The sequence below is a fragment of the Dermacentor albipictus genome, chromosome 10 (assembly GCF_038994185.2).
Source record: "Dermacentor albipictus isolate Rhodes 1998 colony chromosome 10, USDA_Dalb.pri_finalv2, whole genome shotgun sequence".
In the NCBI taxonomy this organism is placed as follows: Eukaryota; Metazoa; Arthropoda; class Arachnida; order Ixodida; family Ixodidae; genus Dermacentor; species Dermacentor albipictus.
This window is the reverse complement of record NC_091830.1, coordinates 11,224,453-11,353,289: the sequence shown is the minus strand read 5'-3', so window position 1 is coordinate 11,353,289 and position 128,837 is coordinate 11,224,453. Positions and strand designations below refer to the sequence as shown.

Below are 128,837 nucleotides of genomic sequence, written 5' to 3'. Positions count from 1 at the left end.
GACCTTGAAACAGAGATCTAAGCCTTTCGCCTTAAATAAATTAAATCATTTACAATGGCGCTGATGGGCAGCACATTACTTTCATCAACATGGTACATTACTTTCATCAACATGGTCAGGAACATATAGAATAATAATAATAATATTTGGGGTTTTACGTGCCAAAACCACTTTCTGATTATGAGGCACGCCGTAGTGGAGGACTCCGGAAATTTTGACCACCTGGGGTTCTTTAACGTGCACCTAAATCTAAGCACACGGGTGTTTTCGCATTTCGCCCCCATCGAAATGCGGCCGCCGTGGCCGGGATTCGATCCCGCGACCTCGTGCTCAGCAGCCCAACACCATAGCCACTGAGCAACCACGGCGGGTAGGAACATATAGAAATACTTGTGGTTAGTTTAATTTTCATGCGAGTTCTTGCTTAGATTTTCGTCGTTGTTTTATGGCCGCTGAATGTTTAATGTTAAAAAATTATTTAAATGATCAAAGAACCTCACATGTTTCTCTTAATTCATTAGAGAGAGACGGAGGGAAACGAAATACAGAGATGTTAACCAGAAAATATCTCCGGTTTGCTACCATGTACCGGCGAAGGATACGAAAGATGAGAGAACATGAATAAAAGAACAAATAACTTGTAATAATTTATTGCGGTTTAGTATATCTGCGTCCCTGAATTTGGCAAAGTCAAATGGGTCTATAGAAAACGAAGAAGCCGTGAACAGGTTCCGCACTCAAGGCTTTTTCCTGACTTGTACCCATTTCAGTCATTCAATACGTGTAATAGTTTAGCTCAGTTGCCACTGGCGCGATGTCTGGGAACGTATTCACGATGTCACGACAGGAAGGTATTCTCTTCCCCTGTCGTAATCAGCTACCGGCCTTCCTAAGTAACTTCGAGCACCTCGACTCGTCGGGGCTCTCGGCGAGACTATAAGAAATTTCTACGAAGACGGATGGCCTAACAGCCATCCCAACACCTCGGGCTTCCTGATTTGCCACTACTTCACTTCTACTGGCCAACTCCTATACGGTCTACCTCCAGCCTACTCCTCCGGTCGAACCCACTAGGCCCTCCCGGCCGGGCTGCCCTGATGCTGCTGGGACGACCCTCTACCTTTCTCCCTCCTACCCTCTCTTTCTTTTAATCCCATCTGCCCCAGCCTGCTGGCGCTGAGCCGTGCTCCCGCATGGATTGCAGAAGATAGTGCCAGCATTTCCTCCTTTCCCACAAGAACCACCTCTCTGTCACCCTGCGCTGTTACTCACGACAGCCTGCGTTATAGGCACGTTCTTTGTCCACACAAGCTCTTGCCTGCGTTTTGGTTGCGCCTCGGTAAGGCCCAGTGTAAACGCGTAAAACGTCTCAACGCGCTCGCTTGCCCGCGAGGTGTTCATAACTCGAAGGACACTCAGCAGCATTCAGTTGAACATTGGGCCACCCCAAAATGTCTAGTTCAGCCACACCCAAACTTCGAGTACGGCAGCACTCGAATTTCAAGTTGGCCTAGCCCCAAATTCAGGCTAGACTGGCCCCAAATTTAAATTGGCCCATGCCCAAATTTCAAGTTGACCTATGCCCAAATTTCAAATTGGTCGATCCCCAAATATAATTTGGTCCCCAAATTTCAGGTTGGTCCATTCCCAAATTTCAAGTTAACTCATCCCAACATAGGTTGGCCCGCCACCAAACGAAACTTGGCACACCCCCAGATTTCAAGCTAGCCTACCCCCAAGTTTTCGTCCCACTTCTGGTGTGTCCACCATCGACTTCTTCCACAGCTGGCTGGCTCTGTCTTGAAAGCGATCGTCTTACGCTAAGTACGGATGGACGGTTTTCTCTCTGGGTAACCACAGAAATGCTTACGCATTAAAAACATAGTGCGCGTTCGATGAGACCGAGTATACACATTTCAAGAATAATTCAAATAGAAATGTAGATCATGCAAAAATTACAATAAATACTTCTACATGAAGGCGAAAGCATGGCACTAGCATACCTTCAATGTGATTTGAATCAATAAATAATAAATGCGGAACGGGTTAGCATGAATGCACCTTCCCTTTAGACATGAATCCGAATGAGATGAATTAACTTAGCTGCGAGAGACGCTCTATCCTATCCTAGTCTTACTCTTTATTTTGCGTCTCATTCAGTTTCAGTTTATATCAAGTTCAGTTTATCATTCCTTAAATACAATGAATGGGTAAGAGAAAAAATGCAGACGAGGGTCCCAAAGTAAAAGACTGCAGCGGGATCCTCGGTTAACAATAATAGTGCAGAAATGTATGAAAGATGAGCAAGCTGGGTAAAACAAGCGAACACAATCGCGATGGACACTACATAGAAAAATAAATAAATGAAAAACAGTTGTCAGTGCACTACCCCATTGTGCATAAATATACTGTCGATACATACAAATGACATATGTAGTGTGATGAACGATGTAAACTAAGTTATACATGTAAAAAAGCTTAAGGGCATGCATAAATGCATGAAAGGATGAAGATTTAATGCTGCTGGGTAAACTATTCCACAGTTTTATAGCGGAGAATGACAATATAATTTTTCCATAGTTAGGATGAATCACGCGCAGTATAAAATTAGTGTTACGTGAAAACCTGGTATTGTTATTATTAATAAGGCGCCTAGAATCAATGAATTCGTATGAAAGCAGTTTAATAAGTAATTTATAAAACTTGATATTTAGGTGACAATTTAACGAGCTCGTTACAACAATGATGTTATTTTCACGAAGGAATAGAGTAACACTCGAGAAAAAACAGCTATTAGATAATGCGTGTTGCTTGTTTTGTAAATGCTGCATAGGCCGAGATACTACAATAATATATATTTCCCCAGGAAACAATGTGACCGTGAATAAAAGCAAAGCATGATGCTAATAATGCGTCTTTAGAGAAATATGCTCTTGATTTAATTGCACCGTAAAAGGAAGAAGTGAAAGAAAGTGTAAAAAAAGCAACATCGAACGTTCCTAAATTGGGACAGTTTTTTGCAATAAAACAACGACAAAGTATAAAGCACGGTAGTATCAGCAAAAAAAAAGGAAAAAAAAGAGGATCGGAGTAAATTGGGAGACTTAAAGAACAACAGCAGAAAAAGAAAAAAAATACACCCAGAATGTCTGTCCGTAAGAGCTATCTAAATGATGAGTAAGCTTTTGCTATTAATCACCTGCTGTTTCGTCGTCGTATGCTGTTGTGTTTGGTATAATTGCGGGAAACCTCGCCAGAGAATCGTGAAACGGAGAATCACAATTGCAACACGGAAATGTTAACTGAGTCCAGCAGGAGACGAAGAACAGGCGAGTAGTAGGAGGGTTCACTCGTGTTATATGATGCTGCGTTTCGATTATGCCACTGCTAGCTCCCTTGGAAATGAGAGCTGGCCCATGCATGTTGTATAGTAAGTGACGTAATTGAACAGTGTCCCGTATGGTATACCTCACACGTAGACATGGTCGATGACGCTGCCTCCTCTCGATGCGAACCATAATTAACCGTGATCAAGCGTACTCCCGCAGCTGCTGCGTATAGAGTGGCCGCGCCGGCCCTGTCTTAAAAAAGATCTGCGGTGGGGACACTGTGCGGCGAGTGCTAATCGCTTCGTGCGCGCTCTGTTCTCGTCGCTTACTTCGCGTTGTAGCAAGAGGCAACTCCTGCAGGCCGGACGTTGAAAGCGATCTTCTTACGTGACGGATGAACGGGGGGTAAGGACGGAAGCACGGATTTCCACGTTGGGTAGGCATCAAAATGCCAACGCATTTAGAAAGAAAAGTCGTGACTTGAAAAGAGAAACATAAGCATAACGAGCAATAAAAGAAGATCCAACTTTCTTATGTTGCCAGCAAATCTCAAGCTGCACTAAAATTCATGTACCACGATATTGGCGGTGGCTGAAAGAAGGTGGCGTTAGACATATTTTTTGTATAAAGGACTCTTTGGGGAACACGGTCTAGCGTCATGTGTCTCGTATCTTAAGAAAATGAACACTTGACAAAAAAAAAATGGTAGTTTCGGCATGAAGTACTACATCCATCATTTTTAACAAACACAGCGCTGGCTAGATTTGGTTACATTAAGTCCGTGTGTACTACATCCGTTTCCCTTTATTTTCCCGTTAGTTGATATTCTTTTTTGTGCACCGCGTTCCTGACTGCCCAACCGTAAACTCTTCATCAGGACGATGCAGACACTCCTGGCGAAGGCAGGTTTCTTGTCGAGACGTCAACTCCAGGCTGATGTCTCTGCTGTCAACGCAGTATTCAACCTATCAAGTTTCAATCTCCCTGTGAACCTCTGGTTCTGTTTCAAGTGGTATCCTAATATGTATCACGTGCCAGTTAATAAAATGAATATGGAAGGTACTCACCCGAAGATGCTCTGATTAGCGTAACGACAAGACAGAAAAATAATACCATATTGTGCAAACAAAAGAAATGCAAGCAACTATTTTGTGCTTCTGCTGTACCACCAATGGCCCTCGTCAACGAGTATTAACGGCAGCAGACGGTAAAAGCTCTCAAGTACAACACGTCACAGCTTGTTTCTGAATCCTGACTCGCTACGTGTGAGCGTAATTGGAACAGCATGTACCGGACAAGGTGCAGCGCTAGCTTTTTATTAGGGCGTTTGAAGAGCGTATGAAACAAATGCTATGTCAACCAAGCCATTTACATTTCACACTCAGAAATGTCGGGAAAGATATGAGGCTCTAAGATATCAATTTTATATGCACTAATCATATCATCAGAAGCCAAAAAAGGCACCAAGGACAACATAGGGAAAATTAATCCCGCTTATTAATTGAATTAAAGAAATAATAAATTAATGGTAATGAAAGTGGATGAAAAAACTTTCCGCAGGTGGGGAACGATCCCACGTCTTTGCATTACGCGTGCGATGCTCTACCCAATTGAGCTACGGCGACGCCGTTTTGCCATCCTCTTTTTGGGTATTTATGTGTTACTACTAGAACTAACCCTGGGAGTGTTAGCCAGCGCCACCACTCCCAAATCTTTTCCAACAATAAGTAGAAGTAATTTCCCCTATGTTGTCCATGGTAGCGTTGTTTGTTGGCTTCTCATGACATGATTAACAAAATTCAGGCCCCTCGGATAACCCCTTTTCTTCTCGCTCTATATTTACTATCACTCATGCAATCTTGCAGTTGGCGGTCAATACCTAAGTGTACTAGATGAGTTTACAGAGGTGCCGCTTCTAAACTTATTTCTTTATATTTTGGTGGTAATCGTGCAAATCAGCTTTCCGTGCTGGCATATGTAGGCAACAATACATACCGGACTCGAAAAACTGCAAGGTTCACTTAGTTAACGAAAATGCAACACGTCACTTTTACGCTAATGCATTTGTAACTGATATTTGCGCGGCAAACTTGTAGCTTATAGTATGTATGTGTATATTGAAATAAGGGCATTAAAGATAGTGCAATTCTGCATGATTGCATGATATTTTGCATAATTTGCATTACTTGCTTAGTTGCATTATTATACCTACTGTTTTTTCAAGACCCTGCATTTCTTTTATTTATGTCGAACTTTCTCATTAGCTTGATTTACGCGCATTTACTTTGATGTCGTCTTATCTGGCGTCGACTTTCGTTTACACATCTTTCCCTTAGAAGACGTTATGTTGAAAAATTTGGCAGGGACCATCGAAGGATAACTGTCGAAGTCAAGCGACAGAATCCCGGTAGACCCGCTAAGATAAGCTTATTGGTTAGCTCTAGTGGTTAAGATGAACCTTTTGCTCGAGGCCAGCTCCATTTCAAATACATGCGTAAAGCAAAAATGGTCTCATTATACAACCGCCGAATGAATTGGAACAACATTGGTTGCACTTAAAAAAAACTGAATTCTACGGACTTCAGGAAGCAGAATTTTGAACTAGGGACTGAATTTTATAATAATATTGCAAGACATTTGTAATCGTGAAAGAAACGGCAGCACAATGCTTGTGAATTTGTAGCTCTGCATCAAAAGTAGGTACGACAGTTGTGAAAACTGTCTTTATGCATCCAAAGCGCACAAATGTGACGAACAATCGAGAACAAAATCTGGGGAGGAGAGGTGCCGCTAAAATTTTTTTCTTCGCAGCCTAGACGTAAAGGCTGAAAACAAGTGGCACTGCCTACGTGGGCTTGTTTCACGCGTCATACATCATGTCACGTGGCACTGCTGTGCCAAAAGAAATTATTATTCATTATTTTTTTGCTGATGCTGCCGTCTATAGACCATTGGTCTCTAGTGCACATGTTTACAGCTTACGTGAAATAGTTACCATGCTTTCGTGAATCTTGCAGAAGTCCCATTCACAAATTAGTGGCAAAATTCAAAACGTTGTATAATACATAAGTGTCAACTTCAGATGATCCAATAAGTTTACAGAATTGTGATTTCGATCTTTATTGCTAAGACTCAGAGTTCCTTAAGCTTCATGCTTAGGTTTTCTTAAATTATGGGATATTCATCAATTTTTCAGAAAAATATTCTTCATCCTTATTAAACATGTCCTTTATATAAATAGTCGTATAAATAGCATAAGATGTCAAAGCGCAGCACTGCTCCTTGACTACTGCCTAAATCACGCTTATTATAGATTGAACTGACTACATCATCCATGCCATTAAGCGGCAGCAGTGCCTAGACGGACAAGTAAGGACGGAGCTATGTGCTCACTAAACAAAAAATGTAGTGCTCTTCCACTCTGTGAAGAAGGATAACCAGCGAAGCTGTATTTTTATTACTATATTGACAACTATATTGATTTATACGGTTATTCCTATGTTGATTGAATAAGGAAACATACACAACTTCGTGGCTTTCGTCATCTTTATTTTGTCTCATTCGTTCCCACAGTGACCATAGCTTTGTGGTCACTGTGGTGCACTGCGTTCCATTGTACATTCTTGCCAAATGGTTACCCTATACACGACCGGTGACGCGTGGTCGGCACATTGACGTCCGCATAGCACTCAATTCCAAAGCGTTCCAACAGGAAGGATAAAATCTACTTGGCATCGGTGTGCCCTAGGTCGCCCTGAAGGTCGACAATTGGTGGGTGCACTATTGTGCTCTATTATGTTTTTCGACTTTCCAATGGGAGCGAAGGAGAGCCGCCATCCCACGCTTTCTATATATGGTCATGGTCACATAATATGGTCGGTAAGATGATGACATTCAGAGCGACCACGCGACTGATAACATCACGCGGAAATGGTAATGCACTTTAAGCATAGACTGAAGATGATGACATTCAGAGTGACCACTGTGACTTTCTTTTTTTTTGCACCTGCGCATGGGGTTGCGCAGGAGGAGTTTTCGTTGTACAGGCGAGAGACGGGGTGACAGACGGACGAATCGGGTAGCCGTATACAACTTCGCTGTAAAAGTAAGTGCATTTTACAATTCCGTAGTTCTTTCGAAACATAAAAAGCAGGGCGTTTGAGTGTTTAACAGAGTACTAGAACGTTGACGCTGCAAGAATTAACGCTGGTCTTTTCGGTTCATTTTCATGTCAGCGAAAGGAATCAAGTACGACGTCTGCGAAAGATTCACAGACGTCATACTTGGCCTAAGCTACGGCAGTAGAAACGAAGACGGTGTGGTGAATATTGGATTGACATATTTACGTCAAAAAGGCTGACACTGGCGCTCCCTGACAGTTCAATGACACCCCAATCAGAACATCATACGACTGGAGCAAAATGAGGGAAAGGGAAGCTTTAAGGTGTCAGTGAACGCATTACAGTTAATGGTATTCCAAAAGTCGGAGACGTCTAATAGCAGCAGCGAGGGTAGCGCTAACGTGTGACGCTTTGTTCAGTCGCAACTTGGCAGAAACTTTGTAGCATTGCGTCATTGCCCTTTAAGATGAGAGAACAACAAAAAACTTTTGATAAAATACTAGGTTTACTGTTTAATTCACGATCAATACCTTTTGTAGTAATGTCGGGTCTTTGCCGATGCCTGCGTGTTCCCAAGCGTACATATATAATAAATTGTTTCGTCGGGTGGAAGCTCCCTTCCCTGACCCTTACGCAATATCTTCTTTTTCCGGCGCATTGTTCATTGTTCTATAGCTTCTTCCGGCTGCAGCATGCAAAGATAAAAATTAACAGTTCGAATAAAATAATTCCCCAACTCATGTCGGGTTTGTCCTTTATGTAGTGCTGAACACAACGAATTCTCGGAATGGTCGCTACAATTGTCACATTTGCTTTTTGAAAAGTAAGATCCATACTCACGTATCTCGAACTGTAACGTAATACTTCCATGCGTGTTTCGTATGTTTCACCCATAATTACCATCACTATACAGGACGCACATAAACGACGTTGAGTGGGAATCGCTACAGTAAAGGAGTTGCTCAATGGACTTCTCTCGCTCTACTCTCCGGACATAATTGTGTAGGTGCTGGCTATACCTACACCATGGACGCTCTGGTCCCGAAGTTGCAGACTTCAACCCTTTTGCGACCACAAGTCGCCTGGAGAAGTGGTTCCCTGCAAGGACTGCCACCTGAGTTCGCTCTGCTGGCAAACCCATCGAGGAGAACGGCACCACTACGGCAGGCCAGACACAATAGGCCGGAACTGCTTCTCTTCCAGGGCATAATAATGTGCCTAACTGTTTTAATCCCCCCCCCCCCCAAAAAAAGATAAGAACTCTTATGTTAGGCTATTATGCCACTCAACATACGAGAGTTCACCTAGTAGTGCTGATGAAACAATCATTCGGTATTAACGCGGTATCAGTTGCAAGTTTTCTCCTCACAGTAAAAACAGCGCAAAATAATGACGGCAACACAAGAGAGAGAAATATACAGCACAGGCGCTGATTTCTCTCACTTGTGCTAATGCTATTTTCCTGCTGGTTTTACAATGAAGATAAACCAAATCGCCCAGTTTCTACTCTAATGCAGTTTTTTCCTGTGCATCTTATCATAAGGACTGCGCTCAACTTCTGCATTTCCATTTGTTAGCAGCAATTTTATATACCAGCGAGGTTTTAACCCCAAAGCGGGAGTGCCACAAACGCGGCAAGAGTACAGCATATGTTATTTGTGCAATATACGAAAAAAAAATTTTAAAAGCCAATCAAACTCAGCAGCCATCAGTGCTTTAGCTGCCAATAAGTTTATTTAGGCGACGATACACAACTGTGGGGGAAAATATTAACACAACATTGTTTCTATTAAATGTTGCTGTTCTAGTTGGTTCATACTTGCAGGTTTAACAAACGCATGCTTTAGGTGTGATAGTGAGGTCCCAGCGCTTGTTTTGTGTGTACTTCACTGTCCCGTCTATGGTGTACGCTTGTTGAAACTGCAAGCATGTGGTGAATTGATCGTTCTTCACGCCACAGAGCCACTCATGCAATTATACACAGTGATAGCGCATTTATTCAGTTCTAACGCTGCTTTGATCGTAACACGCACCTCATTTTTAGACAACACATATTGGAGTTTTGGTTTCGTACTGAGCCATAACGCGCCTACGATGTTTTAGACCATCTTATTCGCAAAAAAAGGTGCACTTTAGATTAGATTTAGTAAACACATTTCAAGAATATTTCAACAAATGGAAATGTAGATCATGCAAAATTTACAAGAAATATTTTAACATGAAGGCGAAAGCATGGCACTAGCATACCCTCAAGGAGGTTTGAATCAAAGAATAAATGCGGAACGGGCCTATATGTTATAGCAGGCTCAATAACGAATTCGTGTTTATGTTGAAAAGGGCCAACATCTTCTACATATTCAATATTAGCTAGGATATTGTTCGCAACGTTGCAGTACAATATGAAATGCTTTTCTCAACTAGCTGTTTGTGACGGAAGAATTCAGAGAAACTTTCAGTGCGTTCGATTAAATAGAGAACGTTGTTATTTTCGACGGGGTAATTACCATGTAGAAAAAGTTCACTATTGACGATTGACGATCAAAAATCATCTTAATTCTACTTCTACTCGTACTTCGAAACATCTGTTCACAGGTGTTACTCGCCTTTAATGGAGGTCAACGCCTCACAAATGTTAAAGATACACCTGAAGTCGCCGTCCGCGTGATTTCTTGAAATGAAAGAGTTCCTTACCGTGAACAGATTTCACAGCTTGCACGCAGGCACATTCCAACATGGGCCCTGTTAATGATACCGCCTGGAGGCTGTCGTGGTCTGGCGTGTGTTCCTACGGCAAATCCGTTGTTTCTACAGCAAACGCAGTAATCATTCTCTCAATATTGAACACATTATTGCAGAAACAACTCCATATCCTCCCCAGGTTTTGTTGGACAGATGAACTGCCTTGCCGGAAAAGATACCTGCACCTGTGGGACTCAACATAACACAGCTACTCGCATATCTCTGGCAGTTGGAAACAGAGTTTCTGTTATGTGTTTATAGGACCTTGCGCGTTGACTGAGTATTTCAAGAACAGGTTCATTTTTGTTAAGCTAGGGTCGGCTTTGTCAGTACCTGTGAAGAAGCCAGTTTGGAAAAACTGGCCAAGAAAATTGAAACATCCACCCAATAAAGATGGAGCACAGTGCATTAGATGCAGCTGCATAATGAAGCGAACGTTTTAAAAGTGACTGTTGAAGTTAACAGCACTTAGTAACGCAAGCTGGTGATGATGATGATGATTTGTTGGCATCCCCTTTGAAACGGTGCCGGGACAAATCGTCACTTAGCCTGTTTCAGTTACTCATGTATACTGTCAATCCCCCCCCCCCTTCTAGCGTTATTGTATATATTTCTTTAATCTTCTCTATATGCATTGTGCCAATGCCTGTAGTTTAATGGATCCGGTCGTATCAGTCCCTTCCCTGCTTTTTTTCACGTGTTACATTGTTTTCTCGAGATACATTCACAGTGACAGCTATATTTGATTACTTTCGATTACCCCTTCGCCGGCCACAACTCAGATGTATTGACGGATTGTCTACGACACTTGAGACTAAAAGTAATACTTTTGACACGAATGCGTTCTTTGCAATGTGATCCAAAGCGCAGCGTTCCGAAAATTGGTAGTTATGGCACCATGGAGCTTTAAAACACCACTTCCAGAATGGCAGGCTTACGTCCGTTGCCTTTTCAGATGACGCTCACCTGGGTCGTGTTTTCCGGACTGCTTGGTTCATGCCATGTTGCTGCAGAGGATCCGCTTACAGCACGGCCGCCATGGTTGCGCAGAACGCCAAGTTTGGACACAACCAGCCAGCTCATCTGGCAACATGGATCCAGCACGACTACGGTGGACGCAACCGGCTGCCTTCATAAACGTCAGCTGGCAGCCGCCTCACTTGGGCACGACACCACTTCCAGAATGGCAGGCTTACGTCCGTTGCCTTTTCAGATGACGCTCACCTGGGTCGTGTTTTCCGGACTGCTTGGTTCATGCCATGTTGCTGCAGAGGATCCGCTTACAGCACGGCCGCCATGGTTGCGCAGAACGCCAAGTTTGGACACAACCAGCCAGCTCATCTGGCAACATGGATCCAGCACGACTACGGTGGACGCAACCGGCTGCCTTCATAAACGTCAGCTGGCAGCCGCCTCACTTGGGCACGACACCACTTCCAGAATGGCAGGCTTACGTCCGTTGCCTTTTCAGATGACGCTCACCTGGGTCGTGTTTTCCGGACTGCTTGGTTCATGCCATGTTGCTGCAGAGGATCCGCTTACAGCACGGCCGCCATGGTTGCGCAGAACGCCAAGTTTGGACACAACCAGCCAGCTCATCTGGCAACATGGATCCAGCACGACTACGGTGGACGCAACCCGCTGCCTTCATAAACGTCAGCTGGCAGCCGCCTCACTTGGGCACGACACCACTTCCAGAATGGCAGGCTTACGTCCGTTGCCTTTTCAGGTTAGTTACCTGAAAGGTGCTGCTTGCGTCAAATCCAGTAATTATTGCTTGTTGGTGGTGTCGTGCCCACGAGACCTGAATGATGTGTTCAAACAGTTCTTGGCTCTTGCGTGTGAAATATGCTATGCCTTGTCTGCTATAACACTGATGCTGTCGGGAGACGTTGAAACTAATCCTGGACCAATGACTAAGGCTCAAGAAGAAGCTTTTGCTGCTGCACTAGAGGCTATTAGGAAATTAGAAGAAGCGCACTCACACTTGCTTTCTGAACTAACTAGTGTCAAAGCCAGTAATACGGCAGTTATAAGCAAGTTTCAAAAGCTAGAAAACGAGCAGGTAACACTACTCGCTGAACTAAAAATTTCGAAACAAAAACAGGAGGCCGCTGAAGGGGAAATCAAGCTGCTGAACGCCAAGATCGCCGCGCTGGTCGATACTCCCGCATCCGGAAATTCGTCTGTTACAACAGCAGGCGCTGATATCCTTCGCGGTGTGTCTGATCGATTGGCCACAATTTCTTCACGGTGCGATGACACTGAGAATAGAATGCGACGCTCAAACCTGCTCTTCTTTAACATAGCGGACAACGAAAAAGAGGACTGGGCTGCGTCGGAGCAGAAAATTGTCGATTTCTGTACCGAAAAACTTGACTTAAGCCTGTCAAGCACGCACTTCGAGAGGGTGCATAGATTAGGCAAGCACGCCGATAACAAAACGAGACCGATCATAGCAAAATTGACATTTTATAAGGATAAAGAACGCATCTTGTCAGCTGCACGAAAACTTAAGGGCTCCGGATTTTCGATACGAGAAGACTTCTCCCCAGCTACACGAGAAGCAAGAAGGAAACTGATCGAATTCGCGAAGGCAAAAAAAAAAAATACTTCAAGCTCAGCGTCGACAGAATGCGCATAGATGACACAACCTACGTGTACGACGACGTCACTAGCACAGTAGTACAGCTGAGCAGATAGCTAAAGCATAGCACTCGAACCCATCACTGCCATGAGGCATCAGGACCTCGGATCATACCGTCACTATCAATATCATTTACTAATATTCGAAGCCTGGTGCGCAAGCTCGGTCAAGTCTGTTCTTTCATAGACGATACAGGTTCTGACATTATCATCTTCACGGAAACATGGCTGCATCCTGACATTTCAGACAATGAAATAAGTCCCATACATACCACGTATAATATTTACCGATGCGATCGCACTAATAAACGAGGTGGAGGCGTACTTATAGGCGTTAGGAAGACGGTAACATCTTATTTAATTGATTCCGACACTAACCTAGAAATTGTCTGGGTTGCGTGCATGACTCGTTTTGAAAAGTTATTGTTAGGTTGCTGTTATCGTCCTCCTGACTCAAGTGTGTTGTTTGTTAGCGACCTGCGAAACAGCATAACTCACGCCATTAGGGCTTGTCCGGCTGAAAGTATTTTTCTTTTCGGCGACTTTAATCTTCCCTCCATAAACTGGAAGCAGTTGTCATCGACCTGCCGCCTTTCCACAGACTTCATTGCCTTAACATTAGATTTCAACCTGTCACAGATCGTAAGTCAACCCACTCGTGATTCCAATATACTAGATCTAGTATTGACAACGGTCCCTAATACTGTTGAAAAAATAACATATTTAGATGGTTTCAGTGACCATAAATTAATGCAATTAAACCTTAAAGTACCGTCCCAATTTTCTGGTACCACAACTAAGATAATTCGTGACTATAACAGAGGAAACTACAGTGTTATTAACGCTGAACTTGAAACATTTCTTGTTAGTGTATTACTTCCTCGTTTCAGTAACCGAACAGTTCAAGATAATTGGGATTTGTTCAAAAACAAGCTAATAACACTGGTTAGTCAACATGTTCCGTTAATTAAAATAACAAATGATAAACGCAATCCATGGTTCACTAAGTCACTTAACCAACTGAGAAATAAAAAGAAACGATTGTACGCGTCCGCAAAACGCGCGTCCACTCCAATATCTTGGAAAAAATACACCGACTTCTTGAAAAGCTACTGCTCCAGAGTACGCGCTGCCCGAGATAAGTACTTTTCGCACGATTTGCCATCCCTGCTCACAACTAACACAAAAAAATTTTGGGAATCAGTGTGTCCGGAGCGACAGGATGGAAACATCATTTTGCATGATAACGACCACATTCCCATTCCAGATTATGACTGTCCAAACGCGTTCAATTCATTCTTTTCATCAGTATACACCATAGAAGACGACTCAAACGTGCCTGAGGTAGCTGATCTTGACTACCCTTTCTTACAGCCCATCGACATTACTGTCGACGGCATCGCATCCATTATAAATAATCTGAAAGTGTCCACATCAGCAGGCATTGACGACATAAACTCAAAAATACTAAAAAACACGATATCAGTCTCGAGTAAAATATTATCTCATATATTCCGACAATCGCTATCGACAGGAATGCTTCCCCAAGACTGGAAAATCGCGAAGGTCATTCCCATCTTTAAATCTGGCAATAGAAATTCACCACTAAACTACAGACCCATTTCACTTACTTCTATCTGCTGTAAGATGCTAGAGCATATAATCACCTCCCATATTTACTATCATTTAGAGAATAATAACTTTTTCTTCACAAACCAGCATGGATTTAGAAAGGGTTTATCGTGCGACACGCAACTATTTGAGTTCACGACTGAATTACATTTTAATCTGGACAAAAACCTGCAAACTGACTGCATGTTTTTAGATTTTTCGAAAGCCTTTGATCGCGTAGCTCACTGCCGACTAATTTCTAAACTGTCTTCGTTGTCCTTAGATTCACTAACGCTATCTTGGATTCGGAACTTTCTTACCAATCGGCAGCAGTTCACCGTGGTTAATAATTTTTCCTCCCCGCTCTCGTACGTGTCTTCTGGTGTGCCACAGGGTAGTGTCCTCGGTCCACTTCTTTTCCTTATATATATTAACGACTTACCGAATAACATTTCTTCTCATGTGCGGATCTTTGCTGACGATTGTATAGTTTACCGAGAAATTACTAGTACTGATGACCACGTAAAAATACAAAATGATCTTGACCTTATTAGCAGCTGGTGTAGGACCTGGCTAATGTCGCTTAATCCAGATAAATGTAAAATAATGTCTTTCACTCGCAAACATTTCCTTTCCAGCTTCCCATACTATATTAATAACAATCCTGTGTCTGTAGTTACTTCTTACAAATACCTAGGCGTAACCCTGACAACAAACCTTTCCTGGACTACACATATAAACAATATCTGCGGAAATGCCTCCCGATCCTTGGGATATTTACGCCGGAACCTCCGTAAGACGCCGACAAATATCCGCAAATTAGCCTACCTTACATTTGTTCGCCCTAAACTTGAATTTGCTTCTTCAGTATGGTCCCCTCATTACATTTATTTAACCACTATGCTAGAATCAGTTCAGAATAGAGCCGCTAAATTTATTTCACAAAATTACAACTGGAGCGAAAGTATAACGCAAATTAAAAACAATCTATCAATTCCTTATTTGACCACTCGTCGTGATGTAGCACTTATATTGCTTTTTCACAAGTACGTTCACGGACCGAGGCCATCACCAATAGCTCTTCAAGTTTCTCCTTTCACCTCACGCAGATTGCATAATCATCTTTCTTTCACGCGCATCTACGGCAAAACAGACGCTTTTAACTCATCTGCGCTTCCACGTGTCATCCGCTTGTGGAACGACCTTCCCGATATCCTGGTAGCTGAAGCTAACAAAGAAAAATTCCGTCACGACATAAACATTCATTTCTTACTTTAAAAAAAAAAAACTTGTCTGTGTTGCTTCTTGTATGTTTTTTTTCTTGTTATTTAGAATTATGTACTTGGTGTAAACTTGACTCTTCGTTGTGTTTTTAATAACAAAGCATTGTATAACTGTATAATTTTGTATAATTGTTTGCTGCTCTTTATACTGTGTCAATTTTCCCCCCTTACCCAATGCCCATTCTTCGGGCCTGTAAGGTATTTTGAATAAATAAATAAATAAATAAATAAATAAATAAATAAATAAATAAATAAATAAAAGAGTTTGATCGGAGCTAGTTTTTTCATGATTGCTGCAGTTTAGCCTAAACTTACGGACAGGACATAAATGAGGACTTAAGTGACACAATGGTAGGTAAAATCATTGTGCGAAAAACAAATGCTATGAAATTCCCCTGTGGGGCATTTTCATACCTTCCCCTCATTTTATTTACTCGTAAACTGCTGGCTATGAAAAGCTGAAAAATCATTGTCATAGTTGACGAACGGTTCTTCATTAAGTAGTATTAAGGATTAAGGATAAAAAGAGCGACGTGTCCATAAAAATTTATGTAGAATATTGTACGTATGTATTAATACCGCAGGGAATAAACATTGTTGTGTGTGGGCATTATGTCGTAATAGAATATTTCACGTGTCCGTGTATTTTGCTTTATGTGCATTAAACTGGAATTAAAAACACTCAAACCATTAAACTTTCCTATAAAATGTTAGTTCTAAGACTTCGAGCTAAATTTGGCACGTCTATAGCTTCTTCAGGTAATGCTGTCTACGCGGAAAGACAGCGTAAATATAGTGAGGACATTTGTCACTGCGTAACTACGTGAAGCCACTTATGTGGAACTTTCTATCCCGACATACAACTGCTAGTCCAGCCCTAGTGCGATGTTATTTCAATTCTATTAATTTACTAATACTGTCAGGCCCTCATATTACAGGAGTGGAAAATAAAAGTGAATTGAAATACTGTTATGTGCAGAGGCGACAAAATAGAAGCAGTTGAAGCTGGATTACTTGTCCCCGTGCATTTTAATACCGCACAAGCTGTACGTGTGTGGAAAGCAGCTTGCTAGGCTGTTTGTTGCCTGCGAGGACGTTGTACTGTGCGAACTGCCGCTAAGTTGCGGTAGGGTATATATCGGCCAAGCAGGCCACTGAATTAAAGAGAGGGCAAGGCAGCCAGAGCTTCACGACACGAGTAATATTCCTGCAAATTTTCCTGTTCACTGAGGTTCCTGCATGAATGGGCCTAACATCTTTACCATCCTAGGGCTCGGAGGAAGCAAAAATAACTTGGCGCGTGAGTTAGAGACACTAAACGCACGCGTAATCCAAAGGCATGGGTTCGTATCCCACCTGCGGCCGGCTGTTGTTCATCCACTTTCATTTCTAATAATTTACCATTTATTTAATTCAATAAGTACAAGTAATTTCTCTTATCTTGTCCTTACTGTCTTTGTTGGCTTTAGATATGACTAAATTAGAAATTTCAGGTGTAATGTTAAATTACCTATTAAGACACAAAAAATATATTTTCCTAACCGCAAGAGGAAGCTACAAAAGAGCCACAATTAAAATACAGGTGACGACGCTGCCTTGAAGTTCCCGCACCAACTCAACGGGACGCGACGTCATGTATTCGGTTGGCGTCTACTTGGGACTAGCGAATTTTAGTTCGTAAAGGAGGACTACGTTACATTTTATCAAATAATTAAGATAGAACTTGGCAATTTTCATGAACTTTAACTTCTGCTCAGCCAGGGAAATGTGAAAAAAATCTTTGAAAGCCATGACGTATAGTGACGTAACGGCGCTCAGGTTTCAGTGCGAGTTTTAAAAAATAGGCAGCTTCAACCGCCATTTTCTGTGCCACTAGTCAACTTATTCCTGCGAAATTATTCCTGATAATAAAAATTTGAAAGAGTAAGATATCAGTCTAAACTTATTAGTTTTCTAGAATGTCCCTAGGGGTGGAGGCATGAAAATTTTCGCTCATACGTTCTTCGATTCAAGCGTTGCGTACCGCTTCAGGAAGCACGATACGCACCGCGGGATTCATATATACCCGATAAATAATTTAATAGCATAATTATACCGAGCGATTTCGGTTTCTAGGCTCCGAGTGATGCTATGACGTCGTAGGAGAGGAAACGCAACACGGCTTGGTCACGTGGGTCACAAAATTTGTGACGTAAAACTATGCTGCGTCGTCTGCCCGCGCATACGCGTGCTCTGCCAGCAGAGGTAAATAACTGGTGATTCGAAGTGCATGTCGCGATTATTATAAGTATTGCGAAGAGCGACAACAACAGTAAGCAAATATTCCGGCTTGTGAGAGTCGGTGGTTCACTTCGAAGCACCGTAAGCTTTAGCTTTGGAGTGAGCCGGAAAAGGCCTAGCGACGATATCGGCGCCGCCGAAGATCCGCGGCGGTAAGGCTGCCGTCGGTGCCAGAGTGACCACTCCTCGGTCGCTGAATCGCCACTTCGCCGTACGGCTGCTGCACAAATGGGTCCCGCGCCCATCCGCTCTACGGCAAGGAAATCTCGCCGTTCGCGAGTAAAACCGCCGTCGCACGGCGGCCCGCGAACGACAAACGGCGTGCGGCGAGTTTCTGTGCCGGTAACGTGGACGGGCCTTTACACGTTGAGAAATGCCAAGCGAACGAGAGATCGCTCCGAGCTGCTGAACTATGCGACTGGCAGATGCTAACGTCAACTGCTCTGCGCGACAGCGCTGTGCATGTCTCGGTTAGCCAGAGGTTAAAGTGCCAGGGTTAGCTCGGTTACAGTGTTCTAGAAGCCTATAGCATAGAGAAATAATTTTTATAATGACAGGAAGGTGAGCTAGTTGGTAAGGGTTCATAATGCAAAGAAGGGGCAAGGCGTTCAGACACGGACACAAGAGGAGAGAAGTGGACAACACGAACGCCGCATATCCTGTTCCCTTTCGGAGCAGGCCGGCTAGTGTTACGTGTAAAGGCCCGTCCACGTTACCGGAACGGCAACTCGCTGCACGCAGTTTGCTGTTCGCGGGCCACCATGCGGCGTTCGTGTTGTCCACTTCTCTCCTCCTGTGTCCGTGTCTGCACGCCTTACCCCTTCTTTGCGTTAAGAAAGGATTTCTATACGCCTGTAGCTCGGTCATAGTGGAGGCTATGCTCGGTCGCTCGTCTCAGCAGGCTCCGTAATCGGCATTTCATCGCTACTCATCATACGTCACGTTTTTGTGCTAGTGTGCTATGACGTTAATATTTTCGTTCCTCCACTGTGTCGTCATAACTGCAGCGCTAGCGATGGGTCTCGACCACTAGAAGGTGTCCCCGCATACGGAAGCAGCCTACAACAGACTTTTTATGGCCTCAAAGTTTGGTGTCTCAACCCCTCGAATGGAAGCATATTACATCAAAGAAGGTTGTATCCTGGATACGGCCTGCGGCTCTGCGCGGCACTGAACATCTCTTCTTCGAGTGCATATTTAAAAAGGCACACATTTTCCCCATTTCATTTCCCTGGTCCGAGTGCGATGTGCAAATGCATTTGTGCATACATGCACTTTCCGTTTAAATGTGAATCTGCCTGCAGCAAATCAACTTAGTTTCGAGCGACGTTCTATCCTGTACTAGTCTTACTTCTCTTTATTTGGCGCCCCCATTGATTTTCAGTTTATTTTTATTTAAATACAATGAATGGGTAAGAGAAGATATACAGACGAGGGTCCCATTGTCAAAGACTGCAACGTGATCCTCGGTTAACAAGAACAATGGAGAGACGTATGAAAGATGGGCCAGCTGGATAAAACAAACAGAGTCGCGAAAGATACTACATACAAAAATAAATAAATAAAATAAAATGGTCAGTATACAAGCCCATAGTGCATAAAGATACTGTCAATACATACAAATGGAAAATGTAGTGTAATAAACGATGTAAACTTCGTTATACATGTAAGAAAGCATAAAGGCATGAGTAGATGCATGAAAGAATGAAGATTTAATGCTGTTGGATAAACCATTCCACAGTTTTATAGCAGCGAATGAAGCTGTCATTTTTCCATATTTAGAATGTACCATGGGCAGTACAATATTGGTGTTACGTGAAAACCTGGTATTATCATTAATGAGGTACGTGTAATCAATTAATTCGTATGAAATCTGTTTAATAAGTAATTTATAAAATGTCATTGTTAGGTGATAGTTGAACAAGCTGGTTATATCAAGTATGTTATATTCACGAAATAATAGAGTAGTACTCGAGAAAAAAACAGCCGTTAGTGATAATGCGTATTGCTTGGTTTAGTAAGTGCTGAATATGAATGAATTAATATTTGATGTTTAATGGCGCAAGGGTCACGTATGGCCAAAGAGCGCCATGGTAGTGTTAATGTTTTCGTAGTGAACTGATGAGTTCTGTGAAGTTAATGTGCCATGGCTGTAAAGAGGCCTAAAAGAGTTGATGTAAATTGCATCAAATCTACGCGTGACAAAATTATGGCAATGACTAATGACGTGTGCTATGAACACAATTCATTGAAAAAATTGATGCAATATGCAAAATATGTGAAATGCTAAAATTGCTTAGAGCACTGCTGCCTCGCCAGAGCCCTTGAAACAAAAAGGCCTAGAGGCATGTGCTATACGAAACAACTATCACAGCGACATCCTCTGAAGAGAGGAGGCGCTACGAATATAAGGGGTTAATAACATGCAACACAACATCCTTCAGGAAACCTAGGACTGCGTTGGTGTCAAAGAGCGGTTCTGGGCCGAGTAACATTACAGGATGAAGGGGGATGTGCTGCCGGTATGCTAAGGGAAAATGTTTCGTTCTCTCAGTTGCGGCTTCCCGACACTCCAGGAGGACGTGGAGGACGGTTAGCCTCTCCGCGCATCTACCACAGGTTCGAGGCTCGTTTCCAGTTCGTAAAAAGTTATGGGAAGCAAATGTGTGTCCTATTCTTATAGGACAGAATGTGACATCTGTTCGGCGTGATTTTGTTGCAGAAGGCCAAAAACCTAATTGTGGCTTTATTACGTGCAGCTTATTATTTGTTTCCAAGTCCCACAAGCGTTGCCAGTAGTTTCGCAGTTTCCTTCGTAAGAAGGGCTTCAGATCTGTCACAGGGACTGTAGCGGCGGGATTAACAGCATGCCATGCTATTGATGTGGTCGTCTGGTCCGCTAAAACGTTACCCTCGATGCCCCTATGGCCAGGCACCCATCATATGATCACATGCTCGTTAGATATATACGCCTTAAAGAGGACCGAATAGAGTTCATTATTTACTGGATTTTTGTGCTTACAGAATGACATCAAGGTCTTCACAACACTTAGGGAGTCCGCATATATAAGTGATTTTTGGAGTTTGGATTTCCTTATTTGCTTCACAGCCGACAACGGTGCGTAGGCCTCAGCCGTAAAGATACCTGTTTCAGGGTGCAATGCACCAGATCCTGAGAAGGATGGACGAATGGCTGCGTAAGACACCCCGGCATGCGACTTAGAAGCGTCTGTGTAGAACTCTGTGCACAAGCACTTGTACTGGAGCTCTAAGAAATGCATTTTAATATGTGTCTCTGGCGCATGTTTAGTGATCCCTACAAAGGATGTGTCACACTCTATCAGCTGCCACTGCCATGGCGGTAACCGTTTCGCTGGAGCCATAAGACAATGTTCAAACATCGGAACACCCATTTCCTCACTAAGGTTCCTTGCACGCAAAGAGAACGGCCTTCTCGCTGCAGGTCGGTTATTGAAGAGTATGGCAGCGGTCATATCGTTTATGCATGAATAAGAGGGATGTTCGCGGTTTGAATTTATTTTAAGGAAATATGTAAAACTGCTACATGATCTCTGAAGATGGAGCGACCATACATTTGCTTCTGCATAAAGGCTTCGTACGGGACTTGTCCTGAAGGCTCCGGTCGCGAGGCGGATTTCTACATGATGGACAGGACCCAACATCTTTAAGGCACTTGGTGTAGCGGACTGGCACACAATAGCGTCGTTGTCAAGACGTGAGCTGACAAGACACCTAAACAAGTTCAAAAGACATTTCCTGTCACTGTCCCATGTTGTGCTTGATAGAAGTTTCAATAAGTTTATTGTTTTAAGGCACTTAGCCTTCAAGTATTTAATATGCGGGATGAATGTCAGTTTCGAGTCCAATATAATGCCGAAAATCTTATGCTCGGCGCTTACAGGTAATATGCTACCAGAGAGCTCAAGAGCAGGACATGGTACTATTCCTATCTTATTCGTGAAAAGAACGCATGTACTTTTCTGTGGGCTCAACCTGAAACCGTTTTCTTCAGCCCATTTTGCCACTTTATTTGAGGCATGCTGGACATGTCGTTCGCAGATAGTTAAGTTGCATGATTTAAAACCAAGCTGCACATCATCTACATATGCAGAGATGTTCGTGCAGACATTGTTCGTGGAATAGCCATGCCCAAAAAATTAATTTTTACAATAAAGAGTCTGCAGCTTAGTACACCACCTTGTGGGACACCAGTTTCCTGGGTGAAAGACCTTGACAAGGCATAGCCCACCCTTACACGAAATGGGCGCTTAGAAAGGTAACTTCGGATGATACTCAACATACAGCCGCGAATACCCATAGTGGAAAGGTCTCGGATAATACCAAAGCACCATGTGGAGTCATATGCTTTCTCCAAATCAAGAAATACGGAGAGAAAAAAACTGTTTGTGTATGAAGGCATCCCTTATATTTGCCTCAATACGGACAAGGTGGTCTGCGGTCGACCTGCGTTTTCTGAAACCACACTGATAAGGATCTAGTTGTCCGTTGTTCTCAAGAAGATGGATTAGACGCGGTTTATCATCTTTTCAAAGAGCGTGCAGAGACAGCTTGTCAAAGCGATGGGTCTTTAACTACTAGCTAAGGACCGGTCCTTACCTTGTTTGAGTATGGGTATTACTATAGCTTCTTTCCAAGAAGATGGAACATACCCAGCGGCCCAGATGACATAAAAAAGTGAGAGGAGAGGTCCGGGACCAGGATGAATTTTCTTCAACTATGAGGCTTTTCTTTCGAGGAACCCGTATGGGTTTCCTTGGTAACACTTGCTACGAACGGGTGGATGTCTGATTTTCCCTTTATTCATTACTTCTCTCCACCTTGCGGGTTTCCGCAGAACTACTACGTCAAACTTTTGTCCTTGCGTGCGCACAATTTAAAACCCGGTCCTTTGTGCAACAGCACGAAGGCAATTTTTTTTTCACCGTCCCTGCAATATAATGTGGCCTTCATGTACATAAGCCGAATGGACGTCTCACGTTGCAGAGGGATAAGACGGAGGCATTCACCGCAATGTTAGAATGCCGTTTACTTTATTTATACAGCTTTGGGCTCTTGCTCTGTGTAATCTGTCATTCCCTGCTTGCTGCGTGCTCCGTAGAAAAATATGTTTAGTATGCCAATATCTTTTGTGTGACGATGCGCTGGAATAATTGTTACACGATGCTAGATTATAAGTTTTCGCTGCTGTAATCTCATCTTCGGTATCATTTTTTTTTGTACTTAAGACCAGGGGTCGTTCTTCCGGGCGTTCTTTCTTTTTTTTCCTGAACCAATATGTTGCTGCCTAAGTGTAGCATACGCAGGGCATAACGATCAAGCATCGAAGACTTTGGAAGGAATGTGCATTAGGGTTGCCCTTTCAGGGCACGGCTAAAATAGACCAGCACCACCCGCGGGAGAAACAAAAACGCGAATAAAGCGTGGTAGTGCTGAATAGGACGGATGCTGTTTAGTTGCCCGCGGGGGTTCTGCGTGCCTTCGCGAAAAGTTCGCGGTGAGCAGTCCGTGGCAACTAGGGATGGTCTGGTGGCACGTCTCCGCGACAACAGACACACGGCGGGTTCTACAAACATGGCGCTTACTTACAGTTGAAGCGGCGTGAAGAACAGATGACACCCATAAATCTTGGTGGCGAGGTGGCCCTGCTACAGCACCCTCGTTGAGGCGCCGGATTGAGGCGATCTCTTCTGGGCACGTCTCATTGGGCTCATCAGCACTTGGTTGGTGTTCCGAACTGTCATACGGATTCCCGTCATGTCGTCGATGAGAGACGGCGTAGCAGGCCTGTTACCCACACAGAGCTCACAAGATGGCGGTATCTGAAAGTTGCCAGAACTTGGCTCAACCGGTCGCGGGCCGCCAACGGCATGATGTTCAGAAGCAGAGCCGTAGCATCGCCGCAGTGAACACGTGACGGCGCCAACGCCAAGCCCGCCCGATGCTTATCAACGCTGGCGCGCTATCTAGTGATCACGTTCGCGCGCATGTTCGGGGCGCTTCGCGCGGCGAGTACGCAAGCCATGCCAACAGACCGGCTCTCGATTAGGCGCCGTTCTCTGATCGCACCACGCCCGAGCACAGGCAGGCAACCCACGCACGGGGTTGTGAATGGGTCCCACAATACTGTCACGAGCAATAGCATAGTGCGAGATTTCGAAGTTACGAATCCGAAGATTGATTAAAAATTAAATTACGGGGTTTTACGTGCCAAAACCACTTTCTGATTATGAGGCACGCCGTAGTGGAGGACTCCGGAAATTTCGACCACCTGGGGTTCTTTAACGTGCACCTAAACCTAAGTACACGGGTGTTTTCGCATTTCGCCCCCATCGAAATGCGGCCGCCGTGGCCGGGATTCGATCCCGCGACCTCGTGCTCAGCAGCCTAACACCATAGCCACTGAGCAACCACGGCGGGTAATCCGAAGATTGAGTATAATATGCTGGTTTATTCGTTCACTAAATAACAAGCGCTAAATACAGTGCAACACTGTCTAAGGAAAGCGTCAGCTACGGCTTGGCCATCCGTGCACCACGCAGTGAATCTGGTCCCCGTATTTTTCAGGGGCACTATATAGGGATGGTCAAATTTTTTCAATCGAGTAACGACTAATCGTTCGTCGGTTTAATCCGTAATCGATTTATCACTTTTAATGCGACGTTTTCCATCGATTAATCGACTTCTTTCAGGGCGTGTTAAAAAACTCGAAACACAGTTATCTACTCAGCTAAGTCCCTATATTTAATGTTTGAAGGGTGGAGCCAGGTAAGAAAAACAATTGTATAATCATTTCATAAAGAATAATGCTTAAGCTATTAAATATGGCACTTACTGAGTGAAACACTGCAGAATTAAACAAGAAATAGGATGAACGGCATTTACTGAACCACTGTACAGTAAAGTTAAACACATAATGAAAAATATGGCACAGGTGAAAGATGAGGTCCAACTAGAATACGGAAAAAATTGCAATATGCATGGGGAGAGAAGAAAATTACTCGTTTATATTTTAAACCAAATGCTTTTTTCCACAGAGCGAAGGAATGTTAATTGGCTGAAGTGTTCGGGTGACAACCTGCGCCTTCTTTGACTGGCCACCCAACCAGCATGTGAGAATAGACGCTCCGACGCCACACATGTTGCTGGGATGGACAAAAACTCCATCGCCACTTCAAATACATGCTCCAAACCCACACGCATGCTGTACCACGTCTCCAGTGGGCTGGGATTGGCGCGACGATCAACGACTGGGCTGTTGCAGTACGTCTTGGATTGCGAGGGCATTTGGCTTTCCGACTCTTGACTCATTGCACCAGTGCAGTTGCGGCGAAGTGCCTGGTCAACGGCAGCCCAGATGCCATAAGAAGGAGGCGCCGTATTTGGCCCAGCAAGATCCTTTACTAGAGCACGGCCGGCAGCACCAACCTCTTAAGCAACTTTTCCACCTGCACGATATCGTTTATTGGACAAAATTGCATTAACATTTTATTCTCATGTCCTTTCCTAACTATAAATAAACCATCCTAACATACTTAAGTGCCGGACGATCATTGCCACCGCCTGAGGATGTTCAAAAACATACTTCTTGTACCGTGGGTCCAAAATCGTCGCGGCAGCGTATGTGCGCCGGTACTCGATGTCACTAAATCGCGTGTTCACTTCTGAGAGAAGCTTTTGCTGCAGATTGAAAGTGATGGGGTGACTGGGCTGAAAGCTGTGGATGCCCTGTAAAAGAAAATAAATATTTATTGTGCAACTGTTCCTTCACCATGTATGCTGTTGCGACAGCGTAAATTCAGGCATGCTAAACGGATATTGTGACATACGGACTGTCGACGTGTATGTGAGTGCAGAATAGCCACTCGATCTCTAAATTATGCAGCAAAGATAATTCACCTGCTTTAAGCCGTACACCACGGGGATTACATCGCTGAGTGTCGCGGAACGGCCTTTCGAAACCATAAGCGTGGCTTCCTCCAGAGGCTTTAGTAGGTCCTTTACTTCGCGAAGGACGTCAAGCTGGTCACCAGCGAGTAGATTTGGCGGCTTTCGCCGAGTGGCGCCATTTTCGCTCGGCAGCTGTAAGAGGACCTGGCTGACAGGCTCGGACAAATTCAAGAAGCGCTCCAACATGTAATAGCCAGAATTCCACCGGGTCCTGATTTCCTGGATTAATTTCAGCGCATCATGCTGCTGCTTGCCGTCCTGGAGCTGCATTTGCACCAACATTCGTGATGCAACATCACTGGTGCGAAAAAAAACGAACGATCCTCTTCACCTTCATCAGCAGCGGCCGAAGTTCGACAAGGGGCGTACCGTCGTCATTGGGGGCATCGTCATCACGGACGTCCTCCAGCACAAATTCAGCATCTTTTTCATTTTCCGGGACCACCACAACCTCGTGTGCTTCAAGTTCCGAAGGGGCTTTGGACACTGCTAGACCAATGGCAGCTTGACCTACTTGGTTCAGAAGGTGAGCTACACAGGAAATGTGCTTATCGGCACCAAATTCTTCGCGGACAGCTGCCTTAATGTTCTGTCCACCATCTATAATGACCGCCCGAACCTTCTTGTAGTCAATATTCCACTCGTCGCACAATTCGTGCATTGCCACGCGCAGATTCAAACTTGTTTTTCTTTCTGGCATGTACTTAACTCCAGTTTCCACACTCAGTAGTTTGGTACCTGAAAGGGCAAAACATTGTATATTAGGCGTACGCACTGAAAATCTCGTTACGCGTTATGGCAAAGGAAAACGGTTTCTCATTGATCAAATTTTTCAGAGATATTTGCCTTCTCTAAAATGAACCGTGAGGCCCAGGTACGACCGCATCGTACTTCCATGTGTCCAAAGATCAGCCGTGAGGTTTAGATGATCAGCTGCTTGAATTCTCCATCCATAACGTGCTCTGAGCTCCTCGTACTTCGCCTCGAGGCTCTTTGTGACGGTAGCTTCAGTGGGAGGCTCGTAGAGTGGTTGCAATGCCTTCACGAACATCTTGAAGCCATCCTTGTCGGGCGTGCTCAGAGGCAACTCGTCATGCGCGATCATGTATCCGAGAGCATCAATAGCATGCTCGTCACGTGCTCCTTTTCCTGAAAGACACCAACAGACAAAGTCACGTGGTCGTAGCCCTTGACAAACTCCTCGTCTCCCTCCGCGAAAGTCGCAGATCGTCACTACAAACACTTACTTGCAAATGCGGTGGCACTGGATAGACACTTTTCCGTGGCTCCCGAGCACGAGAAAGAAACAGAGCGCAGAGGGCTTGAAGTTCCACTAGTGGGTTCTTTATTTCTAGCCCCAGTTGTTGCAGGCGAGCCAGCGACATTTTGTTCAACCTGTGAAATTAGACGAAGCGTACATAGTGAAAAGATGCGACATGTATCTGCAATATCTTGCATAGTAGGACGTGGGAGAAAGGGGCAACGCAACACGGAAAGAAAATCGAATCGCAATCGCTGAAAAGAAGGGGACACTGAGTTCACGAAGCAAAATAATAACGAACATGTGCTGTCAGACGGACAGTACTTTTGCTCCAAGTGAGTGAGGGCTGGTTCTGGTACGATTTTAAGGCAGCGCTAAGTCACTAAACTAATGCTGTATTGAAAAGTTTGGTGCTAACGCTGGCTTGACGCCGCGTTAAACTCCTGGTGAAACCAGCCTGAAGCCGCTCCTTAGACTCAGCCAAAAACCGTTAGTATTCTTATAATGAGCATGCAATTGAAACAACAAATGACAGCAGAATGCCTTAAGCAGTTGAATAGCGACTTGATTTCATAAATAAATGACGCAGCGATGGATGGCTGCTGGTCACATGGCGAGTTAATGAAAGCTTACCTGGACAGGCTCACTGGCGCCCTGAGCAGGAGGATTGTCGACATCGTCGTCACGGTTGTCTTTCCTTGTAGGACGCCCCTTTGACACTTGAATTAAGTGGGCGTGCAGCAGGTGGTACCGCAGGGTTTCCGTCGCCGGCTTAGAATACTGCCTACCACATTTATCACACTTGGCATTCTTCGTCTTCGCATCTTCAGTGAACAATGTCCACACCGCACTTCTCTTGCGATCGCATGGCATTATGGCCTAACAAAGGTAACACAGCAACACCCACGATAATGCAATCGCAACGTCAAGACATAGAGCGACCCCCACGTGTTCACGCCAATGGCCAACCAGCCCGCAAAGGTTGGAGACGGAGGCGGTAGACGGAGACTGGGAGGAGGAGCGGGCATGGAGGAAGGAAGAATTAGGAGATAGTGATCGCACACGTGATCGTCACGTCAGAGCGCGCGGTAGGTTTTAGTGCTCCCGCTCTGCAGGCCAGCAGCGCAGCTGAGCGGGTGTGCATCGATTTAAACCTACTGCAAACCAAGCATTATCGGCCAATACGCTGTGTCTACGGGGTCACGTGCTGGCCCTATTCTGCGAGGTAAAAAAATGGCCAGGCTTAGCTTGGTTAAGCCTAGAATGCGTTGCATATTGCGCGAGTTGGGGCCCAGCTTTTCCTCCGGCTGTCGTGACGTCACGTCGCGTGGTTGCGCTAAAGGTCAATGGTGGCTGCCCGGCCACCCCCAGGGGCTGAACTGAGTAATTGCAATATGCAACGCATAAAAATAGAAGCAACTTAATGACAAACATAGTAAACTTAAAAGAGAATAGACCCACATATGAGACGCGCAGCAATGAACAATGGCTCATACCCTAAATGGTGGCTGCCCGGCCGCGCCCAAGGGCTGAACTGAGTGATTGCAATATGCAACGCATAAAAGCGACAGACGTGGGTTGACGGCGAGTTCGCTTGCCAAGGCTAGCTGCCTGAAGTAATGCTCTTTCCTAGTTTCTTCTTCCTCCACGTGGGCGGCCTCTCTCAGGCCTCGGGCGGCGTGTAGGGATGGTCGATTAATTGCTTTTTCGATTAACGTATAATCATTCGTCATTCCAGCCATTAATCGAATAATCGCTTTTGATTTACGGCTTTTATCGATTAATTGATTAATCGAAACCTTTGCTCGGCACTTCTAGAAAGTTTCAAACACAGTCATCCACTTTTGTGGGACTCTATTTTAATGGTTTAGAAGTGGAACTGAACAGTTCCACTTCTCAAACATTGAAGCATAGTGTATAAACACAAGAGTATAAGCGTTTGATAAAGGATAATGTTTCGCTTGTTAAAGACTAAATATAGTTCGCACTAGTGGCTTTCGAAAACATAGACAATATCTCTTATAAAATGACACTTTGTGCCGAAATGAAATACATGACACTATAATAAATCCTTGTACACCTTTACAGTTAGTTACAGTTACAGTACAGTTAGTCAAGAAATAAGAAAAATGGCAAAAGTGAACGCTGAAGTCCAACTGAAATATGAAAGAGATTGGAATATGCACAAGGGAAAAGGATATTACTGGTTTACGATATTAAATCACATGCTCTTTTCTACAGACCGAAGGAACGTCCATTGAATGGGATGTTCGAGCGAAACTAGCGCCATATTTGAATGGCCACACAACCAGCATGCGAGGATAAATGCTCGGACGCTACAGATTTGCTGCAACCAGCATGAACTTCATCGCTGTGTTAAATAAATGCTCCAAAGCAGCTCGCATGCTATGTCACATCTTTGATGGATTAGGAATGGCGCGAAGATCAACGACTGTGTTCACTACAGTATGCCTTGAACTGCGAGGGCGTTTCAAGCCTCCGGCTTCTGGGGTCGTGGTGGCACGTGGGTGAAGAGATGGGCAGCGCTCGGGCTTAAAACCCCTTAAACTTCATAAAGTACTGCCACGCTTTGAAGAATGCTGCCTCCTCATCGCGCGCTCTGGCCTAGGGCGACGCCGCGTCGCTATTGGCCTAATAGCATCACGTGGGCCCTCGCGCCATGCATCAGCGCCATTTTTGCTTGAGAAGCGCCTACAGAGTGGTGAGGAGCGCATGTTGGCACCGTTGCTACGTTCGAGCAGTGTAGGCGGCACCACGGTCGAGGAGGGAGCGTGAAAAAGAGCAGAAACGAGGAGGAGTGAACGCGGAGGGGGAGTGTCGCTACTTTACGAAGTTTAAGGCGTTTTACTCGGGCTCGGAATCACTCGGAAAAACACAGACGCACAGTCACTGGTAGAGCGCCGCCATTTCAGTACTATTTGAAAATTTTTCACGTCACTCTTGTTAAACTCTCGAAAACGATCAATGGAGCCGGCCTAATCGATTAGGTCGATTAAATGACAGGTGGACGCCGATGAAGATTAATCGTACTGCGGGATGCATTTCACGATCAATCGATTAATCATTTATCGATATTACCAGCCCCAGCGGCGTAGATGTAAAGCGGCGAAGCGCTTGGCCGGCACGGCTGGATTTGGAAAAACAGTCGACCGTCGCTCGTCGCCGTCGCGCCTCGTGCTCCGTCGTCTGTAGCACGATTTCGAATTTTTTCGCCCCACTTCTGTCACTAGCTCGAAAACCATTGATTGAAGTGATTTAATCGATTAAGTTAAAGACGGGCACCGATGATCAGTAAACTTCTTGTGGCATACTTTTACTCGATTGATCCAGTAACCGTTCGTTAATATTACCACTCCTAGGGCACTCTCAAGGCGTAACGAGGACACGTGTTACGCGCCACGAAATTACGCTACACTCCTTAAAAGGTTTGCACCCTTTCGATTGTGTTTTGTTCCCCAACAATAATCGTAATCTGTCTTGCCCGCATTTCCTTTAACGCTGCGAGCCCGGTACTTCCTGGTCACGAATGGCTTGCGCGTTATCAGCCTGACACAACGTTCTAGGCAGGAAAGTAGCGAGCGCCGAGTTTTCAAGAGAGGAAACGCAAGCAAGGCAGATGATTATCGTTGTGGGACAAGATAAGACCCAAAGGGTGTAAATTTTTTTAAGTGTACGCCGCCTCAAATGGACGCTCTAGAGTCTAGCGCGTTCTAGCATAGACGACGAATTGTGCTAATCTCTAAAAAAAGTTTATACCCTTTGGGGTGTATATCTGTTAAAAACAATGTCATTAATTTCTTTCGCGGTGCCTCGGGGGCGTGTTGAAATGGCAAACTTGGAGCAAGTCACATTTTAATGTGGTCCTATTTCATTAGAAAAGTCTTGAAAAACACATCCGATTGAAAATATTCCTTATCGAGTTTTAAGGCTCAAACGAGGCAATACCGAAACTGAGCGCATGCCGCTCGTACGTCAGACGGCAAAGCCCCGCAAAGAAATGCGTGACAAAGTTTAAATTATGTCATGACTGCATGCACGACGCGGCAGATCATGACACGGCACATAGCGTCACACGCTTGCCAAACAAAGTGTGCCGCATCAATAGCTGCCGCGACTGACCGGGACATCCACAAGGGGAGTAGGGTAGCGCGATTCAAAGACGGGACAAAAGAAGACACAAAGGGACACACATAGCGCTGTGTGTGTCCCTTTGTGTCTTCTTTTGTTCCGCCTTTGAATCGCGCTACCGTACTCCCCTTGAAGATGCATTACCAACAAGCCCACATTGGACCCGCCGTGGTTGCTCAGTGGCTACGGTGTTGGGCTGCTGAGCACGAGGTCGCGGGATCGAATCCCGGCCACGGCGGCCGCACTTCGATGGGGGCGAAATGCGAAAACACCCGTGTGCTTAGATTTAGGTGCACGTTAAAGAACCCCAGGTGGTCAAAATTCCCGGAGTCCTCCACTACGGCGTGCCTCGTAATCAAAAAATGGTTTTGGCACGTAAAAACCCAAATATTATTAAGCCCACATTGCAACCCTCGGGGACATCCAGTTTCAAACTCCTGCGAACTTTTCGGCACGGGGCGCTTCTGTCTGGCATAGGAGAGCAGCCGCCTCCCTTGCGGTGCTCTCGGTTCCGATATTGCTTGGATTTACAGTAGTCATCTGATGATGAATGGGCAATGCATTATGTGCGATCTCAAGATTATTAAAACGGTCCATTAAAATGTGACTGCCTCCAAATTTGCCATTTAAACAACTGCTCCGAATGCACTATTAAAAAACTTGAATTTCTGTCAGTCCTGTGAAGCTCACGTTATTAGCGGCAAATTATGCCTGCCTCGACTACAGGAACGATTCTGCAAAACCTCCACGTTCCTTGCGCTTGTAGCTTTTTTTTATAAATGAAATGATCGGTTTAAAATAACGCTCTATATTCGTGACCACACTGCAATTCCATTTCCGTTTCGAAAAATCATATTCTACTATGTTGTACTGCCATTAACAATTTTAGACTTGGCAGAAAGAAATACACATGCGCAACCATTATTTCGTTTTACTATATTTTCTTGTGGTTTTAACCGATGCGACATGTTTATGGACTTGTGACAGGTAATAATGTAATGTGCTGTAACAGAAGCACAATTACATGAACGAGGTGCGTTTTCATGTGGGTTCCACGTGCAGGTCATTGTGCCAACACTCGAGCAAATTAGAAGCGCTTCGTGACCACAATTTCCACAACCCACGGACAAATATCGCACATCGTAAGGATTCAAACTTGTCATCTATATTTCGGTGCGTCTCGACGAAAACAAAGCCGAGTGTCATCCTTCCGGCATCTGTACAACGTCAATGCACACCGGCACGTTATGAAAACTAATGGCGCAAGTACGATGAGTCACACAAGGCTTGAAAACGAGCCTACGCGTGCGCGAAGTGGAGCACTTTTCAAGTCAAGGCACAAACTGTAACGCACAGAAGAATGCAGGCCCTACGAAAGAAGTCGTGGTATCGGTGCTCGTACGAAACATTTTCCATCGGGCGTTTTAGCAACGCGCCGAGTGCTGCTGGAAAAGTGTCTTTGCAGCTGACTTTTTGAGTAAAACTTTTTTTTTTGGTATATCTACATAAACTGCGTCATCCAGAAAGAAAACGGCAAAGCTTCGACGGAAGCAACTAGGGGAAGCTGAAGGTGTTGTTCGTGGTTATAGGAACCTTTGCACACGAAAACTTTCACACATGTAGAATATCCAGACATTTCTGCGTCCGAGAACTTGTGCTCCCAGGAAGTACGGCTCCCACAAACTTCCCATCTACCACCAAAAACTTTGCCCTGCTTCCAGGAAATCCAGGAACGCCGACATCACTAAAGCATCGTTCGCATGAACTCCGACGATCGAGCCGCAGGTCGAGTCGGAAACCGGCCTGACCCACGACTGCTGGCTCAAAGAAGTCTCTGGCACTCCGGGCTCCCTGAACCGGTGGTGAACTGGCCCCAACAATGGAGACCGCGTTGCCGCCGACGGCTTCGACGACTGGTTTCCCGGGGCTACTTGGGCCTAGTGCTCGGCTTGGTGCTCGGCAACATCGCCGCTATCTTGGCGCGTTTGTGAGACAGGAGTACCACCAGAAGCACGACCACACCCGCCAGCAGCAAGACGGCCAGACCGACGGCGACGTAGACCCGCCTGCCGGTGTTTGACAAGGCGCTGCGGATGCTGGCGAGGTTGCTGCGGCCAGCAGCGGTACTGTTGGTCGCTGCCGACGGGTTGTACTTCAAGCCCGCAGGATCTTCCGACTTGTCCCGGTCGCTCTCTGTGTGCGTATGCCTGCTCTGCACCGTCACCCGTTGTTCGGGGAGTTCCTCTGCACGAAGTTTGACAACCGAGACGATTAGGTGCACAATCTCTTCGTGACGAAAGCAATGCGACAGCATGCAAACGAGTATATACAAAGTAATCCTTTTTTTTAGCTGCACCGATTTTTTTAAAGATTGCCTATGGCAGATATCACAAATCTAACCCTTGATCTAAATTACTCGATGGGGCGGCCATTACTTATGCGCGAAATCAAAATTTTCAACTGAATTAACGTTATTATGATAATTCCCTTTTAATTACTTTACACCCCATATTTCAATACTAATTATAGCCGCTGAATTCGCACGGCGTATCCACTTGGAACCAATTCTCTGGGCAGCACCAGTTCCGAGCTATAAGTTATTAATTTTCAACGGGTCCGTCGAAATGCGTTGGTGTTCGAGTTACTTTTGTGCTCCAATGCAGAAAACAGCGGGCCTGTGCAGTGTTACTCCAGTCATTTTTTTAAGAAACTCTTAACACGGAGTTTGGTGACCGTGTGACGACCATGTGGTGACATTTGGTGACCGTGTGGAAGAGGACGACAATTTTAAAGATCGTCTTTCCGCCATCTTGGCTATTTTGTAGCTCGTTGTAGAGACCTTCGCAAATACATTTTCATGCATGCCTTTTCCCGCGGCATATTGATGGAAGTGCTCGCAGCGTCGTGAAAATATTAATAATTGATTGATTGAATGATTCGTTGAATAATTAATTAATTGAATTTCATGTTCCAAAGTAGTAGTTGTTCCAAAGCACTTGTCCTTGTCCGTCTTCCTTGTGTCCGTGGTTTCATTCGCGCTAACCTACCACTTCAAATAGTAGTCGAGGGCTCTGAAATAACTTTAAAAACCTTAATTTCCTGCGCCCACACCAAAATGTAAGTGCACGATAGTCTTGTGCACTTCATCCCCTTCGAAATGCGGCCACCCAGGTCTGAAGTCAAATCCACGACCTCATTCTCAGCGGCATAACGACATAGTCACTCATGCACCACGGCCGGTTACGTTGCAATAAAATGGTTTGTGTCAAATAAAACGACAGCCGCGTGTGTCAACGCCTCTCTCGTTGTTTGTGCGCAATTCTTTATCACAACCTTTTACTACGAAAAGTAAACAATAACCATGGCATAATGACAGCCCTCTTTTCAGCCATTTCACTTACGATTCTCGGCGACGGAATATTAAATAATCCCAATTGCAGTACTGCTTTCGTCGGTTTCTAAAACAGTTTTTACTAACAGCTTATGCTGCCTAATTATATTAAAAATAATCATGTGTAACTCTGCTTCATTGTTCCCAGCCTTTAGTGTTCATGTTTATTTACCTGGCTATAAAATTTGATGTTGCTTTATTGCTTTGTCGCTTTACTCTGAATTTTATATAATTATCATATTACTAGGTTACTACTATTATGATGCTCTGATGTCTAATCCACAATGAAAATTATTTTTGCTCATTTGTGTCGACTTTCGAACTCTATATTTACTTCCAGTATGCTGCACACGTTTTCGCTGTTTTAAACCACTCTTGCTAAACGTACGTTCCTCATTTTGTACCACAGTGAGCTTTCTCTTCCTCTCTTAATCTTTCGCTTCCCTTTTCCCTCCCCCCAGATCGGCGTAGCCAAATGGGCTCAGTTCTGGTTAAATTTCCTGCCTTTCAAAAGTTTCATTTATCCATTTCATTCTCTCTTTATTTTGTACGTGTATTACCAGGAGGCCCCCTGGCACTCTTTACTTCGTCACCGACTTCTGTACTACACTATTAACTTCGTTCTTTATGGCGGCCGCATTTCGATGGGGTCGAAATGCGATAACACCCGTGTACGTAGAGTTATGTGCACGTTAAAGAACCCCAGGTGGTCGAAATTTCCGGAGTCCTCCACTACGGCGTACCTCCTGATCAGAAAGTGGTTTTGGCACGTAAAACTCCATAATTTAATCCATTTAACCTCGTTCTATATAAACAAACAAAACTTTTCATTTCGGTTGACAGTATACACTGCAAACCGTGGGAGATTAGGCTAAAGTTATTTTGCAGCACCTGACAAAAGCCCAGCCTCCACTTGGTAATTCCAGCACATGCGCTTGCAGCATAAAATGCTGCACATAATGTTTACAAAGTCACTAAGTATAATTAGAACATTTTCTAGATCATAGCGTAATAATGAGGAATAAATACAAAAACAACGTGTACAAAGTTACAATACCTTTCAACCAAACAAATCGTCATAGAGAATGCAAAACAATAATTTTTTTAACGACCAGTCATGGGCAGTAGCAAAGCATGTATTGCAGATACAGAAATCATAATCAGGTCACTGAAGAAGACAGCACAAACTTAACAATAGTGGTATTACATCTCTATAAATTGCAAACTGCTTAAGCGTTTATAAGGAAGGCTACCGTTTTAATTTTTCTTGATTCGAAAAAGCACATTTTGGATGAGTGTGTAAGGTATGTGGTACAAAAGGCTCATTTCTAATAAGTTGGTGGAACAATTTTTTCAAACACGTTCCGCTTAGTTCGTGGGACTAATGTGCCACGATATTAAGAGCGATGTGCAATGTAGTAGTGACAAGAAGCTCGACCGAAGGAAGAGCTCACGCTCAAGAGCTTTCGTACCACATAGATTCCGCTTACCAAGTTGAGCGGTACGTATGTACCGCTCAACTTGGTAAGCGGTACGTATGTGGCGGTACGTATGTGGAGCTCCTATTCTCACTTAGCGGTACGTATGTGTAGCGAGAATAGGAGCTGTGTAAACACATTTCGGTAACAAACGCTAACAAAATTAGAACAAACTCGACCTGGTTCCTTGCCCTTACCGGACGGCTCGAGCTTTCCGTGGCAGTTCTCGTACGCAGTTCCGTCCTTGACGAGGCTGACGGCTTTCCGGGACGAGCAGGCCGAGGACTTGGCTGCCAACGAAACCCCGGGCGGTCCTTGCCCTCGAGATGCTCTGCGCGGCGCCTTTCCGCCTTCCTTGGTCTTCTTATGTTTGGCCGCCAATTTAGACATGGACTAGAGCATCGTTAAATGAAACAGAGCGAATTAGAAGGTTGCAATCCTTCTAAAGTGACAGCGTTCTTTAGCTATGCTTCGCAGAGTTCTCGTGGTTGGCGGATGGCTGTCTAGCACAGTAGAGAGCACCGTGGTAGAGAGTAACAAAGGTTGGGAGGAAGAGAAGCGCACGTATTGGAAGTCCGACGACATTTTAAAAAATGCCAAAGTAAGGAGCGGAGAAGGAAGCGAATATGCAGGTGAGGAGACAAGGTGGTGCGTGATTGGTTGGCGCAGCCGATGTTTTATAGATGCACAACTACGTGTACCACGTGCCTTAACTATATCACCCCCCATTGCACAGTGCAGTTCCCGACTTGTGGCAGCATTATTTTGATGCCGTGACACAGCTAACGAGGGTTTATTGGCTGGTCGCCTGTTGATAAGTTTACATACTACGTGAGGCCTGCGATAGAAAGGGTGTTCCACACCCACGGCGAAGGCCTATAGTTTTCCTGGTAAACACCCCCAGGGCTAGATCTAGCACACATGCATAAACGCTGGGTGGACGGTCGCCACCGCATCTCAGCGGTAGATTGTTGTACGTCTAATGTAGGAGGTGCGGGTTCAGCTCCTGTGCGCGCAACAATTTTTCTTTTTGTCAACTGCAATTTGCCTTGTAGATTATCCATTTTAATTTTAACCTACACTTACCCCATGCTGTCCCGCGCTTCAGTGTCTGTTAATTTCATTTAGTTATAGCGAACAAAATAATTAAAGCACGGTACCGTATTTGAGCTGTTTCTCGTCCAGCATTGTTGGAAACTCAGTTCCTCACTACTTGCGAAATTTGTTTGTTCTGATTCAGTATTGCCAAGAAAAACGGAAGAGGAAAACACACATAACCTGACTAAGACCTAGCGTCACTGAACGAATGCCCTTTCCTCTACGCTTCAACATTTTTGACGGGCCTACTATGGGCACAATAATTTTGGATCATAGGCCCAATCCGAGCGATAAATATACGTAAGCAGCACAAATTATACAAACGCTATTATTTTTATATGCAGCTCTGATTTTGAGGCATTACCTTGGCATGTAGTACAATTGTAAACGCTGCGTCTGAAGGGCAGGATGGCTGCTCAACCACCATCTTGTGTGGCCAGCAAGTTAGTCAGGTGTAGTAATCTAGGCACTGTCAAGTTCCACCTATTGTATTTCGCCATGTTTGCATTTTCGAGCCAACCAGAGAAAGAGCAGCCACTAACTCAGTCAATCGAAGGCTACGAGGAGAATTGGACGATATGGCGGAATTTCACTGAATCCAAAGTAAAAAAAAAAATTATGGGGTTTTACGTGCCAAAACCACTTTCTGATTATGAGGCACGCCGTAGTGGAGGACTCCGGAAATTTCGACCACCTGGGATTCCTTAACGTGCGCCTAAATCTAAGAACACGGGTGTTTTCGCATTTCGCCCCCATCTAAATGCGGCCGCCGTGGCCGGGATTCAATCCCGCCAGCTCGTGCTCAGCAGCCTAACACCATAGCCACTGAGCAACCACGGCGGGATTGAATCCAAAGTAACACCCCTACGTAAAGGAGCCTTGACGTCAATTTTTTTTATTTGTCATTTCATCGCGGTAAATGAAGTTCTAAACCCTCTAAACCCTAGAAAGGACACTGGGAAGCATTAGAGCGCCTTAAATAATTCACCATAATAATTGTTCTTACAAACAAGTTTCGGTTTTGGTATGTAGGAGGTGAATGCTTCATGACGTCATGGTACAGTGGGCTCCGTTCATGCGATCGCCGCCAGAAAAGACGCCCGCAGCAATCATGTTCCTTTTTTTTTTTAGAGAAACGACATCATACCTAGCCCTACCGCTACGCGACGACAGCAGATTTCACTCTGCTTGTCCTGACGTCACGATAATGTTCGTAACGCCAGGTCACGCATGTCGAGATCCCCAACTTAAGTATCCCCAATTTAAGATAACTTTCATACTGTATAAAAGCCATCCTTGCTTGTTTGAGACGCGGAACTTTTCTACAACTTGAAAAGCCTCACTCCGGTTAATTGTCATATTGTACTTTGCTGTCCACTCAACAGTCTACGGCGAGTATTGGAAGAGTGCGTGAAGTACGGCGAGTCAGTGTTGTTCGGCTTCAGATTCACTAGACAGCGCAGCTGTCCTCGTCTTGCTGTGTATGTCTCGAGCTTTCCGCGTGTATTGGTACACGCTTCATCGCAATGCAAAAAAAAATATATCCTTGTGTGGTGTGAGCAAGCGAGCACTAACCTTCCTTCTGAGCTCCCGTATGGAAGTAGGTTCATGTTTGGTCACCACCAATCCAGTCGTCGGGTCATAGGTGCTCTTTGAAGGTACCGGCTTCGGGAGTCCTTCAGCTTCTTCAGCTTCCAGGCCTTCTTTGTCGATTTCGACCTGCAATATACCAGGTGCGCCCCATCTACCCTAGCTTCGTTGTACTTAGTTGGTGCATGTACGGCAACATACGCGTCATATTAAGTTTGATAATCATCAGCAACAACAATATTCTTATTTATGTTCACTACAGGACTAAGGCCTCTCCCCAGTGTTCTCATATTGCTGCTAGTGCGCTGGCTGACCCCACCTTCGCGGGCGAATTTCCAAATTTCATCTGACCACCTAATTAACTGCTGTACTCGACTGCGCTCCCTTTCACTTGGCACCCATTCTACAACGCTAACAGACGAGCGGTCATCTCTCATACACATTCAGGTCCTCCCAAACCCCATATTTTGCACCTAATGCCAACTAGGATATCCATTATTCCTGTTTGCGCTCTAGAACTCACCGCTGTCTTCCGGTCAGTTAACGTTAGGGCTCTCATATCTTGCTCCATCGCTTGTTACGTGCTCCTTAACTTCTCAAGCATCTTCGTTAACCTCGAAGTTTTGAAATTAAATTCGGGAGGTTTGCGTGCCAAAACGACAATCTACCTATGAGGTACGCCGTAGTGGAGGGCTCCAGATTAATTTTGATCTTCTTGGGTAATATAACGTGCACCTAATGCACGTTAAATAACCTAAGAAGAGCAGCACCCATGTACCTAATGCACGGTACGTGGGTCTCCTTGCATTTTGCCCCTACCAAAATCGGGCCGCCGTGGCGGGAATCCGATCCTGCGACCTCGTGCTTAGCAGCACCACGCTGTGGCAACTAACCCTCCGCGGGGAGTCCTCCATGTTTCGGCCCCACATATCAGTACCAGTATAGAGTTCAGTGATCGTACACTTTCCTTATCAAGAACAGCTTTTCCAGAAAACAGGGAAAACACGCTTGTGACGCGATTTTATTTACGCACGTGCACACGCGCAAACGACGGCGTACAACTCTCCAAGAAATTAGCAATCACGCTGAAGCGTTGACCCACATGACGGCCAGCCTCGTGTCACGCAGTGAATCTGCGAAATTAGAGGGAGTAGTCCAGACTTGAGGGAACTACATTAAACTTGAGCTAAAAAGTCGTAGGGAGAGATCGTGAAGCGCACGGGACACGATCTGAGTCTCGATCTTTGTTGAGTGCCTCTATCTCGTCTAAACAAACAGGGCATTCACACAACTTGTAGTAGATTTAACGTTAGCTATTGTCTCAAGTCTGGAATATGCAGCGACTTGCTCAATTTTCTTCTCTAATGGAGCGATAGTAATCGAATACCCCGGGTGTGCTACTACCTTGTGCAAACTACTTCTCCTAGGCTATTCGAGCATACAAAGCCCGACATAGCCTGTGGTACTTATCAATCTAGTTCATTTGTTACTTGGTCTTGCTTATGATCACGCAAGCATTTATAAGGTCAATCATTAATTGATGTCTTCAGTTTAATCCTCTCATCTATAACACTTCGCTTCTTGTCATTTTGTTGCTATTATAGGATTTAGGAGGTTGACTCTAGCATAAAAAGAATAAATTCTTAGTCTCCTTCCGAGAGTTCTTTCTTCCTGCTCGTATTTGATCTTGGAATACGGCTGTCCCCACGCTATCTTTATCATAAACAGTAGTTGTATTTTCATGTTCAGGTCGATTCATTCCTAATTTCTGGTCTCCTTTGCTGATAATCATCACTCAGAATCAGTATATCGCCCGTATAAATATATTCTGCTACTAAACAATTTTTTCATGTGAAAGCAAATCTCTGCTCTCATGCTCAAAACAATTCATAACTTCGTGCTATATCATATAATACAGAAATTAGTGCTTGCCACACAGAACCGTCATAACTTATTTCTTGATGAAAACATAGCGCCGATTTCAAAATTAAAAATTGTGAAAGTAAACCGTTCATTTACAAACAGTTTTTACGTGTTGTGCGACGAACTTCCACCTTACGTGTTATTTGAACAAGAAAAAAGAACTTAAACATTATTGTTCTAGTGTTCCCTAATCACAAAAATTATTGCCAGCGCTGCAGTCATGAACTGTGTGTTTCATCGCTAGAGAGGACTTATACTCTTAGCAAATGTGTAAGATGTCTTATCTTTTTGTTCTTATATTGCTACATGAAATTGTCTAATGTCTATCACATATGATAAACCCCGCTGTAAGCAGCTAAGCAATGTTCCTTTTTCTCTTGTTTATAACATGATAGCCGGTACTAGGAACCAACTTGGACAGCAATTATCTTTCCGAAGGTGCCTTCTGGTGTGCTATAAGTTTGCATTCCAAACAATGCGACACATAAGGACAACTTCGTGGGCATTTGGTACACATTTCTTAGCATAATAATCTACCCAAAGCAAAAACAAAAAATACGCAGGACAAGCCTGACTTTGCCGTCGCCCTGTCAGTGTATGCTTCCGTGATAGTGAGGGTAAAAACAGCGCACAAGACGACGACAACATAACGAACAAAAACGTACACCACGGAAGCGCTGACTAACAACTCGGAAGGTTTATTGCGAGGACAGCAATAACAAGTAGAAATAACAGAACACGTGGCTGCAAGAAGCATCGTCGAATGATGAAACATTCGCATCATGAAACGTATGGAGCACGGAGTATTGGGTTAGGATGTTTGTATTTATAATTTCTGTCTTTGACATAAACCCTCCAAGCTGTTAGCGCCTCGAGGTGCGCGTTTTTGTTTCTTATATTGTCGTCGTTTTATGCGCTGCTTTTGCCCCCTTTACTATTGTTAAACTAGCTAGCCCATGCGATGCACGTTCCTGCAATCCTTCTGCGTGTTTGTGTGGTGTTTATTTCTTTTTTTGCGCCTAGCATAGGTAGTTTTCACGTGCCGTTATGGATGCCACTTCTCACTGTGCCAGAAGCCAAATTTGGGTACACCTCGAGCAGGATCGGACCCTTGACGTCGCGCTCACAGCAGTGCACCATATTAACGTTCGTACGTTCAGATTTTTTTATCTTGTGTACGTTACTTTCTCTTTCGATGGTGGCAGTTTTTCGCTGGATTATCGGATTACCGCTAATAGGAGGCTTGAAGCGCGAAGGCAAAAATTGACAGTCACTTACGCATCCTTAGCGATTTGAATGCGAAAAAATTATTACAATGCTGTAAGTTTCACCTTAAATTAGAACACCACCTTAACCCACCTTGCGCTAAATTGTACCAACCTGGACAAATAAACTGGTCGAGTCTGCTTGTCGGGCTGGGATTGGCCTGTCGCGCACATGTAAACGCTAGCCTGTCGTGATGAGCCCGCATCGAGTCGGGCTGAGCCAGCCCGATGGCGCGGCTTGTATACACTCCGCCGGATCCATTTGAAGCGCACATGTAAGCGCACACGGGTCAGATCGGTGGTTCGTGGACAGCAACGACCAACCGGACGCGTTGCCTCATCTCTGGCCTCGACGCAGGCTGTCGCAACAATGTCGACCCGACAGGTACGAGTTCACGTAAACGCTGTCGAGTCGGGCTGTCTGAGCCTGACTTCTGACTCGACCCGATCCTGTCGAGCTCCCGTAAACGTATAGCCTATAATACGCCCATGAACGAGGAACGGTGGCGTCGCACTCACCATGTCTATATTGCCGTCGCGTTTGGCTCTTTTGAATCTGGTCTGCTTGGGAGGGTTGTGGCGCTGGTGCTTCTTGCGCGTCCCTTTTACCTTGCTCTTGTGCTTCGCCGCTTCGCCCATGGTGTGCGAGTGACAGCGGTCGTCGGAGAGGGAAAGACGTGCTCTCGCCTCGCGGCTGTAGCCGAACGTGAGCGCGCCACGCTCCCGATGCCCAGGAGACCGGTGGCGACGTCCGCGGAAGTCTCGAGCTGATAGCGGTCGCGGACGGAGTCGAGAGGTGAAAGGCCGATGCTTGCTTCTCGTTCTTCGTCGTCTTCTTGTTCGCACGACTCGGCAGGCGCACTTGCAGCCCCAGTCACGCTTGTCTAGAGCGTGGGGCCTGCGTAGTTGAAGATGATGATCATGTTATAGTGTAGATGGATGGATGGAAAAACTTTATTTTCGTCAGAACGCATGTGCGGACGGTTCCGTGCTAGATGGCCATCAGCTCATGGCTGACGGCGACCTGGGTGGCCCACTCCACGGCCCTGGTCTGGACGACCGGGTCTGAGCTGGCCAACACGGCCTCCCACTGCTCGAGAGAAGGATCACGCATAATATCCGCCGGTGGCGGCGCTATGCTACAGCTCCATAATATGTGGTCATAGGTGGCCAGTTCCTGGCACCATTTGCATTCCGGCTGAACGTCCGGGTAGATAGTGTAGAAGAATTGACATTTGGGGGCGAGTTGGTACTGGTTGAGCATCTTGAAAGAGCAGCGCAAGACGGCGAAGACAGAATGCAGGAACACACAGGACAGCGTGTTCCTGCCTTCTGTCTTTGTCGTCTTGCGCTGCCCCTTCAAGATGTTCAATCATGTTATAGCTATTGTCAGTGTTGGTGATGATGATAGTGGCGGTGGTGGTGGAGGTCACCGCACTCATTGTAACAGGTCGCCGCAATCCAAGGGGCTAGGCCAAAGATGCAAAAGTGTACTACTACAGACAAAAACGTTGGCACACGTGAAGACGACGATGATCGACGATTTCGATAGGGATTCCATTTGAAACAGGGTGGCGTCGCCTAGCCTGCTTGAGCCTAGCCGGCCACACTGTATTCATTACAGTCGCGCATCTTTTTTTTTTTCAATATACGGCGAGGCTGCGAGGCGCCGTACCTTGAAAGTGATCTGCAATGCGTACAAAGTGTGCCTCGTGCTGGTAGCTTCTTATGCGCTGTGCGTTCGACGCTTAGTTCGCGTTGAAGCGAGGGGCAGCACGAAGGTCAATTTGCTCGCTGCTGCTGCCGTGCTTCCTCACTCCAGCGTTCTGACAGTAAATTTCCGCGGTCATCGAATGAGATGCGTTCATGTTTACCTGTGCGCGCGACACAGTGCTTGTTGACTTATTTAGCAAGCGAATGTTTACAAGATTATACGGCCGATAAAACTACTATCCTTACTTCGTATAGCTGTCTACTAATTTGCTATCGCAATCGATGCTACATCTTTCGGATGGAAATGACCTTTTGGGGTGGAGTGTACAATCTATTGATATACTTTGTCAATTATACAGCAAACTGCAACATTCTCGTAATGTAATGGACGCGTCCATTGGAACAATTACGCAAACATAATGATCTTGAGCCATCCTTGAGGTTTCACGGACTCCACAAAAACGCTGGACCCATTTGACCACAGTATCCACCTCTATAGCATCTTTTGCGCAGGTCTTTTCAACATTTCAATATTTATTTACCGTCCTCAAGGTCTATTCAAATGGGTCGCGAAGCTTCGGGCGAAAAGCGGTCTCCGACATGGGATCGAGGTTGATTATGGGAGCAGCGATTGAAGCGCGACTAAAGTGAGAAAGTAACAAAACAGGTGAAAGCAAAAGCGCTTTTGTTAATTAAGAACACGAGACAAATTGATTTGATTGAAAATAAAGATTGTGATCAATTTTGTGTACATACTACGAGTGAAAAAACAAATAGAACTCTCGCTCACCGTTGACCCTCTATCGTGCAGCCTATTGAGGAAATAAATGAAAAAATGTATTGCTGGCTCATTGCGCTTACTAAACCAGTTTTAAACCATTGTACAAAATGAATTCATTTCTTTCGGAAATAAACGAGAAATTGTTATGTGACCGTTTGGTAACATCGCACCATAATATAGTGCAAATGCTCGTCACTGTCACCGGGTATGTGCTGAACGCCTACCGATGGCCGTTTGTAGCGAACTGCAGCATACAACTATAAAAATTTATGAAAAAACAATTCTGATTTGCATCGAATAATGCGTTTAGCCTGCTTTCAGAGGCGTTTATTTGGGGCCGCTATGAGGTACTACGTGTTATGATGTTCTGACCCTCATACATGGAGTATGATGGGCGATTTGTTTATTCATTTAGTGGGCAGGCCCTGCACGGGTTTCGGAATTGGTCTTTGAGAAAGCGGTGCTCGAAGTGGTGCCGGTTGTCTCCCTCGTAAGTGTCTGGTTAGACTTTGCGCTATTTTCGGTGTCGGTCCACGAAAACGATGAGACAGTCACGCAATATTGGGGTAAGCTCCCAGAGAATGCTAAACGCACAAAAAAATGGACTGCATTGATTCCAGAGTACAGTGAGCCAAATTAAAGCATTTGAGAAAAAGTCTAAAAGTTATAGGCACCAAAGTACCATGTTACCAAGCGGTCACAAACACAAATGTAAGTGCCTATAGTTTTCGTGTGAGAGATGCTGCGCTTTTAAAAGAATCGTGTGCGTATAATTCTGATTGCTGCCATCTCGTAAAATATTACAGAATGCCTGTAGCTAAGGGACAGCCAGAAATACGAAAAAGTAGGAAACTTACGATTTGTACGTGACAAAAGAAGGCCGAATGTTATGCACTACCTCGCCATGCTGCGACATGGTCACCAACACGAATTCGACCTATTCGTGTGCATAAGGAATGGCAAGGCATTCGAACGACGATTATGCGTCAGTTTTCTATTGTTTCTTTGGTACGTACCAAACGGACGCTCAGCGGGTTAGTAAAAAGATGCCAGCCTGTGGGCCTCGGAGGCTGCATGGAATACGGTATACGTTACCAAACTGTAGCAGCGCCTCATAGAGAGTGAACAATAACTACCAGTTTTTCAGCACCCGCAAAAAGTTTTCTCACGCCTCTGGTTCACGCCGCTGTCAATCGCAATGCAATGCAGCTGTTCTAGTGCGCAGAAAGGCCCCACGCTGGAAAACTTCAACTGCTACTACGCGCCCCCTTCGAACGTTGCGTTGTTTTCCTGTCAACACTTGCCTGAATTGTGGTGGCGTTGTGTTTGCGAGATGTGTTTTATCGCGGTGCAACGTGTTCAGTCAGAAGTAGAGAGTTGCGACCACCAGATAATTTTTCACATAGCTGCCTTCATGCGGCTGCGCTGGCCGGCGAGAGTCCGACAGGGCGCCCCTGCAGCACTCAGCAACCAGAGCTTTCTTCGGCGCGCACAGAGACGATGCTCTGTGGATGACCGATACGAATTAGGCTTCCGCACCAAAAGCTCGAAAGGCCCATGCAGCCTTAGTACAGGACCATTTAAAGATACTGCTCTAAATGCAGGCCACCAAAATAAATTTCGCGCCTTTGACAACAAAAATGCCGGCACTGTGTTTTTAACAGATATGACGTCAGTTTATCTTTTGTTGCGACGGAATTAAGTGTTCTCTCGCCACACAGATGGCGCTAAGCCCAATGAACCGCCGATTAATCGCCATGTTTGGAACGCACGGGCTTCTATGGAAGCATCGCTACAAGGTGCATTTACCTTGCTAATCTTGCCCAGTTTCGCAAGAAATTTGAAACTGATCATTTGTACCATCCGTTCTTCGAGTTCCATTTTGACTAAGACTAAAATTCCGTCTTGCTTTGCCCGGCTGGTACTTTTGAGTGTAGAAAGATACACTGCGCGAAACTTGGGTACATAGGTTGTAGATTTTGTGCCAAATTGAACAACAGGAAAGAACGTAATGGCATTTCGATAAAAGCAGAGTTCTCAGCTCTTATGCTTGCGTGTTGTCTTAACAAAATCCCCTCATTTGAATGCTTTTGCTAAATTATATTTTTCAAATTATCTTTAAAAGTGCAAAGCACCCTAGCCAATTAAGAAAATACGTGAAAGTATTTCGTGCGAAAAGTAAGCTTTTTATCTAAATGCACATATTCTGCTTTTGTTGGCGCTGCTGATGTGAATTGCATTTTTCCCTGTTTGAATCTGGATTGAGTGCCCCTATTTTTTGTGGACTCACTGCGTTCTGCATCATGTAAGGGTAGAAATTAACTAATTTCCCTGAAGTGAATGCTAAAGTGATGCTACAAAATGTTATCTTACAAAACCTTTAATTCTATATAATTCGGATCTGTTATGAACCACTATGCACCGGTTGAGGACATTATATTTCTGCACTGTAGCTAAACATGAAGTGAAACGAAAAATACGTAAAAGCCTGCAATTGAATCCGAAGCGAAACCGAAAATTTTCGGTTCGATGCCGGCCTGCACAGGACAACGGGGAATGCGTCAAAATCAAGCTTATAACGAAAAAAAAATATGCACCAAGTTAACGTGCAGCTATACGTACGAGCAATGATAATGCCTAGTTAAAGCAGAAAGGCCCAAATGAGACCCGGATACACCTGCTCAAACTGCGCGCGCTTGAAACCTGAACAGGAAGTGTGGCTTTACTCGACGAATAATGCGGTTTGAGATGTTCTAACGCAAGTGGGGCAATAGAAATGCGCCACATATGAAGCTTGGAACCGAAAAGCCGCATCAAGTTAGCGCTATAATGGAATTCATAAGGCGTAACATGTGCAAAAAACGCTGAAATTAAACCCAATTAGCCCGGATGGGCAGATCCCAGATATAGTCAGCTCTGGACTGTGGGTCCATCCCTAATGTTGTGCAGTCTAACCAAACCACATGATACCCTAGCGCACCGTAGAGGAGATTGTGTCTCTTCGATGTCAACTGCTGTCGAGCCACCTTTTCTTCACCAATGCACTAAGTACTCTTCCTTATCTAGATCATTGACCAGTTAATGCTCCGATCAGCTTTGAATCGTAGTGTTTCTGAAAGATGAATTACGCCGCCTTTCAAAACTGCGTGGCCCTGAAATAATTTCGACCAGCCGGGGTTGGTACCCTTAAACCTAACTGCACGAGCGTTTTTTCACAGTCCCTCCCTTCGCGGAATACGACCGCAGCCGCGTCGAATTGAACACGTGACCTCCTGTTTTGCATCACAACGTCATGATAAGAGCCACCACGGCGCGTGCGCTACAAGTCCAAACAGAATGCATGCACTGGCGTAAACTATTCCATTGAGTTTAATGAATGCGCGCAAACGACTCAATAATTCTACAGGGAAGTTCATATCGAAACGTTAAACACCACTGCGCACGCCTTTGTTCGACTGTCCGCACGTATTCTGATATTCATGGCTGTTAAGGTAGCGCTTCGCCCATGATCGCTACGCTTCCGGTCATCGCGATATCAGTATGCACCGTTTTTACCCGCGCCTGTATACATATATTGGCGGTCCTTAGGCACACGTGAGACCAGCCTGGAACATTTCACTTCGAAGGCACGCGAGGCAAAGCCGCCTGAAGTTCTGCTCTTTGACATTTCAGTGTCACATGCTCCTCGCTTCATCCGTCAGTGGGTGGAGTAGGCACCCGGCTGAAATCGGTGGCCGCGAGGCAAAGGTGGGCGATGGGCGAAGGCATGAGGGCACTAGAATCAAAACGGCCCTGCAGGGTGGTCCGGCCCCCAAATTCCGCAACGACCGTTTTCACGCGCTCAGTATCAGCCCAAGGAACGGCGGCCGAACGGACGTCGATGCGCCGACCACGGATTTCTTGCTCCGTTCACGCCACATCAGCACCATCAGGAGCACGGCCACACCGGTCAAGACAACAATGACGAAGGCGGCAATGACGTAGACCCGGTACACGGTCGTGTTTCGGCTCATGTTCCCGGTGTCTCCGCCAGGACCGGCGTGCGCCACGATCGTGGCCGACGGATGACTTTGGGTGGTATGCGACTGGTCACGAGCGCCTTCCGTAGGCGGCTTCTCTTGGGTCGGCTTGGGAGTCTTGTCGGCAGCCTTGCTGGCGCACTCCTCTGTGAATGATGCTGCCTCGGAGGGCTTAATGACCGTCGATGGGATCGCAGACGCCAATGGCTCCGCCACCGCGGTAGATATCAATATCTTGCTGCCCTCTGCCGGTTTTTTGGCTTTAGGTTTCACCTGCTTCTTTACACACTGAGAGGAGAAAGACACAGCAATTGGTATTTAATGAGTATACACTCTCCTAATCTCGTTTCGCGAAGTTAGTTTATTTATAAATGCGTTCCACTTACTAAATTATACCTGCCTGTAACGAATAGAATAGAATAGAATAGCTTTATTTCCATCTACTTGATGGAGGAGGCTGCAAGTAAAAGCTGCTCCAGTAGGCAGCTTGACGAGGCCCGCAGCCCCCTCTACAGAATATTCGGCAACAGCATACATGCAAGCACATATGCATCATACATACATATATACACATACACATATACATATGTATACATACATATATTGTCAGGATTGGGGGCTCAATCCCTTCGTCCGTGGTCCTTTGCCAAGATTGGAGTACGGCATGAATTCGAAGGTAGCTGGCCCATGCCGTCGTCCAACTTATTTACGCTGAGATCGTTGATGAAGTGAAGAACTGCTTCTCAACGAGAACGAGGAAAAAGGGGTTTATTTACAGAAATTAACTCAGTCTAACATGACTGCTTGAGAAAAAGAGTATTAGTCCAACAGGACCACATGAGAGAAGTGAACCAGTCTAACATGACTGCTCAAGAGAAGTGCGTCCAACATTCGCACAACTACAGTTTTTATACACTCGATCCGCCGGTCCTACGACGCGGCGGCTGTTCGTTTACACATCACCAACTCGCAGCTGCTCTGAAGACCAGTTTACAGACACAAAGGCACACACATTCCGAAGCCCAAGCGACGGCGTTGAAGGTGGTGCCGTTCCGGAAAATCGACGCCGCTCGAGGGTCGCTCGTTGTTTTGCAACATGCAGAACCGTGAGAGCGCAAAAATAAGACGTTCCCGCGGTAGCTTCTTCAGGCGTGTCAGATCAGCTCCGCGTTGAGGAACTCTGGAATCATTGTCCCCACACCAAACTCGTCCCGTCACAATGTCGAAGGGGCTGGAGGAAGGCGGCGGATTCCAGCGCAAAGGTCGCTTCTTTGAACGCCTCGCAGCTGCAGCGACGGAGAGGGGGAGGTGCGCGTCTTGCACCCCTTGTCGTAATCGGGTGGCAAGGTGGCAATCTTGTTGCGCAACTCGCCGTTCTTTACAGCGCCTCCATGGCCCGAAAAGTCTCGACTGTCTAGCGCTGACAACCGCTAGGCAGGAAGAGAACGGCTGCTGGTCAGGGGGGGATTGATGTCTTGGCTCGCAGCGACCACTTGTGCATTGATGTCACCGCCCCAAAACATCCAACAAGGACAGGCAACTGCAAAATGAACCCCACAACACGGCTCTGCGCCGAGATGACGTGCATTGGCTCTCACTTTAGACTCGCTAGGCTTCAAAAAAAACAACAACAACATAAGTGCAGAAACAAAAAAAAATGCTGCATTTCACTATGCCAATTTCTGAAGCAAATTCCTGCTGACAAATTCAGCAATCATGGAGGGAATCCTGCTAAATGAGAGGGGATCTTCTTCGCTTAATAAAATTAACACTAGTAACCCTAAAATTTAGGCGGGACCCCCAAACGCAGAATTCAAATTAGCCTGCTCAAACCATCCGCATTGCTATGCAACTTTCCCTTCTTATATCTAACGGAGAAGTTGTACTCTTGGAGAGTGAGGCTCCATCGGAGCAAGCGGCCGTTTTTGTGTGACATTTGATTGAGCCACGTCAGAGGACAGTGGTCGGTCTCGAAGATGAACTTCGCTCCGTACAAGTAACACGACAACTTCTGGGCGGCCCAAACCAAACAAGCGCATTCCTTCTCTGAAGCGCTGTAGGCTTCCTCTCTTACATTTAGTTTACGGCTGGCGTAGAGGATAGGATGCTCCTCGTTATCGTCGCCGACCTGACTAAGTACCACGCCCATACCTCTGTCGCTTGCGTCGCATTGAACTATGAATTCCTTGGTGTAGTCTGGCGCGCGAAGCACAGGGCGAGAAACCAATAGCGTTTTCAAACTTTGGAAAGCGTTCTCCTTGTCCTTATCCCAGTGTACGTTACTCGGTGCTCCCTTTCGGAGGGCGTCTGTTAATGGACTTGCCAATTGCGAGTAACTCGGAATGTACCGTTGATAGTACCCTACAAGTCCCAAAAATGAACGAAGGTTCGTTTTTGGTCGCGGCTGAGAAAATTCTCCTATCGTAGCTATTTTCAGCTCAGCCGGCCGTCTCATGTCCTGACCGACAACATGGCCCAGATAAGTAACCTGCGAACAACCAAACCTACACTTTTCCGCTTTCATCGTTAAGTCGACTTTAAACGTACGAAGCCTCGCATTCTTGTCGTAATAGAATTTGGCGTTCCTTTGAGCTATTTCCGTGTTCCTTTTGACTAGTTCTTGGGTTGCGCTTAGTCGCTCCAGTAAATTTAGCACGTATTCAACCACGGTTGGACTCTCCCCTCTTTCCTCCCACATCTCTCTTAACATTCTCAGTGGGGAACGGAGTGTCCTCCCATACACTAGTTCTGCTGGTGAGAACCCTGTCGCTTCATGTGGAACCGTTCGCAAAGCAAACAAAGTTGCCGGCAGACAGTTCTCCCAGTCCTCGTTGTGCTCGTAACAGAGCGCACGCAAAACTCGCTTAAGCACCGAATGCCACCTCTCTACACTGTTTGACTGAGGGTGATAGACAGAACTGTGAATTAACTTTACCCCGCACTTTTGCAAGAATGTGGAAGTCAGTGCGCTCGTGAATACTGACCCTTGATCTGCCTGAATTTCGGCTGGAAACCCAACTCGTGCAAACACTGTCAAAAGCGCGTCTACTACTTCGGTGGAGCTGAGCTCTTTTAAAGGGATTGCTTCTGGAAACTTGGTGGCCGGACACATCATGGTAAACAAGTACCTGTAGCCTGATTTTGTTTTTGGAAGAGGCCCTACCATGTCTATTACAAGTCGTCTGAAAGGCTCTGTTATTAAGGGCACTACCTTCAGTGGAGCTTTCCAAGTCTCTCCTGGTTTACCAGAACGCTGGCAGGCGTCGCATGATCTTACAAAGTTTTCTACATCTTTGAAACAGCCAGGCCAGTAGTATTCCATAAGCAATCTTTCCTTTGATTTGTTTATGCCTAGGTGGCCGGACCACCCATTTCCATGACAAAGACTCAAAAGGTCCTCCCTATACTTAGTAGGTATGACTAACTGATCTAAAATCTTACCCTTTCGATCTCTGTAATGCCGATACAACAATCCTCCTCTCTCATGTATCGTTACGTTGCGCCTAGCAATGCCTTCTTTAGCTGTGTCACGTAATTTAGCTAAGCTCTCATCATTCTTTTGCTCGGCTGCCAGTGACTCTCTATCCACGCGTAAGAGTTGATCAAAGTTCTTTGAGGCCGGTGATAACAACGACCCTGTCTCGCTTGTGAGCGCGTCTGCTTGCTCTTCCTGCAGGCTAGAACTCTGACACTCTAGTGCTACGCTCTCATTGAGCTGGTCAACTGGCAGGCTCTCCTCAACTGTTCTTTTGTCCCTCGGGCCTAGCTCGGATTCGGGTATTGAAGCTATCCCCTTTTCTGCTTCAGCTGGAGGAGCTTGAGCATTTTCAGCCGAAAGCGCCGCGATCTTACGAGCTTGGCCTCGGGTCAATGCCTGTACTATGCCCTCTCCCAGTTTGAGCCCTCTGTCACGCAGTAACTGATTCGAACGATTCGAAAAGATGTAGGGATACTGCAGTGACAAAAATTTGGAAACTGCAGCCTCAGTCTCTAGCTCCCCGAATGGTCCACTGATTTTGACTTTGGCCATGGGCAGACACACGCTGTGTTCTTCTACAACCTGTTTTATCCATGCTACTTCTCCGGTGAAGTCCTCTACCATCACGTAAGACGGATGGACAATGTCCAGCGTGGCGGCACTGTCTCTTAGCACTCGGCATGGTTTTCCATTAACTTGCAGGTTGTGGAGATACGGACTTAAAAGTTCCATATTCTCATCTTTTTCCTCCACGTAGGAAAAAACTACGCTAGGCTTCTCGCAGTTTACAGCTATATGTCCCAGTTTGTGGCATTTGTAACAGCGAATTGGTCTAAAAGATCCGAATTTTCTTTTCTGTTCTTGTGCGGTTTCTCCGTTAAGTTTCTCCTCGCTCTTTTCTGCGGGCTTTACCGCCATGTCTACCGGCTTCGACCGTCTAGTTTGCGCACCCTTTTTGAACGGAAATGGTTTCCGCGGTCCATTTCGACCGTCCCAGTTTCCCTCCTCGGCGTTCAACTTTCTACGGGTTGCGTACTCTTCGGCTAATTCAGCCGCCCTTTCCACAGTGTTTACATTACCTCTGTCTTGCACCCACAGTTTCACAGCTTGGGGGATGGTTTTGTAAAACTGCTCTAGACACATGCATTCAATGATCATGTCTCTGCTGTCGTACGCTTCCGCGCTTTTAAGCCACTCGACTAGGTTGGCCTTTAAGCTATATGCAAACTCCGGATAGCCCTCGCTATCTTTCTTGCCTGTGCTCCTAAACCTTTGCCGAAAAGCTTCGGCTGAAAGGCGGTATTTCTTCAGGAGACTAGCCTTAACTTTTGCATAATCATATGCATCCTGCGCACTCAATCTGGCGATTACTTCCGCCGCCTCACACGGCAACATAGACAGCAACCGCTGTGGCCATGTACTCGGGCCGAAGTTCATCTTCTCGCAAGTCCTTTCAAAATTGCTTAGGAACAAGCCTATGTCGGTCCCGACCTCAAATGGCTTTAATAGCCTGTCCATGCGGTACGATTCTGCCTCACTTGATCGTCCCAGAGCGCCTTCACTTCCTTGAGACAACTCCAAACGTTTGCTTTCAAGTTCAAGTTGCATTTTCCTTAACTGAAACTCGCGATCTTTATCGCGTTCCTCTCTCTCTTGCTTTTCTCTGTCCCTTTCTTCTCTTTCTCGGTCCCGTTCTTCTCTTTCTCTTTCCCGTTTCTCTCTCTTTTTGAGAAGTTCCAATCCCATTTCAATATCTTGCTCACTGGCCTGATTGGAAATTAGCTCCAATAATTCCGATTTGAGCATTTCCTTGCGTACATCTAGGCCCAGTTCCTCACCAACAATCAACAACTCGTCTCTCAGCAGTGTCCTTAACTCCATGACTGCTGCTTTACTGCCTTGATTCTGCTGTCTAAATCTAGCTAGGAAAACGCAACCTAGCTAACACACAACAATCTAGCTTTGCTACTGTTCTAAACAGAACAACCACAAAATGAAGCCTAGAGAGTCAAAGCAAAAACCAAGCACTCACCGCAGATACAGCACCATGTCGCAAAGTCCATCTCACCGCTGTCAGCCAGTTGTCAGGATTGGGGGCTCAATCCCTTCGTCCGTGGTCCTTTGCCAAGATTGGAGTACGGCATGAATTCGAAGGTAGCTGGCCCATGCCGTCGTCCAACTTATTTACGCTGAGATCGTTGATGAAGTGAAGAACTGCTTCTCAACGAGAACGAGGAAAAAGGGGTTTATTTACAGAAATTAACTCAGTCTAACATGACTGCTTGAGAAAAAGAGTATTAGTCCAACAGGACCACATGAGAGAAGTGAACCAGTCTAACATGACTGCTCAAGAGAAGTGCGTCCAACATTCGCACAACTACAGTTTTTATACACTCGATCCGCCGGTCCTACGACGCGGCGGCTGTTCGTTTACACATCACCAACTCGCAGCTGCTCTGAAGACCAGTTTACAGACACAAAGGCACACACATTCCGAAGCCCAAGCGACGGCGTTGAAGGTGGTGCCGTTCCGGAAAATCGACGCCGCTCGAGGGTCGCTCGTTGTTTTGCAACATGCAGAACCGTGAGAGCGCAAAAATAAGACGTTCCCGCGGTAGCTTCTTCAGGCGTGTCAGATCAGCTCCGCGTTGAGGAACTCTGGAATCATTGTCCCCACACCAAACTCGTCCCGTCACAATGTCGAAGGGGCTGGAGGAAGGCGGCGGATTCCAGCGCAAAGGTCGCTTCTTTGAACGCCTCGCAGCTGCAGCGACGGAGAGGGGGAGGTGCGCGTCTTGCACCCCTTGTCGTAATCGGGTGGCAAGGTGGCAATCTTGTTGCGCAACTCGCCGTTCTTTACAATATATACACATACTCGTATATACTCTCATGAACCCACATACTCGCATTTACACATGCCCACCCATATCCATACAGAGCCACTGGTGACTAAACCAAAAATACTTAGGGTAGCTTGTGTGGTTCTCGTGGTGAATGCAAATGAGACAAGAATACGCCGCTGAACATTATATAGAATACGCCGCTGAACGACCAATACACGTTAATGTAACCATCTTGCAATGCATTATCCGTGGATTTTTATACATACTGTCAGTCGCATCAGAGATCATACCAGGGCACCCCATCAAAAGACAAGTTAATGATCACTTCCGCAAGTTAGCATCCACAATGTAAATGGCACAAAATAATAATGCAAAACATAGCAGAATTGGCAAGTGCAAGATCATGCACAGGTTATATCGAAACTATAGAAAACAGTGCGTGCGTGCGTGCGTGCGTGCGTGCGTGCGTGCGTGCGTGCGTGCGTGCGTGCGTGCGTGCGTGCGTTCTATGCAGCCACATCTGGGCGCAGCTAACCCGGTGCTCCTTAGTTTGAAATGAGGGACAATACAATTTTATTGCATTCGACTTGAAAAATACATTAAAGGAGACCCACCTTCTTTTTCATAGCCAGTATCGAAGGTCGGCGTTTGGTCACAAACGCCGCAGTTGCGCCGTCGAAACCGACTTTTGCTGGAGGTGGCGACGGGAGATTAGCGTCACCGAGGTCGAATCGGTCGTCTGCTGCTACGGCCTGCAGCAACAAAGACAAGGGAGACACAACCGCCTCAAAACTTTGGTTTTGGCCTAGATAATTCCCATTCACACGGTCGGAGATTGGACAAGTTTTACTGCGATAGCAATTACATGACACTATAAGCGCATTTCTGCCGTCGGCTCCGGCGTCGCCTTCCGCCGTAAGATTCCGTAGTAAGTGCAAAGGCAATACCACAATCGCCCCGTTTCCTACACTGTATGTGCGAGGCAAAGCGTGCGAGGGGAGATGGCGATCGCGACAATCTCGCCCGCGCGAGAAGGACAGAGGCGGAAAGGAAGCGCTCCGCCTTCCGTGGCACGCGAGGCACCCTACGTTGCGAAGCGCCGGCGGAAGGAGAGGGAGGGGGGTGGGCAGTGTTCTACTCCGGCTGCAACAGCACATGAGGCGGCTGGGTGCGGTGGCGCGGTCATATTTTTAGAGCGATTTGCGTTGGGGGCAGAGTCTAGGTGCGTCGGCAGCTCCCAGCCTTGTGCGCGCTGTGTGTACTCGGCGCAAATTTGGCGTTGGAGCCATAGGCAGCACTAAGATCACTTCGCTCGCTGCTGCTGCCGCGTTTCCTCACGTCAGCATTTTGATACAGAATCTCTGCAGTCATCGAGTAAGATGCGTTCATGTTTGCTGTGGGCGCTGACACCATGCTTGGCATTTTAGTTAGCAAATTATGTTCACACCTCATACGGCCGATGAAAGTACCATCCTTACTTGTCATGGCAATCTGCTAATTTGCTATCGCAATCGATGCTTCGCCTTTCGGGCGAAACTGCGACATTTTTGTCCTTCGTGATCTAAAATGTGGCAACGCGACCAAGAGAACACTAAAGAGAAACACTGAAATAGTTTAGCTTGATAGTGTTCTTGAAATATTTATGAATTTTCGTTGATTTCGGGATAATATGTAGTTTGTCAGAGAACTAGGATAAAAGTTTCATTTCTTGAATTACGCGCCGAATATCCGGGGCCAGCGCGTCAGCGTGACGTATTACACAGCATTTTCCCCTGTTTTGGCTCTTCCGTTTTAGGAAACGATCTTGTAGCTTCTCAAGTTCAGTACTGGCTTCCTTTAGGTTGCAGTGTATAGACTATTTTTACCGACAATATGCCCCGGACAGGTGACTTCGAAATCCATTACGTTACTACGCACTTGTTCAGGAAATTCAAAGCACCCGTATTTCGGTCTTGCGTCTTTTGTGGCTTGCCAAGCATTCTCTAGCGGTAAGGGTGGCTATTTTTTTTTTACTGTCCCTTTAAGACAACAACTAAGCTGAAAAACAGACGAACGGCGCTGCCTTCATCCCCTGTGCGATCTAGCCGTTTTCTTAACTCAACGGTGCATCTTACCCGCCGTGGTTGCTCAGTGGCTATGGTGTTGGGCTGCTGAGCACGAGGTCGCGGGATCGAATCTCAGCCACGGCGGCCGCATTTCGATGGGGGCGAAATGCGGAAACACCCGTGTACTTAAATCTAAGTTAAAGAACCCCAGGTGGTCGAAATTTCCGGAGCCCTCCACTACAGCGTGTCTCATAATCAGAAAGTGGTTTTGGCACGTAAAACCCCATATATTGTTATTAACGGTGCATCTTAAGTTGGCGCAGTGCCTTTTGCGTTGCGCTGCTAAGCACGATATCATTGGCTGAAATCCCGGTCGTAGAGGCCGAATTTTAATGCCAGTGAAACGAATGATGGTTGCATGTGGAAATAATGCGTTCAGAAGCCTGTTCGTGCGACAAAAGAAAAAAACTGTCCACTCCTTTGCGCCGGTGGTCAATTCGAGAGTACTCTTAAAAAGCCGGCAGATCCCACACCCCGTGGGAATCGAGGTTATGCGAAGCAGTGTGCGTAGAGTCTACCAAGTTAACGAAACGGCCACGAGAGCACCAAGATGTAGGCGGCTGCTTCATGAACTACATGACAAGCATGTCATGACAATCATGTCATGTCATGATCGACCATTCATGTTCGTCATATACTCTTGTCATATTATGCAGATTTCGCTACGTACCAAGACGTAAGCAGCTGTTTCATGATCTATATAACACGCATTTCATGACATTCATGTCATGACCTGTCATTTTTGTTCGTCGTACACTCTTGCCATACTATGCCAATTTTGGTACATACCAAGCTAACAGAACGAGAATGAGAGCACCAAGATATGGGCGGCTAGATTGATACTGTGAAAGTGACAAATGTTCGCCAAGAAATGATTTAATACGCGTTAAGATAAGCCTTGCTTCAAAGAATATGGGGATGACACTGCTTAAAAACATGAATTGGCGAAAAGCTATTCCGCGCAGTGGCAACGCAAGGACATACACAAGCTGCTTTTCGTCGCATACAGATATATCCTGGTCAGATCTTCTGTATACCCTCCTGGACATGGGCTTTCATGCTTTCCCATGTTAAACCATGAAATAAAAACAAATATTGCGGTGTAACATGAAGCTAGACGTAGGTGATACATTACTTATGTCCAGGAATCTTGGACATTGCCCCTCCGGCTATCTGCCAATCGTCACCATAGCGCACTAGCGTAACTCAAAGGAGAGCATATTCAAAAATATTTCAGAAGGCCACTCGCATTTCGACGTTCTCTTCGACGAACACTGTATACACTGGGTATCCTGCGAATTTGTGACATTACAATATATGCGAGTTCCACGTAGCTTCACAGAATAAATGTAATGTTGTGTGCCGTCGCCGGACCTAGCGGCCTGTGGGTACCCCAGAGACTTCATTGGCTCTATTGTTGAGGACGACGCAACGAGCTATGGAAAGAAGAATGATAGGTGTAACGTTAAGGAATAAGAATAGAGAAGATTGGGTGAGGGAACAAACGCAGGTTAATGACATCTTAGTTGAAATCAAGAAAAAGAAATGGGCATGGGCTGGACATGTAATGAGGAGGGAAGATAACCGATGGTCATTAAGGGTTACAGACTGGATTCCAAGGGAAGGGAAGCGTAGCAGAGGGCGGCAGAAAGTTAGGTGGGCGGATGAGATTAAGAAGTTTGCAGGGACAACATGGCCACAATTAGTACATGACCGGCGTAGTTGGAGAAGTGTGGGAGAGGCCTTTGCCCTGCAGTGGGCGTAATCAGGCTGATGATGATTATGATGATGATGATTGTACGCCAGTTGGCTCGCAGAACACCAGTTCAGTCGGGACCACGAAAAAAAAACGCGCCGCAGTTCCGTGCCACCAGGGCGTTAGCGAGACCCTGGCGCAGGTGCTGCGATCATATGACGCGCAGGCAGTGCACGTTTCGTCGCGGAACCTTAGTCACGAGCTAAACGTGAATGACCGACTGGACAAGGACAAGTTTCCAGGCGTCGCATACGTCGTACCATGTTCGGATTACCAATTCGTTCACATAGGCGATGCCAGCAACTTAGGACACCGCTTCAACAGCACAGGGACGACATCAACAAAAACACGCTGCGTCAGAGGCTCTGGCGGAGCACTGCGCAGCTACGTCACATGCCATCAACTTGGGAGGAGCATGGATGGCGGCCAACGTAAAGAATCTATCTTCACGCCTTTATCTGGAGCCGCTGATCATCCAGACCATGCCACACACTCTAAATCGCGACGATGCCTTAATCATGGCATGCGTCATGCACAAAAACTGCGCACTGCAGTGTGCCGGTATTCACTTATTGTGAACAAAGCTCCAGTGGGGAAACCGATCGTTACAAACAATTTTAAATCCTTTTTTTTGTGTGTGCCCCGATTCCTTCATTTGCAAATAACAAACGCAAATAAAAAAATCTTCTCTAGCAGTCTTTAAGACTGCTTTTTTCTTGCCAACTTTAGTTTCTTTTGTAGTAAGAGTGTTTGATATTACGTAATTAATTATTAATTAATTAATTGACTTGCCTTGCGCGGCTTGCTGCCTATACGGCCGCCCCTACCCGCACCCTTGCCCGGCTTCTTCTTGGCCGCATGCATGGACTTCCGTGGCGCCTCGCACAGAGGTTTCCACCAGAGTGTGACCATGGGACGCTCTCCACTCCACCCTCTCCACTCGTGCTTGCACCGCCGGACTGCAAAAGGCGGCGTCGACGTTCTCGCGTGGTTTGACGTAGCTGAGTGCCTGAGCCAGAATCCCTTGGTGTGCCAGTGTCCGTCTTCTTCTTCCCAAAGGCACGCGGCGTGGGTGTCGCGGTAGGGCACTTTTTTGACCCCTTCAGTATTGTTTCGTTTCATATTTTTATTTGTTCGATCTGACTATCTGCTCAAGGAGAGATGTCTGTATCCTACTCGCCTTCACCTAATATTGGTACTGATTGATTTCGGAACTTCATGCATCTATCTATTTCTGAAACCCGCCCGATTCTTGACCAGTTCACCAGAGCGGGACGCCGCCAATGACTTTACGGTATCATCTATATGATCATCATGATCACCATCATCATCTCATTTTTCATTCCTGAGGACCTGTTACAAGAGAAAGGGGGGGGGGGTTGCATAAGTACATGATATCTTAACCCCTTGAGCCTGTTGCCGGGATTTGGCGACATACTAAATCTTAGCTAGCGAGGGAAAGTCAGGTTCTTGCGTCATGTCTAGTCATTCGACAAAAACTGGCTCGCGTGCGACCATCTTGGACACGGAAAACAACTCTCTTCACAGGAAGTTTCCGACAAAGCTGAACGCCTTGAGAAACTCGCGCGTGGCTGCTTTCCTTCCAGTACAATTGCGGTCGCAATATATCTGCAAAACTCATTGTTTTACAGGCAGCCAGAAAATGCGGAAACAGATAATCTCACCAATAAAAGCTTGCGCAGTGCAGAAAGGCGCCAATTTTAACGTGTTCTTTATTGTCAGACGCTCACAAGTTTGTTGCAAATTTCATATCTTGCACTCAACGGCAACAAATGAAGTGAAACTAATCATGGATGTTGCAATCTCTTATAATCTGTAAGGGAACCATGAATGTTTTCATGCGACAGAGATGGGTGGTGCATCCATCCATTGGACATGATTGGCAACCTTAATACTACTAGCAATCTTATGGTTGGCAGGTAATTGTTGATGTGCTTTATATGATGATCTTTATGGAAGCCGGCACCTACCCATCGACCCAAGTTGGCGTCAAAGGATTTGATTGAAAAGTTACACATGCCCAGTGACAAATACCCAGTGACTCAAGTTTCCGTCAAGGAGGTTCATTCAAGAGCAGCACCTTCCCACTGTCGCATACCCATTGACCCAAAGTTGGTCCGACGGTTGGTTTTGAACCCGGTTTCCTCAGCACAGCAGCCCGGTGCTCTGCCCATTTGACCATGAACTACCCAGTGATCCAGGTTGGTGGAATAGAGGTTGGCTGCGGACATGCAAACAGACATACTGTACTCTGGGTGAAGTACCCAAACAATACTAATAGCATCAAAATTCTATAAGACGCCAAGTACAGTTGACTTCTCTAATGCGACCCTTAGGGGACCGATGAGAGTGATCGAATTACCCTGTAGATCTAATTGAATAAAATGCGGTAAAAATGCCAAAACACATCGTTGTTTCATTTGGTAGTATTTTCCCGATTCTAACACGTCCCAGCGTCTCGCGCACGCCTTCCGTGTATCTAGAGGAGAAGGCTAACGTAGAAGATAAACCTTGTAAACAAAGTAGAAATCGAACGCACGCTCGGTTTTAGCCCAATAAAATGGGCGAGGGTCTCAAATGTGGCGCACAGTGGCCACCGGGTTTCCTAAAGTCAACTTCCCTGCAGATGTTTAAAGTCAGCTTCACCATAACAAATGTGTCTTATTTGGCAAAGCACACAAACGCTACCAATGTGGTTTTGGTGTCGCGACCGATTGCACCACCCAGGCTATTCTCGGCCCAATTTTCTCGAAACCAAAAAGGCGCGTGTTAGAATCCGGTCAATGCCATAATCAGTCTTTGTGAGCTACGATTATTGCTTGAAAATCTTCCTAGGGCCGCCTCAAAATAGGTGTTTTCGACGGAAGATGACATGCGTTCAACGCATTCGCAGTCACCTAAGCTCTGCCGAGACAGACGCTAGCTGTCACTAATGTGGTCGCTGTGGGGGTCCTGTAGGGGTTCCGACGTGCGTGCTGGCTGGTAAAGTTTGAATCATATCGCGAAAGCCAATTTTGAAATCAAAATAACGAAAGTTAAGGCCCATAGAAATGTATGGACTTTCCGTACCACCGGCCAGGATCGATTCAGCCGAAATGTTGGATTGACCGGAGTAGAGAAACTGGAAGTCTATTGTACAACGAAACATTGGGCCGCGTAGGACGCCATGTTAATGAAAGGGCGCACATAGGGAAAGCATCCATGCGAAATCTTGCGTATGAAGTACGAGTGGACGCGTCAGCCAAAGGCCTGACATAGCAGGCGTTGCTTATACCGAAACTGAAAAAAAGGCCGCCTGAACTGGCCGCCTGAACTGACCGCCGGATGTGACGAATGACTCGGAGCACTCGGCTCCTCGACATTACCTCCAAGAGTGCGCGCCCTCTGTTGTAGGCGACGTGCTGATTCTCCCGTCAAATCCGCTAAACACAAGGTGCAGACGTCATCTGCTCAGATGCTATTTAAAGGCTGCTAATAAGAAATTGACACAGCCACCGGCACTGCAGCTCTGCCACAATGTGTCGCCGGATGTGACCCATGACTCCGAGCACTCGGCTCTTCGATGTGACCTCCGAGAACGTGCGCCCTGTTTTGGAGGCGACGTACTAGTGCTCACGTCATATTCGCTAAGCACTACGCGCAGACGTCGTCTGCTCAGGTTCTATTTAATGGCTGCTAATAAGAAAATGAGACTTGACGCCTTACGTAACCCGGGCCTAAGGCCCAGCACCTGAACACCCTGTGAAGTGCCCAGAATGATCTGCCACCGCTTCTGCAGTGGATGCCCGCTGTCTGCTGTGGTTGTGTTCAGGAACAAAGACCAAAGGGAGAAAGCGCTCAAAGGTGCCGAAATACGGAAATACCAGACCACTCATAGGCAGTGTATTCTAGGCATCAAGTTCCACAGGTCGCTTATACAGCTTACTTAAGAAGGCGCGCATGTAAGTAATTGTATTTTGCCGTTATACAGCTGATGTCGTAAAAAAATTGAGACACGTTGGTTTACAGGGCCTATTGTTTGCAACTGTGCGCCAGGCTATAGTTTTTTCTGATGAGGGCGTCTTTTTTTCTTAAGTGGAATTTATTGCAGCAAGTGTTGTATGCAAGAGCTGAGCAGGGACTAGCCAGTACATATGAGGAAACAACAACATCGCATCGATGGTCTGAATGGGGCTGAATACCAAGATGTGTAGAATTTACAACACAAGAGCTAAAGTATATTCCCACCTAAAGGGCACACAAAGTGTAGGGCAATGTTACGAGAACAATACCATAATCTAAGATACAAAAATACAAAATGCACATGTAACCATCTTTTTATTGGCTAGTCATCCGTAGTGGGTAAGTTCTATCACTTGGGAACAAGTGGCACTGTTGAAACCGCTTCGATTTCTCGCAGAAAACAGCAGCCCGATCTGCCCGTTCCAACGTTGGTATCTCGTACAGATTCACAGACATCGGGGGAAAACCATGGCCGATGCGAGCAGTGTATACTCTGAGGTAAGGACTCCATTAAAGCGCCGAAGGTGGTATTTGCTGTGAAGTGAACCTGGTCGGTGGTTAGGCCTAGCGGCCTGAGTGTCCAGCTCGGGCAAATTGAGTAACTGGGAGAGAAGAAAGACGGCCCGGGGGAGAACAGTGTTTAGTCGTCTTGTATAGACACGATCATCATGTTCACCTTGGTGAAGCATGTCCTACAAAAATTACCGGACGGAATTCTGGCCTTACTGTCCATGGGAGCCGCGAGCATGGGGATTCAAAATAATTTGTTTGTGTCGATGTTTATGTCGACTCTTTTTCAACATAAAAACAAAAGCCTAGGAGGGCGATTGGCCACACAAATGAGAAAATAAATTGTCGTTACTAGACGGATTTTCTTAAGCTTCGACTTCTCCTCACTGTAAACGGCTTCGCGACTTTGTTAAATAATCTTTGTTGACAAGATATTGCGCTTTAATTTCAACATTGCATAATAATATGGATGCGTGCAGAAAGCTGTTGCTTTGCGCATTTCGAAAACTCTGTTTTTACGGAACTTTTCACACAAAGCTTGATAAATCCCGCCACGGCAGGGCCTAAAGCCACAAGCCCGAATATTAAACCAATCTACGTGCAATCTTCAACCAATGAGTTGCACGTTAGCTGCTATAGTGTCCCTGTATATGTTCCAAACGCCGGCGCGTAGCCAGGATTTTTTCCGGGAGCTAAGGTTGCACTTCGACGTGGGGGGGTGGAGGACTAAGGTTCCATTATTCGCTGTTAAAGTTCCCATGCTTGACGGGTAATAATACAGCTATTATTACGTTGAGCAGGCCCTTGGTCTGCTTGAAGGCGTGTACGATCCTGTACTTGTCTTGAGCGTGTTGCGATGGCTATGCGGCTTGTTTCATATGTAGGCGATGTGCCAGGCATAAAAGGTGGAACGGCGCTGGCCGGAAAAATTTCGGGGGAGGGGGTTGGAGGCTGAAGCCCGGTCAGGCCCCATCCGTACCCCCCTCCCCCCTTTGCTACGCTATTGTCCCAAAGGGAGAAGTGCTGCGCATATTTCTGGCCATTTTGTTTCAACGCTATGCGGTAAAACCGCTCATCGCGTGCGCAGGAGCCGAACTTGTAGCACCATTATACGCTTCTACCGTCACGTTATAGGAAGCATCTTTTGCTTGCTTTAGGCACGTTGAGTGTCCTGCGTCCGTCCGTCCGTCCGTCTTAAGTTGTTATGATGTTGCACGTAATGGTTTTAGAGCGCAGCTCTTTGGCGTCCGTTCCTGGGTTTCGCGTCGTCGTCGGCGTCGTCGTCGTCGGCGTCGTCGTCGACGGCGTCGGCCTCGTAACCAGCTCGCCTCCACCGCCGCGCTCCGCCGCCGCGCATGCGCCGCTGCTCCGCCGCCGCGCATGCGCGCTGTCGGCTCTCCGGGCGAGGGAGGATGATGGAAGGGAGGAGGAGAGACTGTGGAGGAGGGCTGGCTACACAAATGGCTCTTTGGCGTCCGTTCCTGGGTTTCGCGTTGTCGTCGGCCTCATAACCAGCTCCGCCCCCCTTTCATCCCCCCAGCGCTAGCAGCGACCGACTGATACCGCTTTCGTGAGTCCGCTACCGCACTCACGAAAGACGTCGTGCACTTCCTGCAACTCGCATTAACCGTCCATCGATCCACACCGATGTTAGTAGTGCGGGACTTTAATGTTGACATAAAGACAAACAGCAATTTCCTAACACTTATGCGGGAGAACATCCCGTTCCTCTCGCTCGTAACGCGTCCCACGGCTGTGACAACCTCGCGAGGCACTTGTATAGATCTCGTCTTTGAGAATCAAGCATTGGTGTACCAAGTCGAACATATATCAGTCTCTTTCTCCGACCACAAAGCTTCCTTCATGACTGTCAAGAACTGTTAATGGAGTCTTTGTTAAAGGAATACGTGTGAAAAATAAAAAAAAAATTCTGTGATAGCGCATACATGTGTTGCTCGATTTCTTTGCCTCAATCTATCGAAAAGGTGAAACAGCTTATTTGCTGCGCTCAAATTTCGCATTAGGAAGTAACGTAATCGTCGGTAATTTTTTTTTTTTTGACAATATCGCTTTTAACTGTGTCACTGTGCATGGCTTGACTTGACTATGGCATAAGGTGATATTCACGAGATCAGTAACATGAGTATCATGGTCTAGTCTCTTGCGCAGTCGTGATGCTATCATGGTTATTTCTTCTACACGCCGGGTTTGCCTAGTTGCCTTGGTGTTGCGCTGCTAAGCACGAGAGGTCACAGGATCGAATCCCGGCCACGGCGGCCGCATTTCGGTATGGACGAAATGCAAGAACGCCCGTTTACTTAGATTTAGGTGCGCGTTAAAGAACCTCAGGTGGTCTAAATTTATCCAGTCTCTCCCATTACAGCATGCCTTATGATCGGATCGTGGTTTTAGCGCGTAAAACCGTATAACATAAATCAATTTTAGTGGTCATTTCTTTAACTGTATCATTCAGGTTGTGGTGACATACATGGCATGCATAACATCCCATGAAAAGAATGACATGCATGGATAACATGGCATGACAAATGACATGCATTCGTGAAATGCATGATATAACGTGTATGATATGACATGCATGTTAAATGTGGCGAAAGTAGGGACAAGCAAAAAAAGTTCGCAGTTACGCCCGAAAGGCGAAGCATGGATTGCGATAGCAAATTAATAGACAGCGATACGAAGTAAGGACAGTATGATCATCCTGTAAACTTGTAAACATACGCTTACCGGTGTCAGGTGTGCACAAAAAAACATGAACTCATCTAACTCGATGACCATGGAAACTCGCTGTTGAACCGTTGGAGTGAGGAAACGCGGCAGCAGCAGCAAGCGAAATGACCTTCGTGCTGAACCCGTTATGGTTGCTTGGTAGCTATGGCGCTGAGGTCCTAAGCCCGAAGTAGCGGGATCGAATCCCGGGCACGGCAGCCGCATTTCGATGGGGTCGAAATGCGAAAACACCCGTGTATTTACATTTAGGCGCACGTAAAAGAACCCCAGGTGATTCAAATTTCCGGAGACCCCCACTACGGCGTGCCTCCTTATCAGATCGTGATTTCGGCAGGTAAAACCACAATTCTTTTTACCTTCGTGCTGCCTCACGCTTCAACGTGAGCGAAGCGTCGAGAAAACAGTGCACACTAAGCTCCGAGCCCTGCACGCACCTAGACTCAGTAGTCATCGCAGTTCGCTTACGAGATAAGAACCACGCGGCCACGCCATACGCAGCAGCCGCCGGAATAATTTACCGCAAGATGTCTCTGCGTGTGCGGAAAGCGCAGAAGGAATGCAGCGGAAACGCACTTCGCTACTCGTGTAATTGCGACTTCTATAAGTTACATGTTCATAATTACCGACATACACCGCAGTATAACTTTCCACGGCTCGTTTCGAAGGCAACACCGCATCCACAAGAGGCGCGTTTGTTCCGCATGGAAGCATCGAACTCGTGGCTTAGTGGTAGCGTCTCCGTCTCACACTCCGGAGACCCTGGTTCGATTCCCACCCAGCGCATCTTGGAAGTTGCTTTTTATTTATGAAGTGCCTGCCGTGATTTATCGCTCACGGCCAACGCCGCGGACGCCGACGCCGACGACACCGGCTTTTCTGCGACACGAGCTCCTTAACGCTGTCGCGTTAAAACGCTTCCCACCCCTGTGGCGCCTTGCGCGCGACGGAAGACGGCGCGCTTCCACCCTGATTTTCCTCCCTTGTGCGCGCAAGGTTGAGCAATCAACGCCGGCTCCGTCTCGCACGCTTCCACTCGTACATACAGCATACGGAGCGCGGCGACAGTGTTATCGCCCTTGAACTTTAACGGACCATCATGGCGATGGCGTCGGCAGAAATGCGCCCGGGGTGTCCATATATCTGCTATACCAGTAAGATGTGCGTAGACTATTAATTACAGTGATCAAATGGGAAAGGGGGTATTACAGGAAGTATCCACGTGACATCACATATACTCCGACCTTTTGCGCTTTTCACAGCGTTCACTGTGCTTCGTCTTCAAAGAATTTTTCAGCGCGAGGAAAGACAAAGAGGACACAGAAGGTACACACGGACAGCGCTGAAGATGAATCACGACCAGCTACAGCCCTTGAACTTTAACGGACCATCATGGCGATGGCGTCGGCAGAAATGCGCCCGGGGTGTCCATATATCTACTATACCAGTAAGATGTGCGTAGACTATTAATTACAATGATCAAATGAGAAAGGGGGTGTTATATGGAGTATCCATGTGACATCACATATACTCCGACCTTTTGCGCTTTTCACAGCGTTCACTGTGCTTCGTCTTCAAAGAATTTTTCAGCGCGAGGAAAGACAAAGAGGACACAGAAGGCACACACGGACAGCGCTGAAGATGAATCACGACCAGCTACAGCTCGACTTTCATTTCTTCCAGTGCGCTGCTGGAGACAAGCGAACAAATATAACGCCAACCTTTTTCACCCTGTGGCTGCACAACAGTATCACAGCCTGAACGGCGTCCATTCATACCCCCGGCAGCATGGCGTAGGATTGCGTTGCGTGATGTGATTAGGAAATTAGCATGCATGTAAAGAGTCAGATCGGAGATCGCTGAAAAGTGCTTTTTGTCCTGCGGAGGACATGAAGCGTGCTGCTGTACACATCGTCAAATTCCTCTATGTCATCAAAGTCGCCATCTTGTCAGCTCTAATTGGCCCAGAAGGCTGCTATGGCGTTTCTGATTGGCAAACTGCCGTCATTAAAGAGTTTGACAATATGGCCGATTTGACAATGTATACAATAGCATGCAAGATTTATGATACTGGCGCTCTCTGGCCGTTGTAGCCCTTGCGTCATAGAGCAGTATTAATAATAAGATAGGATGATCATGATGATGATGATAATAATGACGCTTGCGCATAGATGTCCACGGCAGGAACAAGCAGTGCGGCCCCAGACCGCATGGCCTCTCGGCAGCAGAAGGAGATGATCATCAAGGTGGGCGCAGTGACCATGGTGCTGCTGATCATCATCAATATCATCCTGCTCTACCTCTGGCTCACGTCCAAGCCCGTGATCCACAGGACGGTTACAGTAAATGCGCGACGTTTGCTCGTGCCGGACCGCTACCAGCCTGACGGCGAGGACTCCTACCTGCTCCTGGTGGGTGACCCGGCGAGGCTCCGAACTGCTATAGGGGGGGGAGCATTCCCGTGAGGTCATAAGCACCGCCACGCTGCTGTCTATTGAAGAGCTTACGGAACGCTGCTGGGTACAAGCGGATAGAGGTGACGCGCAGTTATTTCTAATTGCTAGCTGTACATTAGTTTTATTTCTTGATTGGCCATACTGCCAATCTTAGAGACAAAAATAGGCAGGCCTCGTATACCCAAATTGAACTCAGAGAACAAGCTGTCAATGGTGCATGGTAAAGAGAGAAGAAAAGCAAGAGTGCAAGCAAACTCAATTCCAGTTGATATGTACATAATGAGAAGCTTTACTCAGGTATCACTATGTTGGCGTTGTTTGCTATTCTGATACGCACTGACCCAAACTGATGCCAAAGAAATTGGTCGAAGAGTGGCACATACCCAGCTGCGCATATTTTCATACCGCACTATCTCAGAAATCCGCCCACGCAGTATGCCGATGCACGCCAGAAAATGTGATCACTCGGAGAAGCATGCTTCACATCGAAACCCACATTAAGTATTGCAAGAATCACAAGACATTTTAACGTTCGAGGCTTTCAGTTAGTATGACATTATACTAGTAAATCAACATACTAACTTTGCTGAAGTTATGGAGACAATATCGTAGACAAGTTATAGTTACGCCTGGGGATGCATAACCATTGCGCAAACGAAGATAGAAAAAGTATTACTGCGGAGTAATGCGGCCATACGAGTGACGCCATCAGTGCTTGCTTTGCAAAGAATGCGAAGCATGCATACTATATATATATATATATATATATATATATATATATATATATATATATATATATATATATATATATATATATATATATATATATATATATTGTAATGAAGCAGACGCGACGAGGGGAAGGGGAACGCCGAGTTTCCAACCGGCGATCAGTGTCGAGACGTCGCGGTGATAATGGAGGCGTGGCGGCGTATTGAGGTGCGTAGCGGGGCCTGTCAAAGCTGGTAGACGCAGTTGAGGCGCGGCGGCGACAGAAGCGTGCCACATGGCCAGCAATGACGCAGGCGAAGCAGATAGGCCGGTTGTCTTGAGTGCGCCACGTCTCGGTGGGACGAAAAAAGTGTGGTGACGGTCGGGCAACTTGAAATGAAGCCGGATTCATGGGCGATGGAAAGGAAGCGGTCTGCGCAGGTGGCCGTGCAACGACGGCTGCATAACTGAGCGGCAGCGACGTAGGGTGGTTGGCAAAGTTGGTATGGGCCAGCGGCACACTCATAGGGTTGGGTGGGGGGGTTGTAGGAGCTGCAGGAAGCGCTTCAGATATGTGATTTCGGATGGCTTCCTGCAGCGTTGGAGGCAAAGCTGCCGTAGGTGCGTCACTGTGAGGCAGCAGCGAGAGCTGCCTGGCCACCTCTTCACGGATAAAATCTTTGATATGCTGCGAGAGGGTCGAGTTGGTGAATTCGGTAGAAACCGCGATGCTGGAGACGGAATCGGCGTGCTGGATGTTCTGGCGGGCGATGGAACGTTGGCGGCGCAGCTCGTCAAAGCTCTGGCAGAGGTTAATGAGGACGGATACGCTAGTTGGGCCTTTGGCCAGCAACATCTGGAATGCGCTGTCCTCGATGCCCTTGAGGATGTGTTTGATCTTGTCATCCTCTGACATGCTGGGATTGACCCGCTTGCACAAATCGAGAACATCCTCGATGTAGCTGGGGAATGTTTCTCCAGGCTGCTGTGCGCGCTGGCGTAGACGCTGTTCAGCGCGTAGCGTACGCACAGCTGGGCGATCAAACACTTCTGCAAACAGAGTCTTAAAGGCGGACCAGCTTGTAAAGTCTGATTCGTGGTTGAAGAACCAAAGTTTGGCTACGTCGGCGAGGTAGAACGGCACGTTGGTCAGCTTAGACTGGTCATCCCATCGGTTATGGGCACTTACACGTTCGTACGATGAGAGCCAGTCTTCCACGTCGTGTTCGGCGGTCCCACTGAAAATGGGTGGGTCGCGCTGACGAGGGACGCCGGCGCAGATGACAGTGGCAGCCGGTGGGGCGGGCAACGAGGTGGCGGGATCAGGCATAGTGCAAGGCGATCTTGTTGGCAGGGTTCGAGTGCGGAGCTCCAGGACGAGGCGAAGGATCTCAGCAACCTCCACCAAATGCGATGAGGTTTATTCTCGTTCACGACGTTGTGGAACGCTAGGCAAAACAAGGCACTGCAAGGGCTGTCCGAAGCACGGGGTCGCTCGAGATCACGGCACGGCCCTTCGTCTTCCTCTTCAGACGGCACATACACAGGGGCGCGTCTGCTTCATTACAATATATATATATATATATATATATATATATATAGTCACGTGGTAGTGACGGTTAAGAAGGCAGCAAAACTGTGATTAACGAAACGAACGCATTATTGGGCGAACTTGTGCCCTCAAAAACAAGCTACACTCAAAGAACAACGGTAGCGGCGAACGCACTCGGCAGTCGTCGCAATCTGATCAGCGGGTCAAGCGCGTCGGCTTTTATACATCAGTCGTCGAAAGTTCCATAGTAATCGCTGGGACCCGCGTGCCTTCCGCAAAGTTCTACACCATTCGCGTCGGGCATACATGCAACCAGATTACACAAGGGTCGGCGACAACAGACAGCGGATAGAAGCATCGATGACATTCTAGAAACTTCCGATACATGCAGGCGCGTTCCGCGCTGTGGGATAACATTTGTAGGCGGCGAAACGTGGTCGCCCGACAAAGATAGGCAAGTGCACGTGTCAATATATATATATATATATATATATATATATATATATATATATAGCTAGCCTCCTACGGCGGGGGAGCTGGCGGCGCCTACCAACTTGATCTGCTCGGTATATACTCATGTTCGTGTTGCCGGCGTGGTCGCGGCATCGTCGTCATTTCCGCTTCGTCGACTCTCGCCTCTGATTCTCGCGTACTACTTGCGCCGAGTCAGAAGGCGCGAGCAAGATCCGGGTACGTTGGCTGCGAAGCACCGAATTGTGGTTGCCTTCGCACGAACAGCGATTCGAAAGCAAGTTTCCCAACCCGTACGTGCACGGCAATCGGCTCCTGACGCTCACAAAGAAGCTCTTGGGAGAACGCAGCTTCGTCGAGAAGTGCGTCAACTCGGACACTGCGTTCCTCAGAAGTTCACCCGAGTACTTCGAGGATGGCGGAGTACTGAGGTACTAATTGGCGCAGAGGAAGGGGCCCACTTTCTTTCTGACCCTCAGCATGTCCGTACTCCACAATCAGCCCCTGCTCGAAGTCATCGAGAGAGTCAGCGTCGGTCCATGCCACAGACAACTACCTGCAAAATGCTTCACATAACTTCGATTTTTTAGAAAGTTAAAGTGAAAATCGCGAACAGAAACTTATATCTGGATTTATAAGATTTCCTTTTTTTGAGAGCACGCGTTGAAAGCGAAAACTTGAATGAGTCTTTGTGAACGTTGGACTAGTTTAATTTGAATGGGGCGGGAGGATATTTCGCGTTAACTGCGATGTCGACAATGACGTGTACCTAACTCGACATGTACTAAAACTGTCACGCACTACAGTCGGTTGATGAACATTAGGCGGGATCAATTGTTTCGCCCTAACTTGTGGTTGTGGCGATGACGTCAGTGCCATGTTCCTACGCAGTAAAAATGTTTACGCCTTTAATTGTGCTGTTTTTTCCCACATGGCTAACACCTTTACACGTAAAGGCATAAAATGTTTATTGTACACTAAAACGAGCTCACACTAAGCATGCGATGAGAGGATCCATAGTTCAAAGCTCTATGAATTGTGACAAATTGCCGCGCGCCGATATATCTGGCCGAAGAGTTTGACAGCCGTTGCTCTAAAGGGACACTAAAGGTTACTATGAAGTCAAGTTAAAGTGATTAAGCAATGTTCTAGAACGTCTAAGGCGTCAATATAATTGCGAACAGAGCTTTAGTAACCGAGAAATTGAGGTAAACGCATGACAATTTGAGACTACCCAGCGACATTCCGGTACTAGCCCGATGACGAAGGCACTCCTCATCATAATTTATGTCACTAGTACTCAACTACTCGTAATAAAAAAATTATTTCATTAGGTTATAAGACGGAAGAAAATGCTACTCGTCTACTTCTGTTCGATTCTAAGAAAAAGTAACATTTTGACGTTACCCTTCAGTAGTATTGGTGTTCGAAAGGTTTTCTTTTCGCTCGACTCTGCCCGCTCGACTCTGCGCCGCGCGCGCTTTGGAGTTTCAGTTGTTTCGCTATCGCGTCGTGCTGCGCTGGTTCTGCTGGCTCGCGAAACTTGCATTTGGAAAAAGCAGCGAGAATGTCATGTCTATGTGATGTCGTGGGATGCGCGAACGGTCAGTGGAACTTGGCCAAGGGCAGTTGCAGCGTCGAATCCAACGTTACTTATCACTGTGTGCCAACGAGTGAACATCTCCATTCGAAGTGGTTAAGTGTCGTACCTCTGCCACAGCGCGTTGGCAGAGAGCCGAAAAATCGCATAATATGCTCGCTGCACTTTCGTCCAGAGGATTACGAGTTGAACGGCGCCGACTTACTGAAGTCGTGTGGAGTGCCTTTCAAAGCAATGCTTTCCCGTAGCGCTGTTCCTTCGGTCTTGCCTGCATTCTCCGAAGCGCAAGAACAACTGCAGGTCGAAGACGGGGCGGGGCGGTGAGTGCGGAATTTGGTTTTCACGAAGGAAAAGCTACAAACATGCGAATATGTACAGCCATTACATACAGTTGCCGTCGTACTAGTACGCAACGACGCCGGCAGCGCGAGCTCTGAGCACCAGGTCACGTTAATCGGTGCTTAAATCGCTGAAGTCGAGCCCAGCATCGCGAGCCAATGTGTCGGTGTCAGGGTCGTCCATTGCAACGAGCGTCAAAGTTGGCGTCATAAAATAAAGAACCAGCTTATCGTCACGCGCTTTCCCTTTCGCTAGCAACCATAGTTCCGCTTTCGCGCTGCTGTCGGCTCTGTCGTGGCTCTGTTTCTGGCCGCACGTTCGCGTTTTAAAAGGCGTAGCGCCGTCTGCGGGCGCCGTTTTACCATAGAGGTGGTATGACCGTTTTATTCACCAACGGCGCAACGTCACTATGAGACCGTGACGTCACCACTCCTCGATCGGAGGGCGGGCGATTTGAACTGCGCTAGAGGTACGCGGACGCTTCAGAACGCGTTTTCTCTTAAAATAAGTCTCTTCTTCGCATGAAACAAGCGTTTCGAGGTTTCTGGGATGGTGTTTCAACAGCCTACAGAGACTTATTATTATCCTTTAGTGTCCCTTTAAATTCCATATATTTTCCGCGCCACTTGCTGCAGTTAACATCGCACGTATTTACCCCAAAACGCCACAATATTTTCAGTAGAGATTTAGCGATAAATGCGAGAGAAATGCGTAAAAACATTGCGTCGCAGCTCGTTGAGGTTCCGGCTCTGTGATTTACACCGCGTCCCCCCCCCCTCCCCACTCCATTGCAAAATGCTGCTCTAGAGCTGACTCGACACCTTAGCGAAGTGCAACTTCGATGGCCCGAAGACGGCGAGCGTCGGTTGCCATATATATATATATATATATATATATATATATATATATATATATATATATAACACATGACATATTTCTACCTATACGACGTGATCGGCTTCCCCACACACCACAGACATGCAGCTTTTCCACTTTGATACTCTTAATGCTAGCGCAGTAAAGATGTCGCAGATTCGCCCCCCCCCCCCCCCCGCGCGACATCCTAGGCATCGACTGCGACATAAAATTTGTAGACAGCCATACCGAGCAAGGACAGTAGGTTTATCGGCCGTATAAACTCGTAAACATTCGTCTACTTTCTAAATTAACAAACATGGTGTTAATTAAATTAATTAAACAAACCACACTCGACGACCACGGACACTCGCTGTCAGAACGCTCGCGTGAGAAACGCGGCAGCAGCAGCGAGCGAAGTAACCTTCGTTCTGTCTATCGCTTCAACGCAAACTGAGCGGCGAGAACGCAGCACACGCAAAGCTACGAGCCGTCGGTCCACTTAGACGGTGCACCGTAATCAGATCGCTTTCAATTTAGAGCCCGCACGACCATGCGCGGCCGCGCCATACACAGTTGCTCCCGAAGTACAACGTGCCCCCCCCCTCCCCCGCTCTCCCGGTACCATGCGCTCGACAAAGACGGCGTGCTTCCTCCCCGTTTTCCTCCCTTGCGCACGCGACATTGATCCGCAATCGTCGACTCACTCTCGCAAGCTTTCTCTCGCACATACAGCATACGGCGAGTGGCGATGGCGACGACGGCGGCAAAAATGGGCCTGGAGTGTCTATATAATTGTTATCGCAACTAAATACTTTATTCGTGTTCATTAACAAGTCTATCTTACCCTTTAAGGATAAGGGTATTAGCCATCGGACACACCAAGTACCATTCATGCACCCATAAGGGTGTTAAAATGTTTAGCATATACTGTGGACTCTTTATTGCGACGCGTAGTGCATAGAAACGTAAAAACAAAGCCACGGGAATTGGATCGCGAGGTTTGCAACTCACACTACTGGAGAGTTCTCATGTCCATGCTCTTTGTTCGTGTCCACCGATACAGGAAGAAATCTCACCCCGCGACTTGGGCCTCAATAACTCACGGCGTCGGCACCCCGTGTGCAAAACCTCTGGCTGCCTCTGGCTTCAGCGCTACCTCCGCTCCGGAGATCGTAACTCGAACAACATCCAGAGCCAGAGGCGCAGCCAAGCGGGTCCCTGCAACGACTTTCACGAGCATGTCTGCAGATCCCGGCCGCAGTCCATCTACGAAGACGGCGTCGCCCGCCTCATGGAGGCCGTGAAGGCGCGCCTCCTGGGAAAGCGCAGTGGGGCTGGCGGAAAAGCAAGTGACGCAACAAAGGGTGCTTCCGAACGGGAACGGCAGAAGGAGCCTGCGAGTCTCCTGCGGCGATGCCTAGATGGCGCAACAGTGGTCACCGAAGACGATGTAGCACGGTCTGTATTGACACGTGCACTTGCGTATCTTTATCAGGCGACCACGGTTCGCCGCCTAACAAATGTTATCGCACAGCGCGGGACGCGCCTGCATGTATCGGAAGTTTCTGAAATGTTGTCGATGCATCTATCCACTGTCTGTTGTCGCCGAACCTTGTGTTATCTGATTTCATCGCATGGCGCGAATGGTGTAAAACTTTGTGGAAGACACGCGGGTCCCAGCGATTAGTCTGGAACATTCGGCGACTGCTGTATAAAAGCCGACGTGCTTGACCCGCTGATCAGATTTCGACGACCGCCGATCGTGTTCGCCGCTACCGTTGTTCTTTGAGTCTAGCCTGTTTTTGAGGACACAAGTTCGCCCAATAAAACGCTCGTTTCGTTAATCGCAGGATAAAAGTTGAAAAATTGTGGGGTTATGATCTACTGCCCTCCTGCTACTCGCCATTGCCTTGTTTGCCCAATACATTTACCGGGATACGTCTGTTGGCAAAGCCGCGAAACCCCTCCAGGCCCTAGGCCAGCATTTTTTATTCATTCACCCGCTTTTAGAGGAAGCGTATTACTCTCGAGCCTAGACTACATACGTCGTTGTAGCCCGCACAAGGAATGCATGAAGAGAGGGGGAAGCGGGCAGGATCTGTTAAAGCGAAAGCGTTAAGGGCCTCGTGTCGCAAAAAATATGGCGGACCGCGACCAGCGTTGACCGTCTTTTTTTTTTCGAGAAAGATCACTCCGAGCCCCTTGTGCCCAACCACGCAGACCCTCTGTGTATCGCAGAGGCGTTACTGAACTTATTGAATTTCTCAAAGTAAAATGCGAAGTACTAACATACAACCTACAGACATGATAGCGCAGGATTGGAATTTGAATGCGCATGAAAACACTTACTCAGAAACTCAAGCACAAGCCCCTTTTGCAGTGTTTATACCATTCACAGAGCGGCGTGCCCGGTTCCTTGCAAAACCTCTAGATGGAGCTTGCCTCCGCGCAGCTGCGGTCCCCGCTAGAGGCCCCTTTTCTACCAGAAAGCTCGCCTACGTGCATAGCAATGGCCGCCAGCGTTCTCTGGAATAGCTTACGCTTACGTAAGTTATAGTTGCCGGGAAGCATGAGAATTAGTCGGGAATCTTTGAATGCTATCGCGTTCCACTCTTTAAGTCAAAGCTTAAGCGTCCTCAAAATCTGCCATATTGTCGAAGTCGCGATTTCGTCGATTCTTAATGACTCAGAGGGCTGCTATGAGGTCTCTGATTGGCTCAAAATACCGCCGTTGCAGAATTTGACAAAATGACGGAATTCGACAATGTTCAGAATAGCACCCCAAGGCCGATGAGGAGGCCTCTGATGTAAGAGCCATGACGAGAAAACACTGGTGGCAAACATGCGTTAAGAACAGGCTGATCGCTATCACGACCGTTCGTTCCACCAGTTCCTGAAGTCGCCGGCAAGAGATGGCTGCCACCTGCAAGAAATGCAAAATTCAGTGGTCTCTATATCACATGGTCGTGCCAGAGTCGGCCACAAGAAATCCAATCACCCCTTACGGGGCAAAACTCCAACAGTAGGCAGTGGGAGGTGTGGCTAGCCAGCACGGTGCGGGAGGACCAATTGGCCCTTCTCGACCAAGCCCGGCGTGCCGCGATCGCCAATAAGGCCCTGGACTGGGGGACCCACCCACTGGACCTGAATGTGATTTTTTTTAATAAACATTTATACTACTACTAGTCAATGTCAAAAACAGTTGTATTAGAATAACGAAATTTCGTAATCGAAGACGAATACTAGAGAAAAAATGACCGTTGAATATCATATAAAATACCAAACGTCTTTTTTTTTCATTTGTAGCAATCTAAAATATGGAGTTTGCATGTAATTAGATTGATCAAAAAAGGCGAGAGAAGAAAAACACTCGTTTGCATTAGTTTTTTACATTGCTCACAACTGTGCTTTCGGTCAATTGAGGAGCTTTCAACTGAGAAACAACTAAAACGTGATCCGAGTCTGGCGCATCATAAGTGTGGGGGTGATAAAACGTCGTGAGATTATCCAAATAAATTGCTTTGTCTAAAATCAAGAATTGCAGGGTGCTTGAAGGCGACTGATCTTTATTGAAATCATCGAGGAAATTATTAAGCTATACCATGCGTTCGATAAGCGAGTGGTGCCTTTTCGCTGTAGTTGTGGTTCGGCTGCAGGTCAGTGGTTATGGCATTGCATTGCGGAGCTCGTCGAAGTCGCGGGCTCGAGCCCGGTCACGACAGCAGCGTTTCGATGGGGGCTAAATGCAAAAACGCTCGTGTACATATGTTTATGTGCACGTCACAAAACCCCGGATGGTCAATATTAATTCGAAGTCCCATACTAAGGCACGCCTCAAAACCGTATCGTGGTTGCAGCATGTAAAACCCTCCGGCATTGAGAATAGTTTGCAACAGTCATCACTTGCATCTGGCTTTGTCCGTGTAGGCTATTCGACAACTTGGAATAGTGACTTGGGGAATCGACGACGACTCGTCTAGCAAAGAATATTCTATTTCTAGCCAAGAACTTGAAACAACCGCGCACCCCTAAAAAGGGACACGAAAGAGGAACACCAACTAGCTAACATTATTCACGTATTTTTTCTAAACTGTGTTGATTATTTTCGCTGTAACCAGTTGAATGTTAGAATAGACAATCAAGGTCCTAGTAATGTCATGAAATTTGGCGCCCAAACCGCAGCAGCAGTACTTCAGTCTGACGTCACGGATTTCAATGTATTTTTTGTCTTCCTATTTCGGCCGCTGTTGCTCCCTGAAATTCTTGAAACGTGCTGAGTTAAGTCTATAGCACATTTTAGTATACAATGTAGCCGATCTTTACAGACAGAACATTAACCAGGTCCGAGTACATCCCGTACAAATTGCTGACGTCATACCAAGCTCGTGCGGGAGCTTCAATATGGCGATGCCACCGTTCTTTCGTTCTCACGCCTTTCTTTGCCTTGTTAAACTTCTCCTCGCAATAATAATCGCTTTCTTTATTCTTTTTTTTTTCATCTGTAGAAGCGTGGTTCACTCATACATATTAAAAAAGAACTTTTACTATGTGTTTCTCTTTACGCAACCATTATTCAGTTCTCGTGTGACTGGCAGAATCACTTGCTCTACGTCTGCCACTCCGACTCTCACATAACCGAGAAGCAGGCGTGAATTGTTGCTGCGGCTTGTTACTGCAAACTGCTTACTGTCACTGCAAGTCACTCAGTGAATTTTTCCATGTCTTGATCACATTGTATGTTTGTTTATTCGCGGTTCCCCGTTGAATATCCTTATTTTGCGCCTGCTTTGCGTGCTTTGTGGCATTGCCTTTGGTTTCTACGATAAGATATGTTGCCGTGTTGCTGCCTGATTTCCCAGGTAAGTATTCATAAATCAAGCTGCCATTACGCACTGTATATTCTACAATCCCAACCGCTTATCACCTGTGAGCATAGGTGATAGATAAACTCTACATACAAGTACCACTATTTCCTATCGCGCTCCAGAAGTTGTTCGCAGTGTGGCTGCATTTCTCTAGTTCGCAAACGAATATTCGCAAACGGATAAATGGTTTGGAAACTTATTTTCCCAGCGTTTGTGGAGACGTCCATGGCATGGTCTGCCCAAACACGGCTCCAGAGGCGCCACTGCGCATTTCTGAGAGCTTCTTCCAGAAGAACCCTAATGCCAGCGTCGACGACTACGCGGCGTTCGTGAAAAGGTAACGCCTCATTAAATGTTTTCGCTCACTACAAAATTTTCTTCGAGATGCTTTCCCGACAGGTAGGCAATGGGCCAACAGCGTAAACAAAATAAACTTGATGTCTGCTGTCCTGTCGCACTAGGCACGACCAATTACATGACACACACAGACATTATATATATACATATACTCTGATGGCAAAGCATGTACAGTGAAACGCCATTATGACGAAGAAGCTTACGCCCTAAACATAGTTCGACCTTTCATGTAATTCGATATACGCGAACTGGCCTCTATCTCAGTGGGACGAACTTTTGTGGTGCGTCTCTACAACAAACCCCTCTACAACGAAATGACCTGTATAGCGAAGGAATCATTCTGTCCCGGTTCTATTGTGAGTTGTGCAGTCCTCGACTTTTATAACGAAGTGACCTGTTCAACGAATGATTTTGGAGGCCCCAAGCACTTCCCCAGAAAGGCGTTCGACTATATATGCACGTTTGACATCTTTAGTGGACAAAGGCAAGCAAAGAATTCATTTACTGAAAGCAAAACTACACATAGTAAACAATAATTTTGCCTGTGCCTTGAACTGCTTCTGAGCGCAACTATCAATGGCGTTCTCGATGCCCGAGATTGTCTAAACCTGCTCCGGTCCACTTGGCTGAGTAGTGGCACATTACCGCAGCAACACATCCACGGCAGAGTGTACTTCCCGAGGTATCAGGCGAGGCTGGTCCTTATACTCAAGTGTTCGATGGGACTGGCAGCGGACGATGCGAGTTCAACATATCCGATGTCTAGTTAGCATCAAGGTAATTTATAATATTTATTGGTTATCGCACAAATACCCTTTTGGTTCTGCCAAAGTCACAAAAGGCTTAAGAGGCGGTGCCCGGCATTGCCAGGCAGCACAGTTCCCAATGAAATCGTCAATGGAGAAGAGTTACACGCACACACACGCCCGCACGCACGTATGCTCATGCACAAGCACACACACGCACAACACAGACACGCACGCACGCACACAGACACCACAGAACGAATGGAAAGGAAGAAGGCGTATTCTATGCCAACTTGTCCAAAACACGTTTAGTGATTGCTTTACAGTAAAAAGAGCAATCAGATACGCCACAAGCTGTTATAGTAAAAAGATAATATTGCAAAAACCAGTCATGTACAAAATATTTCAACTTTTTTCAAGAATTTATCGCTAAGACTGAAAGAGTTATTTTATGAAAGACCAACCTATTTTACATGCGTATCGGTCAGTACATTTCGCGGATTCGACATATAGGGAATCCGAGCTTTATCTGAGTTTGTTATATTTCTGTTCGACTCTTACCAATAGTTGCCATGGTAGCTGAACAACCGCATCGTAGAGTTCCTTCGAGTAATTTTTGTAAGAAAAATCTATGGTGCACATGACACGAAGCCTCCGGCACGATTTCGGCAGCGTGGCAGGCGACCTCAGCTGGAAGAAGCGCTCGCACCGGAAAGCGGCGAAGACTTCGTCCAGGCCGTCATCCGCGAGGTGGATGCCGAGAATCTGCCGCTGGGTGGCGCTCTCTGCGCGTTGCGACCTGGAGCGGCGTCATCAAAGGCCCGGGCTACGTCCAGAGGCGCGGGCCCTGTACCAGCAGCTCTGGAAGGTCCTCTACTTCGCGCCACTCATGGGGAACAAGGCAAGTAATACGTGCTGTCCAAAACATGGCGATTGTGACATGTTTCCAGCGCATCAATTGCTTCCGGCGCGGTCAGCCTGTAAAAACATCGCCTTCGAGATCTGTCTGTTACTCCACGAAAGCGGTCGCTGGGCGGTGGACTCGAACATCGCCTATAGCACGTCTCTAATATTACAAATGGAAGTATGACGTTTATTTTCTTTTCAAGTAATCAGCCTTTCCCCACGAAATTCACCAATGAGTTTTGAAAGAATACTGCACAGACAAAACGAATTTCGCGCTTCCCTTTAGTGCAGCTTTAGCTGCCCCCCTTGTGCTTGTACAGGCTCAACCACTAGTGAAGCAAGCGTACCAGAGGCCTCCCCCGCAGCCCCAGGTCCAGGCGTGCCTGCGGATCGCCGAGGACGTGTCCCGCAGGAGGACGGCTGAGGCCGCCAGGTCGTCGCTCTCAGACGCCGTGGACAGCCTGGACGACACGGTGGTCCACTTCGTCTGGGAGGCCGGACAGGCAAGTTAATACATGGACGCCACCAGTGTTCGAGCATGCAGAGTTACCCTAGAAAATTTAATACAGGGAACTATGGCACTGGAGCGCGTACCGGAGCTGCATGTATAGCGTCCAGCCAGCGCGGTAATCATAGGCACTATATGGATTTACCTAACCATCGGTCTTTTTGCTTCAAACGGCCCTCGGACTTAGTAAACTGATTATATCCAGCAAAATCGTGCGTTATAAATGTAAACATTCTCAAGGATTCATGTGCGCACAAACTAATTGCTTTGCTGCATTTTAACTAACTATGGGTGCTTGATAAGTTACAATAATAAAGTGGCAACCAGTAACCTCAAAAGAACGTTTGCCGCCACAATAACAAATATTAGACCAATCTCCATGCCATATATGAAGAGTTAATCCATTTTATAGTTGACTGTCATTCACCTGCCATATAGCTGAAGAATCACAGAACGCCAGGTTCCTCTAGTAGTTTTTGTAGGAAACCATGATAAAAACAAAACAAAAACAAGCAAGGAGCATGATTCCAGGCATGATGTCTCTACAAACCTCCTTTGACGCCACCCCTCCTCTCCGGTGCCTCTCTGCGGCTTGGCTCTCAAAAGCTCGCTCCTCCGAAGTCCTTTCACTATTTGAGGAAATGTGGTTTGTAGTAACTTGGTAGCGCGTACCATCGTCGGGGACAGGATCCCGACACAGCGAGTGCGTTTGGACGGTTCGTATAAACTGTTATCGTAATAGAATTCTCGAGTCTCTGGAGCCCGTAGCAGTGACACTAACATCGTGCCGCGCCTGATCACAGGTCATGCGAACGTTGGTCCCGGCTTGGCTCTCCCACGTTGCTCCCAACATCACCAACTCGACCGTCGAAGACGAACCGGATGTGCGACGCGCGGACCGCGAACACGCGTCCCAGCGACTCGGTGCCATCGAGGTCCACCTCCTGCACGACGACGATGCCAGCACCCCGCCACTGTCTAACGTTAGCGCCTACGCCTGGCAGGCACGTACCAAACACCATAGAGCTTCCAACCATTATCACGAGATGAGAACTCTGACGTTGCGACTCTTCAGCCAGCATGGGGACAGGGAACTAGAAAGTACACTGTAGCATGGGGATGATGGTTAGTGCGTGGATTTGTCTGACCTCAGTGATCGTGGCTTCAGACGTTCGCGTTGCTTTATTTAGGACGTTTTAGCTGCCTTTAATGGCCCAAATTTCTAAGCTATCCTATTCTTCTAAACGCAAAATGCCATAACACTCTGCACACATGCGTAATCATTGCAAATTGTTGCATTTAAAAGTACACTAAAAGCAAATACCAAGTCGTTGTGGGCAGTTAAAATGGCCTTCCAGAAACGACGCAATGCTTGTTTCGTATCAAGAATAGACTTTGTTCACGAGAAAGTTGCCTCTGAAGGGTCCGCATGCATTTGGCGCAATTCAAATCGCCCTCCGCCAAGCTAAGAGCAGTGACGTTACATACGCCATCGCCGCCCTTTACTGTTGTCGGTGAGTAAAACAATGCCGGACAGATGGCGCTACGTTTTTTGCGCAAAACACAAACGCGCGGCGATTGAGACACCGAGACAGAACAGATCGTCGGATTCACCGCTGTAGCTGCTCTTGGTCAAATAGCGTGGACCATTCGGGAATACCGCGACATCACATGGACGTGGCACTCCCTGCTACTTACCGTTTGTGTGAGTTTCGCGGAACAGCAAAACCAGCAAGGACTTACGCGGTAACGGAACTATTGCGAAAGCACGTGCGGTACAGAGAAGAGCAAAACGAAACCTCAAGACCGCCCGTGTCGTTGTCAAGGGGCAAATTCAATGAGTTGCGCCTTGTAAAATTAGAACTGCACAAAAGCATTTTTCTTCGTCTCATAATTTGATGCAACTATCTTTTTATTACGAGTGGTTGAGTACTAGTGACAGAAAGTGAATGAGGACTGCCTCCGTCATCAGGCTAGTACATGAATCGTGTCCTGCATTTACCTCAATTGCTCAACTACTAAAGCTCTGGTCACGATAATATTGACGCCTTAGACGTTCTCAAGAATTAACCTATCACTTTAGCTTGACTTAATATTTGTCTTTAGTGTCCCCTTAAAACGCAATGCGTTTTTGAAGATTACCAGTTCGTAAAGTCACAAAGTCGTTTGAAGCCAAAATGAAGAAAATAGGAAACCCCATGTTTACTAGCCATCTTTCACATGCTAACTGAACCATCACGTTTGCAGTCGGTATACACTAGTGCCAGAGTTTCCACTCGCAATTTTAAAGCGAAGCGTTCGTGGTCTCTTATCCATAATATGGCGCTCGTAGTTTTCTCACCGGACATATTTCTGAATATATATTGTTATGATTTACAAGCAGCAGGAACTGGGAAAACAGGGAAGGACACTAATTACAGGCAAACTGAAAACGATTAGGCAGGGACCTTGTCTTCTCTTGTGCGATGCGCGAGATCTTCCTTCTCTAAGTGCCGCATATTAGATGTGGCACTTGCCTCCTGCCAGAGAGAGCACCATCCCGATGTTCATCTAACGCCAGGAAGATGTGTCAGACGAGGTGTGGGCACTTCACTTCATTCCGAATATGGCTTCATGCGTACAATGTGCACGGCTTCTGGTGGACGCTGCTACGTCGTAGAGGAAGCACGATTGTCAAGGATAACCCCATAGTTCAAGTCGCTGAGGCGTCGTACAAGCTTGTATGGACCAAAGTATACTCCTGAGTAGCTTTTCTGAAAACCCTCGCCGACGGCTAGGACTCCAAACTTACGCTTTCTCGTCTGGCTGATATGTATTGTACCGGTACCGTAGATTGTAACGTCGAGCGTCGTAGTCCTGTTGTCGGGTGATACTGACACGGGCGGGTTTCTCGCTTCTTCAGCCCGTTGAGCGAAAGCTTCAGCGTCCGTGCCTGTATCACCCTAGTCATGTGGCATCGAGCATCGTTGTCACTTCACGGTGGTCTTTCGTGTTGTTTCCTGTTGCGCAGTGTTATAAGCGAATGTGATGCACGGTATAATGTCATCCCCATTTTTGTTTTCTATGTCTACGTACATACTCAGCATGGCCGCGATAGTCTTCTTCAAGCGTTCTGTTAGGCCGTTCGTTTGCGGGTGATAGGCTGTGGTCTTTCGGTGAGCCGTGGCGCTGAGGCTAATCCCTGTCTTTAGGAGTGTAGCCGTTAAGGTAGTCCATCTGTCCGTTGGCGCACCGTACCTCACAAGCACGTCGTCAAGAAAAATCGCCCTGCTTCGACTGCGGTGCCGCTTGGAAGAACCTTGGTTTCTGCATAGCATGTCAGGTAATCGGTGGCAACGATTACCCACTTATTTCTAGCATTGGAAGTCGGCAACGGTCCGAGAAGGTAGATCCCGGTTTGGGGGCAAATGGGGTCGCGGGCACTTGGACTGGTTGTAGCAGCTGAGCTGGTTTTATACGTGGTGGTTTCCGTCGTTGACAAACGAGGCACGTGCTCACGTAATGTTTCACAAAGGCGGCAATCCTTGGCCAGTATTATTTCTCTTGGCTCGGGCCAGTGTTAGAATGTAGCCAAGGTGGCCAGGTGTCGGTTCATCGTGGCAGGCTTGCCAGACCTCATGACGGATAGACGTTGCGACAAGTAAGCGGCTGCTTCCGATTGCACAGAACTTCTTGGAGAGGCCGTCATTACGGAGGCAGAATAATGGGAAGCTTTTAAATGTTTTTGGCACGCTTGTTATCCGGCGTTCTGAAAAATCAACTAGCAGAATCAGTTCGCAGTCTTCCCACTGCTGACGAGCTATGGTGCCCGCGTCTGCGGCGTCGGCATAGGAGGTGGAGGTCGAGGGACAACATCTGCGTAGCTGGGCTGCCACGTCTGGGGGTGTGGCTCGGGAGCCGAAACGCTTGCTTTATTTATTAGCGCACATCAGCCACTGACGCAACTGTGCATTCACTTGTCGAGGCAGTGAGCTTCTCAATCTCTTCCTGAACAACTTCGTGTATCACCCGGCGCAAGGAACACTCGTCTGTGACCATCACTGCTGGTCAGGTGATCATAATGGCGGCAGTGTACGTCTAATGCGCGCTCTATGGCAGCGATTCTTTAATAAATTCATCGACATTTGTCGGCGGGTTCCATACAAGACCAGCATACAGCTGCTGTTTTACACCAAGCATGAGGTGGCTGAGTTTTTTTGCCTCAGACAAGTCACGGTCTGCACGACGACAAAGACTAGCCATGTCCTTAGCAAACAAGCTAACAGTTTCATTCGGCCTTTGATTCCGTGATTCGAGAATACTCTGTGCGTGGTCTCGCCTTTCGGTGCTCCTGAACGTATGAAGTGGCAGCGGGACTCATCGCGGCGTGGCCAGATTCCCTCGCTATTTACGAACCACGTGCGGACTCCGTCTTCAAGAGAGAAATAGACGTGAGATTGTTTCACTTCAGCATTCCACTGAGAATTTTGCCGGATAGTTTGTGGTCATTTAAAGCCATGTTCCGCTTGGACACGCAGGCCCAGTACGTTGCGGAGCGCAAGACCCTGCTCGTGCCTCTAGGGCTGCTGGGTCTCATGCTCAACGCGTCGGCCGCCATCGAACCCGTGCTCGTGCCAGCGCTGGGCCGGGAGGTGATGCGCGTGCTGATGCCGACGAGTCCGGGCCCTTACGCTTGGCGCCCGCGCAACCAGCGGCGCTTTCAAGTGCTGGTTAAATGTGTCGCCTCGGGTCTCGACATCGACGAGAAAGGTGCGTGATCGATTGTATTAATTGATTGATTGATTGATTGATTGATTGATTGATTGATTGATTGATTGATTGATTGATTGATTGATTGATTGATTGATTGATTGATTGATTGATTGATTGATTGGGTTTGACGTCTCAAAGCAACACTGGGGCTATGAGAGAACCTGCATAGTGGAAGGCTCCTCCAGGTTAATTTTGCTCCCCTACTGTTCACTAATCCGTGCATACGGTATACGGTGCACGAGCACAATTTTTTCCTCGGGTACAGTGTTTTAGATCCGCCGTTCAACAAGGGTTACAAGCATTTGTAGTCTATCTCAGGTACGCGTAGCCAGAGAAAGGGGAGGAGGATACGCCACGTGACTCCTCTGTTCCGCCCCCGAATTTTGCGTACCGCATACCCGACATAAAACGACGTGCGCCAACACCCGCCAGCTCCCACCTCAGATTAAGTGCCTGCATCCCCCGAAAGGATTTACTGGCTGTGCCAATGATCTATCTTTAATGTTACCTTTACCTTGAACATGGCATCCGAGATTACGCAGTTTTGACTGCCGCGTGCGATCTCGGAGCCAGTGACTTGGATCTACAACAAACGCTGCCCGTGTCAGGTGTCTGGTGCTACATCTCTACGCTATATAAACTTAACAATATTGTAGGCACTTGATACATGGTTTCCTACAAAAGTCACTAGAGGGAACTCTGGGGCTGCAATCGTTTAGCTACTATAGGAATGATGAGTAACACATTTGCTTTATCTTCGTGCTTATGGTTTTCCCTATATATATAGGGGAAATTGGCATTGCGACACTGTTATTACATAGGAATGCCAGCCTTTAGTGGCTTAGGAGCGGCATCGTTCTCGGAGGACGAGGACACCTTGAAAGCACGCATGGCTAGCACCATTCCGTACGTCACAATGGTTCACTTTCCACTAAAACGGCACGTAAAAAGCTCTTTTAACTTTCATATTACACAAACGTGTTATTCGATCGTGAGGGCTTGTGCTTTTATGTCCAATAATATGGAACGTAGCAACTATCGGCGGGCGGATAAAATTGGAGGGCACACGGCAAGGACTGCGCTCGCTTTGCGACAGTTTATTATCTGTTCTTGCTTTTCCTCGCTTGATTATGCACTGCACCTGAGCAAAGTTTATTCAAAAATACCATACGGGTAAGTGAAAGTCTGTTATCATTTTTTTTTAGGAAAGCTTATCTATGCAGACAAATCCGCGTTTTAGGTAAAGCCTCGCACACCCTTGTACCGTTATCCCCGTGGTGGCAGAGGATGGCGCCAGATTACCCTCTAGGAAATATTCTTAGAGACTGCATTTCCGACATTATTGTGCGTTATAAGGCTTCAATTTTTGAAAATTTGAGAAAAAAAGTTAAATTTTTCTGAAGACATGAATGCAATGATTTTCTGTGCACCTGCAAAATCATTGCGAATGTTTGCATCTGTAGCGCCACATTCTGTCAGAAATTATACATGTTTTGAGTCATAAAGCTATAAGAACAGTTTAGACAAATGTACGCCATCTAGCCATCGTTCCCATGCTGCACATTCGAGTTTCCTGCTGCATACACTGTCAGCTACTATAACCGCAGATTCCAGCGCCAGATTTCCTTCTAATAAATTTCTACAACACACTCTAACGGCGCAGCCAGATGGCAAACCTAGGCACATGTCCCCCTTATCCGCGAAATTCTTGTCATAGTATGCAGCCTTCCCAGCCCCCTCTGTCCTTATTCCCCCTATCTGCCTTCACTCAAGTGAGTGCCCCTCCCAGAAAAAAATTTCTGGCTACGCCACTGAATCTATAGGAATGATTGGTAGCACATGGATTTGCCTTAACTTCGTCTTTCTAGATTCGAAAGAAGTTGCGATTTTACAAGTCACTCATTTTCAGCAAGAAAGAGTAACAAAGCTTAATTTTTTCAGTGAAGAAAAAGCGTTCGAGGGGTTAATTGCACAGGAATATCTCTTACAACGCTCTTCAAACACTTTCTTGTTTAAGAACCACAAGGTGACGCTACCAGTGTCCCTGCTGCTGTCGACCGTAATTTCGTAATACGTTTATGGACGAGATAACACTCTTCATACTCGCGGACACCTTTCTGTGGCAATGAATGGAAAGCAACGGAGGCAAAACGAGCACAAGTGAAAGCGCTTCTGAAAAGGGTCCCGTGTTTTCATCCACATTAGTTTAAGCTGGGGAAAAGAAACATCAGCACCTTATTAGCAACACTTAAATAAAATAAAACACACCACTGAATGTAAACATTAACTTGTGGCGTTTCCCTTCCGCGTCTGGGGAAATGCGAAACCATCGCACGTGAAGCGGCGTCGATTCAGCGTCTGTTCCGAGCAAACAAAAGCACCGTCAATATCGCTCACGGCCAACGCCGCCGACACCGGCTTTTCTGCGACACGAGCTCCTTAACGCTGTCGCGTTAAAAACTGGCGGACTACTTGCCGCCGTAACACAGGTGCAGCAGCCACGCGCCCGTAGCTTTCCCTTCATTGCCACGGAATGTTGTCCGCGAATATATATATATATATATATATATATATATATATATATATATATATATATATATATATATATGTGTGTGTGTGTGTGTGTGTGTGTGTGTGTGTGTGTGTGTGTGTGTGTGTGTGTGTGTGTGTGTGTGTGTGTGTGCGTGTGTGTGTGTGTGTGTGTGTGTGTGTGTGTGTGTGTGTGTGTGTGTGTGTGTGTGTGTACAAACATTTCTATCAATAATTTTATTAGAAACCCAGTATTATATAGTGAACCCTGCAATAATTTATTGATTGCTTAACTTATTAGCTGGGTGAGTGATCATTGCTTGCTTTGAGTGAGCGACTGTGCTCACGAGCGGGTGAGTGAACATGCATGTGCACTTTTAACCTCGTTCCACATAGTTTCCACCAAGTAGTAAGTGGAACATGTTTGCGATGTTCGCCTTACTGATTGAAACCTGATGCGGTACGAATTTTGTTAAGCGTCAGCATTTCCTTCTGCCGAGTTTGTCGCCGCTGCTACGCAGTTAACCTCACTCAAAACTTACACTAAATAATAAGTGGAACATATATTTGCAAAAAAAGTGTTCCGCTTATTAAGTGAAGCCTAAAATCAAAAAGGGGGCCTACCGATGGATTAGCACACTGTGGCATAAAGGCTATAAGCAGGGATAAGGTGCCTCACAAAGGCTGGCCAACGTTTCGATAGGGGGCCAATCTTCGTCGAAGGTGGCCTTACCATCCTCGGCAGGTTAGCTTCAACAGGCTAATTGGGTGACGTCATGTGCAGTCGTTCTCGGCAGTGGCTGGCTATAAAGGAAGGGACGGAAAAGAAATTTAGCGCTGTTGCTTGACGTCTCTAGGCATGATTTCCGAGACGATTGGACAAGAGCGGGAGAGTGGAAAAGCGCCAGGGAAAAAGAACATGGGAGGGTGTTTGGGGTGGGCCAGTCGGCGCGCGAGTAAATAACAAAAGGACTCTGATCGCCTGACCGGCTCTTTTAAAACCACAAACGCACGCCACATACGATTTCTGTGCAGTTCTCTGGCGGCTTCCTAACCTTTCGCTCCCCCAACACCCTCCTATGTTCTTTTTTTCCTGCCGCCTTCCCACTCTACCGCCCTTGTCCTGTCGTAGTAGAAACGTCAAGAGTGGAAGAGTGCCTGGAGACGCCAAGCGACAGCGTTCCGTCACCGACAACGACCTCACGTGACGTCACGCTACTAACCTGTTAAAATATGCCCAGGATGACGAAGCCACCTTTGGTGAAGATAGGTCCCGCTATCGAAACGTGAGCCAGCCTTTCTGAGGTACCTTATCCCCCTTTGTAACTCTTATACCCACGTGAAACGTGTAACGAATGCCCTCGACTGTCGGCTCTTTATTCAGCCGAGCTTCTTGCCACTACTACCGTATATATAGCTCTTACTAGTTTCACATGCCTTTCACTAACCGGAACACTTTACTCCGGATTCTCCAATGATCCTCGACTCTTCGTCCACTCCACCTAGTTCAGCACTGCGCTGCCCGTCGGCTGCAGTCGCTACGCTTCTCAAGCACAATCATGGCGTATCAGCGAAGCGCAGTGATCGCCTCTTCTGAGGCGCGGCGCTGCCATTCACTTTCTTGAGTCGACATGGAATGTTAAGTGAAGGAACGTTCTATAGAATACGGAGGTCAGTCTCTCTCCACAAAGGTTCCATGAAGTAGAACATATTTGGGGGAAAAATATGTTCCGCTTATTTAGTAGAACTTACGTGGAACCGGTGCTAACATTCTACCGCGGTGCAATCAGATAGGGCCGAAATTTTGAAGTTAACGAAGAAGCTAGAGAACAAATTAAAGACCGTGCTAAGAGCGATGGGAGAAAAATCTTCAGGCACAACGTTAAGAAATGGGAAAAGAGCGGACCGTAAGAGAAGAAAAAAATGGATCTGGGCAGGATACGTAATGCGTAGGGCAGATAACCGGTGGACCGTTAGAGTTACAGCATGGGTGCCAATGGAACGGAAGCGCAGTCGAGGACGGCAGGAAATTAGGTTAGGCGATGAAAGTGGCAAATTTGCAGGCGCAAGTTGTAATCAGCTAGCACAAGGCAGGGGTAATCGGAGTGGAGTCATGCAGTGGACCTGAAGATAGACTGATGACCGCGATGACGTGGAACAAGATGAGATTGTACGATGAGCGGGCGGGTGATCACTATTTCGCAACTCTTGCGCCACTGTGCATCCAAACGAGTGATCGGCTTCCGGCGGCGACTCGTCCTTCCCAGAAGCCCTCGCCACTCAGACCACGCTCGAGTCGGCCCTGCTGGAGCCCCTCATGATGCTCTACAAGCGTCGCCTGCACGAAGAGTTGGGCCGAGGAGTGCGCCTGCACAGCCGTTACGGCAACGCCGAACTCTTCTTCGTGCTGTGGGCGACGAGCCACTGCGGCAAGCGCGACGCCAAGACGATCGTCAACGGGGCGCTGAGGAACTCGGCACTGTTTGCCAAGGCATTCCAGTGTTCCGTGATTCAGGCCATGTGGTCCGGCCAGAGGTGTTCCTTCTGGCGCTAGGGGCGCCTCCTTAGTTCTATTTTTCTTCGCATGTTTTTTTTTTATTTGGAGGCCAAGGAATTTCGTTAGCCGGAATGCGACCTTCAAACAAAGATATACGCTGCATACTGTAGCCATGTTTTCATAATACAAAGACACGAAGATTTAACTGAACGTTCATCTTCACGATTGCGATGAGCAGGTCTATTCTGCTCTCCATGAACTCAGTCTATGTGGTGCATAACGGGAACAGTAGAAAATAGATGGCTAAGTTGTTCATGGTGTGTAAAGATGTATCTATCTAGGTATCGCGTGTATAAACACACACATATATAAAGCTATATCTACACCTGTCTATCTATACATAATAGATGAAAGGTAGAGAATGTTATGGCCACGTACGATAAGGTCACAGTCAGGTACTGTTTCTTCAGTCATTAAATCAGTTTTTGGTAGCAATAGGTGAATACATTTTTATATGTAACACGTTATTACCTGTATTTCGTTATTTGCTTACGTTCGCTTGTCTATGTTGACTGCTGCAATATTCTCGTGACACAGTATTACCCACCGGATTGGTCTTTGAACAGAGTGCAATTACGCTAACAAAGAACGAGTATTTTCGGTTGTTGTTCATAAGCTCGGCTACTAGCTGTGCAGCTTCCTGCAGTTACAGTGTACGTAGAGGGTCCTAGCAGGGGCCTCAGGTTGAGTGCCAATGTAGGGAGACATGTAACCAGACACGGTAATGAGCCTCAGGACAGGCACTCACATTGATCTTGAATGAAATGTACCGACAAGAGTGCTTCTCACATTTGCCTCGGCATTAGAGTCATATTGCTTGGCAGAAGCCAAACGCCGGAATATTTTTGGTAGCGTACTGCGTCACTCTAGGATGACTATCCGCACTTGTGATTCGTTCAATGCGGGACAGATGCGGGTGTGGTTTCTGTTGCGTTGCACTGTAGCTTGCGAAACAAGCATAAAAATTTTCTGGACTTAACGCACTTAGTTTTAAAACGGGGAGTATGTGTTCTCGATGCTTTTTGTGCGAAGCGTGAACGTTTAACGAAGACAAACAGCACAAGAGGAGCAGGGTGTTACGCCGAGGAACGGCGACGCTCAACCAAGAAGTGGGCGCATGAGAGCTGCGCTCTAATTACTATGGCGCCATCTCGTGGTGTCGTGCGGCACTGTTTTTCCGAGCGCTTGTCCGTTCTTTACGTCTGCCCTTTCGTAGGTGTTATTTAATCTATAACGCGCGCTAACCAACCCAAATTAGCACTTCCTATTTTACTTTTTCAGAAATGCAAAAGAGTATATACAAGCAGTGGTAATAGACGACTGCCTCAAGTGGGGTAATTGGGGTGTTACAGTAAAAGCCCACACCATGTCTGGTGATCAAAAGATCATGGACATACTGCCTAGTGGAAATACATAAAAGTTTACTTTTCGCCATGTAGGAACATAGTCGAATAGTACGCTGAATAAAAGGACACTAATAGGGCTGTAGTAAACGAGCTACGGATGGAAACTTCGTTCACGACTTCGTAACGAAATAAATAAACGTCTAAAAGAATAGTAACAACGGACTTCAATAAAAGTTCTTGATAATTCTGTTGCTTCTTCTCTTTCTCAGTTTTTTTTCTTTCTTTCGCTGGCGCAATAATCTCCTGGTGTCTGTTATATCCTTTCCACGCATGGAGTTTGCTGATGCCATTGTGGTCCATTCAATCGCAGCGTTACGCCGGGAAGCGAATAGGGAGCCTTTATCTCCGACATCTACATAATAGGCGCGTCGACATCTGCATAACCACGACCGGAACTTAAGTGTGTAAAGTTAAGCGTCTCGTATCTTGCATGCCCAGTTTATATTGTTTTGTTTGTACTACGAGAATGGTGAAACAGTAGTTCAAAAATTGTCAGGTTATTTATTCACCAGTCATTCAGCATGCATTTTGAATAAGAAGAGGCTGATTCATACTTGCTCTCGTTTACGAAAGCTTGTATCAAACGAAAATGTGGTAAGAAAGTGAAGTAAAAGCTTAGCAACAAAGCATAGCTTTTACCAACACTTCGTTAACGGAAGTTATCGGATGTTGCATTGAAACACATACGAGTGATCCAACGAGCACCTACTGAACCGCGCTTAATTTGTCACAATAATCCTGTGAATAAATTCGGTATATAGGCATTTTCAAGAAAACTTCAAGATGTTTAAGAACTGGCTCGCCACACCGGCCCTGTGAAAGTGGTTGTCCAACGAAGCTGTTGAAAATAACCACTACGAATGCGAATGGGGGTATGCAATGCTTTATTAATGGTAATGGTAGTAATGGAGTAATGGTAATGGAGTAATGGCAGTAATCGTAACCTTGACAGCGCGCCGACACTGGTCGTATTGCCGTTTCTTTTCCTTTTGCCGCTCCTCGTATTCACTCTGCTCCTCGGGAGTCCTAAGCATGCGTTGCCTACCCATAGCGGTGCTGCAAAAATGAAATCGGTTGCTAGGCTAGTGCTTTTATATAGGAAAGGCTAGTGACGTCACTTCCCACATCGCAAGCTGCCGTCACCGCGACAGCCTGTCTTTACCTGAAAACGCATGCTGGGAGCACTACGTGCTTCACATTGCTATCAGGATATTTTCAATTATGTGGTTCGGATGTTTGTTTTGTGCTTCTTTGTTGAAACGAATGCTGTTCTGTGTGTTGTATGCGTGATTCCAAAGAATGTATGCACTTTTCGCTTCACTTAGCTGAGTGTTTGAAGCCTGCTTCACCACCTCCAGGATCGGCCCAAATTTTGTCCACGGACGACGACACCTAAAATGCCGGCCGACGAGAGGCTAACGGCTTCGCTGTAAAACATATACTAAAATGACAATTCGGATTCTGCGATCCCATCCTTATGGCTTAGCACCCTTCTGTGAAACGGTGGTTTTGCCGTTGAATTTGTACCCCGACCTCAATTGATTCCGAGGAGTATCCTGGAATGAGGTAAACCAAGTAGAAAAGAAACTAAGTTTTTAAATGTGTGAAATGGGCTGCAATGTGACAAAATTTGAACTCTTGCGTAGCAAAACCGATGAAAGACAATGCGTATGAAAGGCACCGTGCTTCAATAAAATACAAACAGCTGATGCTGTGAAGAATGCACTGACCTCTTTGCACTGAACTCTTGGTTAAGCTACAGTGAGGGTCCCAGTTTACTTCTCGTTGATACAGTTGGGATTCTTGGGAACAAAATCACAAGTTCCCCTTTCAGGTGCAAAAATTTTCAATGGCATAGGCACTTTATAACTGTTCCCGCCAGGTCGATCATATGTGTTCAAGTCTAAACAACTACATTTCTGAACTTCGTTTCTGCGAATGCGAAAAATATGACCTCAGGGCAGCATAAATAAGCAGCAATTTCGTTACAGCAGGAAGCAGAAGTGCAAGACATAAAAGTATATAGGTGAAATAACAGCTCTCGTTATCGAAATGACGGGCATATGCCAAAAATGTTTCTACTTCAAACTGGCAAGTTTCCACGATGTTACCCCGCATGACAAGAACGACAAAGAAATGGATGCATACTCCGATCGCTAAGAACTGCGTGCGTAAAGGGAAGAAACGGTAGCGATTTTACGTGCTGGCGCAGTTTAACACAACTTAAAATGAAAAGACCAAGAAAAAACGTAACACAAAACACATGCGCTTCTCTACGAGAACAATCAATACCAGAGCATGGCAGTCACATAACCCCTCGCTCACCGGCAACGATAGCCTCAAGCCACACAACACCCAGTTCTACAAGCACGTGTGTTGTAAAGCAAATGCAAACTATTGCATTTAACTTCACTAGTGCCAAGGCTTGTAAGGGAAGCGCCACTCTAAAAACAATATCAAACTCAAAGCGTACTCACCAAGCTGTAGCTGCCCGGCAGATGTAGAGGCACAATACTAGGTCCAGTCAGTTGGTGAAACAACTGAAATACCTTGCCGCCACAGCTTGCATGCACAGCCGCTCAGTTTTTCAGCCAAGAGCAGACGTTGCAAAAACGCTTCTCGCAGCATTTACTACAGCGGAGCCCAGGCTTGTGAGGGCAGGCGGCGGAAGAACTGTGCATGCTGCGCATGCGCTGTTGTAGGAGCCCTCACAAGATTTGCTGCAAGTATTTCACTCTCACCCTTCGGCTCGTTTTTTTTTCTTTCTCCCTCTTCAAAAAGTGCGCATGCGTGTGGCTTGTCAAAGGTGATCTCGCCAGTCATAGCGGCGCAAATTTTTTTCAGGAAGGAATGCGTGAAACAAGCGAGCTCTTTCTACAGTGTATTTTCCGTCCAATCTCTCGACGTGTATAAAATCGCTGTCTTTATCCGTATGCCCCCTGTGGTTGTATTACGTTTAACTGCGTTGAATTGTATGTGATGATTAAAAAATGTTTAAGTCGTGGCTCAAGAGCCTATTATGTAAAAAAGCATCAGTTGTCGTTTGCCATATTCCAGGAAGTCAGCCTCTCCGTCCACCTGACAAGACTTGTGCTCGTGCACAGATCAGAGCATTTGTGCAACGTGTTGACAAGAGCGAGGCTAAAGTATAGCATACTTCCGAACTGGATCAGCGTTGAGAACTGGTTAGCGAAATGTCATATTTTCTTTTTCTTCTCCGAAGCGAAAATTAGCCGGAACAAAATCGGAGCCAGTTGAAAACGAACGGAACCGGCATTTTTTTTTAATTCAACACCCTGGGCACGACGGCGAGCGCCAAGCCAATCAGTTACGCTAATGTGTTCTTAAGGTTAAATGTAGTCTCTATGTCGGGGATTCCATTACATTGGTTTTACATACGAAATGTTTCTTCTAACTTTAATGATGACTACAGCTTTTCAACAATATAAATAAACGTCACTACGTTTATTAATAAATTCTGTAAGTAAAATACATCATGGCCAAGTCTTCTGCCTGTCAGTGTTGTACTCCAAAAACGTCACAGGAAGAAATGGAACAGCTTATAAGCAATAAAAGTAAGCAGTCGTCGGAGCGTCTTAAAACAACGTGTCGACCTTGCAAGCCAGTTGTCGCGCAAAAACTATGTCTCAAAGCTTGAGTGTTGTACAGCGGCGGCTTGAGAAAGTTGCCGCGACAATACAACCGTCCCAACTCGTGTCATGAACGCGAGTGCCAAAGTTTATCAAGTTTGGTCTGTACAATTTATAAGGACCTGCAGTATCATTCCCACGATGCCTGGACCAGTCAACATGGACGACAGTACCAGACAACACGAGAGGGTTATTGAGAAAACGTAGTGCAAAGAAGTCCATCATAGGCTGTCCATGACTAAGCACTTCAATACCAGCAGGCTCTATGCTACGTCGTTCAAGTATTCCGCTCAATCAAAGACCCTTTAAGTGCCACATTTAATAATCCCAGTTAAACACGTGGAACCCCATATAGAAACCTGTATGTTCCCATATATCATACGGGGGCATGACCAATATGATATATAATGGGAACATGTCTTTATACGAGACTCTCATTTGTTCCTATGGGATTATTTGACGTGCAGCATATTTTTTTTTCAATAGGGCGGGTATCAAGTGTGCTGGGTTCAAGTCATGCGCGGCTACAAAGCCAGGTGCCAGCGAATGACTCGGCCGTCACAAACTGTATTTCTACCTGTCCGCTACGTGCTGCCTGGACCGTTCAGTGATGCAAACCGTGCAGATGCACCACGAAATCACGACCGATGGGACGTAGCACTCGAAGTACAGCCTCAGGTCATAGCTGTCGGTGACCAGACACTTCAGCGCGGGCAGGTTCTTGACGACTTCGTGCAAGTCTTCAAGCTGGGTGCCCAGTTGACGTATCGACCGACTCGTCTCCAACGTCAGACGTCGAAGACTCGGAAACTCCGTCTTGGCACAAACGGCGAGAAACGCCGCGGACGCGACGTCGCCTTCTAGCCGAAGTACGTCAAGAATCTCGCGATTGCATTCGAGCAGCGAATGAAACGTCGCTATTGGTTCGATCGGTGGTCCCATGCGGAGGAACTTGAGACGCTTCGGCAGGAGTGCGGCGTCAATGTCGTCGGAGGCGAGGGTGCAACCGTGCAACGAGAGATTCGTAAGTTTCGGGCAGTGTTCGGAGATGGTCCGTAGGTCGACGTCGCTGAAGAATTGCAGGTCGAGTCGCTCCAAATCGACAAACTGCCTAACGATCTTCGACAGGTCGGTTTCCGCGGCACGGCACTTGCCTTTGCCGGCGAACATCAAGGACAAGCTCGTGAGCCGCTTGAAGTCGACGACCGCGGTCAGGGCCTCCTTCTTCTCAAACACCACCTGCGACCGAGCATGAGACGAAAACGTGGAATTGCTGAGAGCGGGATTCGTGGGTAAGCGAGTCGGATACGCCAGTACGACCTTGACAATCGCGGAGTCAGTTTCCGTAGAATGCTTTACGGCATTTCGCTTGGCAATATATAGTTGGTGCACATCGACAGGTTTCGCCTACCTAGTGTTACGTAAGAACGACAAAAATAGTAACGAGAACGACCATGAAGGTCTCGGATAGCATTATCATTTAGATACGCAATTTCGGTTTGCCTGTTCTCTATCTTTTTTTTTTTGTCGTTCTATATCCTTTCTTTAGAAGTCTACGTCTTTTGAGTAAAATCAAGTTGTTAGTGAATGTTCTTCTAGTTTCGTTTCTATCGTCTCTGGGTAACGTTATGCTGGCCGAACCTGTCAAAATGCTCCAAATCGCTCCTCGCTGGGGGCTTTAAATATATCTGTCCAGGCGGACATCCCTTCGAAGAAAATCCAAATCAATTAATTCACAAATTAAACTAATTAAATTACATTACTTTTTAGTTACAAACATTACGGCAAATTTTTTCACTGGAAAGTTGAAGGGAGTCGCCATAAAAGTCTACTTCCGTGTTTCTACATTTCCTTGAGGTCATGCAGACTAGAATAACTGGCACCGAAAAATTTGTTCACAGCAACACACACAGCATAATACATGGAACCATGAATAATGCATATTAACACTTGTAATGTGATGCGAAATTAATTGCATATCACAGCGATGTTAGAAGCCCGGACAAAAATCCTTTACAAAAGCTTGACTATGGGTCAGGGCCCCTTACAGAAAGCTAGCCTTACCAGTAATGAAAGCAAAAGCAAGCACAGCTCCTAAACATAGCAGCAAGAAAATACTGAAACATCAGAACTAAGAACATCATAACCAAATAAATTTATGCAATTACAATCACTGAAAAACAAAGGCACTGACCAGTGAATCACACATACAAATTTGACACAACAATGTGTGATTAGCGGATTAGCGATTATGTTAAGTGCCCAAGAGCCTTAAAGCAAGAGGATCACAGCAACTAATAGAATGTATATTTTCATTTATATCATGCATTGTCATCAGTCAGTCTGTTCCACCGATTTACCATGAAGACAAAGATTGGCTTAGCATACATGTTCATCTTGGTTTGGTAATCTAGGATTTCTAAAACATGATCATTACAGCTTGATGGATAGCAATATTGCCAAAGATGTTCATTTTTTAATTTCAGTCATACTATGGCATATTAAATATATAATCGTCAGTCTGAGTTTTCTGCATCGGGCAGGAAGTGATTTCCAACAAAGTCCATTGCTCAATGTCATGCACTTCCTTCTCCTTCAGTACACTTTGACAAACTTTATGCCCTTAAAGGTTGTTTGTTTGTTTCATGGCTAGCACCTTTACTGTTAAGACTGTAAAGAATGTTATTGTGAATGACAACAAGCTTAAACTACGTCTGCGATGCGAGAAGCCGTAAGTTGACAATTGTAACAATTCTCGCCGTCTGGTGTACACCAAAACATCTGGTATGAAAGTTTGGCAGCCACAGCTGTTGAAGTTGATTAAATGCAGTTCTTGCGTCGTCTGTCGAAGCTATCACTTGTGGGGTTCCCACCCGTGCTGTTGGGACAAAGGAACAACAACACAGTAGTGCAAACAATCACAAGGGCATTTATTGCACCTTTCATCGACTAATGCCTGCCAGCCGAGTTGCTATCCACAAACCATGCCGATGGGCGCGCGACAAACCGCGGACGTCCGACTCGCCGCGACCGGATAACGAGCGAATATGTTCCCCCCGTGCTGAACACCAACGCCTGGTTGTTCGCGCGTACGGTCACGCGAACGGTGGCGCGTTCGAACAATCGTGTTCGTCCATTCCGGGGTAGGCTTCTCGAGACGGTCTCACAGAAGCATGGATCGGCGCACGCGTAGAACGTCTGCGACGCTTGCCGATCCCGAGACCAACAGGAAGAGCCTTCTCCTTTCCGCGCCCAAGTAACCCCGCCGTTAGGTGGCGTTAGCGGAGCCACACTCGCGCTGTCTCTCGCAATGCGCTTCAACCACATCGACTGCCGCGGGCGCCAAGCCACGTGGCGAAGCCGGATTACAGGAGACGGGAGCTATGCGGGAAAACAACATATCAGGGGACGCGTGAGAGTCGCGCATCCCCATACATTATGTTTAATTTCCACAAAAGTTTATCAAGAAAAAAGAACTTTGTTTGCTCCTCTCAACGATTCGATCTTACCCCTTAAGAGTCAAGGCGTTAGCCATTAAAAAAATACCTTTTATGCACATATAAGGTGGTACCACGTTGGAAGAAATCTGACAGCTCGGTTTATGCCTGAAACATTAAACAAAGTTTCCTTTTCCTCTTAGAAGAACTTTCTGTGGGCCTAGTTGGTACATAATTGACAAATATTTTTCAAAGCGCAAACAAGGAACACGGCACAAAAGGAAGGTCATTCACAGGACCGCGCCAGTTCTGTGAATTACTTTTCTTTCGTGTCGCGTTCCTTGTTTGCGCTTTGAAAAATATTTCCCTCTTCTCTCCACTTGGGGAGAGGGGGGCTGCTGGCTGTCTTGCCGAGGGAATAACTTAGACCACTGGGTGTGTGCAACTGGGCCTGTGCCCCTGAGTCCTTTCTCGGGCAATCTCCGAGAATGCATATGTGCGACTGGGTATGCAACATGGATAGACAAACAGAACTAGAGGCAAGTAAGAAAGTTAACGACAGAATTCAAGTAAGCTATAGAGACGTAAATTTTTTGTACTTTCTTTATTAATGCAGACTGTGCTGTGGTGAATCGCCGTTTTCTCATGTTATGTGTACGCTGGATCCATAACTACATTTGGCTAAGGATCTTGTTTTTCTTTTAGTATATAAAACAAGTATATGCAAGCCACAAATCAACTTCAATTCAAGTCGGCAGTTGAGGCACTGACGGGTGGAGATAGAAGTGAACAAAAAGGGTGCAAAGTTGACATCTTGGATGGCATAGAGATGCTTTATTAAAAATTTTCATAAGCGTCAAAGAAAGCTTTGCGTATCACTAATTCCCTAATAGCATGAAATTTGCTATCCTTTTTTAATTGCTCGTTGTGCATTCATATGCGTAATTACTATCCATATGTAAAAGAGAAACATTTACCTCAAGTTTCTTAACCGCGGGGCAGAATCTCCTGGCGCCTGTGACCTCGGCGACGCCTACATCTCTGTACGACAGGGCGGTGCCAGGCAGTTCACGCCAGCTTCCCAGGATCACTTCCGGACACTTGCGCAAGTAGGCATAGTCCACGTCATCCAGCGCAACTTCGTCTGACAGGATATCCCATATGTGAAGCACAGCATCCAAGGCGGAATGGACGGAGACTATCTGAAGAATACAAACACGTGCGACAGCAGTGGACAAAAATTGGACACTCACAAGCTTTTGACTTTGTATAGACAGGACTATCGGAACTGTCTCTGCACTCTTAAAACAGTTACACACTTTGGGGTGTATATTTGCCCCACAACAATAATCGTCATCAGCCTTGCTTGCGTTCCTTTTCTTGAAAACTCAGCATTCGCTACTTTCCTGTCGAGAATGCTGTGTCACGCTGATAATGTGCAAGCCATTCATGACTTCGAAGTACCGGTCTCGCAGCGTTAAAGAAAGGAACTACGGGCAAGAGAGATGGCGATTATTGCTGAGGGGCAAAATAAGCCACAAAGGGTATAAATTTTTTAAGAGTGTGGATAGTATATTGACAATGGTCGATACAGATGCAAGTCTATAAGTCTATTGAATTTATATACACAGGTCTATGCGAAATACCAATAGATAGTTTACAGGAAGCAGTCGATAAATAGTGTACGGCCATAAGTCCGTCACTTGTTATTAATTTATAATTGTGTATAGGATTGTCTACAGAGTTTAGAAACAAATTTTTAACATCTACTATAGACCGTGTAAATATATTTTATTAGGTCATACTGGAAGAGGACGTCTAACTTCGGTGGTGCAGTGACATAGCTTACAACATACCGATCATGATGACGACGACGATATCAACTGGCATTCCCTTTCAAACAATTGATGGCAAATAGACACCTAGCTTTCTTGAGCTAATCAAGTTTACTACATCTATTGCAGTCTAGCATTTTGCCTCTCTCCCTGTTCTGTCTCTTCATTAAAACCTGTATATTACATTGCAGTTACATATGCCTCAAACCAATAGAATTATATTAACTTTCAATAGCAACACTTTTCTCAACCAAGAGGCGGGCTTCAGGGAGAGATTTTCTGCAATTGATCACATCCATATCATCAAATTATTGAGAAATCTCTAGAGTACAACCAACATCTCTATACGGCTTTCATAGATTATGAAAAGGCATTTGATTCAGTAGAGATACCAGCAGTTATAGAGGCATTCTGTAATCAAGGAGTACAGGAGGCATACGTGAATATCTTGGGAAATATCTACAAAGATTGCGCAGCTACAGTGGTTCTCTACAATAAAAGTAGAAAATTACCTACCAAGAAAGGGGTCAGCCAAAGAGACACAATGTCTCCAATGCTATTCACTGCATGCTTAGAAGTATTCAAGATATTACACTGGAAAGGCTTAGGAGTAAGGATCAATGGCGAATATGTCAACAACTCTCAGTTTACAGATGACACTGTCGTGTTCAGAAATAATGGGGATGAATTACAACAAACGATTGAGAACTTTAACCAAGAAAGTGTAAGAGTGGAATTGAAGATTAATATGCAGAAGGACAAAGGTAATATTCAACAGCCTGGCAGGGGAACAAGAATTTTTGATTGCCAATCAGCCTCTAGAATTTGTGCAAGAGTATGTTTATCTAGGTCACTTACTGACTCTGATCATGAGAACGAAATTTATACAATAAAAATGGGTTGGAGTGCATATGGCAGGCGGTACCGAATACTGACTGGGAGCTTACCACTGTCATCAAAAACAAAAGTCCACAATTATTGCATTCTACCGGTGCTAACATATGGGGCACTAACTTGGTTAACAAAGAAGCTCGAGAACAAGTTAAGGAAAGCGCAAAGAGCGATGGAACAAAATGTTAGACGTAACATTAAGAGAAAGGAAGAGAGCGGCGTAGATCAGAGAGCAAACGGGGATAGTCAGTATTCTAGTCGACATTAAAAGAAAAATATGGAGCTGGGCAGGCCATGTAATGCATAACGTATACCTAACCGGTGGACCATTAAGGTAGCAGAATGGGTTCCAAGAGAAGGGAAGCACAGTCGAGGATGGCAGAAAATTAGGTGGGATGATGAAATCAAAAATTTTGCAGGTGCCAATTGGAATTAGCTTGCACAAGACAGGTGTAATTGGAGATCGTAGGGAGAGGCCTCCGTCCTGACACTGGGCATAAAGGTAAGCTGATGTTGCCTCTAGCAACCATGACTTGACCACTTATTGCTCCCATTTGCATTAGATCCCAGTGCTTCTGGAAAGTGGACGTTGCCTACAGTTCTTGCTGGGTGCATATCCTGGCATTCCATTACGATCTGCCAAGCCACCTTTGTACTTTTGTTGTAGTAAACACATGCTTCATACTGCAGAAAATGTTTCCTACAGCATGTTCTTGTCCTTGAAAGCAGCTCGAGCCTCAAATGGCAAGACACTGTTCTTATAGGGTTATCCTTTAGTTTTTCCTTTCTAATTCTTGCCGTTCATGTAAATCTCCAAGGCCCTATTTTTGTTTCCATCCTTTGCATCCAATTTACTGTCTCCGTTTCTCTGACTTTCTTCTTGATGACTTCCGGTTGTCTATTCAGACTTTCAATTACCCTGTACTTGGTGGCCAACTTTCTTCACCTCTTCCTCCATTTCGTACCCATACTTTTGAAATACAGAAAGTTGTGCAATTTAGCTGCGAAATTGGCTTTGTTCACAACTAATTTTGCTATGCACTTCTCTAACTTCGAAAGAAACCCACCCCTTGTCACCTTGTGCTGCCTCGATTGTCCTTTTAGTGTGGGTCCCCAAGGCCAACCAAGTAACTGACTTTTGGTTAACATGCAGCCCCGACAAGATCCGATTTTAAGCATAGATAGGCACTTGCGAACCGGCAGCTTTCGTATAGCGCCACCAAGGCAGATGGTGGAAGTTTTTCAGTAATTTCACAATATTTAGAGAACCTTACATAATTTTACGCAGCACCATTTCAACTTTCGTACGCTGAAAAACATTCACTCGACACTCGGATAGACTCCATAAAATTCAAGGCCCTCGGCCGAAGTGGTCACTATACTTATTTCACGCTTCTTGTTAATTGACTGAGGAAGAAGTTAGTGCCCCATGTCCACCAAAAACATATTTCTTTTACATGCTGAAACCACGATTTGGTTTAGAGGCACGCCGTAGTGGGGGACTTCGGGTTAATATTGATTACCCGGGGTCCTTTAACGCACATTAGAATTTATGTACAAAGGTGTTATTGCATTTCGCTTCCATCGAAACACAGCCGCCGCGGCCGCCATCGAACCCACGACCTCGATATCTACAGCGCAACGCCACAGCGACTCGGCTACGAGCCCAATGTCCACTCGACATTATACGCGCAAAGAAGCGTCCTTCGAGAAGCGCCTCACCGCGGCTACGAATGGCCGAGGAGGCGCTTTTAACCACAATGAGTACTTAAGCCGAGAGTCGGCGCTGCTTCTACAGCCGACTTCCACTTCCTCTGGCCCGTTCTCCAGCTCGCTGAAATCACTCACATTGGGAAGCACCAGCAGGCAGTCGGAGAGGAGCGGCTCGTCCAGCTCGAGGTTGGCCGACCCGAGCGCCGGTGCGTCGCCCACGATCCGCTCCAGGGATGACTGCAGGGACAGCGGACGAAGGTCCAGTAGCAACGTTAACCGAGAATTGGCGGGACAGTTTCTTAAGGCAATCTAGGCAGGTCGCAGAGGTCCGGCAGTGTGAAGAGCGCTAGAACGACATGTCGGGCACTTTCCTGCGAGGAATTCCGCGCGCGTCTTGCCGTCCCCAAGTGCTGGACGCGCCGTTTAAAGGGTCGCTAAACTGAAACAGCAACTCAGTTTCGACTTATAAAGTGTTGTTTCAAAACTTCATCTTTGCTAATTCCGCGGACGTGCTTTCATTATTACAGGATAAAATGAAAGCACAACTATCATTTTACGAATTTCGCGCCGGAACCCCGGCGCCAGTACGTCGGTCTCACAAACGCTGGGTCTAACGACACCGATTTCAAAATATGTTTTCGTGCTTGGGCCGGTACGGATCAGTAAAAGTTCTTATGACTTGCTAAATGCAGTCTTTGTCTCTTTCTGAATGCAATGAAGTTCACCTCTGCCGATAAAAAATTCGCTAGACCCGAGCAGACGGCGTCAGAATCTATGACGTCACCGCACCATCGACGTTATCGTGACGTCGAGACAGAGCAATATTTTCTGACGTCGTGTAGCAACACGGCTCCTGTACGACGACATACGTCACTGCTAAAGAAAATAAACAATGCAGCGCGCGATCTGCCATGGGCTCACGAGTCGCAGCTCCAGCGATTGCAAGAGCGGAGCGAGCCACTGTATCACGACGCCATAACGCAGTCACCTCCTGGGTACCGAAACCAAAACTAGTTCGTAGTAACAAATAGTACGATAAATTATTTACGCCGCTCATGACGCTTGCCAGTATTTCGCTTTAGGATTTGCAGGGTTTGTGCTTTCATTTACTGCTACAAAAATATCAAAAATCGCAAATGTTACCTGACAAAGTTATACCCTAAACGAGGTCGAATTTCTTGATATTGTACAGGACATTGGAAGGAGCAGCAGCACGCAATTCGAAAAAAAAAGAAAGCGCGGGACCGTGCCTTTCTGCCGCTGTGGCCCTCACAGTCTTGACGGCTGCAGACGCCACGGAAGGCCAGGTTGTGCGGCAGCGCCAAGTCCGTGACCGAGGGGAACCAGCTCGCCAGCTTGCACACGCTGTCCCTGCGCATGTGGAGAGCACTCTGCGAAACCTGACTTATGTTCACGCCATGCTAGAATAAACGGAGGGTACTGCAAGATGTAGCGCAATTTTAAAAGTGTTACACCCTTAGGGGCGTTTCCTCTCCCCAAACAACACGCATCGTGTGGAGTTCCTTTCTTTAGCGCTGTGGGCGCGATGCTTTCACGTCAGAAACGCTGGTCATGGTGATAAACACGTGCTGTTTATGACCTGAAGGTAGCGAGAACGCCGCGTTAAGTGAATGCATGCAGGTTAGATGGCGATTATTGCTTGGAAAGAAAATTAAGCCCTTAAGTGTGCAAATCTTTCTTGGGGTGTACTGACGTTTCTTTTGCACCCAAGGGTGAACGTGCCCTTATCGGTAAGTCCAGAACTTAGACTTGACACCCTTTCCATAAGTTCCCGTATTCCCCTTTCCGATGGAGCACTGGCATTGTGCTCCATTGCATGACAAATTCAAAAACTCTCACGTGACTCCTCTTTTCAGGAGTCATCGCCCTACTCGATCACGTAGTGCCATTCCGCTAGCGCCCAGCAGCGAAGTTTTACATGTGGAGAGCGTAAGTACTCTCATTTGAATATTCTTCTGGGTAGTTCGCGTACACTTCAATCGAGCACTGACATGGCACTTGCGTGCAATAGCGAAGGCACTCCAATATGGGAGCGTAAGCACTCTAAAAATGGAGTCAAATAAAGACCTACGAAGCTTAGGATTTAAAAAAACACTTCAAAATTCAGTGAAAATAGCAAAAATTGTTGATTAATTTTGTTGACAGTTTACTAAGGCGTTTCACAATTTGTTCTGTAGGAATGCTGTACACACGTACTTCGCTCTACATAGCCGCACTAACAATGATGAGCGCCGCAGACAAGGATATATTTTTATGAAATTTACGATAAAATATTAGCGTGACAGCTGTCGAAGATTTGGCTGGCGTCATACGGTGGTTCTTGATTAAAACACGTTCGCGGGCTAGTTGTTTAGAATCCGTGATAGAGTGTATAAGCGCGACTGAACGAGTGCGTAGAAAGAAACAGACACCGAGAAATGAGACAGAGAAAGAGACAGAGAAATGAGACTCCGTCTGCATTCTAGTCGTCTCCGCTGTAAAATGCGTCAATAGAGAGTTTTAGTGCGTCCGGTATTCCGGCAAGCGCCGGCGGTTTGCCGGATGGGCGAGGGCACAAACGTGAGCGACCGGATTGGTGGCCATACCTGGTGTCGCAAAGCTCGACCATACAAACACAGAGCCAGGCATATTCTTCTACGCGGCTGGCGTGAACTTTCAGCAGGGACGTAATCGCAATCATGGTTACGCCGCTACTGAAAATTTGCACCAGGAACAAAGTACAATATACTTAATGTGAGGGTAAATGCCTCAGGGCATAAAGCGCTATGAGGTGCGAGCGGATAAGGATGATTAAATGAATGAAAAAAGATTTGCGGACCTAATGAAGTCCAAGAAAGATCGATAATGTGGTCCCTGCGTCCACGCAGTATAATCATCCCTAGGATTATGCGGCGAAAGTCCCGCTGCTGCGAGGTGCCGGAGCCTCGTCGGTTTCAATGCCGGGCAAACCCACAGCAGGTGGTGGACGTCGGCTTCAGCATTTCGTGACTTGCAGACTGGACAACCAGGGCGAGGATATAACTGGCGAGAGTACGGCCACTTACGAATCACGGCAGGATTGAGGGCAACCCAGACCCGGATCCTTCGAAGCGCAACCTCCTCTGCACGGGTAAGACCACGGGGGAGGTTTACCGCACACGGAGGTATGACAGCATGTGTGCTGCGCCGGAGGTGCTCCTTTTTTGTTAAAAGAAGGGTGGCATCATCTAGGTGAAGGATCTGAGGCAGTACCGATGTAGAGGTCGCTAGACGGGTCGCCGAATCCGCACTGCTTTGGAAGCTCAGAAGGTCGCGTGCGATCCACTCGATAGATACTGGCTGCGGGATGCGTGCTGCCAGAAGATGGATCTGTCGACATATTTCAGGGCTGCGACTAACGCGTCGCAGAAGCCGCGTCACCTGGAGGGCATCAGTGTGGATGACAATACGGGCCGTGGGGACCATGGGAAATGCGGCCACAGAGCACAATGCTTCTCTTATACAGCAATGAGCTCAGCACAAAAGGAGGAAGGAGGTTCTTGCATTTGAAACTGGGACGTCTTATTAAGGGCAGGTGCGCAAGGGCAATAAAGTGCAGTGGTCGTTTCACAGTCCTGAATGCTCGCATCAACGTAAAGCACGATGCAGCCAAGCGGCAGGTGGGCGTCTTGAGCTATAATTCGGTCACGAAGCGACGCCGCCGTGTGAATTGATGTCGGGCGACGTATATCAATTGGCTTGTTATCGCTCAGCTGTACAAAACTCCAGGGAGGAAGAACTGGCGACGGTGGTGGTAGCAGGGAGTACGAGAAAGTGTAAGCCCTGGGAGCACACGTTGCGTGTCAAAGGCTGGCCTTAAGCCTGCGAGCATCATGTCGCTGCTGCACCAGCTCATCTAGTGTGTTCAGCTGTGAATTCTCTTGAGGGCCACGATCGGGGTGATGCGGGGAAGGCAAGTGATGACCCTCATTGCCACCCGATTAACAGTTTCAGGGCGATCCCATTGTGCCCTCGTTTAATGCTGGAATTGGGCTTGATAAACAAGGCGTGGTTGCACTACCGCCTTCACCAACTGTCGCGCAACGTATGAGCGGGCGCCGCCCGTATTAGGAGCAATGCGCCTAATCAGACCTAAAGTCTAAATCGCCTGCTTTTTAGCGCTGAAGACCTAAGCAGTTCTAGTTCCCGACTCGTGGACCGTCAGACCCAGAATTTTTATAGTTGAACATTGTTGAAGTGGGTTGCCGGATAGATGAAGACGAATGGGTGTTGCAGAGGGTTTACGCCGGCAGCAGCGATTGGCGACTGACATTTAAGCAGATTTGCTGACGGAAAGCTGAAGGCCGACCGAAGAAGCGTAAGTTGACCTAATATCTAAAGGTACTTGGTTACTGAAATATTAGCTTTGCGTTCTCTTAGTTGAGCTCTGCGCCATGTGGCCGCACCACTTTTGCTGCTCGCGTTTACGCCCCCGCCCATACGGCAATCCGCCCAAGTTGCGCACGTTTGCTGGAATACCAGACACGCTAAAACTCTGATCTCAACAGCTGCCATCTACATTTACATGGACGAGACAAGAGCGCGTCGAGTCAGAAGTAGGACTCGGACAGCCGGACGCGACAGCGTTTATGGAAGCTTGTTTACCTAAAAGGGTCGAACGCTGCGGCAGCCCGGGTCGATGAGAGAGAATATAGCGTGCGTCCCGCTCCTAGCTGCTGGCTGTACGCCGTCAACCCGACCCGCATGCGTTCACGTGCGCGCTGCATGTGTGTCCGGATGCGTCAACAAACCCCGCGCAGACGACCTGGCGCTGACCGACTCGACGCTCGCTCCGCCCGACAAGTTAGCGTTCGCGAAAACGCTACGTGATCACGGCAGGCAAATCTAAGCCTGACGGGCTAACTCGACTCGTTTTAATGCGAAAACATTATGTGCCCCCTTAGGCGGAAATCCGTCGGCGTGACCGGAAGATGGTACCAGAAATGGCCGGCGGCGCAAGGAGTAAAAACACGTAAAAAATGCTTGCACTGACGTCATATTTCTCAGGGACGTTCTTGTAAACAAAATTAATGGCTTTGAAAAGCTGCGGGCTCTGGTCAAGCCGCTTGCCTCTAAAGCGACATTTACCCGCAGTCTCCTCTATCACTGATCGAAATAAAGAAATTATTATTATTATGCTCCGAGTGGAAATCGAGCCCGGGCTTCACGCTTCCCCGATGTCATGGTAGCTCCACGCTTCTGTCCGACTAAAGGCGTGCCTATAGTGCGTGCGTAATCGCACACATCACGTCACAGCCATCTGGCTGACTAAAGGTGTGGCCTAGTGCGTGCGCCACTGGGCACGTGACGGTGCAGCCGATGGGGAAGAGGTGGCGCCACGTCATGGCTGTATAAAATGTGCGTGTTCATGACGTTCCGAGGTCTGCGAACGGTATAACGCTTTCTCATTCCCGCGCGAAGGCAGTCTTAAGTGTCTATGCCGAATTTAAACCACGTGATTTACGTTGATACTGACGGCACCAACCTGTTGTGAATGATGCACAGGGAGCGCGCTGCCGCCAGAACCGTCATTGCAGCGCGACGGTAAGGCTTTGACGAAGAGAACGCCGCGCAGCCGGCGAACAGGGCCCTCGAAACGCCAAGGTTCGCCAAGGCCTCCTTGCGAGCCACCAAGGTCTTCGGGTCGGTGAACACGCGCCTGAGGTCCGGCGTCACGATACAGCCATCCGGTACTCCGGTACGCCCACGTTTCAACGGAACGTTCAGGCACAAGACGACGGTGTCCACAGCCGAGAGGAGTGTGTCGAGGTCGTCCAGGTAGTCATCAGGGAAGCCAGGATCATCAACCGATTTCTCATCTTCTTTGTCCTCGGGTCTGCACTCCAACGTGTCGCAGGCGGAGGCAGGCTTCCTGCGTCTTGGCATGTCTCCTGCACGGTGTACAAAAGGCAACTCAAGATTTTGGTCAACAGTAATCCAGCAAGGGATGTCTGAGGCTGTGATAACTGATGTCGCAAGCTGGAGCCAATCTTTCGACAGGGGACTTTTGTCTTCGCCAGGGAAGCAATTGATTTCTCCTGACGAAGGATACAACTCCCTTTGTCACAACGTTGGCTCCAGCCTTAGGCCTCGTTTGTTCGACCATTCATGTCACCATCATCCAGTGAACTTCTGTCTCGTTTGGAAGTCGACATTTTGAATGAACTGTGAGCTTAACGTTCCAAAATTGCACGGTGGGTTACGCGGGACACAATAGCCGAGGGCTTCAGATTAATGTTCACCACCTGGGGTTTGCTTAAAGTGCACCCAACGCATGGTACACGAGCGTTCTTGTATTTCGCCCCCATCGGCAGGTGGCTGTCGCGATCAGGATGTAACCTGCCATCTCCTCCTCAGCAAATGAACGCCATAGCCACTAAGCTATCGATCGCGCTTGGTTCAAGATCTTGAATTGGGCTCATTTGGGTCCTGTTCAAGGGCTGCGCCTACACTGAGTGCTACAGCGATGTTTCTCGTGGCGAAACGCACCACTTGTAGCCCTGGCGCACGCGGTCACACGTAACTAGCACACCGAAGAAAAAGACAGCGGAAGCGAAGTACCGACCAGCCGCGTCCATAGCTTCGCTAGTTTCAACGAAGGCATCGTGCAATATTCAAAGGCAGTAGAGCGGAACATCAAGGAAGAAAATCCGCTCAAAGGAAGCCTCAATTGACAATGTTGAGCCAGCCATCATCGAGTTCGGCTGGCTGAACATGTAATCCCGTTATCTGAGAGCATTCGTGAAAGAAGCACACGGCAGGTAGCTTCTTCGTGTAGAACGGAATGTGTGCGGCGTTAATGTGTTCTTACCGTGTCTGCCCGTTGGAATACTGAAAACTAGGAAAATATGTACATACTCTGGCAAGAAATTAACACTACTGTACAAGCCCATATTGAGAAAAAAATACGCTGAGCGGCTAGCGGAGCAGGCGAACTACCGCCCATCTAACAGAACCTACTAAGACCTCGTCATTCAGGAGCAGCTCCGCTGAGGCTCTGAAATCCGGGAGGGAAAGATGAACAAATAGAATAGCGTCATGAAACGCTGATTTGCGAAGGTTGATGCAAGACGTCATCCACCGACCTTGTTTCCTCGTGCGCTCATGAAACACATACTGGATGATTTCCTAGTTTAGTATCGAGAGCTGCGCATATCACCCGCTCGGGGCTATACGGCGCGGGCAGACACAAAGAAAGTGTGCGAATGTTTCGTCACACATGCAAGCCTCACATACAGGGCTGCCAGCCATTCCGATCGGGAAGGCGCAGGAGTTCATAAACGCAACGACGACAGTCACACACGGTACAACATGGCTTGTTCACGTCACGGCAATTCAGGCGGTATACATAAATGTATTAAGTCGGTGCTAAGAAAGTAGCTCCATGCAGAAGACTACATGTCTGTTGATGAAGTTCCTTGATGTCGAAAAGCGTACATGACGCACTTTGAGAACGCTGCCTGGTACCGTTGCTACTGCTGGAATATGCACGCGGTGTATTTCGTTTCTGTTTCTTTCTCGCTACATATATACTAATTGATCTTTTCCCCCGCGCAGGGTAGCCAACCAGAACTGCCTATATGGTTATCCTACCTGTCTTTCCATTTATCCTTCCTCTCTCGTTCATAAAGCACAACTTATTTTCGGCGAGATAATTTATCCCGATGATGACCTTTAACAGCAGAACTCTGTCGAGTGAGGCTAGCTTAGCAGGATACATTGAGGAACTATCAGACGTTGTTTGGGATATTATCGGCCTTAGTGAGATTAGAAGAACTGGTGAGGCTTATACATTGCTAACTAAGGGCCATGCTACACTCTGCTATGCTCTGCTATGCTACACTCTGCCATGCTATGCTCTGCTACACAGGCCTTCCTGATAAGAAGCAATATGGGGCACGATCCCTAATTCATAAGGAAATAGCGGGCAACATTGACGAATTCTACAGCATTAATGAGAGGGTAGCAGTAGTCGTAATCAAACTTAATAAGAGGCATAAAGGCAGTGCAAGCCTACGCTCCAACATCCAGTCACGAAGATGAGGAAGTAGATCAGTTTTATGAAGATGTTGAATTAGCGATTAGAAAAGTGGAAACTCGGTATACAGTAGTAATGGGTGACTTCAATGCAAAAGTGGGGGGAAAGCAGGTGGGTGAGCAGGCAATTTGCAAATACGGCGTCAATTCTAGAAACGCTAAAGGAGATGGATGAAAAACTTTATTTGGTCCTGACGCTAAAGGAGAGATGCTGGTAGAATTCGCAGAAAGGAATAAGCTGAGAATAATGAACACTTTCTTCGGGAAACGTAGCAACAGAAAATGGACCTGGAAAAGCCCTAACGGTGAAACAAGAAATGAAATTGATTTCATACTTTCTGCCGATCCCAGCATAATGCAGTATGTAGAAGTGATAGGTAGGGTACAATGCAGTGATCATAGGTTAGTGTAGGCTAGGATTCACCTCAATTCGAACAGAAAAAGAGTAAAATTGGTCAAGAAGAAGCAGGTCAACCTAGAGGCAGTAAAGGTAAAAGCAGACAAATTCAGGCTGGTACTTACCAATAAATATGCAGCCTTAGAACAGAGAGAAGAAGATGACATAGAGATAATGAAGAAAACCTGTAACTAGGCTGGCTTCAGAGGCAGCAATTGAAGTGGGAGGCAAGACACCAAGGGAACCAGTAGGCAAGCTCTCCCAAGTAACAAAGGACCTAATAAAGAAACGACAAAAAATGAAAGGGTCCAATTTAAAAGATAAGATAGAATTCGCAGAACTGTCAAAACTGATGAACAAGACGAAAATAAGTGATATTCGAAATTATAACGTGAGAAAGACTGAAGAAGCCGTAAAAATTGGAGGCAGCCTGAATTCAATGAGAAGGAAACATGCCATTGGACAAACCAAGATGTAGGCACTGAAAGATAAGCAGGGTAATATCACCAGCCATCTCGAAGGTATAATAAAAGCAGCGGAAGAATTCTATACTGACCTGTACAGTACCCAGAAGGATCCGGAGTGCTGCATTCAAAACAATAATGAACAGTGTACAGAAACTTCTCCTATAACTAGAGATGAGGTCAGAAGGGCCTTGCAAGACATGAAACTGGGAAAAGTGGCAGGAGAATATGGAATAACAGTCAATTTAATCAAAAATGGAGGAGACATAATGCTAGAAAAACTGGCGGCTCTCTATACAAAGTGTATATCGACTGCAAGGGTCCCAGAAAACTGGAAGAATGAAAACATTACACTAATCCACAACATGGGAGACATTAAATAACTGAAAAATTATAGGCCCATTAGCTTAATCCCAGTATTATATAAAATATTCACCAAAATAATCTACAATAGAATAAGGGTAACACTGGACTTTGGTCAACCAAGGGAACAGGCTGGCTTCAGGAAGGGTTACTCCACAATGGATCACATACATGTCATTAATCAGGTTATCGAGAAGTCCGCAGAATGCAATAAGCCTCCCTACATGACTTTCATAGATTACGAAAAAGCATTTGATTCAGTAGAGATACAAGCTGTCACATAGGCACTGCGCAATCAATGAGTACAGACCGATTACGTAAATACCCTGGAAAATACCTACAGAGATTCCACAGCCACCTTAATTCTACACAAGAAAATCAGGAAGATACCTATAAAGAAAGGAGTTAGACAAGGAGACACAATCTCTCCAATGCTATTCACTGCATGCTTGGAAGAAGTATTCAAGCTATTAAACTGGGAAGGTTTAGGAGTAAGGATCGGCGGCGAATACCTAAGCAACCTTCGGTTTGCCGATGACATTGTTCTATTCAGCAACACTGCAGACGAGTTACAACATATGATTGAAGACCTTAACAGAGAGAGTTTAAGAATGGGGTTGAAGATTAATATTCAAAACACAAAGATAATAATGAATAGCCAGGCAAAGGAACAATAGTTCAGGATCGCAAGTCATCCTCTAGAGTCTGTGAAGGAGTACGTCTACCTAGGTCAACTAATCACAGGGAACCCTGACTATGAGAAGGAAATTCGCAGAAGAATGAAAATGGGTTGGATCGCGTACGGCAGACTTCGTGAGCTCCTGACTGGAAGCTTACTGTTATCATTGAAATGGAAGGCATACAATCATTGCGTTTTACCTGTACTGACATATGGGGCTGAGACTTGGAGATTGACAAGGAAGCTTGAGAACAAGTTGAGGACCGCGCAAAAAGATATGGAACGAAGAATGCTAGGCATAACGTTAACAGAAAGAGAGCGGTTTGGATCAAAGAGCAAACGGGTATATACGATATTCTAATTAACATTAAGAGAAAGAAATGGCGCTAGGCAGGTCATGTAATGCGCAGATTAGATAACTGCTGGACCATTAGGGTGACAGAATGGGTATCAAGGGAAGAGCAGTAGAGGACGGCAGAAGACTAGGTGGTGCGGCGAAATTAGGAAATTTGCGAGTGCTAGTTGGAATCGGTTGGCGCAGGACAGGGATAATTGGAGATCGCAGGGAGAAGCTTTCGTCCTGCAGTGGACATAAAATAGGCTGATTATTATTATTATTATTATTATTATTATTATTATTATTATTATTATTATTATTATTATTATTATACATCCCGACGGCTCAGCTAATACTGCATTCACACGCCTGCTTTCAGTAGCTACTGAAAGAAAAAAGGTATTGAGATCCTCGGGCCTAATTGGCGCCTTCATGCGAATTCGCGGAAGGGAGCAAACGGGGCTCGCGGATTTTCACGACCTTTGATTTCAATGATGACTGAATCCGACCACGTGAGTGCGGTATTACTCTAACATTCACCAAATATGATACGGACACGTGACCTTGATGTGCACAGATCACTACGATGGCGCTACGAGTCAAATCCACCTTCTTTCCCCTGTTAAAGGGCCCCTCACCAGGCCTCATTGCAAATTTTCTTTGCTCGCCGGGACCTGTAAAACGCCGTCAAAGGAGCGTTCCACCGAAACTTCTCAAATTGGTCCACTGTTGGAGTCGATAGAAATTAACTGTCATGTTTTCGTGCCGTCATGAAGCATGCGTCACTATGGGAGACTCTCCGCCTTTGCCTCTAGTAGTGTTCACAAGAGGTATTCGTTCCCTGCCTTCTCTCGTACGGGAGCCAAAGGACGTACTGTGGAGTCGAGCCCCACCTCCTTATTTTTTCGTTCTTTTCCTTTTCTTGCGGCACAGCGCTTTCCTCGTTGGATCATTAGTCATGGTGAGTGACGAAGCGCGCACTACGAAGAAATGTGTGTGTGTGTGGCCGTCACTCCCTGGCTGGAAACAGGCTTTCTCGATAGGGAAGGCGCGCGGCGTTTGACTTGAAACTGCTGCTGTTTTCGTAACACTTTGCAGACACGGTCGTCAGCGCATCATGTAAGCGCCGGGTTTGTTTGTTTAAAATGGCCTATAACATGGTGAAGGACCCTTTAACAGCACGATCACAGTTCACCCCGTGCGTCCCCTCTCCCCCTAGCACCCCCGATTCTGCACGAAGTGCTGTGTTATGGCGGTGCAAGCCTCTGCTTGAAGCCATGCCTCAATATACCAGCATTCACCGGACCGCGTAACGAAATGGCATGCCACTGAAATGAGCGACGAAGCGTCTGCAATTGTCATGAAGTAACAGAGTTGCGCTGACTAAACGCAATGGCGGGACGTGTCAACAGATTCGGCACCCTAAACAAGAGTTACGGGCTGGTCGCTTCTCCTCTTGAAGCAAGATGTGACCGAGCGCTTCTGTCCGCCCCTCTTACAAGTCTTCCGTCCAACGGTGCGCTGTATTTAGTTTAGATTCCCCTCCTCCTAATAAAGATATAGCACTTACCTCCAGCGAGGGACCTGCCAAGGAAATATGTAAAGCATTTTATCGGTGCGGTATCCATCTCTTCTTATTTTTCTTCTTCACATTACGATGACGATGATCACGAGCCTTCAAAACATGGCAAGTACCCACATGGCCGGGAGATGGGCAAATAATCACGTTGTGTGCACTGGTAATAAATACAAGAATGAATCCACAAAACTAGAAACGTGGACCTTGGAGCAATACGCTATTGTGTAACTGAGAGGTCAGGCCCGATGAACAGATGATTACAATTAAAATAAAGATCACTTTACAAATGTAAACATAAAAGAATTTCGAAGAATCACGAAGAATTATAATAGGGATAGTAAAGAAAGTAGGAATTAACATTGCAAAATAACCTTTGCTGCTTGAATGAAATCGCACACGAACACATCCCCGACGAGGCTCCAAGGGAGAGCAAGGCCTAAGTATTCAAAGCGCCATCGGTGAAAGCCGATGGCGCTTTGGAACGGGCGGAACGGGTGCCTAAGATCTGCACTCTAAAGAGAGGGTGGGTGGGGGTTAGCTTACTCCAGCTAGTATGTTCACAGCACGAGCTGGTTCACAGACACTAATTGACGTTGAGGCACCGGAGTTCACCTGCTCCCTCCTTCAGAGTTCGTCACTCTGCACTATTGCCGAGTCACAAGCCACCATTGTGCCAGTCTGTCGTTCGTTACACGCCGCACGGCATTGGACACCACCGCACCCCCGTTCCCGCGCTCCGTTCTCGCCCCCAAATTCCAGTGCTACAGCGGTAGTGTGGCGCCCTCCGTGTGTCGTGGGCACAGACCCGCACATTGGAGGACGAGGTATTCCAGGTTTTCTTCCTCCAGGCCAGATATCCGTCATATGGAGTCAACTGATGCGTCGAAACAGCGACGACATACAAGCCCCATGCGCAGTGCTCCTGCTCGTGATTCAAAGAGCAGCACGCGGTCACCGCTGCTATCGTACACCTCCTCCATTTTAATGTATGTCAGTCTTGTAAGTGCGGTAGACCACCAAGGTAGATTTTGCCACCATTGCGTTCCGCCACCTCATGGCTCTCTCCTCAGACACTTATGTGCTTAAGGCCAGTGTTCACTTTAACTCCCAGTCTTTGCACACCGGTTTCGCAAGAAACCCGAATTTCCGGCGCAAAAATTGCACTTGCTTGCAACACTGGGTTTGTCTGCCTGTTATGCCCATGTGTCTGAACAGACGCCTGGGCCATCGTATGTCGTCAACGAGGTGCAAACGTTCTTCGGAAGAGAGCTTGCTCCTTGCTTCACTCACCTCACGTACGTGGACCAACCCAGGTCGCCTTGAACGGCCCCGATAGCAACGCGCCCATGACAGCCAGGAGCGCGTTGCTCTGAGGCAAACAATTGAATTTGCAAATGTCAGGCCATGGATATGCACAGATTTCCACATGTCGCGGACAAGCAGGAAGCGGTTGCACCCCGACAGGTTTTCCTACGTAGCACCTTTACTGCTCTCTGTGATCGCTTGCGTAAGTTCTCCTCGTGAGTCACCAGCAGGTCACTTAATGTGCTGAACACCACACCAAGGTACCAGTATTCAGTGGCCCATTGTACCCGTCCACCTCCTGGCAGGGGTATGTCGGCACTGGGCTGTGGGCCTGAAAGTCGAAATACGGCAGGCTTTTGGCGTTAAAGCCGAGGTCAAGGTGGTGTAGCCATGTCGCAGACACCGTGACCAGCTGCTGAAGGCCATTTGCTAGCAGGACTATATCGTCAGCGTAAACCAAGCCAAGCAGCTTTCAAGTCACCGGGTCTCCTTCGCACATGTGTTTGCAGGAAAAGCCGACCCCCAGCTTGTTCGAGCGGTCGCTCCAGTCGGGAAACATACGTACAGCATATATAGCGTTGGTGACCTTTGGACCACTCTGCCCGCACCCCCGCATCACGATTACTTGTTGGAACTGTGCTAACATGCAACGACAGTGTTGTTTTTCTACAACCGGATTAACAGACTAATCCATGCTTTTGGCATTCGAATGTCGGCGATGAGATCGACGGAAAACCACCGGCGTTTGTAGCTTGGAGCGTGCGTCTACTGTTCTTTCCGCCCACGACGCGGTATATGCACACCGCTCCTCACCAGGAACGCCAGTGTTCGTGCGCACAACTCCAGCAGCAAAGGCAGAACGCTGCCCGTGTGTGAAGTGATTTTCGAAAAGGAGACGGAAGAGATGAGTGCTGTGCCGTAACTGTCTCTCACATGAGGACACCTCAACAGCACTGCACGGGGAAGGGGGAATGGGGAGAAAAAGAGGAAGGAGAGAAAGACAGGAGGAACATGGCAAGGGCAAAAAAAAAAAACAGGAGAATCAGAATGCTGCCCTGGCTCCGCTGCGTAGCCGATTGAACGGATCGAAAGGTGCGTCCACTCGGCTTCGACGTTTTTCGCAGCCAAACACACTGTGCGTCTCTGGAGGCATAACTGAGCACGTGCGGGCCATGCATGCACCGTCAACATCGTGTCAGCACGACGGCGCGAGTGCCACAGTATGAATTCTATATAGCAATATTTTCGGTTCTGAGAACAGCACATGCCCTGTCAGATCGCTACGTCTTTGTTCTTGTGTGGTCGAGCACAACCAGCTAGTAAGCTGAAAGAGCCCTTTTCCCGCAAAGAAAAACAAGAAACCCAACTTAGCCGCGTCGACCTCTATACCACAGTGATACATACGTCACTGTGACCACAACTCGTACGCATTAAAGCTTCACTTTGCTTAGGCAAATAGATTCAACTTTCCCAGGGATCTTACGTAACCAAATTTTGTTTTTTATCTGCCCAGGATTTCTTGTTTAAAATCTTGGAAGTGTGTCGCTACTGTGCGAGGCTATACGGTACTGTTGCGTGATGCTGCGCGAAACACGGAAGACGCCGCCGCCGCTAGCGCTCTTTTGCGCAGCGCTCAGCACTCCGTGCGTTCGGCGCGCCCTTATCTCCTACACTCCAGCGTAGCTGCAGTTTCCTGTCACGCTTCCGCGCATGGCTCTCGATCACCAAGAAGGCTCTGGCGTGCAGGGCCATGTCATTTGTACCGCCTAGCCGCTATTGTTCGCCTTTTCTTGGTAAAAGCTGTTAAAGGCACGTCAGCCAATTTTCGTGACATTCGTCAAAGGCATCACTCTCATGGTTATCGTCATCATTATCATGCTCCCCAAGCACAAGTCGCTTGAAAACTCCTGTCAGTCACCATGCTGTATTTGTCGTTGTGTAGTAATTGTCGCGTAGAGAGAGCACAAAATTAAGAAATGACAGAAAGCTCGGCCTGAAGTTGATTCCTCCGAAGCCTATACCAATCTGCGCCGCGGTATATGGCGACAACTATACGATATGAGTAGCCAATGTGTAATCGTCGTATACTGGTTGACAGGTAGCCGTCGTGTAGTTGTAGCGAGTAGTCGTGGCGTAGTGGTCAACGTGTAGACAGAGGAGAAATTTAAGAAGTGGCAGTGGTCGACTTGAGGTTGACCCCTGTGACCAGCTTCTCTGCGTAATGGGAAGAACTACACGATGCTAGCCAACGTGTATAGTCGTCGTATGATGGTTGACGTGTAGTCGTCGTATAGTCGTTTTCTAGCCGTTGTCGGCACCGCTACCAGCTGTTTTGGGTGACGCTTGAAGAGCCACTATTAAGGACTATATTAACGACGAACAACACTACCCGCAACACCACGAGAACCATTCTCCCGACGACCCTTTCCCAATGTACGGCCAGAAAATGTTGGGACGGGTGTTCCCGACAAGCAGCGGCTACTGCCCAAAAATAAGGCAGCACCCTGTTGCTCCAAAGAAGGGCATGTTCAAAGAATTGCTCGGCGACTCTTCCATGTCCCAAATGAAACGTTCTTCTTTCATTGCTCTATATAGTAGCTTGTTCTTTTTCCTTCCGGGGTTGAAAGAGTAGGCACCTTTACAGCACGTGAAACGATGTCCTTAAATGCAGATGTTTCTGCAGGGAAGCCCGAGGGTGGAAAATGTTTCCGGTCTCAGTAGTAACATCCGTTAGTCTATTTTTAATGCTGCTTGGCGCATTCATTCATTTTGGTGGCGCAGCTCCCTACAATTGCAGTTTCTTTCTGTTCTTATTATGAGTGCTACATGATCACTGTGCGCTATCTTGTCTTTACTATATTGAATGTGAACGATCTTATCTGTACAATGAGCTTTATTGTCTTATATGCGCAAAACGCGTGCACTACGTTTCCTGATATTACGTTTATACGAAAGTGAGATAGACTTATGTCCTGTATTGCCACTCCTGTTTCCGGGGGTCAACAGTATCAATAAATAAATAAACACAAATACAGCATTCTAAAGCTCGCTGCCCTAAAGTGTGTAGAGGAGCCGACTTAGGCAATTTAGCAGGCGAGTGTCCTCACAAACGTTTGCGAGTTCTGAGCGCAAGAAGCAGGGCGGAAGAAAATTTAAAACGCGCATTGTACTTCTATAAACCACACCACAGAGAACCGCTTATATATATTGCGGCTAGCGACATGAAATCGCTTGTTGTGTTAAGGATGAATTTTCACCCCATACTTTAATTGTTTCTCCGTTGTCTCAGCCCAGTCAAGCCCACCTATCACTGTAGCATAATTTACACCCTCAAAGTGAATAAGGTTGTAAATCGGTCCATAACTCACGGCCTTCCAAGTTTAGGTGTAAACTTACACCTAAAAGGGTGTAAGGGTGCCAGTTACGGACCGATTTACACCTTTATTCGCTTTCAAGGGTGTACACACAGTGCAAAGCGTCATTCTGGCCACATTCCTGGTAGCGATCTGGTACTGAGAGCACACCGGCATTCACTTCAAAATTTCTTCGGCAGATAAAGAGACATCCTCTTCAGCTAGATTTTAATTGAAAAGGCCTGACATCATTTGCTCGACAAACCACAGCGCTCCATAACGTAATGTACAAAGTTGACTCTTCAATTAACTTGGCACATTTCGAAGTTGCGGAACTAAAGCGGATCAGTGGTCGCAGCCCGTACAGAACAATCCAGTATAAGTTACACCACGACCGGCTTTATTACTAGTTACACACATGATAGCGACAAAATCAGCAAAACAATCCGGTTCGCTTTTCTTTTCTTAGTCAGTCACAGAAAGTGATCTAAATGGCGCTTGACGGAGTCTTCCACGTATAATAGATCATATGCAGCATCAGCGGAGAACCACGATGGCTCTGTGATACCGCGCTATGTCATCAGGAGTACATTCACCGAACGCCACAAAATTCATTGGCTGAGGCCGTACTCTCACACAAAGAAACGTCCATGGCTTCCTCGGCAATCTGTGCAATTCGCAAGGGCATAAAAGCATCGACAAATAAAAAATGTAATGTTTAATCCATGGAACTAAGTTACTGGCTAGTCACGCGCTGTTATTAAAATAAGCTAAGTCTCACCTGCGCTGTTTGCCAACTGTAGGTATATTTGTTTCAGAGTGCGCGTTAAAAAAAAGAATATTTTGTAAACAGTCTGTAATATACTGCGCATCCCTAGAATGCACGGGGTCTTATAGGGCTCGTGGTTTCTGCCAGACCATCCCGTCAATACATATAGGGAGCCTTCGCTCAAGCGCTGTTTAGGGAGGTGACATCACCAAAAGTGTTGTCGCTTTCTTTGCGAAGCATCCCGGATTTTTTTCTTTTTTACCACCCTGCTGTTGTTCTGCCGCATAGCTTATATTTAATTTTTTTTCTTTAAATACTGAATTACGTCCACGGTGGTGGGACCGAATCGCGGTCCCCCAGCACAATAGACCGATGCTCTTACCGCTAGGCCACAATTGCTCTCTTTCTCTCTCTCTCTCATGGTAATTATTACAAATATAAAACATACATGCGTAAGTTGTTCACAAAGCGCCCAGAACAGTCATAGCCGCGTCCACAGGGATAAAATCAAACACTCCACGCCACCACTATTACGGTAAGTTCTCCAATCGCAAGCACGTTTCTATTGTGCCAACGCCAACTATAGCTCTCTGGCATAGTTGCCAGAGAGCTATATTATGTTGTTGCTATTGTTATTGCTAGTATGTTGTTGTTGCTATAGTTATTGTATGTTGCCGAGCACGGGCGCGCGAGAGCCCACGCGCAAGCGCCAATTTCCTCTACACGCCAAAAGACGCAGGAATGAAATGGGCAGACTTGCAGCAGCTGACGTGAATTATAATACGCAATTCACGCTGTGAACCTGCACACGCCTTCGATATGCATGACAATCATTTCTTCTTCTTCTTCTATGCGAACGCATAAATTTGTTTCGTTACAGTTGTATGCCGCACGAAACGCTGAAGCCAACAAATTCAGGAGCATGACGCAACGCCCTTCGATACTATATTGAAGGACTGTAGTGTTACCTCCCGTCAAGAACGTGAAGTGCGTTAAGCCCTGTGTATTTTTTAAATATTTTTTTACTCTCGCACTAGCAGGTTAAATAAATGTGCTTTTCGAAGTGTTCTATATAGAACGGTGTCCTCATCGGTCTTTTTAACTATATGTAGGGCGTAGGGCGTAGGGCTCGCATATATCATGGGCTCGCATGAGCTGTATTTTTCCCCAATGGCTGGGCACGAAGCACACTCAAAGAATGGCATTACTTGCACGGTACCAACCATCGCGCGCACCGTATAGCTTCCCTCGGTCATAGTCTGGGTAGGGTGGCTATAGTCGGACACAACTCAAATCTGCAGTGAAGCCCCGCCCACGCCCTCATAACCACCAGCCACTGTTCCTCCGCTAGAGTGCAAATAGTTCGTACTTCAAAGTTTCCCTGTTACCTAAATAAGGCGCTAACAACAAAAATAAAATCATAAGCGAGTAATTTAGTACGTTTTCATTCGTCTATTATAGAGGAACGGTGAAAGCCTAATTGTTTATTCAAGTGAAATAAAACGCTTGCTTGGCTGCAACTATTTATTGTCAAGTTTCACTTAAGTTGACAGTGAAGTTTCATGGGTAAAACGGGCCAGCAGTGAAATGAACTGTACCGCGGACTTTTGAAGAGTGAAATGCTCAGACTCCATACACTTTGTCCAGGTCTGCTGCACACATCATCGCTTCCGCCGATGAAGACTTCATGAACGGCAGACGCTCTGGATAGGGTGACTTCTAGCCACCATACTCCGGAGTTACCAAGTACGATGACGAGACAGTACGATGCCATTGTGAGAAGGTCGCATGACGACTTTGTTTGCGTCTCTGATTGGCTGGAGGAGTAACCTCACAACCCCGCGAGGTCCGTGTGCCTTGGTTGCCAACTGCTGTTTTTTTTTTTTTAAGTTGTATACTACCAGTCTAAGTGGCCTCTTGGCCTCAGAGACTCTCAAAATCGCTAAATTTAGCGGAATGTTCCGCCCAGCATCTTAGTGGGCGGTGGCATGTGCCCTTTCAAAGGCTGACACCACCTTAAAACAACAGCGTTAGTAAGCGTGAGTAATGAAGGTTCCCTATAAGTGGTGCAACTGCAAACGCCACCTAGAAACTACTTCATGCGAAAATGATGTACCGGGCCTAAAGTTTAGGACGTCGTTTTTAGCTGCAACTCCCAATTTAGGCGCCTATCCCGAATGACGACTTCAAAATGATAGAGCATGGAAGAATGCAAAACCTTCGTCTACATAAGAGAATATGAACGTTGGCGAGTACCCTCGCTGTGACGTCACTGTTTCGTACGTACACCCACAAGCGGGCGTGTTTGAACAAAGGAATGATGGTCATGTTAATGCGGACACAAGCGGGCTTGCGTTTAAAGATATGTGAAAAGTACGCTTCGATATCTCGCACGAATAAAGGTTGGGAGAATAAAGACCAAGTTAATCCTTAATAATATGCACCGCAAATGTCAGGTTTTCATTTTGGTACAACTGTAAAAACGAAGATCCGTTAGAACTTCGGCAGATCGTCTGCAATGGCACTCGCAAAGAATTCGAAAATATGACTGCCTTAAATTAGCAATACACACCGCTTGTTTTATCCTGTTGGTAGACCGCGTCTATTTCGAGAATTGTTGGAGATGAGCTTCAGACCGTCTTGTTTTTCGAAGTGGCGTTGTCGAAGCACTTGCTCAGCCGCCCGCGCACAAGGTCAATATCAGCTTCACATGAACTAACTAGCACAAATCATACGAAGTACACGTCATGAGAAGGATGCAACACTGAAACACACACACACGCACGCGCGCGCACACGCATTCGTTTGATGCTAGCAGACGATGCAAGCGCAGCCCTTGTGCAGCATTTGTTTGAGAAGTTTCGGATTCACAGCGGGCCGGATGTTTGTATTCTGCTACCTGCCCCGCCTGCCAGCCCAACGTTTTTAAACACGCCAGCCCAGGTGCCAGCTCAAACGAGTTCAAGTTACAACACTACAGACACGAGAGCAGCGACAACCCGGGTCAATACAGAACGCACGCGAGAGCACCGACAACTTGAGAGGAAGCTCTATCTCGGGAGCTCCTACCCACAAACGCCGAGAGGAAGCTCTATCTCGGGAGCTCCTACCCACAAACGCCGAAACAGGGGAAATCGTTTTGTGAGGCGACCGCTGAACTAATCTGGATGACGCTTGTAGAATTCAAGAGAAGCTATACTATGCAAGAACTACTGCAAGCAAACTTTCTATTTAGGTCGTCAGTACCCTTAAATAATTCTCATAAAATGTGGAAACTTCGGGAAAAAAGTAAGGTAAGTAAGTAAGTAATTATCAACGGTGCCCAGACGCTTGTCACTATCGTTTCCATGGATTAGAGCTCTAGAACCTTAATTTAAACAACAAAGGAATTATTAGTCGAAAGTATCATGTTGAAGCCCTTCAAGGGGAAGCTTTAGCTATGGGCAAACTACAATTTTTCTATTCGAATACATACATGTGAAACTCATGTTTTATATAAGCAACCGCTGAACCATTTTAATTATGCTTGATATGTAGCTAACAGGGTTAAATTCTGTCGACAAGTATACTCGCGGACAACTTTCTGTGGCTATGAAGGAAAACTACGGAGGAAAAGCACACACAAGTGAGAGCGCTTCTGGAAAGAGTCCCGCGTTTCAACCCACGTTAGGTTAGGCTAGGCTAGGGAAGAGAAAACATAATCACCTTGATAGCAACAGTCAAATAAGAGAGAACACACCACTGAGAGTGAAAATATTCTTATTTTGCGGTTTTTCCCTTCCGCATCTGGGAAAACGCGAAACCGTCGCACGTGGAAGCTGCGTCGATTCAGCTTCTGTTCCGAGCAAGCAAAAGCACTGTCAACGCTGCCGGACTACTTGGCGCAGTGAGACATGTGCAGCAGCCACGCACCCGTAGCTTTCCCTTCATAGCCACAGAAAGTTGTAGGCAAGTATACAGAAGCAAAATTTTGACTAGAGCTTCAACCGTTTTAATGAAAGAAATATATTCTTTCTTTAATACGGTTAAGACATAAACTTATTAAGAAAGAAGGCAATAGCCTTCATGTGTAAGAGGCGGCGTTGGTGAGGTCCTGTTCTCAATAAATTCAGGAAAGCTCCTTACCCTCCTTCAAAAAATGAAGGGTAAGCGGAAAACCAAGCCGCTAGTGGAGGAAAGGCCGCAGGTTGTTTCGTGCATGCATAAAGTGGCCCACAATTTAAAGAAAGTGGCCAGCAGGTACCAAGTACGGATACCCTTTTCGGCATCGCGGAAGCTTGCTGGCCTGTGCCCACGCATCTCAGACTCGCAGACGCTGACCCTTCGTGGCAAAAGCCACAAAAGGCCGTATGTGACTTGAGCGGTCAGTGTGGTGTACGAAATTCCACCTAATTGCGGCGGGGTGTATATCGGTCAGACAGGCCGTTGCATCAACGATAGGACAAAGGAACACGAGCTGTCTGTCAAGAATAAGATCAGTGCATATTTACCCATGCACTGCGATTCCCGCACGTGTGAGCTAGATCTTTTCCATATCCACATGCTTGGTAAAAGCAAATATTCCTTGGCACGGCAATTAATGGAGGCTTATTTCATCAACATGAAGCATGACGTCTGTGTCAGCAATGCGTCTGTGGCTTTACGGAGCACTGTATGATTGGATAACGATGCAAACTGAGTATTGTGTGCAAACGTACGCGCGCTCATGGCCACCTCCTCCCATAAATGTGACTCCGTGCGCGTTCAATAAACTAGATGCAAGTTAGGCTCTTTCCTGTCCTACAGCTTCTTTGCGCCCTTGGTTGCGTCTTTGCGGAAAAAGAAAGACATCGAAGCAAGAAATATCCTCTAGAGACTCAACGACAACTCAGTGAGGTCATCGCTTTTCAAGTAGGTTCTTACTAACTACTGGTATGTTACCAATGTAGTCAAGTATAGCTGGTGCTTATATTGATGCAATGTTCGGCAGGTAGCTGCGCGTTCCATGGGATACTCGAGTTTTAATGGGCGCGGTGCGCTTAAGATTCCCAGGTGGTCGAAATCAATGCGAAGACTTCCATTACAGCATCCCTCGTACCACTGTCTTACTTTCGAGACGGTAAGCAGTTCGAAAAATCGACCGCAAATATCTTTGAACTCCCGCCTTTTCCAGAGTTCCCAACATCCTGCCTTACACCACCTATACGTAGGGCCAATTTCCTTTTGCTTTATTCCAGGACGAAGTTTTAGAAGCAACGTCAGAAAGTATTTTGCAATAACGTTTGTAGCGCGACAGTTGCATCAAAGCTCTGTAACGTGTCCTCACCGGTTCTTCTGTTGCCGAGCGAGTCCTGTCGTTCTGATGAAACCACTGAAACCGCCTACTGCTGATGTGCGAGTCATAACACTTTTGACACAACGGACTGCATACCCTATCCTATCAGCCATTCGTTGTTGTTGTGCTTCTCCATTGCGCCTACGAAAAAAAAAAAGGAGCGTATACAATCAGTCGCGAAATTCGCTGGTAATAAACCATTACCGAGAAGAAGTCACGTACACTACCGGCACATGATGCAAACGAACTCCGACAGAACGGCATCTCTACAAACTTATTTACCTTTTATTGAACTGTCTCCCATAAATACCGAGAAAAGCATACCGCTAATTAGGAATTTTTTACATCAGTCCCTCGCTAATGCACATATGTACACATCGAAGGGTGCAGAGCATATACTGCTGTCAGCTGTCGGCGTTGCAGTTTCCCCAATCACCTCCTGTCAAACAGAACCGGCGTTTCTCTTAGAGATCTGATATCAATAGTAGCACATCGTCCCAACATCACACAGCTCTTGTGCATCGTCGAAGTGCTCGAAGTTCGAGTGTAAGAATTTCTGAAAGCTGGACTTGAGTTAGTGGCAGCGATATACCACAAACGCCTACGTCTGGACGCTGCGCGAAAGACTTCCGAGACGCGTTTTGTGGACGCTTCGCAGGTCACCCAGCTAAAGGTTAAAACAAGCACGAAATAAACGCAAAAAAACTCACAATTTCACGCTGTGTTGAATGTCCAGCTTGAGAAACGCGCTACCAGCAGACACCAAGGACTAAAGTCCTTGTATTGGATTTGGATTACGCTTCCACATCGGTGCGCATACCTAACTGCGGTTTCGATTTCGGTATCATAATTTGGGCAGGGTTTGTGGACAGTTGACGCTTCCTTACGCATGGAAGAGTTTTGATATCAACCTGACTTATCAACCTATGATTCATGGTCACAGCTTCTAAACTTTTCCACCAGAGGTAACTTAATTGGGAAGAAAAAGTGTTCACTTGAGGAAATTGTAATATACGGCGTACCTGTGATGCGTGTTTCGGCGCCCAAGAAACATAGCATTTCAAGTAAACATTTTTTTCCAGAAACTCTCGGGCCGGTATAACGTAAGGCCTCCTTTTGCTCGATTCTATGGCTTTCTGATCCAACGCTTACAACCACAGATGCCGCTGATCGCGCGGGCGGAGCGCGAAGTAGATAATTCGAATACTGCTCAGCTCTTCCCTTACGCGCTTGTTGCATTCACGAAGGTTATGGTCAAACGATTGGTCAATGTTGATATGGCGCTGTTTCACGCAAACATGATAGCACTTTCAATGCTGGCCTCAGCTGAGCAGCAGCTGGGATCAGCTGCGTGCTCGTTTTTGTGTTTTCAGCTGACAGTGGCACGTAGCCGAGAACAATGAAATCGTGCTGCGAATCTGGCCAGAGGGCGTGGGCGAATGGGAATATTATGTTAAAATTGTTATCGTTGAAGCTGATAGAAAAGCGGCCGAAAGGTTTAGTGCAAATTGCAGCATTCCCTTTTAAAGCGAAGCTTACTTTGTCTCTTCCTTCGACTTTCCCACTGCTGCTGCTGTCGCGCACATCGCGTCGGGGGGTGCTTCAGAGCGTGTATATAGATGACAGGCGCGAGTGAGAGAGGAAAGGCGACGGGAGAAACTCGTTTTCACCCCACCGTGTCGAATATATACAATGCCCCCTGGAGCTCCCTGGCCGTCGCCACATTAGCCGCTTGACAGCTGGTTATCCGCGACTCCGCTCATAAGCATTGGGGAAACTGCAGCGCTTCCCTTTCTAACGTGCGAGGCCAGAGGGGACGCAGAACTGTAAAGAGAAGGAGAGGGATAGGAGAAGAGGCAGTTCCCATATAAAAGAGGAGGGGAGGTGACGTGAGAAGGCAAGGAAATCCCACTACTACAAATAAACTGAGCCTGTC

The 128,837-nt window shown here is 46.6% G+C and overlaps 3 protein-coding genes across 8 annotated transcripts; 1 reads left to right on the top strand and 2 right to left on the bottom strand.

The window, feature by feature from the left end:
* Nucleotides 1-32,551: 32,551 nt before the first annotated feature.
* On the bottom strand, nucleotides 32,552-81,474 carry LOC135917922 (uncharacterized). Of its 2 annotated transcripts, none has more exons than XM_070527671.1 (7): nucleotides 81,335-81,474; nucleotides 55,602-55,739; nucleotides 48,641-48,954; nucleotides 42,673-43,051; nucleotides 38,951-39,094; nucleotides 36,475-36,670; nucleotides 32,552-33,652 (listed from the first exon to the last, which is right to left on the bottom strand). In XM_070527671.1, the coding sequence occupies exons 2-7, from the start codon at nucleotides 55,611-55,613 to the stop codon at nucleotides 33,336-33,338; spliced, it is 1,362 nt and encodes a 453-aa protein (XP_070383772.1). In that variant the 5' UTR covers nucleotides 55,614-55,739; nucleotides 81,335-81,474; the 3' UTR covers nucleotides 32,552-33,335. The 2 variants fall into 2 exon arrangements, with proteins under 2 accessions (XP_070383772.1, XP_070383771.1); XM_070527670.1 differs by lacking the exon at nucleotides 81,335-81,474 and adding an exon at nucleotides 59,641-59,886.
* LOC135917920 (uncharacterized) lies at nucleotides 63,196-91,588 on the top strand. The gene is made up of 9 exons (XM_065451543.2): nucleotides 63,196-63,369; nucleotides 68,298-68,537; nucleotides 75,177-75,571; nucleotides 79,187-79,315; nucleotides 80,754-80,982; nucleotides 81,308-81,490; nucleotides 82,299-82,499; nucleotides 86,013-86,244; nucleotides 91,044-91,588. The coding sequence occupies exons 1-9, from the start codon at nucleotides 63,340-63,342 to the stop codon at nucleotides 91,328-91,330; spliced, it is 1,926 nt and encodes a 641-aa protein (XP_065307615.2). The 5' UTR covers nucleotides 63,196-63,339; the 3' UTR covers nucleotides 91,331-91,588.
* A 4,597-nt stretch (nucleotides 91,589-96,185) lies between these two features.
* On the bottom strand, nucleotides 96,186-127,767 carry LOC135917921 (uncharacterized). Of its 5 annotated transcripts, none has more exons than XM_065451545.2 (6): nucleotides 127,612-127,767; nucleotides 109,790-110,195; nucleotides 105,516-105,636; nucleotides 104,401-104,502; nucleotides 100,804-101,028; nucleotides 96,186-97,628 (listed from the first exon to the last, which is right to left on the bottom strand). In XM_065451545.2, the coding sequence occupies exons 2-6, from the start codon at nucleotides 110,188-110,190 to the stop codon at nucleotides 96,963-96,965; spliced, it is 1,515 nt and encodes a 504-aa protein (XP_065307617.2). In that variant the 5' UTR covers nucleotides 110,191-110,195; nucleotides 127,612-127,767; the 3' UTR covers nucleotides 96,186-96,962. The 5 variants fall into 5 exon arrangements, with proteins under 5 accessions (XP_065307617.2, XP_065307621.2, XP_065307620.2 ...); XM_065451549.2 differs by lacking the exon at nucleotides 127,612-127,767 and adding an exon at nucleotides 126,893-127,010; XM_065451548.2 differs by lacking the exon at nucleotides 127,612-127,767 and adding an exon at nucleotides 124,383-124,508.
* Between the last annotated feature and the right edge of the window lie 1,070 nt (nucleotides 127,768-128,837).

Bases quoted from the DNA above. Each gene is read 5' to 3' on its own strand.
- LOC135917922 (XM_070527670.1), bottom strand. From the start codon at position 59,760: ATGGTCACACTCTGGTGGAAACCTCTGTGCGAGGCGCCACGGAAGTCC. The intron at 48,955-55,601 runs GTGGGTCTCCTT...TTCTCCTCTCAG, and splicing joins TACTGGCTATGAAAAAGAAG to TGTGTAAAGAAGCAGGTGAA. The intron at 33,653-36,474 runs GTAAGGGCAAGG...AACTTCGTGCAG, and splicing joins CGGAAAGCTCGAGCCGTCCG to AGGAACTCCCCGAACAACGG.
- LOC135917920 (XM_065451543.2), top strand. From the start codon at position 63,340: ATGGCCGATGCGAGCAGTGTATACTCTGAG. The intron at 68,538-75,176 runs GTGGGTGACCCG...CCACCGATACAG, and splicing joins AGGACTCCTACCTGCTCCTG to GAAGAAATCTCACCCCGCGA. The intron at 80,983-81,307 runs GCAAGTAATACG...GTGCTTGTACAG, and splicing joins CGCCACTCATGGGGAACAAG to GCTCAACCACTAGTGAAGCA.
- LOC135917921 (XM_065451544.2), bottom strand. From the start codon at position 116,209: ATGGATACCGCACCGATAAAATGCTTTACATATTTCCTTGGCAGGTCC. The intron at 104,503-105,515 runs GCACGGTCCCGC...CTGTCCCTGCAG, and splicing joins AGGGCCACAGCGGCAGAAAG to TCATCCCTGGAGCGGATCGT. The intron at 97,629-100,803 runs GTAAATGTTTCT...GCTCGGTCGCAG, and splicing joins CCGCGGTTAAGAAACTTGAG to GTGGTGTTTGAGAAGAAGGA.